Consider the following 144,179-nt stretch of genomic DNA (forward strand, 5'->3'; position numbering starts at 1 on the left):
CACGTCCTAATGTCGCCCATCATCATGCGAGACACCGACACGCCTCTAACATAAAGAATACACTTGAAATTTGAATGCATTAAAATTAATTTCTCGCAAAAATCCTTAAGCAAGTACAAAGTAATAAGGTTTTGTAAAAGCAAGAAATTTTGACCTTTTGTACCTTTTCACAATTCAGTCTCTTTTTAATTAATATTGCAACCCGACAATTCCTATTCACAGGCATGTAGTTAGTAATTTCACTAATTGCATACGACAGCTAAACTAAGAGTATTTCATGATTACCGCTACCGCGGCGTAGTGGTGCTCGAGACAGGAATTCGTCACCTGTTGAAAAATAATTAGGCAAAAAAATCTGTACCTAAAACAAAAAATCAGGTGCTGTTAACACTACCGTAAAGCCTGTGCTCTGTGTTAAGCACTCGACGGTAACTCGAAAATATCAGGCGTAACTTTCGGTTGGAATTTTTCAGTGAACCGAAAATATTCGGAATATGTTCGCACGGCACTCGAGTAGAATGAAAAGTAGCGAATAAATAAAATAAAGTTTTAATTTATATTTCAGGCATGTTTATTCAAACGCAATTACGGTTAAGCTGAAAACAGGGCCTATAGGTAATTTAAAAGCCGAATAATTGTTAACTGAAGTCACAGAATAGGTACACTGTACAATGTGCATTATTTAGAGAGATATTTAAGTGCAAGTCTTGTTAATAGGTACCACAAGAGCAAGTACCTACCTCGCATTAAGATTTAAGCCACGCATGTTTAAAAATCAAAAGTGTCTCAATATAATGCAAATTATAACGGTGTGAATCTTAAAGTACCTAATAGGTGCTAGAGTCTGGCCAGCCAAAGCTGAACCCAGTAAAAGGCGGCAAATTTAAAAAATATGGACCTGGTAACATCGGCTTTATTAAGAAAAAAACATTTTGATACTTTTGATATTCTTAGAGGTGAGCATAGTATATAGGTACATTAGGTACACAACATAGCAGGATTTAAACGTTATTAAAGCAAATTATTTGAACCGTTTTCAACAAAATTGACAACTAACTACGCCGAAACGCCATGATGACATTCCATAATGTGGCCGCTACAAAAAACACTGGGTTCTGCTTTGGCTGGCCAGACTCTAATAATAATAATAATTAATTATGAGTAGGTACTTATCTTACCACCACATACATATTTTTTTAATAATAATTGTTTGATCGAAATTGAATGATCGAATATTAATTAGGTACGCATCATGTCTTACTTGACCTACTAACGATCTTTGCTGGCGATGCCCTAATAATAAATGAAATATAATTATTATCCTAAGTTACAGTCTACTAAATTAAATCTGATATACCTAAGTAGCAATTTTTCTTATTTAAACTCCATCTCTCTATGTACAATTATTAATATAACCAAATAAAATGAATAAAATGATGAGTAAATTGATTTAAGACAAAAATTGTTTATTCTCCGTTAATGGAAAGTGGAACAGACTTGCACTCATTTTTAATGACACTGACAGCTGACGCCTGACACAAAGGTCTAACATTCTCACCCATCGGCCATCGATCACCTCGCTTGAAGTAAATAGCAATGTAAACATATTGATTTGTTTTATTTTTAACACAAATTATTGACAAGCGCCAAAGCCTGGCAGTGCAAAATGGATCAGGAAACAGCTAAGAAGCTCCTTGTAGACGGAGGAACCTTCGTTTTCCTTGGAGTGCCTGAAGAGACGCAATTTGGAATTGATATGCAATGCTGGAATACTGAAGAGGATTTTCGCGGAATAAAAATGATTCCGCCCGGCTTACATTACATTCACTATTCTGCTGTTAGCAAAGGGACTGGCGATGTTTCACCAAGGTAGCTAAATAATGAAAATGAACTTTTGATTCTTAAGATGAGTACATACAAGTATTAAAAACATTACAATTTACTCTATATTAAGCTGTGTACGTAATAACTATGACTATAATTATTTTAAAATGATTTCACCTTACACATTATAAGATACCTCAACTTTATAAAGTAGTGAAAAGTAGGTAAGAATAAGATTTCAATGAATATCTTTAATCTATTTACATTACAATAGAGTTTTGATTTTTAGATCTGGATTCATGCATTACTTTCAAAAAAAGGAATTCCTGGTCAAATTGTGGGATAAAAACGTTGAAGATATAAGTAAAGATGAAGTTACTGAAGAGAGCATTCAACGCTTGAAAGATAACTTGCTCAATTTGGATAGACATTTAGCACCATATCCATATGAAATTTGGCAGAAATGGAAATTACTGTCATCACAAGTCACAGGTAATATTAACTAGCTTACCTCATAAAATCTTTTAGATTGTAGTTGATAATCGAATGCTACTAGTAAGTGTTTGTTAGGAAATACAGAATCATAAGTTCCCAAATTATTATTAATATCTCTGTTGAATATATCAATAACATTTTAAGTTTTAACTCATGTATAAATATAACCATAACTTAGAATATATGTAACATAAAATTTTCTTACCTTATAAAATCCATATACTTTCAGAGGATCTTGCACAAAGACTATCACCAGAAAGTGGATTGATTAGAGCATCAGTGGAACTGCTATCTACACCTGACGCAGAACGACCAAGGGGAGTGAAATCACCAAGAATTGAGATCACAGAACCAATTGAAGATATGAATGAGTCGACCGAGGAACAGGATGATAAAATGGCCGGTCAGTCAGATGCTAAAAAAGCCAAAAGAGTCACAGCTGCAGAACGTGAAGAAGCTATGTTGCCAAACTTAAAACCTGCCCCTGGTAAGATTTGTAGAAAAGGGTGTATTTTTAAATAATATTGTGTCAAATTTATATTAACTGTATGTACCTATTAGTTATTACATATTTGAATGATAATATTTGCAGAATAACATTTGTTGAATAACTTTGCCGAATAACAAATATTTTTTAAAATAATACTTTCATTTATGATTTAGTTCTAAATGTTTGAATGTAGTGTATTGTGTCATTTTTCTAATTATCTAAAATAGGCAATTTTTAATATTTCCAGGAGCTGCAATGAGATTTACAGAGATACCTCGCGATAAATACCCACCTGGGTCCACACCTGAAGAAATTACCAAACATTATTTAGACCAGTCATACACACTTGAGCTTATGATTGCTCAACAAGTTGAGTAAGTATCATTTTATATTTGATTTTTATCATAAATTATTCTCTAGAATCTAGATATTTAACTTAGAAATGTAAGATAGTTACTGATATTATTGGAGACAGAAATCGTGATAACTTACCTTTACAGCAGTATTTTTATTTTGAATTGACAGACCATTACACATAATTGGGGAGCTGCAATTTGCATACTTATGCTTCCTTATCGGACATTCCTTAGAAGCATTTGAACATTGGAAGAATCTCGTCATCCTGATGTGCTCCTGTGACGACGCCATTCACAAATACCGCACGGTATTCTTTCACTTCATACGCACACTTGAAATACAGATTGAAGAAATGCCGGAAGACTTTCTGGCTGATATTGTCATGAATAAGAATCTAGTTTACAAGAAACTCAGGGAGTTCTTCAGAACGGCGTATGTGAGCAAAGTGGATGGACGTCTTCTCACTTTGATTGAACGGTTCAAAGAGAATTTAACAGATAAACTTCAATGGGACTTTACCGGACTTGATAATGATGAAGAAGATGAGCGTCCAGTTATCGTCAAAATTGATGAACCAGAAGACGATTAAGACATTCCTGGTTTGTGCGCACAAATACATTAATGTAGTCATAAAAATTGATGCTTTTTCTTAAATAGGTCATCAAAGCCAAAAAGACATATTTTCAAGATGTCTTCTAGATAAGCAAAATTTTGCTAGATTTCTATTAAAAATATAAAATAATTTATTGCATGTGATGTGTCCATAATAATATGTGTATTTTTAAAATCATAAATTGTCAATTCCAATTCATTATAAATGCTGAAAGCAATGTGAAATTACAAGACACAAGTTCCAAACATATTATAATTTGTGTCTTGATATTAATAAATATTTTTTTTTTTGCCAACTGGATGCCTAATCCTTAAAAATAATGTAATACCTATAATAATATATTCTATTACATTGGTATGTAGGTACTAAATTTTTGTTTATGAAACAAATATTGTGATTAATTAAGGAAATCTGCAATCATATCATTTCATTTAATTCAAAAATTTAAAGCAATCTCTAATAATGATCGTAAATGCGTATAATTTTTTATAGAAGCTAAAAATTCCTTAAATGTTAAATAACAGTTCCATACCTCAATTTAAATTTGCGTTATTTAATTATTTTATATGAGCGAAGACAACTTAGTTACGTTTTTTTTTTACTTTTTAAAAGTTATTTTTAAGTAGAGGCTTAAGTTTTAGACATAGTTAATAATGTGCAGTATTCTAGTATTATTCAAATAAATGCTGATCAATGTTAAGTTAAAATCAAAACTGAAAACTGTTTGCACATCATTGCCCTAATCAAATACATTATTTTGATCAATCATCTTTATATGGCTGGTTTTATATGAGATCTTGATTTGATGTTCATTAAACTATGTATTAGACTCACTATCACGCTAAAAATAGTCCAAAGCAAAAGTCTGCCTCCGCGTAATGTAGTCAATTTTATATATATTTTTTTTTTATTGATATTACTGCGACCAGGCAATCAGGTAACAATTGGCCTTTATATTGTTTGGAACTCCGTCCGGGAACATTGATATTGTTTCAAGGGGCTCGTCCAACGACTCCACGCTTGTAGTCCAGTGTTATATTTGTTTAATTTTTATTTATTTCAGAATCTTTTAGCAAGGTTTGTAATGTCCTGTCTTTTTAGCCTGATGTATTGTTGGCCTCCCTCTCCACTTAACGCTTGAGCAAGGTCGTTGGTGTGTACTGTTAGCCTTTCCTGATATTTCTGGCTGCTTTCGACAATTTGTTTTCGAACTGTGGCTATACCGAGATCAAGGTACATGTATTTATTTGCAATACATTTGGGGATACCAAGTATTGTTCTGAGAGCCTTAGTCTGGAAATTTTATAATGATAGTAGACTTGGAACAAAATTGCCACGAAATAAGATGTCAATTTGAATGAATACTTTATACATACCAAGGGATACTTTTTACAACCTTATAATAGGCGATAGGTGAGTCTAGTTGTATAAAGGAGATCATATTATATTACCATGTTGTCGTACTATAATTGGCTATGTGTATATCTTCTTTTTTGACCGCCTCCTTGGTACAGTGGTTAACGTGAGAGCGTAGAACCGAGGGGTCCTGGGTTCGATTCCCGGTGGAGACGAAGAAAAAAAAAATGTCTTGGTCTGGCAGGACACAGAAGGCTGATCACCTACTTGTCCCTAAAGAAAATCGATCAGTGAAACAGATGTACATGCATCTGCCCCTTACCCCACTACATACATGGGACTTTACTTTTTTATATCTTCTTTTAGAAATACTTTCTAATATTTCTTTAACTCTGAATAGTTCATATACGAAAAAATGGTAGGTCTGTGGTAGAATTAGAGAAAAATAATAAACATGTTTTTTTGATAAGTGGGCATAATTTATAAATTTCTGGTTTTATTTGCAATGTTGGTAGAATACTAAAAGGTTGTTTGACTCCATTTTTACTCAAAGTTGTATAACACTCACAAACTAGAATTTTTTACTTTATTTGGGGCGTCTAATTAAGAGAATTTAATACTATCGTTTATCTACCGTGTTTTTAGATAATTATGTAGTACCTACTTCTAGTGGAAGCAATATTAGCTAATTCAAACCTATTGGTGTTAGATGTGAATTCTCTATGTACATGTGGTATAGGTATCACAGGCATCATCTTCATATGCAACAAGTTACCATAAATGCGCATTTTATTTATTTTTTTCTGACTTAACAAAATAATTTGCTTTGTTTTATAGAATTTTTATATAAATAATAAATATATATAACCATTAAAATATTACACGAAAGGAAGGCTGACAAAAATTTTATTTAGCAATAAATAATTTTTAAGATAGTACCTAACTATGTTATGAATATGAAGGTGATGTCATAATATATTTTATTAGAAAATTGTATGTTTACAAATTTTTAAATGTCTTATTAATATTTTAATGTACCTAATGGTGAAAAACTTAAGAAAAAAATAGCTAATACCTATTCTTTAGCTAAATATTCTATTAGATGTTTTACAAAGTCAATAAAAGTGTACCTGCACTATTCTTGTTTTATTTCAATACATTTTTAAGCCTTTACAATCCTATCCTATCCTACTAATATTCATATTATGTATGTGTATATAACTGTGTGTGTTTGTTACTCTTTCATGACAAAACTACTGAACCGATTACAATGAAATTTTTTGCACAGATATAGACGGTAACTTGGATTAACACATAGGATAGGTTTTATCCTATAAATCCCACGGGAACGGGAACTATGCGGGTTTTTCTTTGAAAACGTGGGTGAAGCCACGAGCGAGAATCTAGTTATATATATATAAATTGTTTAATTTGGGCTTGATAGGCTTTAAATATTTAAGAATCTATTTTTCCTTATTTTTCACCCATGGGCCATGGCATGGCCATGGCAATGGCTCCATTTAGTAAATATGTAAATAAGTGACCAACACAACATTCGAAATCCCAATACTGCCGTACAGTGACCGCACATACGATTAGAGAAGAGTAAGACAACATGATTCAATCCCTACTAATATTATAAATGCGAAAGTAACTCTGTCTCTGTCTAATACGCTTTCCCGCTTAAACCCCTCAACCGATTTTGATGAAATTTGGCACAGACTGACAGACAATCTTTAGACCCTGAGAAAGAACATAGGCTACCTTTTATCAAAACACCACGCGGGCGGAAGCTAGTTATCAATCATCTAATTAAATAATTATATTGAGGGAAAACCAGACAACTGAAATCACCTTTCTACTTGTAATATGATTGCATGGAACCAGCTTACAGCATACATATACCAGAGTAGAGACTAGAGAGTGGCAGGCAAGTACAAATAAATAAAACAAAATATTACAGTATTATAGAATTTTATTTTTTCTTCTTTATCACTTTATTCAAAGTTTTCTTGTTAGTTTGCTTTTCGAACTTCCCTTTCTTAGGTGGAACAACATTTTCTGAAAAAAAAAATAAGGTACATATTTTGAGATTTTTCCTAATAAAGTTATATATTTATTATGGTAATTTTAAATTCACTATAATAATATAAACCACTTACTTTGTTTTTGTGCTTTCTTAATAGCAACAATAGGTTTCGGTTTAGCTTGTACAATTTTTTGTACCCTGAAAACAAATAACATAAATTAATACAGGTGCCACACAAAATAAACAGAAAATAAATTATGGGCTAATAACAAGGGATTCTGGCCTGACTTGGAAAATTATGTAAGCAATGAGTAAATAAAATATCTACTTATGAAATTGTCTTACATTACAATTACTTACTTTTTGGAAGAAACATACTTAGAAATATATAATATTTAACACTGAAACTAATGAAAACAATAGCTTGATTGAAATGTATATTGTTCACTAAAATAAAAGAAGTGTTTTCAGGAAAAGTCTTGACTATAATAATCAATCTATACTAATATTATAAAGCTGAAGAGTTTGATTGTTTGAACGTGCTAATCTCAGGAACTACTGGTTCGATTTGAAAAATTCTTTCGGTGTTAGATAGTCCATTTATTGAGGAAGGCTATAGGCTATATATTATCATCACGCTAAGACCAACAGGAGCGGAGAAATGCGGGTGAAACCGCGGGGAACAGCTAGTTAAAAATAAAACACTTACTTTTCTTCTTCTTCCTCATCAGAGGTAACTTCACTGTCCAAAGGTTCATCACTTTCATCACTAGACCCAGCAGAGTCATCTTCACCCATAGCTTTCTCAAATTCATCCGAATCAAACTCTAAAGAACCATCACTGGCACCATCATCTTCTTGAATGTTGATGAAATCTTCCAATAATTTAACATTAGAATCTTTCAAACTTTGCCTTTTCTGTTTTTGCACAGCATCATCACTTTTAGTTGCCTTGCTTGCCTTTTGCTTGCGGTCACCTTTTTTAACTTCTTTCTTATCTTTGATGTCAGTTTTAATCTTCAGTTCACTTTTAGTAGGTTTTTCCTTTTTAGTTTTCTTGTCTATTTTTGGTTCTATAATCTTCTTTGCAGGTTTTGTTTCTTCCTCCTTTACCTTTTTCTTGTCAACCTTTTCTTTTTTACCTTCTTTCTTAACAATAGGTTTTTTCTCATTAGTATTCGCCTTTGTTGGACTTTGATCATCTTTTTTTAATTCTATACCTTCTGGAATATCTACTGGCGTAAAGAAATCATAGTCTATACCCATTTCTTTCAACTTCTTTTTCGTTTTGTTAAGGCTGTAAAAAACATTTTTTATAAAACCTTTAAAAATTCTAATTAATAAAAATATAACAATCAAGAATCTATACTAATATTATAAAGAGGAAAGGTTTGTATGTATGTATGGTTTTCACGCATAAACTACCGGACCGATTTTGATGAAATTTGGCACAGATAATCTTTAGACCCTGAGAAAGAACATAGGCTACCTTTTATTGCGAAATATGTACCACGGACGAAGCCAGGGCGGACCGCTAGTAATTAATAACACTGTATGTGATTTGTACATTTTTAACATAATATAACTAGCCAAATAAAGATTTTCTTTTTAGCTCTAGCTCTGGCTATTAAGAACAGGTGTGGAAACCTAGTTAAGTATGCAATTTATACAACTTTTCATACTTACGTTGAAAGCATATTCCTAGCCATTTGTAGATCTTTATCTTCTGATTTTTCAGCATTGTGTTCCTATAAATAAAAAAAAATGTTATATAATTATAAGCAATTCATTGTCATATATAACCAGAATAATACAACAAAAAATTGTATAAGTTAATTGATTTAAATTTCTACCTTTTTGTGTTTTTTCCTATTTTGAACACTAGGATTATTTTCGAAAGACCAGTGTTTCCTCTTAGCAAATCTCTTTTGTTTTTCTGGAGGAATATATGCAGCTGAAAATGAAATAAAACTAAATATTATTATCACTAGAATTTTCAATGAATTAAACAGCAAGTAAATAATATATTATGAGCCCTGTTTATAAATATATTCAGCAATATATTTTTATGTGGCAAGCTAACAACATAAATGCATCAAGAGGCATACAAAACATTATCATTATCAAATTTGAAACACAAAACTGCTTGAAAGAGAACTGTTTATTTCTTGAGAAACACAGCTTATTCGTGTGTACATTACTTTGTTTGTGAATACAAACTATAATTTAACGAATAAGTAAAAATTAATCTTATCTTACCTTTTATTAATCTTTTCCCCATTAAATAATTGTTCATTGTTTCAGCAACAACCTGAGCAACGGCGGGGTCTTTAAATTCTACGAATGCATAACCTTTGGAGTTGCCAGTTCTTGGGGAACGAATTACTCTTGCATTGGTAACCATACCAAACTGTCTAAAGTACTGGGTCATTTCATTCTGTAGAATATTAAAATATAATATTTAAAGGTCAATTAGGGATAGGCCTCGTACTATAGCATAATTCCAAGTTGAAATAATGCCAGTTATTCATCTAATTAAATATCTTAACTACATTTTTTTTTTATTTAACATCAGTTGTTCCATATTCAGTGTTCGCTAACCAAAAACACTACTGTTGTGTATTCATAATTCTATACAAAGGATATCTGCACCGGCTTCTAAACGAAACGAAAAATATTAAAAAGCATTATTTACTTATTTAAAATAAATTATAACCTCATAAAATCCATGTGGGATATGTCCTAAATACACGAGCCCTCTGGGACTACGTTTTCTCTTTGAAATCTTCCCTTTTTTAATGGGCTTAGACTCTGGCTTACTGATTTGTTTCTCTTTGTTACTTTGTTTCTGTAAATAAAACGTGCTAATAAGTTAATCAATACAAATATCACGCCGCAAAAAATACAAACAATTCTTACCTTAATCAGTTTTTTGATTCCTTTAACAGACTTCACGAAGTCTTTCTGTTTCTTTGAATCTAAAGCAACATTTTCTTCCATTTTGCTTAAATTTTTATTTGAAATCGTTATTATTAAACTTTTTTTTAACCTCGCAAACTACAGTTCACAGCTACAGTTAAAATATGATCGTTGTTCAGAGAAAATAACACATGACGATGACAGTTGACACTGAATGTCAATTATTGACAAGAAAAAGCACACTCGGCACAGATAACGAATTAAAATATTTTGTTGACAGTATTAGGCCGCCTGTCCATCTGCAAGAAAACTTCCGCAATAAATGTCCGACAGTCTGTCTGACAGCAACTTGCAAGTCTACTTGCAGGTGGAAACGCGGAATTAGACTTGAAAGCTGCTGTCAGACAGACTGTCGGACATTTCTTGTGGAAGTTTTCTTGCAGATGGACAGGCGGCCTAAAGAAAGTAGATTATAGGCAAGAAGCTTATATCTTAAACACTGGAGATTTCGGTATGAACATTTGACGTGTAACAAGAAAATTGTTGTGTTCTATCACTTTCACACCTAACTTGGTATTGCCACTGTTAATACGAAGTTTTCCCAAGGCTACTATGTATGCTGTAATATTCTGTGCAAAAGGTTAGTTTTTGTACATGAGTTTGTTGATAAATTGCCAACAACGTCATTCAGAAGCATTGTTGGATGAGACAATTATTATGTATGCTAAATAAAATAAGTATCTGAACCAATTATTAAAAAGCGATATTCCCTGATTATGGGTAGTTACCATAATAAAATTGTAGCAACTCTCACTTTGACAATATGACATAAGTGTCAAAAAAATTGCGTCGCTTCGAATATTTAAGTTAATATTGTTGCGTATTTAATAAATATTTTCCGAATATTAATAATGTATTGCATTGTGAAAAATTGCAGAAGTTTTTGGACACCAAATTCTGGCCTATAATTTCACAGGCAAGTGTATATTTACGTTATTTACAATATTCCTCAATACTCATGCATTTACCTGTTTAGAATCATTTTAATGGCAAAAATCGTCAAATTTATCATCATTTTACTAAGCAATCATGTTAAATAAGTTCTTTTCCTAATACTTTCATCATTTTTCAACAAGTTTTCAACAAACAAATTTAACAAGTAAGGTAACCATGATGATGGGTTTTTACGGATAGCGACGATAATATATTGCTAAACAATATTATGATGAACATTTAGAACACCATTTTAAAAAAATTTATACTAGTAATGAAACAACACACGACATCGTTATTGCACTCACATATTGTGGTTTGTTCTTTTTTACATTGAAATTTATACTTTTTAACCTAATATTTTTTTGTTTTACGTATTTCAGCTTTCCAAAAATGAAATAAAAAGAAATAAATGGCTGTCCTTAATGCCTATCAAGGGTAAAATTTATGAACATGCCAGAATATGCAGTTTGCATTTTAAGCCTGAGGATTACGGTCCAGAAAAAAAATACCTTTTGAAAAGTGCTATACCTTTTTATTTACCACATTCTTGTTACTGCGTCTCAACTGATAAGGTAATTTTAATTATATTATAATTAACCACCATGAAACCATTAGTAACCGTAAGTACAGCTCCTGAAAGACATACGAATTTCTGAGAACTGTAATATCGTTACCACACATCAACACTAGCGATGTAACTCTCCCTTTGGAATATTGAAAAGTTTTAGACTGAAGCTTGAGTAACCAAAACGATGTTTTAATGTATGTAGCACTCATTTTAATTAAAAAATCGTAGTATGAGATCAAAAGTTATCAAGCGTTATTTAAAACTATCATTCTCTACCAATTAAAATGGTATGTACCTATAAAGATGATAATTATTCATGTAAGTTGACCAGTAATCTATAATATAAAAATGAATCCCAAAATGTGTTGGTAAGCGCATAACTCGAGAACGGCTGAACCGATTTTGATAATTCTTTTTTTATTATATTCCTTGAAGTACGAGGATGGTTCTTATGTAGAGAAAACGTAAATATGTACCACGGGCGAAGCCGGGGCGGACCGCTAGTCTTATATATAAAAATGAATCGCAAAATGTGTTGGTAAGCGCATAACTCGAGAACGGCTGAACCGATTTCGATAATTCTTTTTTTAATATATTCCTTGAAGTACGAGGATGGTTTTTATGTAGAGAAAACGTAAATATGTACCACGGGCGAAGCCGGGGCGGACCGATAGTATTATAATATAAATACTGTTAAAAATATATGTCGTTATTATTTATAGACCATGATTTTTAGTTTTTTTTATTTCGAAAAATCCTGAATATACAAACCAGTGTGGTCACCCACAGAAAGAGACAAAAAACAACACTGACGTCATTCAAGGTTATATTTTCTTGTGACAAGTTAATGGTCATAGTGCAATCTCCAGTGTTTAAGATATAAGCTTCTTGATTATAGGTCTATAGGTCTACCAGAATCTGATGGCATATTTATATTTAAAAAATTAAAGATTTTCATGTGGCAACTTAATTTGACAACTATCAAATTGGTTGTCAAATTATTTGTTTTGATGACAATGATATTATACAGGGTGTCCCAAAAAGTAGTGATGAACGGAAGCTGGGAGGTAGAGGACCTAAAGGGCTATCCGAATCACCCCCATGTATGTTATGCGATTTTTCGTATTTTCGGAGTTATGACGTTTTTTTCAATTTTTCATCTATCGCTGAGTACGATGAGATTTTTATTTATGGTGACGTCAATTATTGCGGAAGGTGCTTGATTTTTTTTGTGTGCTAAGCTGAAAGATAGGCCAATTCAGTATGGTAACATTTACTATCGTTAGATCTTTGAATGGAATAAAAAAAAGAATTAAAATGCCAAGAAAGATAAAATTACCCAGTATGTTCTCCACTTCAAGGGCCCGTAAAAAAATAAAATCACATAAAAAAAGTTTTCCATTTGGCTTTTAAAAACTTGCTCTATCTATCAGGTAGCTACCCTGAAAATTTCATTTTATTATTCAGAAGGCTTCAATCGAAAAATTGAAATCTAAATGAGGTAAGTGCAAAAATTGAATTAACATGATGATTAATAAAAACAAATTAAAACCAATAACAAGGTGTTTAATTACAAGAAATTTTTAAAATGACCCCGCTATTGCTCAGTGCAAGTGCGACATCACCGTAAAAAGTTGTCTTTTAAATGTCTGAATGCCCTTTTATCATTTTTAATGGTTTCTTCTGCTACTATGAATTTCCAGGTTATTTCGTTCAAATTGTGGCAGTCTCTCGTCTTTGTAGTATCCCCACGGAAAAAAATCAATAGGGTTTATGTCCGGGGACCGTCGAGGCCAGGCTAAAGGGCAAAGATACCCTGAAAGATGGATTGGTCGTTGCAGCCTGCGCATGCGCTGGTGACGCCTGCCTTAAAGCCTGGCCTGCACGGTCCCTCGACCTAAACCCCATTGATTTGTTTCAATGGGGATACTAAAAAGACCTCGGCTACTTGAGAGAATGCTACAATTTGGACGAAATAACCCGGAAATTCATAGTAGCAGAAGAAACCATTAAAAATGATAAAAGGGCATTCAGACATTTAAAAGACAACTTTTTACGGTGATGTCGCACTTGCATTGAGCAACAGCGGGGTTATTTTAAAAATTTCTGGTAATTAAACACCTATTTATGGGTTTTAATTTGGTTTTAATGATCATCATGTTAATAAAATTTTTGCACTTACCACATTTAGATTTCAATTTTTCGATTGAAGCCTTCTGAATAATAAAATGAAATTTTTAGGGTAGCTACCTGATAGATAGAGCGAGTTTTTAAAAGCCAAATGGAAAACTTTTTTTATGTGATTTTATTTTTTTATGGGCCCTTGAAGTTGTGAACATACTGGGTAATTTTATCTTTCTTGGCATTTAATTCTTTTTTTATTCCATTCGAAGATCTAACGATAGTAAATGTTACCATACTGAATTGGCCTATCTTTCAGCTTACCACACAAAAAAAATCAAGCATCTAGCGCAATAAGTCACGTCACCATAAATAAAAATCTCATCGTACTCAGCGATAGATGAAAAATTGAAAAAAATGTCATAACTCCGAAAATACGAAAAATCGCATAACATACATGGGGGTGATTCGGATAGCTCTCTAGGTCCTCTACCTCCCAGCTTCCGTTCATCACTACTTTTTGGGACACCCTGTATATAGAAACAAGAGGTAGATACGTCATCAACGCACCAAAACTGATTCCGTGAATTGGTCCTATTTGGGACCAATGCAATCAGTCAGATTGTCACCGGTCCCAGTGAGCGTATATGCCGATAGGTACATTAAAGTTGTCGAAAATGCCTTCCTGTGTGTTCAGAAAGTGCACGTATTCGTGCAAAAAAATAAAAAAAGATAAAGGAATATCATATCACAGCAAAATATATTAAATTATTACAGTTTAAAAGTAAAAATAACAATTTACAATTCTTTATGAATGACACTTGCTTGACACGTGTATTGAAATAATGAAAGGGATAAAACATTGCTTCAATCACTAGTGTGACAAAGCTAGCGTACACTGTGTTCAAAGATTATCATGTAGATACGATTATTGAAAATAGAACGGTTATTTTATTAATTTCGATTTTGGTAAATACTTGATTATTTTTATATTTAAATGCACAGTTTACATCCAGTGCATATAATTAACAAATATAGCTATTTATTATATACAATGAAATCGTGATGGCAAAAATGTTTGTTTGCAATAATAAAATGATAAATAAAAATAAAATGATGTTGAATATACGTAAACATTAAAGAAAAGATTATCGCTACTGACGAAAAATGCTATTTGCTTTTCTGTAAATAGCTATTGAACATAAATTTTATTTGTGTTTTAGATAAAAAAGGCTTATACTTCATCCTTTCTTTTATTTCATCCTTTTTTTCATCTAGGCACCACTATTATTATAATTATCCTACAAGTTGGAGTGATGACCTTGTACGGGTTTCGGGAACTGCCTTGAAACGAATAGCGTAAGATCGGTCCTTATGGAGTTCTTTAAGGAGGATTATGCAGTATGCTCAGCAGTGGGTGTTTATCGGGTGAAATTATGATGACCGAAAACGAACACCACAGCTAGTAATAAATACTTAATACAGTTATATCTCCAAAAAAAATTTTTTTTTTTTCATTGTAATACGACATCATAATAATCATAAAATAGTAAATGAAATTGACACATTTATTTACTTGTGCAGGAAACCTAACATCTATATCTATAACATTGAACCTTCTGTGTCGTTAGTCTATGCCAATTACCATGGCAACTATTTGTTTATTTATATTTAATTGGCGAATTCTTATGACTTTTGCTTACACCTGCGCGGAAGTGACAAACTATCTTTGTCTTTTTTGTTTATATCATTTTATTAGAGCCTTAGATTACAAAATAAAAGACAGATGGAGCGTTGCCGAACTAAACCGAATAATTTATCGTCATTTCCATAAAGCTATGTGTGCTGTCATTTCGCCGATGCACTGTACGAACACGGTGCTTCTGTGTGCGTGTTATGTTACCAGATAATGAAAAATTTCCCAAATTTTTGCCCGACTACGGAAGAAAGAGGGTTATGTTTTTCGAGTGTAGGTATGTATGTATAATATTTCTTTGACACGCCCTGCAGTATAAACTGTTGGATCGATTTTGAGTTGTGACTTGTGAGGTGTCATTGCAATCATCTGAATTATGAAGGTAGCTGTGGTGGTAGTGATGTAGGCTACATAAATTATTAGCAGTCATGTTTTAATTTTTATTTTAATATAAATTCGGGTTTTTGATATTATTTTATAATATTGTAAAAATTATTTTGTTACATAAAGCACCTATCTACTAAAGTTATACATGGACAAAATAATTTTATTCAATTTTTATTAAATAAATTACATTAAATTTATATAAATTACATTAAATTTATATAAATTACATTAAATTTATTAAGTAAATAAATTACATTAAAAAAAGTTTTTATTTTTCAAAACATATGAATGCGAATAGCGGTAGTTTTTAGTCGAGAATGCGGGACATTTTATTTTCATCATATCCATCATGGAGTTCACATGAATTAAATCGCAAGCGAAAACGACGCTTTTTATAAAAGTAACAAAAAAATGTATAATGCTTTTTAAAATAATCTAATAACGACCATGAACTTTTATTGCACTATACAAATAATCACATTCACGATCGAAAAATCCAACAGCACTACCCCGAATATCTTTTAACCATTTTACCCCTAAAAATGGCAAATTCATTTTCAAAATACTGGCAGCATACGTTGAAGTTTTGAATTCCTTCGTATTTGTAAAATTATTATTTGTATACAAAATTAAATAAGCCAAATAATCTACAGAAAATCTGTAAAACGATGTTTTATCTTTTTGTTTGTTTTCGGGAACAAGTTTTACAGCGTTTTAATATCACAAGACAGCATTTTTTTACTAAAATATCAAACCCCTTTTGACGTATTGCATGACACTAGAATCGCTATAGCACTAGCGGAGGAACGTATTCGTTTTTGATTTCGTATTTTCTTTGACAAGGGCGATGAATGATTGACATGCTCCATCTGTATTTTATTTTGTAATCTAAGATTAGAGCCATCTCTCTTATACAGTCTGTCAATGTAATAAATCAAGTAAAATGAAAATTGTATTTGTGTGTGCCTGACACTGCATATGAAGCATTTTTTTTGGATATATTGTGAGTATATAACGTATCTATACATAAAATATCATTGTTTGATGATAAATTTTTAGGATTTTGTCTTCAAAATCTTCTAAATGTCGATAAAACCGCTGCGATCACAAGCAAGAGGTGTTGTTTACAATGTGTATAGAAAAATATTCGATGAAGAAGGGTCAAACTCATCACAATTTTTAATTTTAAAGCGCGTGAAAGATTTTATTGCTAAGTTGGACTTACCCGTTTTGATACTTTAAATTAAAAATGTTATAAATAGGTATATAATATTGTTTGTTGATTAAAATATAATTTTATGAAAACTTATAACAGGAGTTTCCAATTCGGCTATTTGTCAAGTCCAAGGTGTACACTGTACAAGTCAATTTTATAATGTGTTAAATCTTACGAAAATAAACATGATTTTATTTTATTATTGTTTTATTTTATAAAAAATTATAAACAATCGTTAAATATAGTAAATAAGTTTTGATCTGCATTATCATTACATCCATATTTTCACATGCCATAATGATATATTATATTCAAATTAATAGGTGTGTAATACATAATATTATGTATTACCTTTAGAAAAGTAATATGTATATTATACATGTAATAAGTACCTACATAATATTACGTGGATATCTCATTATTAAATACAGTATTATCCACTTGTGTAACATAACTAATGATATTGAGGACAAAATAAAAAATACGCAGTATCAAGATCGTTCAGTCCATTTTCCCTAGGGTTGCACACTCAAATTTTTGATTTCCCTAATTGCCATCAGATTCTGGTTTACCTATACCAATCTGATGGCATATTTATATATATGAAATAAAAGATTTTCATGTGGCAACTTATTTGACAAGTATCAAATTGGTTGTCAAATTATTTGTCTTTTTTGCAGTTGATAAATAATTTTTAGGATTTAGTCTAAAAAATCTTCGAAAATGTCGAAAAAGCCGCTATGATCACAAGCAAGAGGTGTTGTTTATAATGTGTATAGAAAAATATTTAATGAAGAAGGGTCAAACACATCACAATTTTCAATTTAGAAGATTTTATTGGTAAATTGGACTTACCCGCTTTGATACTTTCAATTAAAAAATATTATATTTAGGTAACTATAATATTGTTTGTTGATTGGAATATAATTTTATGAAAACTTATTACAGGAGTTTCCAATACGGTTATTCGTCAAGTTCAAGCTGTCCAAGTTAATTTTATAATGTGTGTATCTGTTAATACCTACGAAAATAAACATAGTTTTATTTTAATTTTATTTTATTTTATAAAAAATTATAAGTAGTCTAGTTTTCTATCGATATAACATTGATTTTTTCACATGGCATACAAAATTTGTATATTTGTAACCTATATTTAATATAGGTATGTGTAAATAATAATATGTATTACCTGTATAAAAGTAATATGTATAATATTATACATGTAAGTATGTACCTCCATAATATTAAGTGGATATCTCATTATTAAGTACAGTATTGTCCACTTATGTAATGTGACTAATGATATTGAGAACAAACTAAAAAATAAGCAGTATCAAGATCGTTCAGTCCATTTTCCCTAGGGTTGCACACTCAAAATTTTGATTTCCCTAATTGCCATCAGATTCTGGTTTACCTATATCACAGATTATGTTTCCCAATGTTTCCTTACCTTTTACCACAGCCTTTTACTGGCAAATAGTAATTCATACTTCAAACTTATTGCCAAAAAAAGGAAAAAAAAAAAAGCAACTGACAGTGACGATTGACAGCTCATGTTTTAAGTTTGACTTTTGGAATGTATTGTTTATTTTCAAATGATTTCCTGAAATCTAAATTAAGCAAAATATTCTGTTATTTCAATGACATAGAAGTCTTACTAAACTAATTAATATCGGAGGAAGTTCAGCGCGAAATTTATAACAAGAATTGAGTAGCCAACCTAAAAATGGCAACCGGCACTTTAAATCAGTACATACAATACGTTGAGCGTATGTTTAGGACAGCTAACGGAATTAATTTAGCTCGCCTTTTATCTTTGAGGGATGAACACATCACAAACAGAAACCTTCGCTCCAGTGATGTAGCCGCAATTGTTGACGGTAATTGTGTAGCGCCTCTCGACGAAATAATTATCTGCCACCTGTTGTGTGTTCAGGTAATAAAAATATACATCTATAAAGCATAACTAGAGTGCTATTCAGTATATCAATAAAACTGTCAAGATCTTAATCAATTTATTATAATAAATTTGCAAGATGACACGGGAAATTAATTCATTTTTCATTCTGATGTAATTTTTTTTGTGTTAACATGCAGAACCCGCTCCCAAGAGTGAGCTAATAATACGAAATGCTTTTTATATTAACCATGGACTCTATATAATATGAACTAACTATAATAATAAGTCCTTTGTAATATGGAAATGAACAAAAAATGTATGCGTGTTAAGAAGTGAAACTTCTTTATGACCTTTATAATGTCACGAGTATGGCGTAACGCAAAAATGTCACGCGTACGGCGTAACGCAAAAATGTCACGCGTACGACGTAACGCAAAAATGTCACGCGTACGGCATAACACAAAAATGTTACACTAAATTTTTGTCCAACCCCGATAAAGAAGTTTTACTTCAAAAATCTTGTCTATTCTAGGCACTCTTCCAACATGATTATATGGCAGCATATAGCCACCAGAGTCAATGTGTTGCTGCTGTGGTCAAGCTGTTACATGCCCAGAAAGAGGAGAATTGGACCTTACCACTCATGTACACAGTCTGTTTGGATCTAAGGCTAGTTGCACAAAAAGCAGAGATGCGTGATCGTAAGTACAATTTATTATCTGTATTTTTTAATTAATAACTCTGACACAAAAAATGTTAATGTTAACTTGCACAGCTTATAAGTTATGATGTGAAAAAGTAGTGTGATATTTTACACTATTCGATTTTGGAATCTAGTATTTATAAGGAAATTTATGAGTAAAAATAATGAAATTGCTTTGCTTGAAATGTTTGAAACATTGATCAAATAACATCAGTTTCGGTCAGCAGTTTGAGAGTTTTAATTGATATTTCAATTGTCTGTTTAAAGTTACAGTAGAATGATGACCCACTGAATCTATCTTGAAAATGTAATTAAAGCTCATCCCATGTATTATTTATTTTCAGCTCAAAGCAATGGCAAGATTCTAGAAAAAGCTGCAGAAAGTTTGCTGGCATGTTTCCGAGTATGTGCAGCTGATAATAGAACATCAGATGAAGATACAAAGAGATTAGGAATGTTGAACCTTGTGAACCAGTTACTTAAAGTTTATTTTCGAATAAACAAATTGCATCTGTGTAAACCTCTTATAAGAGCTATAGACTCGTCACCATTCAAGGACCTATTTCCTTTAGCTCAACAGATTACATATAGGTATTTCGTAGGACGGAAAGCCATGTTCGACTCAGACTACAGATCGGCAGATGAATATTTATCATTTGCATTTCAAAGATGCCATTACCAAAGCATTAAGAATAAAAGATTAATCTTGACGTATCTGGTACCAGTTAAAATGTTATTGGGTTTTATGCCAGCCAAAGATTTGCTACAAAAATATGATCTACTACAATTTTGGGACTTGGTGTCAGCTGTGAAGAATGGTGATTTACGTGGTATTGACCATGTCATGGAAGAACACGAAATGTTCTTCATAAAAGCAGGAATTTACTTGATTGTGGAAAAGCTAAAAATAACTGCATACAGGAATTTGTTCCGGAAAGTTTATTTGGCTGAAAATACACATCAAATTGATATTGCGAGTTTTCAAGCCGCCCTGCAGATTATGGGCCAAGAGGATGTGGATTCGGAAGAAACACAATGTATCGTCGCTAATCTAATTTATGATGGAAAAATAAAGGGTTACATTTCGTATCAACATAAGAAAGTTGTTGTAAGCAAACAAAATGCATTTCCACCATTATCAAGTTTATATTAAGTGTATAATGTAAATAAATTTTATACATTCTATATTTTTATTGTCTATTATTTACACTGAAAATCACCAGAAAAATCATGAATGAGTACCTGATAGGTTATAGAATTTTACCAGAAGATTATTGGTATTTGCACCTGAAAACTGTAAAATATTAAATAATGTACTGTTGTTAGTTTTTATTACTTAATTATTTATGTAAGTCAACACAGTTCTGTTCAACTATTTTTCGTATAAAAACCCGGGTTTGATGTCAATACTTCTAGCTGCATTGTATAGTACATTAGCGGTTCGCCCCGGCTTCGCTCTTGATTCTCTTCATATTAAGCCATTTGGGGACTACGTTCACGTACAACCAACAGTGAAAGAAGTTTTTAAATTCGTCCAGTAGGTAGTGGTCCTGAGATTAGGGTGTTCAAACAAATAAACGAGCCCAGGCCCAATACCAATAGGTACTATGTCAAAGGTCAGCATAATATATAACACTTTCGTATACCACGTTTGTCTCGATGATTTCACACCATAGTCCATAGAGGAATCTGAAATTAATCTGTCATAATAATAATAATCTTGTCACAATTGGTCATTACAAACAATTTAAAAGGATATTGCAATTTCAACTATCAGCATATTTAAATATTGTTACAGTACATACAGTAAACAACAAATATGTATAGTAGGTATTAATATATGGTAGTCAAAATTCAAACAGGATAAAAGGTACCTACCTAATAAAATGATACCTCCTCCGCCAGAACTTGCTAAAGGTACAACTCACTGGCAGTGGACCTTTGCATCATTAGGTAATTATCAGTCTTAAATGAGAGTAGCTAGTAGATGATGAGTAGCTCATTCGAGGTTTATTTAGGAACGTTGGAAGCCTATCGTTTTACCTACTTTTTTGAGCTGTAACCATGCTTTACTTTTTTATGTCTGAATGGTATATCTACCGTACTTTATTTAAGTACCTACTGTATAATTCAATAGACTTACAACAAAAGAATTTTATTATATAAATAATGTTCATCGCACAAATTTTTGCGATATTTTTTAGTAAGCCTAAACTATTTAATATATGGTATGGAAGCTGGATGGATATCGCCCGTGACGCACGAACTACAATCCGAAAGATCACCTCTCGGAGCTCCAGTATCCAATGCTGCTATATCGTTTTTGGCGAGTTTAGTTTCATTTGTAGCGGCTTTTATGGTGCCTGCATTTTCACATGCCGCCGACAATTACGGTAGGAAATGGGTCATTTTCGCTACACCGTTTCCGCAAATAGTAAGTTCGAAATTACTAAATCTACCTAGCTTAATTTGTATAGTAACTGTCACAAACCTATTTTGTGAGTGTAGATTAGTTGGAAATGTTCTGAATAAATTGATCACTACAACATCAAACATCTGTTTATATCTATTGTTTCAGATATCCATAATTATGCGACTCGCTTTCCCGAACCTAATAGTTCTTGCTATTGCCCGATGTTTAGCCGGGATCACAGCAAGTGGAACCTTTATAGTGATCACAATATACTTAAGGGAAATTAGTCAGAATGATATAATAGCCACACTAGGTTCATTGCCGACGCTTTTGCAAAATTCAGGCTTTTTGTTAATGTTTATCATAGGAGCTACGTGTGATTACTATCGAATGTTGTGGATCTTCCTATTGTTGCCTTGTATATGCTCAGTTTTATTTCTAACTATTCCCGAATCACCGGATTATCTCGTTAAACATGACAAATTAGACGTAAGTTTTTTCATTATTTTTTAAATAGGTATATTGGTCGCCTATTTAATTAACTTCCTGAGAGACACAGATTTTAATCCATACCAATATTATTTGTTTTTAAATGTTCACAATAGAATAATGGTTATTAGGTAAACAATTTTGTTTGCGCCACTGCCCACTGGCATAGATTGTTGATCTGTAAAAATAGTTAATATCGAAATGAACAAATTGCATTTTAATTTCAGCACGCTCTTGAAACCATTGCCTTTCTTAGAGGTCTAACTAAAGACCATCCAATAGTAAAAGCGGACGTTGAATTTATGAAACGAATAGAAGATGAACATAAGCTTTTGCCAAATATTAGTTTTAAAGTTATACGTAGGTCACTTTTATTATCATAAGTATCTTTTGCGATAAAGTTTGTAAATAGATAATAGGTAATAAGCTTAACTTTCATAGGTAAGTAATTCAATAGTGACTTGCGTAATTTCTTAATTATTAGATATCTACTTTTAATAGTAATACTCAGTACCTACTGAAACGATATGCTTTTTATCTCCCAACTTCTTACCTTTTAGCTAATATTTTAATAATTTTTCAGTGCGCGATAAAGCATGGCGTCGGGGCTTTTTAATATGTCTTGTTGTATTCACGATACACGCGTGGAACGGAGCGTTCACAATATTAGTGTTCGCCGAGTCTATATTAAAGGAGGGACATTTTAATATCATACGTGCCGAATATCAAACAATCAGCTTTCCCTCGTGTATGATTGTCGCTTCGCTTTGCTTTATATGTGTCGCTGAAAAATGGGGCAGACGGGTAAGAATACAATGATTGAAGGTAGCATATTTGCAATGTTCACAACAAGAAAACATGTTCAGCTTTTATGTTCTAAGCTCATCAGCACAATTTTAAAGCGCATGAAAGCTCGCAGGAATCAATTTATATTTTATTGGCTCTACCAGTACCTATAATTGCTTGTGGCTCTACTAATACAAACGCTCTACATAAATATTACCTAATTTTAAATAATTAAATTTCAAATTATATTGATGATGATGATGAGATATTATGACCAGTAGTTATAACCGCGAACATTTTAGAAGATTTTGGCAATACAATAGGTATCATAACAATGAAGAATGTTACTAGGTATGCCAAATCCCTTGAAATTGTGTCTCAGTAAAGCCTGTATGTATACAAATACACTAGTTTTGTCGTAGTCAAAAATACCAAGTAGTTTTGATTTTATACGCATTCAAAGTTTCGAAAAATATCGAGTCCCGCTAATAGTCACGTGACCGCTTGTGACGTCACGTCACAACGCACCGCCGCGCGTTAGTATCAAGTCGGCAGCGCTGTAGTAGGTGTTATAGCTTGCGCAGTATTTTGATGGGTTTTCATCCGCGAATTTCGTTAATAGTCCAATAATAGTAATTACTAATTATTATTCGTTTAATAAAATAACAGTCATGCCAAAGTTTCATCTTTATTTAATGGTTTCTCAAAATCTATTCTATACATATAATAAATCTGTAGAAGGGTCAATTCTGTACATTGAAAATATTGAAAAAAATAAATAGCAGGGGGTGTTACTGGATCGATACCAAACCCAAATATGTGATTAAAAAAATTTTTGTCTGTCTGTCTGTCTGTCTGTAGGTATGTGAAGACATCACGTGAAAACTAACGGTTCGATTTCGATGAAACTTGGTATAATTATACCTTATTATCCTGGGTGTAAAATAGGATACTTTTTATCCTGGAAAAATACGTAGAAAAAAAACAATCTTAATTTTTCAGTTTTATCCATAGACGTTGTTCTGTAGAACCGCGAACACACGTTGGGTATTATTATAGGCATAGCCGTATTTGGGTCCAATAGATATTTATAAGATGTTATTGTCAGAGTTACTCAAAATGGAGAAATAAACCATCCACGCGAAGACCGACATCCACGCGGACGGAGTCGCGGGCGGAAGCTAGTATTCTATACGATTGCGTTTTTGCACTGCTGATCTCTGAGGTTTATCTTCATTTTCCTGTTGACATTTGAATTTGTGTGGAACTATACCCTGTTTTTGTTTAATTCTTCTCCCGACCAACTTATATTTTAGTATAGTTTTCCATATCATTCTCAACTTAAAACAAGAAAAAATCTTACTAGCCATCTACCTATACTTAGCCCATACGAGCAGAGCAGAAGCACAATCTAGTATAAATTAAAACTTGTATAGAAAACAAAGGATAACGCAAAACAGCTGCAATGTTCTCAAAATATTATAATATGTAGTACTATGTAAGAACACGGAAAATTCGCCTATATACGAAAAATCGCTAGCGGACTGAGTGAGCCAGATTGAGCGTGTTGTGGTGTGACGTCACACCATCACCGGGCGTTTACAACTTGTTTTACTTCTAAATCGGAAACTAATTGACGTATCGAAGTAATTTTTTCACTAGTATTATTTATTTTTGACAGAGAATATGGATTGCTAATAATCAAAATTAGTGAACATTCTCCATTCTCGCAAACAAACGCTGTTCTATTAAGAAAATGATATTTTGTAGAACTTGCTACGTATAATTTTTTTATTCGTAGCAGCCTAGCAGACTAAGATGTCTCGTTCTTATATGTATATTCGAGCTCCTAAATCACTGTATATACCTAATAGTATTGAACATTTCAACATTAGGTATATTTTTTAACTGTAAGTATAAAAATTAAAATTCATATGTAATTTAATTAACATCTTACAGAATCTACTAGCTACTTCTTTCACAGTTACGATGATAGCTTTTATCATCTTGGGCATTGGTCTAAAGATTCATCTCTGCGGCTATTGCATTCCAAACTTCCTGCCATTTTTGTTGATGATAGTTGTTGTCGTTATGTATTCTGGCGGGATCCGACCACTACCCTCCATAATCGCCACTGAGATGTTCAGCTTTCAGGTAAAATCTACATTTTTGTAATCTGTACTAAGAGTTTCATTTAAAAATTAAGAATATGTTTCTTTGTCTGAACACACTAATCTCATGAAAATACTGCATCGATTTCAAAAATTCTACTAGTCTATATTATGTATCACGGGTGACGCCGAGGCGGACCGTGCGTTTATGTAGGTATATCCAATAATACCCATAATAATAGTTTCGTTTTATTGTTGCTATTTTATTAAAAATTTTGAGATAATAAATAAAATAGAAGGAACATTTGTTACAGATTCGGGCAAAAGTAATAGGTCTTCTCATCGCTTATTCTTGGGTGGTGGTCTCCACACAACTACTAGCGTATGGACATTTAGTCGACACAATCGGGCTTCCATTTACGTTCATTCTCTTTGGTTTCATGAATTTTATTGGCCTTGTATCTTCTCTACTTCTCCCAGAAACTAAGGGACGAAATGTTGAAGAAATTAAAAAATTGTTATTGCTGGGGAAGACGTCTTAAATATCTATGCGTTGTTGATTGTTTCGTAACATATTGCATTGCGAAATAAAGGGGAGAAAATATTGATTTTATAATTAATATCATAGTTACAGACTAAAAAATATTTTTCTAGAGTTAAAATGACATTATGATAAGTATATTTTCTATCAATGTTGTATCAAATAAATTAATAAAAATTTATTAGTAATCTCTATTTTTTTATTTTACTATTAATTAATTAATTATTAGAGGATAGATAGATATTGGAGGATAGTTAGAGGAAAAACTCGTAATAGGTACTCAACAAACAAATTTAGAGACAAAGATTCAGATACTGGGCAATGTCTGTCTCTTATAATTAATATAATAATTAATTATTCTATATATTTTTGAAAGTAGGTATGTGAAGTTGAAATAAAACACGTCTGACATAAACTTTTTTATTAAATTCATAATATATTTCAAAGAATATTACAAATATATTAAATTTTGCAGATCATTAATGCAGCGTCTCATTAATATTCCAATTTCCGTACACTATTCAAGTCTTAATATTATGTCTTTTATTCCAATAATGACACATAGTTATAGCTAAGGAATGTGTAAATAATATTCTGACTTTCAACAATAATTAGTATCTATAGGTATACAATGAGGATATATTAAAAAATATGTATGTTGTTTGTTCGTTATGGTCTTGGATATGTTAATTTTATGAGATCGAATTAAATTTGTCATTTGTTTCGTAGATATCATTAGCGATTTAATTTAATTTCATTGGGTGCGGTATCATTAGCGATTTAATAGGCAAGTTTTATCCAACTAGACGAAAGTTACTGAGCTTATTTAAGATTTTAAATACATACAACACTTGGCTCATTACTACGACCAAAGTATGCCAAAGCGAGATTACCTACTGATTACAATAGTCGAACCAAAAACCTATTTTCCCCTATTCTTATCTTTACATTTGAATTATAGGGAACAATCCATACTAATATTATAAATGCGAAAGTAACTCTGTCTGTCTGTCTGTTACTCAATCACGCCTAAACTACTGAACCAATTTGCATGAAATTTAGTATGGAGATATTTTGATACCCGAGAAAGGACATAGGCTACCTTTTATTGTGAAATATGTACCACGGGCGAAGCCGGGGCGGACCACTAGTATAATATATATATGCCTTTAGATAATATTATCTCAATGGATCCGCACCCAAATAAGCGCGCATTTTAAGCAAAAATATTTATTTTTTACTGGAAGTATTAGTTTGATAATATAATATATGTAAATATGTATATTCATTGTATATTAAAATATTATTTATCGTACATAATGTTATTTCTCATTTCTGATATTTTAAAGGCATATGAAATTACTAAATATTAAATGTTCTATTATATTTCTAATGATATTAAGTGTAAATCGCAAGCTGAGGAAACACTATCAAGTAATAGAGACTATTTTCTAACAGAAATGAAAAGCGATTTTTTTAATTTTCTAAGGTACTTTTTAATAGGTACTCGTGAAAGTTAAACCTAGTTATTTGGCTACCATAGATAAAAAATTGTATATATTATACTAGTTAATGCTAATAGCAATTAAACGTTATCCTTCTTTAGAACTAATATAAATATTTGGCTATAAATACTTATTTTCAAATCCAGGCTACATTAAAAAGCAAAGACAATTTAAATGTTGGTGTATTTTTACGGTTTTCCTTATTATTTGGATTCTTTCAATTTTTTATTATTTTTTTTATAATAATTTATATATTTCTTGACATCGCCGAAAGCAATTAAACTTGGTCAGGTTGAGCTTAAAAATTGTAAACTTAACTGGTTTTAAATTGATACTAAAATATAGTAAAAAACACGTCATAAATAAATGAAACGAAAACAATGTTTGAAATAATTAATTTTGTTCGAAAGCGAGTTTCTGTAGCGGTGGTCGTTTGAGCAGGTCGTGTTTGTAGGCGGACAAGATGGCGCGGCTCATGCCCGGCTCTGAGGCGCTTGCGTCCAGGAATTGTTTCATGATCCTGGGGAAATGTAAAAAAATATTTTAATTATTATAATATAAAAATAATTTATTTGTTATCTTTTAATAAAAGTGAAGTCCCGTGTCTCCTAGTGGGGTAAGGGGCAGATGCATTATACATGCATCTGTTTCACTGATCGATTTTCTTTAGGGACAAGTAGGTGATTAGCCTTCTGTGTCCTGCCAGACCGAGACATTTTTTTTTCTTCCTCTCCACCGGGAATCGAACCTAGGACCCCTCGGTTCTACGCTCTCGCGTCAACCACTGAACCAAGGAGATGGCTTTAATAAAATGCTACAAACCGATTAGCAGAATTGCCACCAAATGTTTCCCTTTGTTGCAATAGTTCCGGGTGTTCCCCTAGAGTGTCCGTCAGAGCTGCGACCATGATGTCTGAAAAGATAATAATATTGTATTATTATAATATAAAAAAATGCAATGTGATAACTGTCATAGCTGTAGGATACGTATTACATTTAACTTTTAATCTTGAAAAGTATTGTATTTTCAGTTTTTGAAAATACCAAATATGTATTGAATTTTGTCACACAATAAGTTGGAACTGGAAATAAGATGGAACCATACATACTTGTTCTTTATATGAACTTTAAATAGATACAAATATAAACGACCGCGATGAATTAACGTGAAGTGAAAATTAGCACTTTTGCTACTACTACCAAAAGGCAAAACTACTTGACAAGTAACAACGTGAATTCCATACCACTTTTGCTACTCAAAATTTATAGTTTACTAGCTGTCCCGGCAAACGTTGTTCTGCCTTACTCTCATCACTTGGGGTATGAAAAATAGATGTTGGCCGATTCTCAGACCTACCCGATATGCACAGAAAATTCCATGAGAATCGGTCCAGCCGTTTTAGAGGAGTATGGTAACTAACATTGTGACTGGGGAATTTTATATATAGTTTATATATATACGTACCCAGCACTTTCTTCTCGACGTTCCTAGAGAGCTGTCCCCGCTCGGCCTCCAGCTCGAGGAACGTCATGAAGCGCTGCATCGACGTGCGCGCGGACTGCGGGTCGCGGGACAGAGACTGGGCGAACATCATCTGTACCGAACAATTATAAAGATAACAATATTACATTATTTTCTTTATAATATTAGAAAGAAAGATAGAAAAAACCATTTATTCCAACACACACAAACACACAACATTGTAAATATTATAAATAATAGGTAAAAGAAAACATAAATTTTTGTGTTAAGAGCGCTTATTCAATTTAACGCAAGTCAAAATCTACGCGATCTATCGTAGCTTGCGCTATCCTTTTACTATGAACAGCACAGGTCAAGGAGAGCGCCCAGCAACGTGTCCTCTCTCTGGAAAGGCTCGCTGCCGACCTGTAATAAGTATATAGTCTATGCTGCCGACTGATTTGAATCGGGTCGCGCGCAGTGTTTTATAGTACTTTAAAAAAAATGTAGAAAAATAATAGAGATACCTTAGTTGATTTTTTAAATTTTATCTTATAAATAACACATTCTTTTATTGCAATATGTATAAATTATATTCAATTAAGTCAAATATCTTGGTGAAAATAATCATTTTGTCGACTGTAATTTCTAAAAAAATTCACATTGTTCGGATTTTAATTTCGTAAGTTAGGAGTCCAAAATAAAAAAATCTTTTAACTAACAACTTTAATAAGGACTTTTGCAGTTAGTTAAATAAATTGTTTGTTAGATCTGTCAGCAATTTCAGATATTTTTAGCTTCGAAATTGACACTAAAAGTGAATTAATCAAATAATCATCGGCTCAGTTATCTTGATGGTATTCACAAATACTGTATTAATTGAAAAAAACTCTAACAACATAGACAATAAAATTTCCTAAAATTATTAGTAATTCATATGTTTGTAAGATAAGTGGTTGATGGACAATCTGGTTTGAAAAATCACATATTTGAGCCAAACAGCGCACGGACCAAGTGCACGGTCTTAAAAAAGGAAGCCACTCAGGATACCTGAGACATAATACCTCATCACTGAAAATCAGTGATTTTTATCATCAATCACTGATGAGATATTATTCCTCAAGTCAGATCCAGATTGTCAGCTGCTTTATTTATTTATTTTATTTATTTATTTATAACACTTCATTGTACAAAACAATGTAGGAAATGTGGTACAAATTAATGAGGTACAAAAATTTTGCACAATAGGCGGCCTTATTGCTGTGTAGCAATAAGGCCGCCTATTGTGCAAGAGATTGATGTGTAGCAATCTCTATGCTTTACTGGATGAATAAAGATGCAAGTTTGGGAGGATGTATGTATGTTCCTCAGAGTATGTTCCTCTTTCACGTGAAAACCACTGAAGGGTCTGGTGGCTACTTGGCAGTGGTGTAACTCTCTGGTACATAGGTATGCCAGGAGTTGGGAGAAGCCTTTTTTTCGGGTTTTTAACGTTCTTGTTTTAATTTATAACAATTATTATTCTAAAAAAACCGAAGATGACCAAAAAACCAAATGTAATTAAAGAACAGTCACATGTAACAAATAAATAAATAAAATAAATAAAATTCATTTATTTCAGGCCACATAGCCCATATAGTATTAGTAAAATCTTATCCTAGTGTTAGTATTACAAATTACAATTACCTATTAACTACATACATTTATTCCTACAGCCTAATTTACAAAGCCAATGTTTGCTTATAACATTATCAAAATAGTTTAATACCTTTAAAACAATATTTGTACTTTTACTTATCCGATCTCTAATAGAAAAAATATTTTTTCTCATTATCGCATAAAAGTCATTTACCCTATATAATGTAAACATCCAGGAGACACTACAGTAACGCGGTAACAAAGTATTTATAAATTATTTATTTTCCTTACGTTGCCATATTTAGAGCTACGAAAAGAAAACAAAATATTTTCCGTAAATGATTTAAACACCTCTTAATATTCGGCAAGACCCGACATTAACGCACCCGATAAATGAATAACATTACGGAAGTGTCGACAACGTAACGTGAACCTAATTCGTATTTCTCATTAAAATCGCAAAGGTCCATGAATAAAATATTCCTTTCCGTTACGCTCCAGGACAGTATAAAAAGTTTTCTCGACTTTCATGAATTTCAAAGACAGTTTTTTCTCAAATAATACGGAATTATTCGAGCGTAATATAATGTTACTTCGGAATTAGAACGCAAAGAGCATGAGAATAAGGATCAAATAGCTTCTATTTCTTGGCTTTGTTAAACACGACACACATTTATCTGCTTTAAATACATTTTTTTATAGTTTTGTGAAAGTAATTTCATTATTCGCTCAAGCTCAACTCTTGCAGGATACGTTCATCTTGCAGTATTTGGAGTAGTTACAAGTTCAAATGCATATTACTTGTCCCCTTTTCTATACTATGACGCTTTCAAAAAGATATCTCATCCATCCAATAGAAGTAAAGATGAACCTCATATCAATTCCATTATAGTTACAATGTAACGATGAAATCGTTATAGGACCCTTTAGCTATGTAAGCAAGATTTGATACGCTTTTACATGAGGCAATTATCTTTGAAACGTATCATTACGTTCACATATATTATACGTAAAGATCGAACTTAAAAGCTATAATGTGGAGCCATAACATGTTAATTCAAAGGAATATGTATTAAAAAATCTGATGTCAGAAAAAACAAACCGTTATTGATAAAAATCGTATCGCTAAAATAATTATCTATACTAAATAAATCGTATTTGATCATTTTCGATACCAAGATCACACCAAGATAGCCTAAAATTTCAGAAATAGAATCGAAATTAAATATGTACCTAAAGGTACATACAGACATATGTTTATACACATCTTAAACCACACCTCTTTTTAGAACATTCAGTTAAACATACCTTAGCCAACTGATAAATAATTTCCTCCAACGAGTATTCAGTATAGAGAGTATCAGCGGCTCTCAATTTCTCCATCATTTCCTCGTATTCCTCTTCGCTGATGATTGAGCCATCGCGGTCGTAATCAGACGTGCCTGTTTTAAATAAAACATTTAAATACTTTTAAAATTATCACTTGAATCATATTATGAGTATATTAATTTTGTATTATTACTATTAGTCGCGGCACGTAAGTCTGGCGGTGACCTTCAATGATTTACGGCAAGTTCGCCTTTATTTCGTTGAAATAGATCCCCTCCACTTCAAGGTGAGCGCTAAACTTACGTGCCGTGAGATCAACTACTACTACCTTCACTAATATACCTACTCGTAATAATAGTGCAGCAGACAGCAGTCATATATTTTTAAACGTCGCGTCGGCTTGCAATTGTCTTCTTTTGGAAAAAGTAAAGTCTCAGCATCTGTCGTCATTTAATGAACGCGCTAGTCATTCAATAATATGCCAAGCGTTATATCCGCTCTATTAAAAGGGCTATGTTACAATCCGCTCACTAGCTAGACGTTGAGTGACGGTTGTTTAATCAACGCTCGGCCTAGTCATTCAATTAACACTAGTTATTCAATCAAATAACAGATAAAACCAGAAGACGGCGACATATATAAGATATAAAATAGTGTCTAAACACGTGCAATACTAACTAATAACGTTAGTCTGCATCATAGGGTCGTAAGCGCGCTTCGCAATCTCCGGGCGCAGATCAGTGGACACGGGCAGGGCTGGCACTACGCCGAGATTGTTGCTCATCTCCCACGTCTTGCCGGAGATCGAGCGCACTATGTCAGGGCTGCCGCCGAACGGAAATGACTGCATCGGCCGGTATTGAAGCTCCTGGAATGTCGGTTAATTAACTTTTTTTTTGCGGTGTACTTTAATGTAAAACAGGAAATCAATATCAGTACAGATCTTAAGATACGCCTAGAAACAAAAAAATGTGTGCGTGTACACACGTAAGAAGTGAAACTTCTTTATGACTTTATTTTTCAAAAAATAATTTACTATATGCAACTTTACAAAAATACGTCGAATCACGCGTGGTGGGGATAAGAAAAAGATGGCGCGTAACGGAAAAATGTCACGCGTAACGAAAAAATGTTACACTAAATTTTTTTCCAACCCTGATAATGAAGTTTCACTTCAATTAAGCTAATGTTTTGAAAAAATCACAGACAATTGCAAAGAATATATTATGTATTTCATGTATTATTCAAAGATTTATTCAATTCCATTAATTTTAAACACAAAAATGAATGCAATAATGTACCAATAAATCCACTATAAAAACCAATCACATTGCAAATAAAATAGTTCTTTAAATACAATCCCCAATGTTCTTTAAATAAAACCACGTTTATTATGCCTTGAGTATATAAAAACAAAATGTTCTATTTAAAAGCATTTTTAACCAAGCCTTAGCACACAAAATAAATATTTTAGTTAGTTAGTAGGATATTAATGCAGAGACACGTAAATGTTGGCGTGGGCGAAGTAATCGCATTGCCTTCGTTGAACGAAATACCAATTACTCGCTTAGTAAATCACAGTGTTGTTTTATTCAGACGATTTTATAAATAGACAATATAAGATTAGGTAAGTGGAAAATTGAAAAGCCTAGAATTTCTAGATTCGTAACCGTATTTAACAAGAGCTTGAGTTGAGAAGTTGTTTCAATTATGACAATAGCAATCTAATGTTCTGAGTGTAATACGAAATGTGAGTTGAATTAAAACTAATAATAATTCGACGTTAGCATTTAAATAAATGTCTGAACCACTAATACGGTTCCAACCTACCTACCGCAGTGTTTACAACACACTTTTTTTTAAGTTTTAAGAGATATTATTATTGCCACATCAGTCAGAGTTACATTAAATAACTTTACACAGATGGGTAGAAAGATAACCCAGATTGTAGAATTACGAAACACCCAGAACTTTCTAGGCTAATACTCTCCATTTGAATTACATGTGCAAACTTTAAAATGTTAGACACAAACATAAATGGGTCGCAACATTAATTACATTGGTGTTTGTTTAACAACGCTGAGAAGCGAGCTTCTTGAACATTTAGTTACATAATATAAATAACTTTGCAAGTTTATTCGTGTTGGGTGGGACTGTTAAATAAGTGAAAATAGACAGAAGAGTTCTAAAATCGCTCAAAAGTATTAAGATACCATTTTTTCAAACATTAAATAAAATAAGCACTGATAATTACATTTACATATTACAGAATAACCGGCCATCCTGTTTCCTCCTGATATAGTATATTTTGTGTAAGATTAATAATTAAATCTTGCGTAGTTACTTTTCCATCAATAAGTAACTCTAGGTTTTTTAAACAAAGCTAAGTAGAGAGTATAATGAAATCATAATATCATGCTAAGTTCAAATATTAATTTAATATTCGACTACGTGTAGCCTGTGTACGTGTAGCCTCCGAAAATGTATTCACTACCTACCTACGCCTGTAATAGATATTACCCAATTTTCTGTACAAAACTGTGCTTATCAAACAAATATAAGGCTGTCAATTTAAAACGATTTTCTCAAACTGAAAATGTTATCTCGGCAAAGCCAGGAAATATTTCCCGGCGATAAAATTTTATTAGCTTAATGTCAACGCTAATAGCATAGCACGCTTTAAAAATAATAGATGTTCAAGGTTTATAGTATGATGTATAATTGACATATTATTTAGGGTCAATGGATGGGTCACTCCTCCATTTATATACCTTGACCACATGTATGGGAACTAATGAATGAAAATGCTTTACTTTGCTTTTTTTGCTTTATACCACGAATAAATGACTAATCATATGATGAACTAAATTAAATACAGTATTGTACAAACGGAGCTATCTCTATAAGATAAATAAAAAATGTATTTTATGAATTATCAACATAGTTCCAGCATTCCCTTTAATGCTCTTAAATATTCTGAAATAGAACGAGCTTTCTCGTCAGTAATTGTATACCGACCGTATAGGTAAATAAAACGTGCTTGTTACGGTCTATTTGTATACAACTAAGCTCACAACTTTTAACAGACGTGATATTATACTATTGACACATAAACGGCAGTTTAAATCGATGTCTTCACGCTATATCGAATCCTATTACGCTAGCAATAAAGTTTATTGTGCGTCGTGATACAGTTTTATGATCAATCTCTGCTTTATAGTTTGTAGAGAGCAACCACATATCCCATTGTGTTATACGCTCCGGCCGCAGTACTAATAAGGTTTTGCTGACCTACTTCTCTGTATAACATGTTAAATCTCGGTGTCATCTTGAATAATGCATTTACGGCTCACGTACTTATAAGTTTTCCTTTTTTTCTTCTATAATGGTTTATAAAACTGTCGAGTTCTTTAATGATATATGTGGCGGAGTTAAATAATCACATCTTATATAAACTGTCAGGGCAAGATATACTATTGTAAGTACTAAAGAGATGAACAAAATGGTAAAATAAAGCTACTTCGCTACCGTGGACAACGTTGCCGACAGCTGACAACACATTGATGAGGCCGTTTTTATAATTCAGATTTTCAATTAAGATTGTCGTATCTAATTACCAATAAGATGAGGATCTATTGTTTTGAAACTATTTAATCTGATCGATATAATGTTAATTGAAATATTGACTTGTTTAATAATTCAACATAGGATATATTTTATATATACAAATATGTAAGGAATATCATTACGAATTTTAGTATATTATATTGTTATGTTAAATATTTTTGTAAAAACTAAAAACCTATCCATCAGCATCCACCTGTCGTTTTATAAATTGTCAAATTTATTCTGTTCGACACCTCGACAAAAGACAGTTTAATTAAAAAATACATTTACTTTTTAGCAGTTATTATGTCTACGAAATATCGTAGCAGCCGTAGCAGATGCTACGTGATCTACGACATCCAATTATACACGTAACCTTTACTCGTAACTTGAGTTTATTTATTCTCATTGCCTTTATCAACAATGTTTTACGAAAAAGTTTTGCTGTTCGTGTTTTTTATGTGAAAAGATATATTTCTTAAACATGACTAATGACTAGGAATTACTGTAAAATACTGCGTATGAGCGTATCTGCGTAAAAATAGCAATCTCTCTCAATTAATAAACATGTTTTGTACGAGTAAAAAACAGTATAAAATTGTGGGACTGTGAAGTCAAATTCTACAAATATATTTTTTTCTGATATGTCTACGAAATATCGTAGCAGGCGTTCGTTATTTTTTTTTTACTATAAAAGCTACTCAAAGAAATTAAAGTAAATAAATAATTTGATATCCAGTGGAACATAGAAGTTATAAAATAAATAATTCTATATCAGTTAAATTATATGTAAATCAAGCAATGTAAAAGAGTCTGGAATAAAATTAATGCTGTAGGTACCAAACTATACATTATGTCTAACATGTATCGTTCTGTGTATAACTTATAGGTGTTTAAAGGATTTCCACCAACCAGTTTCAGGGAATTTAAATTAGTTTCATCATCACTACCAACAAAAGCCTTAATTTGAAAATCAATTGCAATGGGTAATTAAATAATTTCGTTTGAATAGAGCCTGGCGGTTGAAGCCGCGATAATTTATACACAAACAGAAATGTAGATTTAGTATGGCTGTATCTAGGCGCAGATATTAAATATTAATAAATGCCTGCAAATTACTTATTAATTGGCGACAAATTGTACGAAATTAATCCTCTAAAATAGTTTGTTATTTCATGAAATATTTTAATTAAAATCACAACGATAAGATTGATTTTTAATAGCAAGCAGTCATGAGATAAATTGATCCAATACCTTAATTAATAATATTATACTACAGATTTTAATCTACATTTTTATAGAGTAAAGTTATTGAGAAAATGTTGAATCGGGTGATGCTTTCACAGCCATTAGATTAAAAGTATGTCGTATTTTTTATGATTTGTACAGTCAATGAAAAGCAGTATATTTTCGTATTCATATTTTATATTATTTCACAATGCAAGCACAACAACAACGATGTTCATTGTTTTATGAATGAAAGGAAAATAAGTAAAACTGTTGATAACATAAGCCGTATTTATAGCCAAGGTCTTAAAACTTCTCATTTTCATTGTACAAAATAATACAATAAAAAACTTGTAACTCAGAAAATAATATTATGATAATAGTTGTTTAAGTATACTTTTAAGTTTACCTATTGTCAAGTGACTTCGAAAAAATGAGAATATTTTCAATTCAACTGTATTTTTATGTTTCTGTTTTTTTTGCTTGTGTTAATTAAAGGATTTTGTATTGTATTGTATTTTGTGTCGCTTAGACCTTAGAACTTTCAAATGAGTGAACCGATTTTGATTATCTTTTTATTTGAAAGCTGGAGCCTCCGAGATACTTATGAAGGTAGTTTAGTTTTTAAATACAAAACATTAATAACTTTTAAGTACTTATGTAAATAATATGATAACCTTTTTTAAGTATACGTATGGTTTGCATATTGTTAATGTATAAATAAATACAAATTAATTAAGAAACTATATTTTTTTCAGTATTTTCTAGAACTTACCTTAGCATTCTGTTCCAATAGAGCGTTCCTCAGTTTTTCTTGTTGCGCATTTTGTTCAGCCGCATTGATATTCTGTGCGTAATGTGCGCGGAGGTAATCGATATTGAACTTTATTTCCTGTAGAAATGCGATCGCTTCTTCTTTGTTCATCTGAAATGGATTTGCTCATCAATTTTTACGGCGATATTGCCTATAAAGGAAGTTACTTTGCGATTTAGTTGCCATGCTGCAAATGTTTGATTTTTAGTATGGTGATATAATTTGTAGAACTTCTTTGCTGGCTGCTACTTTAAACAAATATGAGTAATATCATATTTTACTCAGCACTAATTTGCAACTAGATCAATATATGGGGAAATTGATCATAAATTAGGTAAATAAGTAAATCGTCAAACGCATAAGCATAATGTATAGGTATAATTTATAAACATATCTACGTAAGTACCCCATACATAGCAAAATCAATTAATATTGTGAGTGAAGCATCATTGTACAAATAAAATATCGAATATTTTGATAAAGAACTGAAGAATCACGCATTATTTATCAATATTGAATTTTACACTTGTTTTTACGATAAATTTCACTTCTAGTCAAAATGGCTGAGCATATTATGTGAAACCCATTGATATACATGTCTATTTTTGCCATTAACAACATCAAAGATACATATTTTACATTACATACGCGATAATTGCTCAAAATATCAAAGCATTTCAGAATAAATCAAAACCCTCCTTTAATTAAAGTACAGTTTTTGACACTCAAATTATTTTATTGCAAAGCTATTAATCATTAATGTCGTCTGACTTTCTAATTGCCTAGAATTATGTTTAAAAAAGAAATTAAACATCTGTAAAGGATATTATTTTTATGCTCTTTAATTAAATAGTTAAACATATAGGAATTCAATATATATTCCATTAACAACAATTGCAATATATTGCCCTCCGCTCAACAATAAGACCTACCTACCAATATTTACAATCATAATTAAGAATAAACAGTCAACACATCGTATTTTTTTATATATGTACTAGAAACTTCTAGAATAATTCCATGTACTCACCAGACCTTCTTGTAGGAACTCCTCAATAGCATTAGTGACACCATGCTCATCACCAGTCCAGAACACATACTCTGCCATATCCAAGGGCGAATACTGAACCCCAGAGTACGAAGCGTAGTGATCCATCTATTTCATAAAATAATGAGAACGTTTATCAATTTTTATGAATAAAGTAAATTTATCTTGGATTCCCCTTCTGATGCTCGGGTGCGTTTCTCATTTGTTCCATTGATGGATTTTCTTTAATATTTTTTAGGAACCGTTAAGAATATCAATCAGCCTTTTTTATTGCGCGTGCTGAGACTTTAATTTAGACATGATTTGTAAAATATAAAATAAGTTGTAAAATATCAAATTGACCTTTATAAAATAATGGTTCCTAGCTTATTGAATAATTTTGAAGGATTGACCCTTTGGGCCGATTAACAAACACCGTACACGGTTATATTTGGAGATATGTTATAGAGCTTGTTTTAAATGTGAAAATGAATACTGTACACAGTTTGAAATATGATTTAACATCAACAAGGGCGCGCGTGTAAAGGTTTCCAGAGTTTCAGTGCCTATAAAATACTCGTAAATCATATTATGTTGAAAAAATGTAAAAAATACCTTTTAAAATTTAAGTTTTAGAACGTATAACAAAAGCCAATATAAGACTGTGAACACTATTTTCAATAACACGCATCAAGCTGTAACGTGGGTACAGGTTTTATGAGCCCCTTAGTGCTTGCGTCTGTCTCTCGTAAAACAACTTAACGACCTCATTATGTACTTGGAAAAATAGCTTAAATCTATTGTTAGAGTGATACATTCTTGATTATTCTTTTTACGGAATATTTTTTCACAATCTGATTTGATCTTTTTTCATATAATTAACAAATAATATTATAAAAAGATTGATAACCGAACCTACGAACCCTACTTCAGTTAACTATAGTATGTTACAATATTAAATCTAAATAATATTTCATAAAATGAATAATTTTCTATCTACTCTAAATGACCAATAACTGATGCCTTAATGAAAGTTATCATTCTATAGCTTTTGTACGTGTTTAAATTGATAATATCCTAAGATCTTATCAGCCTTGCTACGATAACCGAGACTAATATTGATTTTACAAATTACTAAGAACGATCTTGTAGTTAAACCTCCTAACCTCGCTTTTATAATAATAATAAAAGCGTTCGAGAAATATTCGGAGACATATTTTTATACAAGAACAACTCATCATTATCTATGAAAGTCGTCTTAGTTACACATCTTAATTCAAGATGGGCTGAACGGATTTTAATGATATTTGGTTAGTTGGATTCGTTTCCACTGTCGCAATGTTAGTTAGGTAGGTACTCCTCCGAAACGGTTGGACCGATTCTTATGAAATTTTGTCTGAGAATCGGCAAACATCTATTTTTCACACCCCTTAGTGATAAGAGTATGGCAGAACAACGTTTGCCGAAACAGTAGTTTTATATAAATGTGTGGTTTTACTTACATTATTCTTAATTTCCTTGTTGATATCTGCGTTGAAAGCTCGTCGGACCGCTGTGTGGCCGTTTGGAGGGTTGGACTGTTGGGTGGCAGATCCTGGTTGAATCAGGCGGGCCGCTCCGTGGAATACCTATTACAAATTGAAGAAAATTTTAGAATACGCAGCCTAGCCCTTTAATTATTTTAAAGTGATAACTCCTCTATTGAAATGATACACATATAGTTATGTATGTTATTTTATTTTATAATGCGGATTTGTCTGTGGTGATAGATGTGTTCATAATAAATGGTGTAATTACACGTTCAAATAAATTAAGATCTTATTGTGACCACCGGTTCTTAACGTTCGTTTAAGCATTCGTTATAAAGTTTAAAACGAAAAATATAATATCTAACATCTCAAAAATCTTTTTGTTTTCCAACGAAAGTACCTAGTATTTAATATCATAACTGCTTTTTATATTGCATTTATAATTTCTTTTCTTTTTAAAAAAACATGTACCTACTCATTATATTTTCACTTAGAAATTATTTCCGCAGCTTCCTCTACTACCTGCGTTGAAGAAAATGCGAAAAGATAAATTAGCAAGATTAGTTTTAAACTTTTAGCACAACCCAGGAGTAAAGGTTTAATATTCAACTTTTAGCTGTTTAATAAGATTATCTTAGATAGGTACTTGGTAGTAAAAATGAATATATAAGCGAAGTATATTTTTGAACAAAGAAATATATGGTTAGGTTAGGTACATTGCACAAAAAAATAATTAAATTAATTTAGTGCATTACATTCCTAACATTTACTAATCACAAAGAAAAATGATTTCTTAATAATCCATACTAACCTTGACAGAATTTTTTTTCACACATTCGAATAAAATGAAAAATTCGAATTCGTGTAAATTCACACAATAGGGTATTCCAGTAAACGAGTTATTACAATGACCGTTTGATAAAGTAACAAATGAATTAAACATAACTTGTTCAATTAACCTTATTGCCTTTGAAAACTATATACATTTCATTCATTGTAAATATCACAAGAAATTATCTGGATATTAACAATTTTTTTTTGTTTGTGGTTACAAAAAATTGTTAGGAGTACCTATCATAGATACGTAAAAAATGATAAGTAATAAATGTAAGGAATATTTCCTCTTCCTTATGTGAACATTGCAAATGCTTACAATTTAAATTTTGATTTAAAGAAATATTATTTAAATAAATAAGTATATTTGAGTAAAAAGTAAAGTTCTTAAGTCATATAAACTGAAACTAAACAAGACATCAGAAACTTTAAAGAATAAACGAAAGATATTCAGAAGAACAACACTATTTAACTTACACGTGCCGATATTGGGAAGTTTTTCAGCGTCTGATCAATACTTGGACGTCACAAACTCGCAGACGTTTCTCGCGACGCGAGAGCAAATTAAATAACGATAAAATTTAATAATGTATTTGAAATTTATTTAAATGTTATAGAAGAGTAACATTTTGTTCATGATTAAAATTATTAAAATGATTAATAAGCGATATGTATCAAGTTAAGTAACTTTAACTTACAATAAAAGTTTGTAAAGAGTCGAAACAGGGAATATGTATAAAAAAAATATGCTTTCATGAAGGTTGGTACGATTAATTCTATAGAAGCATGTCATATACTAAAGGTAAGTTTTAAGAAACAGCCATTAAAGCAATTTGAGGTTATTTTATACGCATAACCTTAATTCATTCTTGGAATCAATTGATAAGTCATGTGTACGATGTAGGTATGTAGGTAATATGAAGAAATTGTTGTGTGTGTGTTTCGTAGAACTATTCACAAAAAAGTTTTAGAACAAGTGACATCAAAGAACTCGTTTTAAACACTTTTAAGTTAAATATATCTATGTAATCTAATATCTAATATCTAATATCTAATCTAATATATATTATAAAGGCGAAAGTTTGTAAGGATGTATGGATGTATGGATGTATGGATGTATGGATGTATGGATGTTTGTTACTCTTTCACGTAAAAACTACTGAACCGATTACAATGAAATTTAGCACACATATAGAGGGTAACTTGGATTAACACATAGGATAGTTTTTATCCCGGAAATCCCACGGGAACGGGAACTATGCGGGTTTTCCTTTGCAAACGCGGGCGAAGCCGCGGGCGGAAATCTAGTACAAAATATACAACATCTCAACATGATTACAGCATAGATGCAATGTTCATCTTCTTCTTTACCTACATATTATTATGTCATAGAGAATATCATTAAGTTACCTACGTATGTGCATACATAAATGGATGATGTTATTGACATGTTTGAGAAATAGCATGATTACAGTAGCTGATAGCAATTCAAAATGATTATTTGATACAAAGTAATTTTCCAGCGCAGATTCAAGACTGCATTTAAACTTAATTACGGAAATTATGTCAACAACATAACATTGAGTAAAAAATAAATCTCTTGAAAAGCACCTTTTACTCTGCATTTGAAAAGTAGAATCTACACTGAACTATAACACTTTAAATATAAAAGCATACTACCTACTCTTAATATAATTATATATAGTAGTATATATAGTAGACATTAATTACATATAAGTTTCTTTTTTTATTGTAGAAGTGAAAAATTTATCGTATATTACATTAAGGTAATATGCATAATTCACCGAAATCAAACGTAATAACTGAATACAACATAGTGTGTACTACCAGCATACGAAATTCTATTAATTAACTAAACAAACAACGCTTGTAACTAATGAACACACACAAATCTGAGAATACTCTGAGTGCACGTTTAATTGGATTAACAATATATAAAATACAACATACTGAACTATAAATAAAGTGTTGTAATTGCTAGTGAGTAATATAAACTCATTATCGCGTATAATAATTCTATGTCTATAATTAAAGTAGAAAAGGAAATCCCTTTCAGAATTGTTCTACCTATTATTGCAACCGTCCGCAAAGCAATTACTTACCTTGCAAAATGAGTACTTGGGTAACGTTGTGGCCTGTACCCGCATAGAAGCTTGTGTTCTAGCAGTGGGAACATAATATATGGGCTGATCATGATGATGATGATGAAGATGAGTAGTAGAAACTTACCTTAGTAGTTTGTTCATCACTGGGCGCAGTGGTGGAGGCTCCTTCAATAACGCTAACATGGGATCCATCCTGGACCACGGTCTGATGCACGCCCTTGGAAGGAACATCCACCTGCGTCTCCGAGTGGACCCGGGGCTTCTCATTGTCCACTGCGTCCGCTGATGCGTGTTGTTCTAGACGAGAGACCAATTCCCCGTTCGTTTGTACTGTATCTATGGATGAGGAATTGGTCTTGATTCTTTATCCACTTTTGCTAACTTTTATTTCGATTTTTATTATAAAAACTACAACCGTGACGAGAAATTGGTCCTTACCAATTTATTGGAAGTGAACTCACAAGGATATACGTCACTCCTCAGATCATTATTATGTAGGTACTACGCAAAACTTCTGAAGTTTAATCAAGTGTCATAAAATTTTAATAGCTTATCGACTTAACCTTCTGTGTCTTATATGATATTAACTCTCTTAACTTCCACGTTTTCACAAAAGTTTAATTTTACGCTTTCCATCTAGGTAACTACATAAAATTTAATATTCGTACAAAATTTTATAGTTTCATCACTGTGGACTGTTCATATTTGACGAGAGCCAACTTTAAAAAACTTAAAATTTTCAAAGGACAGTTCAATTCGACAAACCAACACTGATGGTTTTAGAAAGGAAAAACCGATCTGCATTGCGTATGAAGCAAAAAGTCTTCCTTTTAATTCTCCAGTGTTAATTTAACTTTCATGATTTTTGTCGTTCACGAGTTGGACTGCACCAAGAGAGTGAACTTGATTCTCATATTATATACACTATTATATGTATATAACTTTGTAAATAATCACTAAAATTACACTTACCAAGTCTATGATATTCGATATGTTCGCTTTTAAGCTCCGGATTCTCCTTGTTTATCTCTTCTGAAAAATAATAAAGTATTAATATCTAAATTTTAATCCATTCCTCAACAGAATATAATATTATGTTCTTGAAAAAGTTCTAAATGTATTGTGAAATCTGTATGAATCAATTTTCAACATTTTTTTCCCAAAATAGAATTTTTTTTTTACATTACATATATTGAACGGATATAATATATTCGGCTACAGATATATTAATTTGTTGGGATAGTCTTAAAATATACATTATAAAAAATACCTGTTACTCGATAATTGTTATGTGAAAATATGGAAAAAATTGTTTCCATTAATAAAGGCGTATCTATTATTATCTAATAGGACCGTTTACGATCGATTGACTATGAAGAAAAAGTTGAAAAAGTTTTTTTCTAGTAACTAAATCCAAATTTATTGATATCAATTGAAATCCACGTGTAGTTTAAGTATATAATATTATTATATCAATGTAAATGTAATGAATAGGTAGAATCTTTAACCAATTAGGTATTCATTTACTAAGCATGACGGATCACAATTAATATTCCAATTAAATGCTCATGTAAACATTTCGTTAGTTTATCAAAGTTTTGATTTCCCAGAGGGGATCTACCATTAATTTACTTATTTATGCCTTTTCAAAGTGTTCAAAAGGTTGTAAACAACATTCATCAAACAGGATATGGGCTTCTCTTTACGAGAAAAGTCAGCTCACGTTCGTGGCAAATAATTTAATTTCCTTCTGTCTTTTTAAGCGTCACATAGGGACCGTTCCATGCCATGTAACAAGATTTCTTAGAACATCCCTGATCGATACTATTTACAATAATTTATACGCGACCTATTTATCTTTCTTTAAGTAAAAACGAATTGCAAATACTTAACATTATTCATTTTATTCATCGATATAGAATAAGTATTTTAAATTATAAAAGACTAGAAAGTATCTATTGCATAAAGCGAAGGACTTTCACGTCGTTTTATGATTAAGTACATATTAATACTACTATGATTCAACTGAATGTGTTCTACATAATTATATCTAAAACATTAACATATTTTTCGTTTAAGAAAAAATGAGGCCAAGGAAGACTACCTACGAAGAAGTGTGACGTTTATTATAACAAAGTATATAAATATATTATGTATAGTTCCTCGTGTAACGTGGCAATATGATATCACGTCAATGCTTATTTTGATTTGTTTGTATTGTGTGTTCTACGGATTGCTATTCGTTATTCTATTTATGGCTTCTATATCTATTTTTATTCTATCTCTAAAGCTACGATTGTTATAAAAATATATCGTTTTATTTGTATTAATGAATCGTTAAATGCTTTTATTCAAACAAATGAAGAATGAGTTTCAGTTATGAATACAAAAACATGCCAGTTAGGAAAACGTGCTTATAAGTTAATATCAAAGTTTGATGGAAATAGACACGTTTTTGTAACATCAAGGAATATTGGAAGCTCGACAAAAGCGAATTTCATAGATCAATAGTTATGTCGTTTTTATCATCATAAGGCTATAAAACTGCTGATAGATAAAGCTTTATCGGCTAAACTAATACCAACGAACCGGGTCATGACTCAGATTATTTAATAGTTACCCAAAAAATGACATGTTCATGACTTTAATTAAATATTATCCTTCTCTAATAATATAGGGATTCAGATAGTCCCCTGTTATAGTGTACTTTAATGAGAACCATTTTCAAAATATCCTCTCTAGATGCTTAAAATCCTTTAATCTTTGTGTTTATATATATTTAAAGTTATAATATAATTTAAGCTCCTTTTTTATTTTTTGATTCTATTTTGCATAATATGGACATCAAACATGATATAAGTCCGGTGGATAACAAAATATAGTATGACAATGAAATCTTAAACTTTATAATGCCCGTGCTATAATAAAACTGCACTAACTTTCATATTAAAACATAGGAGCATCATAAAAGTAATGGGTTTAGCTTCGTGTGGGACGCCTTACGACCCGTTAGCAATTAAGTATATACTTGTATTCGTCATAATGATTCAATATTAAATGAAATTAAACGACAAACATTAAATTGAGAAACAAAAAACCGCTTGACTTTTAATCCGCAAAAGGATTTTACTCAGACCAACAAAAATTAACAATAAATTGCGAATGAAACTTTTGTCAATCTTTTTTCTGCGGAATTTAATGAATTCATTACTCAAACTTAGAACACGGAAAGTATAGAGTAAAAGTTTATTAATTTTGTTCAAATATATAATTAATGTGTACTTTTCCATCCGTGTATAATTGGGTATAAACGGATGGAAAAGTACACACACACGTGGAATTTCTTTAGAATATTACTTATTTACATTATAATTTATAATATTCATTATATACATTATAATTTATATATTATGTATGAATTTTATTTAATATGTACTTTATCATATTTTTAAATAACTCACCTATTTTAAGCTTTTCCAATTGCTCCACAGGAACATCCTAAAACACAATAATTCGATTCAATTGAAATATTAAATAACAAACTTATATTAGCATCACTCAGATGTATCTAAGAATAAGTAAGTAAACGTATATGTCACAGTCAATTTAGAATTTAATTCCCCATTCATACAGCCTAATAGACCATTTAATAACCTGACTGACTTAAACTATTCATACAGTAAACTTGGAACAAAAAATGCTGTTCGTCATTCTGCACAAGTTTTCCATCGACATTTTCATTTAAATTTAAATTGCTCGAGTCAGTCTTGGCTAAATTTACAATATTCCTGTAAATGTTGGTTGTTTTAGCTAATATTAAAGAGTTTATACTATTTATTGAACAGGATAGAAATACGTACTTGTTCAAGGATCTATTTATTAATTGATTCCATAACAAGTATTTTCATTGATTATTAGTAATAACTTATTAAAAAGTATAAAAAGTATAAAATGATCTATCGTTACTTACGGACTTGTCGTCTTTCATATCTGCAACAAAGAAAAATATGTTAGTGAAAATTATATATTATATTCTGGCCGTTAGCTAGGAATAATCTTCCTTGGCTGTTCATGACTAATTACATGTAATAAATAATAGAGATGCTTTAGTAGTTTGGGTCCCTAAGCACTTTTATTCAAAACATGTTTAAAAGGACGTGATATCCATAACTAAAGCTTTCATAAGTCCGAAGACTGAGCATTAGCTCACGATTGAATATTTTTAGAGAAACCTAATAATAATTTACGGTGTCTATGTTATATTTAGAAACGTACATAACGCGACATTGAATACGCAACTGAATTCCCAAAATAACCATTAACAACACAGCGTTCTATTTTTACCTTTCATATAAATCAAAAATAACATAATAGAAGACTCCTTTCATCCCCCATTTCCCGTCACTATAGAATATAGATTCACCATTTTGCTTCGCGATACAAATCCTCACCCACGCTTTAAACATTCATCAATCATTTAAAAACGAGGTTGTTTACCTCTCAGGGAATATTGTAATGGTCACAGCGTATCATTAGAGCCGGGAAAATTCAGGTTTTTGATTTAATTATGTAAACAGAATTCATAGAATAGTATTTCATGTACTAAATATAAACGAATCTTTATATTAACTTTTTGCGCCAGAATTTCATTAATCAAGGTGTTGCTATAATGGACATAATAAAGGCTCAGTTTCTAATACTTACTCGGAACTTAATATTTTCTATTGTATTATTTTTGCAATATTTACTCTCATCTTAAGAAAAATACTTTGTTTATTTTACCAAAAATGTAGAAGTATTTATTTAATTATTGTTTTATTTGATAGATATAATATTTTGAGCTAAACATATCAATACATAAATATACTAAATGTATTTGAAGAATCACAGTCATAAAATCTATTGGACAGTAGGTATTAGTGGTATAACCTAGTTGATTTCAACAGCTTACGCAACTAATCTCTTGACTTTCAAAAGTTTTCGCTACGAACATTACACAAACTTTCATAAGATTTATAGTTAAATAGTTATACGCAATAATAAAGGAACAGCTTACATGAATTTCTCGAATGTAATGTAAAATGAACGAATCAATCAATCAATTAAATACATGACAATCTTCAGGGGCGAAATTGGGTCGGGCGGTAGTCGTTAATGAAGAACGATAGTAAATTAATTATATTATGTATAGCTGCCTTAATTACTTATGCTAATAGAAGCATTTTATATTTAACGTAATGGTTTTACGTATAACTCTAACCAATTAACTAAATTCGAAAAACGGTTGTAGTTTGTGAAAGTTTTCCTTAATTAAATTGTTTAAGCCTTAAACTTTCTGTAACTTATCCGTCTTTATTCAGTGTTTTGAGCCTTCTTTTTTCACGATATTAAAATACGTTTAAAGAGACATTCCAGTCCATGCAAATATAAACTTATAGGTAATATGTATGTATTACACTCTTTGCATGGAATAAAAATCTCATCTATTTCTGTACGTTAAAATAAGGTGTTGCAATCTGATAAATGTTTCGCTGCATACTCGTGTCAACATATCAAATATTCACAGAAGCACAGTACAAGCCGTGATGCTCATAAATCCAAAACATGTTAAGCTCGTTTATTTTGTATTCTGAGGCTCATGCAAGGTCAATGCCAATCTCTCGCCGGAACGTCTTACGTGCCACACGTCAAATGTGTTCTCCTTATTAAAAACTTCGACTAAACAATTGCAGAACTCAATAATTTTAATTAAAGTTGTGTTCACTGTTTTTTCCTAATAATCAAGTGATTTTGAATAAAAAAGAAGCCGATATACTTCGTTTTTGCACGTCGTAAGTGAATAACACTCGCGTTGAGTCTACAGAGTGACGTATTCGTACGTATCTTGAGAAGACAGTATATGTAAAATATCCAGATAAAACATGCAACGTTCGCCAGTGACCGGCCAATCGATGTTTTCTTCACAACCTAACCTAAGTGCAAACTCTGAAATGAATGAAATGAATATAATAAAAAATGTGAACATTAGAAAGCGAAGAAACCCAGATACCGATGCAGTATCAGATCTGAAAGATTCACTACTTCTCGCGTTTAAAGACATGCTTAACGTAGAGGTCACGGAGATGAAGCAACAAAATCTACAAATTTTAGCCTCCAATGCAGAAATTTTGCAATTACTTCAAACGAATTCTGCAGAAATCAAAATTGCGAACGAAAAAATTGAGAGCCTGGAGACTAAGTATGTCACTGCCTTAAAACGTATAGCGGAGCTTGAAGTGCAAGTAAATGAGACTCAGCAACACCGCCTCGAAAACACAGTTGAATTAAGAAACATACCCAAACGTACAAATGAAGATGTACATCAGATATGTGAAACTCTTTTTACAAAAATGAATATTCCGCTGAATGACACTTCTACTATCTACAGGAAGGGTAAACACAATAATTCTCCGATTGTTATTGAATTTTCTAATATAAAATATAAGGATAACCTCCTAAACGCTGTCAAAAAATTCTATAAAAATGATTAGAACAATAAACTGACCGCCGAACAAGTTGGTTTCAAAGGAAACACAGATTTGATTTATATTTCTGAGGCCCTCACTCCAACAAACAAAAAAATTCTCGCATCAGCACGTGAATTAGTCAAATCAGGACAGTATAAATACTGCTGGGTTTCTCGGGGTAAAGTCCTCATTCGTAAAGAAGAAGGTGTGTCTGCCATACTATTAAAATCGATTGATCAAATAACTGAGATGCATACATCCTGACTGGAAGATGGACAGTGCAAACCATTTAATTACATCGTAACTATATTTTTTATTTTTTTGCTAGAAGTTAAGTTTGCTTTTTGTTTTTTTCAAATCAAGGTCGCCATTAGCATAAAAGTGTACAGGAATAACACGAAACAATATACTATTAACCCATATTACGAATACTTCCTTTTTATGTTTATAATCCTATATATTACACTATTCTATTTATCTCATAATATATTGTTCAGTCTCAAAGAAGTCCATGGCGTTCAGGTGATATTTTTTCAATGTCCTTTAATTGATGGGGGAAGGAATCATATAAGACATAACTTCTTAAAATTATTTATTTATTATTTTAAATGATCAATGATATTGAGTTGGTCTCCACTGGCGTGGATCGTGAGATAAGCGCTGGTGATTCTTGTATGATCTCTGACCCTATTCTATTTCATAAATTTTGTCTTGATTTCAAGATTTCTTTAAAGGTAGTATCACAGAACATTCGAAGCATTAACAAAAATATGACTGATTTTGAAGTGTTCTTGTCGCGAAGTACTGAGAAATTTGATCTGATCATATTAACAGAATGTTGGCTAAAAAACTCTAAGGCGGTACCATCCCTTGAAGGTTATAATTCATATAAAACATTGACATATGTTAACCAAAATAGTGGAATAGTCACATATGTTCGCAACGACATAAGTGAGATAACAGCTTTTGAACCTAATGTTGTTGATGCAGACGTCTTGGTAATAAAAATTGGCATAAACTATGCTTTTGTCTGTATATATCGTTCACCATCATTTAATTCAATCACAAACTTTCTTAATTCCATGGATGACTTGCTAACTACGTTAAAAAATATTCCTAATATATATATTATTGGTGACATCAACATTGACATATCTGAGAATACTGCGGATAATAGATCTGATGAATATTTGGACTTACTCTCGATTCATGGTTTCCTACCTAGTCATTTACTACCCACACGAGGTCAATCGTGCTTGGATCATTGCTTTGTTAAATCTAAAATAAAAGTTCGGACTGCTATTTGTGTATCTTCCATTACTGATCATAATTCGCTTTTCATGGCAGTGGTAGCTTCTGAGCAATTTTCACTAATACGTACGAAACTTGCACATAAAAAAATTAACTATGCGAAAGCGGTAAGACTATTATCGGAGGTAAACTGGTCAAGCTTACTGGAACTGTCCGATCCAGATACAGTCACTATCTTGTTGATAAAGAATGTCACAGAAGTTTTAGAAAAATGTACAAGAATATCATCAAATAGACAACAAATTAAGCAACCGTGGATCACGTCAGGTCTTTTACGTTGTATGAGGTTTCGTGATACTCTTCATCGACGACACAAAAAATATCCTCAGGACTTAAACTTAGCAATAACGTATAAACGCTACAGAAATTGCTGTAATAATTTGTTACATAAGTTAAAGAATGATTATGACCGAAATGAATTACAATTAAATAAATCCAACATCAAAAAGCAATGGAATATTATTAAAAGAGTCTGTGGTATATTGAATAACAACAGTAAAGATGTCCATAATGATCTTTATCGGATTGAAAGCACGCCACAGCAATCTGCCAATGCAGTCAACGACTTTTTTATTAATGTAGGCAGCGAACTTGCGGAGAATATTTTAAATGAAATTAAAATGAGTCAAGATATCTTAGCGCAAAATTACAAGTCCTCCTTATCATTATCTAACTCATTTTCATTAATGCATACAGATGATAATGAAATTAAAAAAATTGTGGCATCCCTAAAAAATTCATCATCGTCATCATGGGATGGGATATCTGCTATATTTGTAAAAAAGACTATTAATATTTTATGTACACCAATCTGTCATATGTGCAATCTCTGTTTTTCTCGGGGGATATTTCCAAAATTATTAAAGGAATCATCCGTAATACCTATATACAAAACAGGTGATAAAGGTAGTATTACAAATTATCGCCCGATCTCACTACTGCCAACTTTTGCTAAAATACTAGAGAAACTTATAAATGTTCGGCTTAAAGGGTTTTTAGAGAAATATAACATTCTTTCGAATAACCAGTATGGCTTTAGAGAAAAAAAATCGACTACTGATGCCATTGAGGATGTTGTTACACATATAGCTCAGGCTCTAGATAACAAATCTAAATGCTTAGGCATCTTTTTGGACTTAAGTAAAGCTTTTGATACCGTTTCAATTCCACTCCTTTTGGTAAAGTTGGAGTGTATTGGAATTCGTGGTACTCCATTAGCACTCTTCAAAGACTATCTTTCTGAAAGGTATCAAAGCGTTATACTTGGAAATTATCATAGCAGTAAAGAACTGGTTAAATTCGGCGTTCCTCAGGGTTCTGTTCTTGGCCCCACTCTATTTTTAATATATATTGATTATCTTTGTAGGATTAAACTTTACAATACTAAAATAATAACCTTTGCTGATGATACGGTTTTGTTAGTGACAGGTAATAGTTGGGAAAATGTATACAATACAGCGGAAAAAAGCATGAACGAAATAACTAAACAACTTCAGATGAATTTACTCACACTTAATATCAAAAAAACAAAATATCTACAGTTTTCAATAAGTAATAGTAGTCTACCAAACAGTAATTTTAATTTAAAAGTACATACGTGCAGTAACTACAATAAAAATTGTGAATGTTCTATTATCTCTTCAACCAATCAAATAAAATACCTTGGATTATTGTTAGACAAAAATCTTAATTGGAAGCCACATATTGAACAACTAAAAAATCGTATCCGTAAATTAATTCCGCTCTTCAAAAAAATAAGGCTCCTTAAGGACAAAAAAACTAGTAGGCTTGTATATATATCTCTATGCCAGTCTTTATTGTGCTACGGTATTACTGCTTGGGGTGGCGCAAAAAAAACTTCGCTAATTAAATTAGAAAGAACACAACGGTGTATTCTTAAGGTACTCAATTTTAAGCCTATGCGCTATCCAACACGTCAACTTTACTCAGAATGCTCATTACTTACCGTGCGCCAACTATACATTAAAAATATTATACTTAGACAACACAGACAACCAAGCAATAATCTAGACAAAAGAAAACCTAGTCCTTACCATGTACCGTTCTGTAAAACCAATTTTGCACAGGGATTTGCATATTATTTGGCACCCTTACTATATAATAAATTAAATAATAGCTTAAACATAAGAGACAAGACTAAATTTGTGTGTGGAAAAATATTGGAAGAATATCTACGCAATTTTGACTATGTTGAGACTGAAAACTTTATTTTGGGTAATATTATTTAAATATTAAATTATTTATATTATAAATATGACTATTGTATGTTATATATCCATTGTTATGTTATGTTTATCTTATTTTATGTTATTTACCTATCCTTATCTATTTGAATAATATTTAATAATTGGATACATATATACTATATATTTATATATAATATACATTATTACTTCATCTTATTCACAATACATATTTAACTTGTTTAATTTATTCACTTATTATTACTAGACCTTTATTTAAATACAATTTTTGGTACATTTAAGATATCATACTTATAAAGTTAGTTTTTAATTTTGTGGTGCGTTTGATCTTTTTTTATTGCATATACTGTTCATCATAACGACTTGCTTTGAAAAAACTATCAGCCTAACAAGTGCAATTATGTGCTTTATTTGTGAGGCGGGAGCGTATATTCTGCCGTAACACAGTCTTAGACTAGCACGGAGTGTATAACTGCTATCGTCTACAGTAACGTACTAATAATTATTCTACCCACATTTACGTACACATTTTGTTTCAATCTGGTTAGTGCATGATTTGCAATAAGTTATCGTATGAAACGTTATAAGTCTTATTAACCATGTATTAGTAAAATATAATTTAATTTGGAGAGAAAACAATTTAAATATAGGAACGTAAATAATTTTTTAAAGCATACTGAGATAAGTTTGTTTTCAATTCGTATTGTCGTGTAGTAATCGCCGTGAATTTTTTTTAGCTAGTTTTCTTGTAATAAATATGTTAAAGATTACAAAATCAAAATCCACGAAAGAACACTTGTAATGTATGTTTTATTAATGTTATTAATAAAATATTTGGCCTGTAACTATTATAAAATGTAACAATGTTTTAATGTGTAATATAATTGAAGGTCATCAAATGTTATCTCAGTGAGAAATGTTAGAAGTCATCGTAATTACATCTTTTCTTATATTCCGATAATTGTAATAAAAAATAAACTGTTTAATGTAATCTCCAAAAAAGAAATTTATCCTGTATAAATCATTAAAAAAGACGTTTTATAATATATGTATATGTATACTATGTATATAAGGCATTAAGAAAGACAAATTGCATTGTTATTTTGTAAGATTTTTATTGTATGTGTACAAAAAGGTTTTTTTTTTAATAAAGTTTTTTTTTTTTTAATAAATGCCACCGCATATTTTATTGAGCGTTTCAAAACATAACACCTTTATACGAATTTAAAGCTATTATTTATATGCTTATGCTACGGCCACACTACCTTACCGTCTACCGGGCTGTTACCGCAATAATTATGGCATTAAATTACCGTCTAAATTACTGCATGAACTGGTGTGGTTACACTACAGTTTACCTAGATATGTCGGTAATTATTGGCATTTACCGCAGCAAAAAAAATATTAGTTAATAATCTTAATCTTAATACTATTATAAAGGCGAAAGTTTGTAAGGATGTATGGATGTATGGATGTATGGATGTATGGATGTTTGTTACTCTTTCACGTAAAAACTACTGAACCGATTACAATGAAATTTAGCACACATATAGAGGGTAACTTGGATTAACACATAGGATAGGTTTTATCCCGGAAATCCCACGGGAACGGGAACTATGCGGGTTTTCCTTTGAAAACGCGGGCGAAGCCGCGGGCGGAAATCTAGTACTATTATAAAGGCGAAAGTTTGTATGGATGTATGGATGTATGGATGTTTGTTACTCTTTCACGTAAAAACTTCTGAACCGATTACAATGAAATTTAGCAGACATATAGAGGGTAACTTGGATTAACACATAGGATAGGTTTTATCCCGGAAATCCCACGGGAATGGGAACTATGCGGGTTTTCCTTTGAAAACGCGGGCGAAGCCGCGGGCGGAAATCTAGTTAATATATAATATGGTTTCTGAAATAATTCATCAAGGATTCTTTCTTTTTAAAAAGGTTTTTTCTTTTTCAAATCATCTATTCTACTTGGAAATGATAAATTTTGTTTGATCCGACGCCACGCATCATTGTGTACACTGCGATTTTTATAGTTCTTCTGTTGGGTATCCCCAAGATCCCAAAGAGAAGAATTCCAAGAATTCCAAAAATTAGCGCCATCGAGCGCTTTTTCATTTGACCACTCCATGTCGGTCGATACGTGCGTCGCCGGTGAGCTCATATTGCACACTGGACAAACGGTAGTATGGCCGCATACGCAATAATTACCGCGGTAATCTTCTTTGATGTGCGAAAGAATACCGCCGCCGGAGCTATTGCCTACTGCCATTTGTCATATTGATTGGCTTTGTAGAATTATGGCCATAAGTCGTGGTTACACCTAGGTGTTGTTAAAGTTGTGGCAATAATTATTGGCATATCACGGTAGTGCGGCCGTAGTATTAGAGTAGAAGTAGGGTTTTAGTCAGTGATGACAAACATTTTATCCGACTTACTGGCTTCTAAGAAGCTTCTAAGCTCTACTTGACTATGCTTTGACTAGTACTTTACACTTAAAGTTTAACTCTAAGAACTGAAATCATCTCGTGGCATTTAAGCACATGAGTATTTAATTCCGTGCTAAATGTTTATTTCAAGACATAAAAAATAGATTTAAATTCAAATCCATCTGGAGTATTTAATATTTTACAGATATTGAAACTATCCAATATTAAAAACTAAATATAGTAAGTATTGTTCAATGTATCACATTCACGTTCATTATTGTAAATGCAAAAGCAATACAATGAAAGTAGATTTCATAAAAAATCCTCAATGAATAGACGAATAACCCAAGAGCTGGCACAGTTTAATCATTAAAGATAAAATCAGAGTTTCAGCTTGTTCACAGTTCGTTCATTAAAACAAGAGTTTATTTAAAAACAGCTATAAAAGATCTGAACTATTGTTGAAAACTATTCAATACATACATTAAAAGCATTTTTAAAAGCTTTTAGGGGCCGAGAAAAACACAATAACAAAACATAATACTATAGGTATTAAATAATACAAATTAATTATTAGACAATTGTCAGTACAATAATGGAATTTAATTTAAACTTTTGTTTTATAATTTACGTAACTTAGATGAATATTCAGTATTTAGAACTCTAGTCGCCTGAAATCTCTAGATAAATGGGTCTTTAATTAATCAGAATGAATAGAATTACATTTAACCGTTAGGTATGTTTGCTTATGGACGTACAAATGAATAGCGGAGATGAGACTACATTAAAGTATTTTTGTAAATTTACTGAGAAAATGTTGTGTTAGGTAATTATTTTTTATATAATAAGTCGTTCTAATATTATAAAAGCGGCAGTTTGTGAGGAAAGATATTTGTTTCGCTTTCACAAAAAATCTACTAGACGGATTTGGATGAAACTTTATAGTTATATCGGTTATACATCAGAATAACACATGAGCTATAGAAGTACTCTATATACCCATGGTTTCGCAGAGCAGCTAGTATAATTATAAATTCGAAAGTTATGTAATTTGAAGTTAGCAACATCTATCTAATTTATACCGAGTCTTTAACTATTAACTTGTGATTGATTTTGAGAAACCGTAATCAAAAGACTGAAGAGGGTATTATATTACAAAGTTAATTAACTTGATGTGTTAATCGACATACGTAATAGCGGATAACTCCGTAACTACGGATATACTAAACTTAATTAACAAGTATATTTATAAATATAATATAATGGCTTGTTGGTATCTAAACCACAGATATTATATTGTAGTTATAAAATTAAACACCACAAAATAAATACGCTTATCTGTTATGAATACTTTCGAATATTGAAAAAAGAAGAAATATCAATAAGTCGCTTTTATTCAAAAAATAATAAACACATTCTAGACATAATTCGCATATCGTTAAACAGATATAGCTGGAATGAAATTTGATAAAGATGTTATCTTCAAAATGGTTTGCATCAGAGACAAGATTGAAAAATTTAAAATTGCCACACTTTTTAAGTAGCTTTATAAATGTAAAACTATTCATTGTGATTATTTTTTAAAATAAAAGTAAAAAGTTTAATTCATACGAAATAAGCTTTGTTTTCTCGTAGCCTAAATTACTGTATATTCAATAGCCCTAGTCATAAAATTACGAAGAAAAGAAAGGGTGAACACATTTTATAGCACGTTGTAGTAACACCCATTAAAGCGAACCGTTTTTAAATGACCCAGACAATATCGTCATCCTATAGTGCACTTAACGTTCGAGTATGAGAAGAAATTTATGCCTAGAGGAAAAACGCATTATTTTCCTCTACTTATAGGTACAATGTGTCGCTTAATATGTCAGTTTAGGTCCATACCATTATATACTTCTTATATCATTATCATCATCAGCGCATATATTATGTTCCCACTGCTGGGACATGTCAAATGGGCCTACTTGTATATATCTGCATGTAAATACCATTTAAATGAACTGCAATTCCTTACTATCTAGTATATATCCTCTATTAACAAGCATTTCGTATGTGTCTGAAATGAAACGGCAATTTAGTCAGAGATGTATGAAATTGCTGTTACCTAGTTCTTGTTGCAATATTGCATTAAAGATGAACGAGCATTTGCTTCAGGAAATATCATCAGGGTATAAAATAGGTATGCTTTTAAGAGTATTTCAAGATGCCTACGAATCGAGTAAGTAAAGTTAACGAGTATTTTAAGCATTTTTAAGTTTCATTACAATCTGATATCGATCCTAGTATCTTATAATATATTCACTAACACCAAATTAAACTCAAAGAACTATATTGTTTCCAAAATCTTATTCGCTTTCTGGTTATTGTTCTGAATTTGAGAACATAACGTATTTTAATGCAAAGTCATGGCTGTATAAGCTTGAATGAACGCGTGAAGTAGGTACCAACACAATTTCCTTATGTTGGCACATCTTTCGCTATATATCTTTAACAAAGCCACTGCAGCGACAAGAATAATGGTTAAGGAAAGGATGGACGGTTCTTAGCGTTATAAAGTACATATTACTAACCTGTCCTTGCTTCATCGCCTTAAGTTCCTCTTAAGAGTAAGTCCGTTGTTTGGAAATTAAACATCAACAACTAAGCAGTAACTAAAGCAAAGAGTCACCATGAACAATGTTACTTCTTACTGGTAATAGATTTTCAATCTTCTATAAGTAATTCTAAAACATCTTATACAAATGTATGTTAGTTAAAGTCACGTAGCCCCGCAGGTTTAAACCAGTTTCGTTTACGCACAACGATATAAAATAAAGTCCGTAATTATCAAAAATAAATTTCAACATAACGTTGAAACTGTGAGACACACTTTCAAGACATTGAAAGTTCTTTTGAAGCTAATTAAACATTTCAAAGGGATGAAACATCCAAGTGAAGCCACATTACAATCATCGAACCGAAAGTCTTCAAAACACGTGCTCTTAAAACGAGACTTAATAAATCTGACGAAAAGGGTATAAAAATAATTCTGTTTTAGCGCTGGGATTATGGAAGCACGTTTCCACCGAGTGAAATCCCGTTGCACACGTGCTTGTAAATTGCCTTTCGCTAAGCCGACAGACGCGTTTGGGAAATAGCGAGCGGGTATATTGGGATTGACAAGCGAGGATAAGTCGATAACTCGATAGCGATACGTCAAAACATTCCTTCGAAATGGTACCGTGGAAATACTCTATAAAAACTAGATCACAAAATCGAATCTAAATCACGAAATAATATACTATTAGGTAACACGAAAGTGTAGAGATACTCGTACATAATACATGATAGTTCTAATTCTGTCTCCAGGCTCAGTGATGAATAATCTGTAATTAAACCACATTTACGCGCCTTTGTACGAGACCTGAATTCCAAGAGACTAGGCCGTTAATTATTAGTCTACATAATTGTAGAGGATCCTATATTTTGAATGTTTAAACGTGCCTCCGTTTTCTACAAAAACATTTTGAAGTAATTACAATGTGATCATTCCTTAAACAATGTACTTTACTATGTAAATATAATTTCCACGGCATAATTAATCGATTTTATCGGGACCTCGAAATTCTAATCAAAACTTAAGTCCACGAATTGCTGTATAAATTTTAAAAATCAATGAGTCTTAAGTAATAATTTTTATTTTCATTCTAAATAATTATTCATCGATGTTTAAATAAAATATAAATTTAGGTAATTAATATTCTATACTCTGTTAACAGGTATTAGAAGGGTATTAGTTAAGCTCGCGATATTCTTACATTGTCATACATTACAAACAGAAGAAAATATAAACCATGCAAATCTAGTCACTTTCTGTTTTTTGATAAAAAGGAAGTAAGTTCGTTCTATTTTCCTGTTTTTTATACATTTTTATGTAAATTAAATTCGCTACTTGAATAAAATAATTAACTGTTATTGGTCACACTATGAGTACTGTGAGTACATGGAACAAAGTCAATCACTAATTTTTTCGTAATTGCGAAATTTATCAAAACAGTGTATCAGTAATGAATTAGTGATATAGTTAATATCTGGTAAAAATATTTTAAAATAAATTGAAGGAAAGTATGCTGCCTATGCTATGTTCTACATAATATATAAGAGGAATCTAGTTACTAACACAGAGCTAACACGAGTAGGAGACAATGCCAAAGCATCCTTTTACAACCTTACCAAAGGAATATTGCGGCTTTAGACATAACTTTAGCTTCTAGATATAATACGGTGGAATGCAGGATTTAAATTTAAAAATGTTCCTATAAAAAGTAATAAATTGTTAAGATTAAAATATGTATTATGTTTCCCTCAATCTCTGCCGTTTAAATAATACTTTTCTAAAATCAAATTGAACAAAGAAAACAATAACTTTAGATACAATTAGATTTACTTGGAAAAGTGCATTCACTGCGTTCATGAAACTCGAGAAATTCCTTTTCCACACATTAAAATATATCAGCGAATGTTCTCGGAACAATTTGAGACTGAATAATTCGATTCTCTCCGCGCACTTATCGAATTTAATGCCAATGTTGCCACCGAGCGAATATAAAATGAATGTATAAAACAGAAGTTGAGTCGTAAATAAAGGAAAAAAATCTGTGACGTACGGTGTGTACGGTGAGCCATGTGGAATAGATATACATTTATGACTTGAATATGTATTTTAGTTAATAAATTCCGAGCATTCTATCTAAGTTCTTATAATTTTGAACCACTAGTACTGTATTAATTTAAATATTTTTAATTTTTTTCGTGTTCTCTTCCTAGTGAAGACTAAGACAAAACGGTATGATAGAGCTCAGAAACAAACATATTGTGTGAGTATCTGCCCCATACGCTGTGTTATAACATAGAAATTTAATTGAGTGTAAAATCTACTCGATTTTCAAACTAAAACATTGTGTAATATTTCTAGAGAGTACTTAACACACTCAATAGAACTGAGAGCGTTATGATGAAAGGGTAAAAAGATTGCTTCTTGCACTGTTTAATAACTGCCGTCCTCGGAGTTAACAGAGCATTTCAAAGACTCAAGTGACCTAAGCTTTTGTTATAATGTAACTCGCCATGTATGTGATATAAAGGTTTCTATTGTATGCGTTACTACAAGTTATGATAAATCTTTTCAACAAAAAGCTCACCAACATTCTTACGGTACCACTTCAGATTATAAAATATAACAAAAAGACATGAAAGTCCTATCAATATAATCAAACACAAAAATAATCACCTCAATCGGTTGTAAACCCACGTAGATTTCGAGTAACGAAATAAAAAAAAACAGATGTTTGCTTTGTTTCATAATAGAGCACTTCATTATTTCAAATAGTTAAAACGTCAATCCAAAATATAGTTTCATTGTAAAAATATTCTTGAAACTTTGATATTTCAAATGTAATTTCCAGAGCACTAGCACAATTTTTATACTCTCTTTGATTTATATTTTTAACGCTGAATTCATATTTCAGGTCACTATTTTGATTTTATACAAAATAATTTATGTTCTTTCCTGTTATTATTATATTACTTTTATTTTCGTGTAAGTATACTGATTATAAATTCAAAACTGCGTTTGTTTCTCTGTATTTTAATGGCCATAGAGCAAACTATTGACAAAAAAATATAGGAGTAATATCGGGAGATAATCTTTTAGTCCGAGTATCATGCGAGCAAATCTAATAATATGGTTTCTCAGATGTATTTAATATAATTTGCCGAAATGCGTTAGTAAGACCGTTTGAAATGTTATATAAAAATACCTTATATTGTATTAGAAACAGAAATAGGCCTCACGAAAGTAGCAAAGTCGATATTATCCTGAACCGGATTCAATAAATCTCTGAAGAAATCTTCCCTTTTGCGTAGTATAAATGTAATATACCTACTCGTATACGTATTGTAATACTACACATTACTCGTATATCATTGTTCGAATAAAACTTTATCTTGTACCATTACTTTGCGAAATTTATTCTTTAAAAAATAACGTACAATTATTATACTTATAAGTTTGTAAACTTTTAACTGTGTATGTGCGATGTGCATTAGGGTAAGTGGTTATTGCATACCTATATTACTCTGATAAACTGAATGTGTTATTTTAATATTTTACAATAAACAATAGTCTTATAACCATTAAATATCGTATCGTTTATAATATAATATTATAGTCTTATAGCCGTTATAATTTACACACCGAAAAGAAAAACCACTCTCTGCGGTTCGGCAGTTATATCATACGTAAATTTTATAGTACTCCGACATTTTCAAGCTTTCGAGAAAAATATGTTTATACTTTGTTTAAATTAGTAAAACTTTTCAATATTATGTTTTAAGACGTCTATTTATTGGAAGCATCACGCCCGTAGCACACCTCCGCTGCAGAACTGCAACAGCGGAACCGCAATAGTTTCGCTCTGTCTTGTCCCGTGTACGAGAAGCGGAACAGTAGCGAAACTGCCTGTTCTAACACATACATCTAACTATTTTTTATCTCTTTCTTCGCGCGGTTTCGCCGATCTCTTCTAACGCCAGCCACACTACCGCGCTCACGCCGCTATTTGTTTGCGGTGCCGCATTGTATTCGCCTGTGTTTGTCAACACCGACAAAAATAAAACGCGGAACTACATTATTTTTGTAAAAGAGTATGTAAATCATCAAAACTTTGAGGGGTCATTCTAAAAATACATATGTATATGTATAGAAACGATCTTCATGGGACTCGAGTTCTTTACATAGTAGGTTTTCTCCTAATTTCTTTCTTTTTTTATTAATCTCATGCACTCAAATTCTACGAGTTTTATGTCTTTTCAATGTTAAAGTCCACAATAATATTTCTTCTTCCTCTGACTCCGATAACGAAACATTTTGCTTCGATCGTGGCTTCTTGACCACATTCTTGACTGACTCGTATGAGGTTTCGCCGATGCCGGTTCCACTAATCAAACTACACTTGATCACAGCGGAATTCATCTAGCGGTTCCGCGGTCATGGTATCGCAGCGGAGGTGTGCTACGGGCAAGGAACGTCAATTAAATTCAACAAAAACATTGCTTTTATCCACAGCTTTTATCAATGAGTAATCTTTTTTGGACTTGTTGGCTGTTGCTAACTGGTTATTGTTTTATGAGTAAGAATTTTCATTATATTTTGTTAACACATTCTATGTTTGTATTTTATACTAGGGGTCCGTCCCGGCTTCTCCCGTGGTACATGCTATTATAGAGGCTTTTCCCGAACAAAGTGAAATGTTTTCTCTCTCCATTCGAAACTTCCTTGTGCCTTAACAATAATGTTAAAACAATCAGTTGGAATGGTCGAGTTTTGTGCTTAGCAACACATTTGACAATTCATTTGTAGATTGTATACAATATTATCAACAACAACAACCCTTTTTATGAATTATCACTTAGTTTGCGTTTTAAAAACATAACAAAAAGTGTAGACATCAGAAGAAGTACATTTATACGAGCTTCAAAACATGTGGGATTCAATTGCAATATAGAATCTTTTTCGCTGCAGATTAAAAATGAATTACATATCTTAATCTTAATCTTATATATAAAAATGAATCGCAAAATGTGTTGGTAAGCGAGACTCGACTCGAGAACGGCTGAACCGATTTCGATAATTCTTTTTTAATGAATCGCAAAATGTATTGGTAAGCGCATAACTCGAGAACGGCTGAACCGATTTCGATAATTCTTTTTTTATTATATTCCTTGAAGTGCAAGGATGGTTCTTATGTAGAGAAAACGTAAATATTATGTACCACGGGCGAAGCCGGGGTGGACCGCTAGTACTATTATAAAGGCGAAAGTTTGTAAGTATGGATGTATGGATGTATGGATGTTTGTTACTCTTTCACTTAAAACTACTGAGCCGATTACAATCAAATTTAGCACACATATAGAGGCTAACTTGGATTAACACATAGGATAGGTTTTATCCCGGAAATACCACGGAAACGGGAACTATGCGGGTTTTCCTTTGAAAACGCGGGCGAAGCCGCGGGCGGAAATCTAGTTATATATATAGACCAAAGTATGATAAGCCTAATTGATATTATTACAACTACAACTAACCAAAACAGGTCGTTAATAAATCTACTTATATTTCCTAATCATCCGTGTTGCTTACTCTCCTACGCAGTAAAACGCGGTCTCTACTAAATTGATTCCGCCCATCAATTTAGTAGAGAGTGCGAAACAACCGCCCACGCTGACAAAATCAATCGGCTTCGTAGACGGCGAATAATTTATATTTATAAAGTCCGCCTTATATTTTTTGTATTTTTCTAGATAAAGAGTTCTGTATTTGAATAGACTAGTAAATTATTTATACCTTTTTTAAAGATGACGCACGATATCCCTCTTGAGAATATAGAATAAAAGATAATACTAAAGAATAACATTGAATCAGATGAGTTTTATTGGATTTCTTTTTCCATTCGACAAAAATATTAGACATAATAATTGCCTAAATTACTGAATAAACAGTTTATATACAACTATCTACTCCACAAAAAAAACGAAATAGGATATCATTAATGTTAAACGTTCAGTATTACATAATAAATCATTCTTTATTTCATGAAATAATCATAAAAATCACTACAGCGCTACATTACGTAGCTCATATCGTAGACAGTGCTACGACATCAAATAAAACGTTTCGTAGACCTCCATTTAAGGGAAATTGCGTCTCTCTTTTATGTAACAAAAGATGCGATTATGTCATAAGTGATATCCGGATCGACTTAGATTACATATTAACATTTATCTCATTTAATAGCACACAATATCGCAATCTTCCAAAGTGACCTTTACTTTTGGATATTCCGAATGTATTTACTAGTTATATTTTTAATCAAAAAACATGTACTTCAGTATGACCTAGATTTAATCGTTTGTTTGCATTTTTATTGCAACACGCCATTATTTGCCATATAGAATATTTCTATATACTTACCGTTGTTTTATTTACTTTCTACATACTGTTATTGAAACAATCTGGCATCTTTGTAAGATAAATAACGCTTCGATTTAATAATATAAGCCATAACTCTCCAAGTTATTATGAAATAAGTTTGCGATGTACGGTTGAACAAACTAATTATTGGATAAGGCTTTTGAAACGTCTAACGTGATGTTCTACGAAGTTGAAAGATTCTGATATAACTCCTATGTTGTTGAGGTAGAATTTTATTTATGCATTTAGTTACATATATGTATTTACATCATATGCAATACAGATAAAACTCGTCTACACGTTTAACAATATTAATTCTTATTTAAATAGTATATACAAAAAAAGATCGGGTTGTTATTTGCTTGATCTGAGCGCAATTCCTGGAAGAGACCGCTTCCATATGAAATATTGATTTCGGCTTTTTGGTATCGCTCAGCCTATAAATTGTATAAAAATTTAGTTTATAAGCAATAATAATTATTAATAACTTTAAATTGTGCATAATAAAGAGCGTGTATCCCAAGCACACGTGTAACAATATGAAACTTCTAAGGCAAGATAGATACCAAAATCATCGCCTTACTCCGTTATGGCGTGATGGTATTGCCATAACGAGACCTTGAAATTTTACTCTCAACTCAGTTTCACTTCAAAAACAAGAACAGAATAAATTGAATATAGAATAAATGCATCATATTTTACTTTATAAATATACAGTACATAAATGCTTCATTAAATTGCATAGTCACGCATCTACCAGATTGAAAACTGGCTTGAAACTGATTCATTACCATGTTTCCGTTCAATTACGCTCTCATTACTTAATTAAGAATATATAATTCTATGTAGGTATTGTTCCCAAAATGATTTATTAACTAGCTGTGCTCCGCGGTTTTACCCGAAGTGCTGTGCTCCTGTTGGCCTTAGCGAGATGATATATATGTTAGTGAACTTAGCAGATCATTTTTAGCAGATCAAAAAAAAAATGTGAGTTCTTATCGCGTGCAGTTGAGTTCTACAGTTCCTGATACTTTTTAGAAATAGTTCTGGCGTTTTTACCTTAAAAAACGACATTTGAAAAAATGATCTGCCAACTTCCCGTAGTAGATAATTTATAGCAGATCAAAAAAAATGTGAGTTCTTATCGCGTGCAGTTGAGTTCTACAGTTCCTGATATTTTTTAGAAATACTCGCGTAAAATGAAACACTAGAAAATTTATTTGTCATATTTCATCACGCCGTAGCACCATGCCGTAGCACCATGCCGTAGCATCATGCCGTAGCATCATACCGTAGCATCATGCCGTAGCATCACGCCGTAGTATCATGCCGTAGCATCATGCCGTAGCTTCATGCCGTAGCATCATGCTGTAGCATCATGCCGTAGCATCGCGCCGTAGCATTACGCCGTAGCATCACGCCGTAGCATCACGCCGTAGCATCACGCCGTAGCATCACGCCGTAGCATCATGCCGTAGCATCATGCCGTAGCATCATGCCGTAGCATCATGCCGTAGCATCATGCCGTAGCATCAAACCGTAGCATCACGCCGTAGCATCACGCCGTAACACATGCCGTAGCATTACGCCGTAGCATCACGCCGTAGCATCACAGCGTAGCATCACGCCGTAGCATCACGTCGTAGCATCACGTCGTAGCATCACGTCGTAGCATCACGTCGTAGCATTACGTCTTAGCATCACGTTAAGCCGGGTCCAGGTCGGGTTTTTTCAAATGTCGTTTGTTAAGGTAAAAACGCCAGAACTATTTCTAAAAAATATCAGGAACTGTAGAACTCAACTGCACGCGATAAGAACTCACATTTTTTTTTGATCTGCTAAAAATGATCTGCTTAGTTCACTAACATATGATATATTGGCTATAGCATTCCTCGACGAATGGGCCATCTAACACCGAAACAATTTTTCAAATCGGACTCGTATTTACGGAGATTAGCGCGTTCAAACAAACAAACTCTTCAGCTTTAATATTGATTAAGTTGATAAAGTGCGCTTTTTAATTAATTTGTTTTCAAAACACACCAGTGTGAAGAGACTTAAAATAATTATCTTAACAGTGAATTCTTTTGCTTAACAACGCCCGAAGTCAACGATCGGCTGTTCAAATAAAATAATAATTATAAATAGATACAGAGCCGCTCTTTGTTTCGCAACGTGAAAGAAAAATATTTTAATAGAATCGCTAGGTATCCATTCATGTTCTTATTCAAGCGAATGAATAAGACTCGTTATCTTTTATGTATTGTTGAACTTTTCATTCTCAGACCTAATGTAGTATATCTTACTACCTAAATATAATCATATAAATTGTCTGCGATCATTACAATTTAGATTTTTCAGGCAGATCATTGTATGAACAAGTTTTTTATAGCAACTTTTTTAAGCATTTTATATAGAATTTTTCATTTATAAGCATAATGTCGTCGTCAGGCAGAATTTATTGAACGACGCACGAATTCGCACGGTATCAAATTCCTCGTAAGACCCCACGGCCCACGCATGAAAAAGGAATCGCATAAAAGCCTACTTGGACTTTGAACCCAAGCCCACAAAGTTACATTCATGGCCACAATACCAAAGAGGCAAATATTATAGCTAGCTCAGCCCCGCAGTTTTACCCGCATTGCTCCGCTCCTATTTGTCTTAGCGTAATGATATGCCTATATGTTGACTCGACTTATCATGCATCCATATTCCATGGCAGTACTTTTCATACAAGTAGGTATTCTTTTAATCCATCAGTCCTCGGAATCACAGACACAATAGAAAATCTATTGTGTCGCGCCCCGATCGGGGCTTACGGTGGTCAATGGGTTAAAAAGATATCCAATGTAGTTTTGACTTTACTACGATTTTATTATATGCATAAACACTACCACGAACGTATTGCTATAGATGCCTACCTCTGCACCCTGCAGGTTGGCTTCTATCACTTATTTTCAAGAGCGTATGCAAATAGGTCGTTGCTTCAGTAGAATTACTTATTGTTCTTTATTGAGAAAATACTATTTAATTTTATTCATGTAAATGTTAATCTGAACTTCACATTAATTCACGATGAGAAAATTATAAAATGCTTTTAAGAAAATTGTGTTCATGGAATGGTGTGTTTTGGCATATGCGAATTTGAATATTATATAATATTAATATATTTAATTTAATATGACAAAATTGCACTATCGTCATGTGTTACGTTTACCGTTTAAATATGTATTTAATAGATATGGAAATTTCTGAAGAGCATTCGACGAAAATGAATTAGCATAGACGAGATGCGATCGCTTCAGAGAAAACTAATGTAAAGTAAAATATTTTATTGGTCAGTAGAGTTTAGTTGTATAATTAATTGTTAACATACAACTCATATATCTCTAATTTAGAGTAAAGTTCAAGTTAAAATGTTAATTTATCAAGTAGGTGAATGTCGCGAAGCTGATACAACGGTATTCGAGGTCTTCGCAAGGTTTCTACGCCATAATAATATAACTAATGTAATATGTGATAACATAAATCTCGTTAAAATATGCACCGGAATATATGTATTAGAATTTATATTTCATTGAATAATTTATATTTTTTCTATAAAAGATACCAGATCTTCAATGCATCTTTAAAAATATAAAATTGCTTCATCATTACTTCTTAGTTCTTACACTACACGAACAAAGTTAACTGTTGTAATTTCTTTTACATTTAATTCAATCTTCCAACAATCGAATTACACTAAATAAAACAAGTCAATAACTGCGTTAAAAATAACCGACTTCAAACTTGCACTTGCAACATTTACAAATACAGACAAAAATGCTCATAAAATAAAAACTACTGGGCCTATCCGAATAAAATTTTTATGGGACCAATTCGACACCATCCCGCATCGAACAAAAAAAGAATCACGTAAATCGGTTCAGAAACCACGGAGTAATCGGTGTACATACATAAAAAAAAAAAAAAAAAAAAACATACCGGCCGAATTGATAACCTCCTCCTTTTTTTTGAAGTCGGTTAATAAGAATCACATCAATCGTTTAAGGGTACACCAAAACGCCTCATTATAAACAAAATATACATCAACTTAATATAATTTAGCCCCTAATAAACAATATTATTCGCATTTAATTTACTCAAGATGCTCATTAACAATATCTGTTGTCAACAGCGTCTTCAAATCCAGACTCGCAAACAATAATACGTAATTATAAGCATTGTTTAGAAACTGTTCGATTGTATCTAATCCAGTGGGTATTTATTTGTCATGAGATATACTGGCTGATTGTAAATAAGTAAACAATAAGAATAACCGAGAATAATCTATTAAATAAAATAACTTATCGATAAAGTGTTTTCTTTTTAATGTCACAACTCACAATAAACGTGTTTTAACAAAAGTACTATAATGTTTTCACAAGAAAACATAAATTAAACTAAGGTAAAGTTTTTATCAGATGTCCGACGAAGCAATGTAGTTTGTCTGCCAAACCTGCGGAAACTATTTAAAAAGAACTTTATTGTTTATCTAAACAACCTGAGGCTATATTTATCTTCAATAAATCTACAAACAAAAAACTATAGGTACGACCACAGGGTACGACGTAACTTTGATTAATATATTTTTTTAGTATTTTTCTTGCCTAAAAAAATATAATATGGTAGGTACCTACCAATAAATGTGAATTGATTGTGATACCTCCATGTAAGAATAATATAAAACACGATCAAACATTACTAAAATAATTTTATTCAGAACATTGATATTCATTATATTATCAATGTTCGAAATCATATAAAAACAAGACTTTATCCAGAAAAGAGATTTCATTTATTTGGGCATAAAACGAATAACGTAATACACATTATTTTCCTTTCTTTTATTTTGGAACCCACCACTTCCGTCTTCCAATTATGAATAAGTTCAAAAAATATGTAATTAAATAGAGCGATGATTATTTACAGGTTAAAAACCACTCAGGCTCTAGGTATAAACAACACCATGTCTTTAGATTCAACAGTACTTACAACCTACTGTTTACATAATTTAAGATAGGTAGGTGTACCTACATTTCAAAATTTGTCAGAATTAGTAGTAATGAACTGCTTTATAGCAATAAATTATTTCTTAACGTTAAGGTAAATAAAATATAGCTCAAATCTAAAAGTCGAATTTAATTAAAATCCTCTTGGCATAAGAGATAAATCATCTAGCCTCGCAATTTTAAAAATAACTGAAAGATCAGTCGAATTACATAGCAAAAGTGCTATTTTGAACCCCGATCTCACCGACGGATTCAATATACGACTCCCGAGGAAAAGTAATTTTGCGGCCGAGTGATAATACGCTATTTTTCATTGCCTTCTATAAGAAACTTTTTCCATAAATTGCTTTTTTTGTACAACCGCCAATTTCACTTTGATTATGGGCTGATTACTTTTGTATATTTTTTCCTATCAAAACGTATTTAACAATGAATTCCTGAGACAAATTGGAGCAGTTTGTGTGTCCTTTTTTCGAAAGCTGGTTTTAAATTTGACCCAGTTATCGTTTTTCAGTAATTCTCTATTTAATTTCCTTGCTGTTATAATATTATGTACTACTCACACTATTAAAATATAGTCTGGTATGAAGTTTTCAGGAAAGAACGAAGAATAATTTCCAATTACTCTGAACATAGGACTTTCAATTCGACACGATGCCAATGAAAAACGATCGGGATGAGACCAACATGTAGAACCAAGAGTTTCACGACGAGTGACATCTATCAAGCCGCATTTAATCAATTTTGGAATTTGACCTAAATTAGGAGCTTTAACGTTGTGAATACAAGTTGCCCAGTGGAAACCAAATAGGCTGATAATGATAGAACCTAATCTACTCTGTTATTTTTCAAGTGCTGTGCATTGTATTTTAATTGACATTAGTACCATTATCTAATAAACTATCAGTGTGATAACATAAATGTTCTTGTAAATAAGTTGTTGAAGTTACTATTTTATATGCAATATAATATTGTGCACTGTATAACTAAGAGAATGTAAATTTCATTTTAATTAAAAAAATTAGGGTCTTGTGTACCCTTTAAAGTTTGGAAACTAAAGTGTAGAATGTGTGTGTATGGACAATGGACATTTGAAATATAATTCATTATTCAATTAATGATACCATACTCCCATGAATGAAAAATATTTTTATAGCATTGTCTTTTTCCGCGGTCGTTTGCTCATATAAATTGACCCATTTGTTCAGATGATTCTCACGTTAATTGAACGTTAATTAATCAAAGCGAGTTATTTAACCATGTACCTAATTGGTGCTTTAACACAGTCTACGCATTAATTAATTATTATATCCAGCTTTTTTTAAAGTAACACTTAGAAACTTACGAAACTGAAAGCTCCTGAAATATTAATCTTTCACTCTTCCTTGTTTAACGTTCGTAAAACTACCTAAGTTCACTATCGCTTACATTGAGAAAAAATTACGATCGTACTTTCAAGGTCTATACGCTATTTATATGAGACTTGTACAAAAATGGCTCGATTAATAGCATAAGATAAAGATGCCTTTGAAAGCCCATCACGTTATAAAGCCTTCGCAATCTGTAATGTAACATGAATGTTCATTGAAATGTGACAAAGCAGCCAGCCGGTAAACCTTTGATCTCGGATAAAGTACGGGACAGAATGGATTTGTGTGTTCAGGCGAGTATGAAATACCTAATATAAAGCCTATAGATGTGTTGTATTTTTAGAAACAAATTATTCCACAAAATTAAGACGCATAGATTAGGCTATAAGTATATGTATTTGTATTATACGTTAGGAATACTTATTGAAAGTTTTTATGTTTCACTGAAGATTTAACTGAAAGTAACTATATCAACATGGTATATCGAGCACCAAAACAAAGTTATATTTCTTGTTATAATTAATTATTTAATCAAGAAATTGTTCTATAAAACTGTGTTATATAATATAGCTAATATGGATGTTTGTATGCCAATACAAATAGAATCCAAACAAAGTTATCGTGCCAAAAGTAAAACTTCTGATGAGTTTCACAAAGTTCAGAACATAAATAAACCTAAACGTGTCGCATGCTAGTTTAACACTAATTGTGTATTTACTTTGCTCTCCGAATTATGTAAAATGTCCCTTTCTATCTTTCAAGTTTCTTCGGAGTCGTGGGTGGAGACCATAAACAAATTTAGTGAGGAATAGTTTACGTCGGAAGCTCTAAAACTATTTACATTAACTACGAGGCCATTATGATTATATTCATTGGGTTGTAAAACAATTTACAGTACTTTTAAAAGGAAAAAGTTTCACTGCTACTGAATTTATTGATAAGCACGAATGAAACTATCTACCAATAGCTATTTAATCTATTAAAACGCCTCAAATATAGCAAGAAGCACACAAGAATATCTATCGGTAACGTGAGTTTTGGCTGAATCCACATTACTATTCGGAAAATATTGCGTGTCGTGTCTGAGTGTGTATAAATATTGTATTTCCGGAACATGATTCGTTTAAGTATACGTACTAATATCACTTCGTTTCAGCTATTTTTAGTTTGGAATAATAGTGTCGAATGTTTTGAAATAAAATCCGTTTCGTTACTTATGTACTAACGTTTCGTATTGTAGCACTCATATAGATTTTATATATGTATATGATACTTATTTTATACAACACCATCGAATCTCACTCTTTGTTTTCGTCGCCATTCGTTGTTGTCTATCTAACTACCCAAGTGTCTGTTACGGAGTGCCTCTAAAATCAATATAGGTATTGCGTCGTACCCTTTTAGATATTTTATATTCTTCTCTATTGGACAATTGGCAACGTTTAAAGATTTTATCCTTTATTGTCAAGAAGTATCTGCAGATTATACTACACGAATAAAAAAGATTTATACACTGACAATGTCACACTCCACACAATAGAGCTAAACAATATCTCGATTTTCTTTTATGATAATGTCTCAAACACATTGCGTAGACTTCAGCCCACGTAGCGTACATACCAACCCTTTTGCACGGCTAAACAAAGCCTTTTCAAGGGCAAGACCACAACTTTTATACAGAAATGAGCTGAAGCCCGCAGACCGTAAAATAAAATTGTGGCACGAGATCCACCCACGCAGGGAGATCATGAATATTTGCCTGTAAATTTGAGATTAGGGGAATTAAGCCATTACGTCGACTTTAAATTATGTACAGGGTGTCCAGTGGCAGATTTCAATGTTTGAGGGCTTGTAAAAAAAGAAGTATTATTTCTAAACAAAATATTTTTATTAAAGTCAAAAGAAGACGAGTGCGGATTTTATCTCCTGAAAATTACATTTTCCAAATGCCGCCCTCCTACTCTCACACACTCCTCAATCTATTCCGCATGTTGAGAAAAATTTGTTTGCAAAGGGAACTGGGAATTCTGTTTATTTCAGCCCGGATATTTTCCTTCAGTTGTCTTATGGTTGTTGGATTTGATTGGTAAACCACAGTTTTTAGATAGCCCTACAAGAAAAAGTCACATGGACTTAGGTCTGGTGACCTGGGTGGCCACGGGATGGTGCCGTTTCGGGATATGTGCTTTTCAGGAAATAACTGCCGCACTGAATTCATTGACACATTAGCAGTATGAGCTGTAGCAAATCTTGAATAATCTGAATTTATTATGGATGGAGCTTAACCTTTTTTCACATAATGACCTGAAAAACGATTTAGGAATTCCCAATATCGACGAACGTGTGCGAAGTGATAAACGAGGATTTTCAATTACAGAATTCATAACAAGTTTAATGTTCTCTATCGTGGATACTGATGGTGCTGGTCCCGGCCTAGGGTTATTAATGACTGAACCTGTAGCCCTAAACCTTGCTAGCTACGACTGTATCAAATTTATCGAAGGTCCATCTCTTAAACGATGAATTTGATAATGGTTATTAAACCGACGGCGTGTTTTTGCCAGCGAAATCACTCAAAAAGTATGCCTCAATAGCATAAGCGCGATGCTCTCCGCTCCACTGCTCCATGGCGACTAAAAAATCCGCAGAACTCACGCGCTGAATGACACCCCCCGCGTCCCCCTCGCACGTCGCGTTTTAAAACTAGAAGCGTTCAAACATTGAAATCTGCTGCTGGACACCCTGTACTTTGATCCGGCTCATCTTTCTGTGTACGGTTGACATTTTTTAACAACGAAAAGGACAAGCAATTATCATTAATTTTATTGTCACAATAATTAATTTGTGTTTGAGTTAAATCGTTTTCTGTAGATTATTAATCTACCTACCGATTTATATATTTAACTTAAATAAATGTTTACCTTACAGAGACTAAATATAACAATAGGTTTCATTAACTCCATTTTGTGTGCTAAATATTATTTATTCCGGTTTACCCTTAACAGTTAACTTGCTCGCAATTAGTTCTCCTTAGCAATTAGTTTTTAGAATACTAAAACAAAAAAAATATTAACATATTTCGTATTTAAATGAAGATAATTTATTCATTCACCAATAATCTGTATAAATTTTTCACTAACTTTGGGGCTAGTTGAAATAAAATTTAATTACACACCCACCTCGAGTTAACGACGCTTAAGCTCTGTTTTTATTTCTTGTCATTTATCTAAAATTAAAGTGGCTCCAAATCCAAATAATAAAAGTATCAAGGAAACAAAGAGGTTACATTTTATTATTGTATTTTGCTTTAAATTTAAATTCATTAATATGTAGGTATGTTTACTGTATTAAAAATATAATATTAGTTAAGTAGTTTGCATTAAAATGTGACAACAACACGTCAACCTTTAAAATGGATTGGCTTTTAATCCATTAAATGTGATGAACGAGCTTGCAGTTCAGTTGCAGTTAATATGTTCATGGAATTATTAATATCTTATCATAATATGGTGTAATGATGGATCGGTTTCAATGACATGACGCCAAGACATGCATGTGAAAATATTGAATTAATAGTTTATTTCGTTTCAATTTCAATTGCATACTTAAACGAGATAAAAACACGACATACAGTTCTGTATATTTTTAGCACTTACGTCGTATTAAATTCAAGAGCGTGTTGATTTTATTGAATGTACCTAGTTTAAGTTATATTATAGTAAGAGCATTTTTCGTTCAAAACTATTTATTGCCTGACAACATAAAACTACAGCTCGTGGATATTATAATCCCTGGTGGAATATAATATCCACGTACTGTAGCTTTGTGAACGCGTGGGCGTTGGATTGCCAGTGTGTTATTAGAGATTCTATAGCATTTTCTTAATTTCGGAATATGCAAAACAGTCTGGTTACGTAACACGACTTTGAATACACTTTCCCACATTTAGAAAATGTGAATTATAATTTTAATCGTAGAGCTAAATGATTAGAATTGATGAAAGCTTCTGGGAAAAAGATTAATTTTTACCGCAGAATAGAATTGAGTTTTCTTAAACGTAATTAAAATTTTCTTTATAAGATTAAAATATTGTTAGCCTTCTTTCATTAATAATGTTCATTTAATTTTTCTTTCATTCTACACGACGATATTATATGAACGTAGGTACTGGCTATATTATAAAGACAATATTTTTGTTAGCGTGTTGCAAGTTAGAATGAAAGAAAACTAGCAAAACTAGTTTAAATATTTTTTTACCATAAAAAAGCTCTACAGATTAAAATATGCTTATTTTATCCGACCGGCAATATGATTATTTTTTATCAGACCGGACGAAGCCGCTAGCGGCTATTGTATAAAAATAAATCGCCCGCACACCCTTTTCTGTCTGCACGTTTACCAAAAACAATATAACGGATTTTAAAAAGGTTTTCGCTATTACATAGGTAATTGTAGGTCGACTCCACACGAGCGAGAACGAGCCGCGTAGTTTACAAATATAAGTTCTTCCAGTTACATTGGAACATCTTAAATATTCGCACATAATATATTGAAAAAAAAATGTATTCATATTCTATCTATAACTCATATCTGATAAAATTCAAAATAACTCTTTATAATCCAGTTTTCACAGGGAAATGTCTCAGTAAATTTGTCCATATTGTTATTTATATAATCATGTTCCTTTGAGTGAGATAACAGAGGCTGAAAGGGTAAGATAATAATTATAAGCTTACCTGAGCCGTCAGCGAGTGGCGCAGATAGTACGCAGGATGTCACCAGGCTGAGGGTTAAAAACAGCTTACACCACGACATCATGTTACCTGAAACAATATTTCATTTTGAATTCTTAATGCCAGAATGTTACAGAAGAATTTATTTTAAATTCCAACTCCAATCGTATTCTGGGCATTATTGAATTTACACAGTCTCAATTTTATTTATGACGTTAACATATTTGTACTATCTCATAAATTAACGATCTTATTATTCAAAAATCATTGACAATCAAAATTTTATCTTACTCAAAAACGAGAAACCTTCTCAAAATCAGGCTATAAAGCTATTATAAATAATATTATATAAAATATATAAAATATAAATAATATTTTATACACCCATGTATAAAATATTATTCAGAAAATGAAATCTATTGAAATATCATTCACCTCCCTTTAAATAGGCGGCTTTACTCAATATAAAAGTTGATTTGTAACCAACCTACATAAAGTACTGAAATAAGCCGTTTTTTTACTATGTAAGCATTACAAGCAGATACTAATTAATGTTTGCTTTACGAAAAACAGAGTACCGGGAGGTATTTGACTAAATCCCTCTGTGACGGAGGAACTTGCCCGTTTTATTCAAGCCATTATCCCATGATATTAAAGGATTTGGTCTTAAATTACGTTAATAAGATATTTTAAACTGAACAATAAAATGTTATAATAAACATTGCTATTAAAATAATGGACTAATCAATTATACAGGCTGATAATTACCAGCTAACTACACATTCGTTAAGAACAAACCCATATAAATTCATTTCATTTTCTGTAGACCCACGTTATGGAGACCTCATAAAAGGTAGTAATACAATTTAATATTGTTACATAATATATGTAATTTGGTAACCATTAAAAGTGTTTTAGTCATAATTAGCGTCAACCCAGAGCGTGTCAAATTATTTAAATTCAACCGGTATATTAAATGAAATTAGGTACTTCAGTTTTATTCTTTTGTTTCATTTATATTCGCTTAATAATTATTGTTAACGAACTCCTACGCCTACGTACTATAATTGTACGCTTGAACAATGAGAATTGAAGTCGTACAAATACTTTAACAAAACAAAATGTCGACAAGGTAAATACAGAAAATGTATTATCGTTTACGTTAAATTTATAGGTAACAGTGTAGATAACAAAGGCTGGTAAAGGTCTATGTACATGAATGAGTAACATAAAATTAAATTTAATTACTTGTATGTAGTATTAAATTTTTTCCTTAAAATTCTACGCAACTTTACCTATAATTCAAGATAAAGGATTTGTAAACATTTCTAAAAGAAAACTTGTTTACTGCTACATAGAAAGGCGTAAACTAAAAGCAATAAAACTAACCGACCCCAAGGTAGAAAACATTTTAAATGTAAAACAAACTTCTAGACCAAATCATGCTCTCCGAAACGTGTATTTACTACAAATTGGATGTAGTGTTGAGTATATAATAAATTCAGCTAATCATGTTAGCTTAGCAATGAACCGACTGGCTTCGTTTAACGAAAACGCCTCGGTGTGAAGGTACTACGAGAAGTCAAGCTCAAATATCAGAAATAATCCCGGTTTTATGACAGCACGTACAAAAGTGTAACAAAAAGGTATTACCAAAAGAATTACGTTGAAACGAACGTTGACATAAGACTCAACACAATCCCAGATTTTGTAGTTACAAAATGTGTTACAAAACAATCAGATCAACGGATAAATATACTAAAATAAGTATAATACATATTGTGTATGTACTTTAATCCAAATATGTACCGATTTCAGTCTATAAACAAAAGTAAGAGAGCGAGAGTATTAGTATTTTTATGATAAAATAAGTACTATTAAGATTAAGACAAAACGGTTTTTGTCAGTTTATGTGCCATTTTCCATTACTATACTGTATTTTTCTGTAAATATCTGTATCAAAATCCAGATTCCATTTGAAATTCTGTAATTTCTACAAGTAAAAGCTATTTGACTCTTTACAATAATCAATTCGCTCGAACATTGCCTGACTCTATATTTTTTTAAATAACAGCGCTTCTCACTAACTTTTTCTTTTTAAGCTTTGTACGCGCGTTGATTCAATTGTAACGTTGTATCTATAAGCATATTTGAACCAGTTTCCGATGTGTTCCGGTGACCCAGTTCACCCCCTCCCGAGCTGTCCCGGTAATGTGCTGACTGCGCTAAAATGGCCTCTATTTTAGTACCAAGGATGCATCTTATTAGACTGTGATAGTGATGTATGCAGGCGGCAGACGACGTTCAAAGGTTTCTTTGATTAAACTTTTGCAACTCAATTCTAGCTTTGAAATTAGCAATTTGTTACTAGATCTTCATAGGGTTCTTTAATGATAACATTATATAAATACACTTCTGGAAGATTCACGCACATACACATTTCATACGATTTATTGAAAAATAATAACAACTACTTATAAATATTTTTGTCACTATAGTAGGTAATAGGGCTTAGTAATAGGGTATGGCCATATTACCAATATGCAATCTATCAAATATTCCGACATTGTTAACACCTTAGGTTAACACTATGAATACCTATTGAGACGTGATTGAAAGAATTTTATTATTCCGTTCGGATTATGAAACAACATCGATCCAAATCTCTTACATACATTGGCTTACATAATAATATATTTTGCTATATATATTAAATTTTGCCCATACCTGAATTGCACTAGACCCTAACTTTCAATACCTTTACAAAAAAATTATTCAGCTATTTATTATATCCGACATATTACTTTGTGCTTCTATGTTTTAAATGAATACACTATGTAAATACTTTATATTATATTAATTAATTCAATGTGTAGAAAATTATAATCGACCAAAGTATATTAACATAATTTTACGGTTTACAAGGAAATTAGTCTGTTTCGGGAAAATTTAATTGTACTGTTGTGTTACATATTATACGAGACTGTGTGTTTAAATTAATTATTAAGTTTTGTTCTTCTCATGCAAACATGAATAAATTTGAGTTTCCTAACAAGGGGTAAAAGTAAAGTTCGTAGCTTCAATAGCTAATTATGATACATCATTTCCATGACATAATTTTCAGTAATACAAATGAAAGTATGGAGTACCTATTATGAACATATCACAAAATCACATGTGCAGAGTACAGCCTAGCTTAAACTGCGGTTTGTATAACTACCAGCTGGATTTAGCTAAGCCAGCATACGTAATGAGAAACTTGATATTAAATAGAATATTCCCTATATACCGATAGTTATTAATGTAGTTAATCTCGACACGTAGAAAGCCAATTACCCAATGTCCTCTAAAATGATTGAGCCCGTCCTTCCATCAACGATTGTTTTTGACAAGGGTCGCTCATTTCGTAAACAATTCGGGATGTTATGGAATTTTATTAGCGGGAAACGTATATTACATGTAACCTTAATACCTGACTCGGAAAGAAAAAATATGAGTATATTTATTATTTAATAATAAACTTCCTAGTAGGTATGTGCTTGTAAAAGATTTAATGGATTTCTCATTGATTTCACTTTTGGGATTTGAAACAATATAAACGTAGTTCAGACATAATGTCTAACTTCGTTGCTGGTATAAAATATTAACATAATGAGCCACTGTTATTTTTATCTCAATTATATTTGTACAGGACAGTCTGTAAAAGCCATTATTTTAGAAGCAACCTCTCATTTTCCATTCCCATTTTAAAATAAAGTACATCATAATGGATGGTTTTTCGTAAAAAGTTGTTGTTGATCTACATAATACCGGCTGTTCCGCTGTAGATTACTTTATCCCTATATAATAGGAAAAAATACAACTTCTTTTGTTGTCTTCCCAAGAGATTAACTTTGAAGTATTCTTATTATATTGTGGTCCGTTCTACACGGTCTGTTCATATTTATCAAATCTTTTGAAATCCATAAAACAAATTCCAATGCAAGTTTTTCTAAATACTTGAGTACTTTTGTTTTCTTTATTTCACGACAACGGAGCAATTTTATGGTGTAATTTTTGAGTTGGAGGGTACAGAGTGATATAAGATACCTTTTAACCGCAATGAAATATTTCATTGTGATCAAAATGGCACTTTCACGCAAAAATAGCTAATCAGATCTGAATGAAATTTATTACAGAGATAGATTATAGTCTGGATAAGCATATAAGAACTGTTTACCTTGTTTACTGTTTACTGAGTACCGCGCGAGGGACGCCAAGATTCCAGCAAGTTATTTAAATTTAGTTTACGTAGCTGTAACGTAGCGTAGGCGGAATTTAAAATTTAAAAATGTCAGTTTTTCTATATTCTTTATTGACACAGACCATATCTATTTACATTAAAGATGATATTTCATCTATGGTCCTATTGGTCCAAAACGCCTTCGCCTTGTTTCTGTATTAATTATATGTATAGCTATGCGTAGCACTACGCTATACCTACTACACTAACAAACTAACGAATTTCTAACCATCGTTCATTATTTCTAATAAACAATAAACCATAAAAAATAATAACAATAATTTAATAATATAGGTAACTATTTAGAATTCAACATTAAAAAATTAAGATAAATATTTCAGTAAAATCAATAATTAGATAAGTATTCCACAATGGTACCTTTATTATGATTCCTTATTATTTCAGTAAAAATAACGTCGTAGGCGCGTCATCACGATAAGATAAATTTGTATTATTTTAAGAGGAAAATTCTTAAAATTTCTTACGTAGCTCGAATCTAAGAGGAATATTTCTTCACTAGTGATCCTGATTGAGAGGCTCAATTTCCTTTTTGGTTGCTATTCAGAGCGGATAAGCTAAATTGCGTTACAAGTTAATGTGACAACTGACATTGTGAATGGACGAATAGTTTTTGGTTCGTCCATTGAATGTTGAGCGTAATTAAATGTTTGTTACCGATTATTTTAATTTATTTCTCTGTATTTCAACATAATTTTCATGTAAAAAGACAATTATACGATACATGACAAGAAAATTACATTTACAATATCCGTTTAATGCATTTTACATACATTTACGTAGCGATCGTCTATCCTTTTAGTATCATTAATAGAGTTAGTGCCGTCCTCAATGTGTCAATTGAAAAATGAGCCATTCATTCCCGTTTAAGATGCACAAAGCATTTGGATTACATTAATCAATAAATCAGTCATTTAGCAATCTTTATACAAGTTGATATAATATTATGCTGTAGGTATAACTTGAGAAATATATTGCAAAAAGAAAGTTTAGAATAAAGTTCTCTCTACAACTTATCTTTGCTCTTTTCACACGATTATAAGTTTTTATCGAATTCCATACACTCACATATTCTATAATGCTATACTCAATACGTAATCAACCTCATTCTTTATTCTCTCTTAAGTGTCCCACAATGCCCTCCTGTTGAGTTGGCAACACATAATATCCTTTGTAAGAAATGTAGGTACATATATGTATTAAGTGGTCTACTTATGGACTATCACCTTTCATTTAAAGATCGTTATTAATATTCACATAAATTTAACTGACTTCCTTACTGAAAAGAGAAGAAATATTTAATTTCTTCAGTTTAATTTCAATACTTTCCAACTAAACGGCAGAAATTTCAAAAATTTTTCAATGAAGACCAATTCTTTCTGAACGTGACGCAGAAACGTGAATAAAAAGTACAAAAATCTTTGTAAGTTAAAGATAGACAAATCACCAGGGCCCAGTTGAACCTTATCTCATTCATAGAGATCAACAAGTGAATCTGTTCGCTGTCCCTCGAGCGTGATTAGAACGATTAATCTTAATCCATCCATTCAGAAATGTCTTGCGAAACATTCTTGATATAAGACGGTATAGACGTGGAAATAATATGTATTTAGAACGGAAAATAAACTATTAAAGAGGTTAAACAATACGCTACGACTGGAGAATTATTTACTGACAAAATAATATTTGCTACATACATTTACACGGTTTTCGATACTACAAACAATTTAAACTGTGATTTAGAAGTTTCAAGCTTGTTCAACATACCTAATGATTTTATAATAACTCTAGGCTTTATTTATTTACCAAATATTGTTGAAAATATGTATGTGCCTTTACGATTACGATTATTAGATATTGTCATTTCAGGATTATAATTTTACTTTTTAATTTAAATTATTTACTCAGAAGTTCAGAACATCTATACTAATAATACCTATAAACTATAAAGCTCAGGAGTCTAAAGGTAGCATTCGGATCTGGGCGGTCGCGACCCGGCAGCCGCTGCCCCGCAGCCGCGACCGTGGTCGCGCCGTACCGCTTCGTAGGGAATTGTATGCGATAGTTACCGACGCAAGCGACCGAGCCGCGCGGCCGAGGGGCGCGACCTGCTCGCGATTTTGGCAGCGCCGCCGAGCCGCTCCGGGAGCAGTACGGTCGCGCTGCTGGCGACGTTTACCGATGAAAACGACGAGTTTTTAGTTGAATTAATTGCTAAAAATCCACCACTTTACGATCCTCGACTCAAAACCTATAAGGATAATGTAATGATAAAATAAATCGATTTTATTCCTCTTTGATGATAGTAAGACCAACATTATTTGATCATACTCTTCTTCGTCCTCTATCAGTCTCTTCAGGAGTTCTCGCTTTCGTATATTTGACTATTATTTTGACTGAGTGCTGTTTGAATACCGCGCGTGGCAGTCGCTGCCCGGGTCGCGGACGCTGTTATCCGTAAGCTTCTGGCAGCGCCGCACAGCAGCGACAATGCAGGGCCGCGGCTGCCAGGTCGCGACCGCCCAGATCCGAATGCTACCTTAATTGTTTGATGGTCGCGCTAATCTCAGGAACTACTGAACTGATTTCAAAAATTCTTTATTCGTTGGATAAGTGCGCAATATAATATGGCCATATAATATTATAATATACCAACCACGAGCGAAGCCAATTCAAAACACTAGTAAGCAATAAAAATCGGTGACTATTATATTGCTAATTTTATGTATTTAGGTATCAATTAGTAAATTTTACAAAATCTTGTTTTTCATATTCTTAGTAGGGGTAGGTTTTATTATATTATTTAATATTATTTAATACTACTATTATAAAGGCGAAAGTTTGTATGGATGTATGGATGTATGGATGTATGGATGTTTGTTACTCTTTCACGTAAAAACTACTGAACCGATTACAATGAAATTTAGCACACATATAGAGGGTAACTTGGATTAACACATAGGGTAGGTTTTATCCCGGAAATCCCACGGGAACGGGAACTATGCGGGTTTTCCTTTGAAAACGCGGGCGAAGCCGCGGGCGGAAATCTAGTTATTTAATAAAACCAAGTCTATTATATTATTCATTAGAGAAATTTTAACATTCTGATAATTTATGGGGGATGGATCACGTCCCAAATTACAGTAGCTGGACGAGTGTGACACTTTGATAGTCCATATTGGACTGTGTATGTAAAAATAATTGAATTGAATAAGTTTATAAATATGAAATCAAGTAATAATAATAAACTGAATCTTAATTATTTCGCCCTTTTCAGACTATGTCGTAGCCAGAACAATGCGTAAGTATTATAAAATAGATACTTAATACAGATGAAAATGTACAAGTGTACAGTTGTACACAAAGGAAGGCCGAAAACTTCTACAAAAAAGAAAGAGTACAACTTATTTAGCGGCCTTATCACTTATAAGAGATCTCTTCCAGGCGACCTGGGTATAAAATATAATTTTGGATTTATTCATTAAATAGAATTTAAATCTTATGAGATAATCTCCAATACGACGTTCCAGAGAAAGCTTAGCGCCTCAGTACTTAGTAGAAACCTTCAGAGCTACGCCATTAAACACAAAAGAAAGTGGAGTACTTATCTTTTACATGCCTACCGATTCCTGTCCTATAAGACTTGAATGAACCACACGATTTTTTTCTTAAGTGTATCATGTATGTACTCATGAATACATTCAAGTATATTTTTCTACTTGTGGGAACACTATTAACCATTTATTTTTATACGAAGAAATGATTTATTTTTACACTCGGCTTTTTATTCGTTTTACAGGTATTATTAAGTCTACTATCTATCTCTAAGTTTAGTCGTTATCAAATCCACAAAGAAAACAAAACCCAACATAGGTACCTACAACTTAATTATTTGTGATTTGTCGTTTTATTTTTTACCTGAGAAAACACCTCTATCTACTAAGAAAAAAACATACATAGTACATGAATAAATTATTAGATTTTTTGTTGTAGCGAGTACATATTTTAATACATAGGTACTTATCTAATATCTAATATATATTATAAAGGCGAAAGTTTGTAAGGATGTATGGATGTATGGATGTTTGTTACTCTTTCACGTAAAAACTACTGAACCGATTACAATGAAATTTAGCACACATATAGAAGGTAACTTGGATTAACACATAGGATAGTTTTTATCCCGGAAATCCCACGGGAACGGGAACTATGCGGGTTTTCCTTTGCAAACGCGGGCGAAGCCGCGGGCGGAAATCTAGCAGATAATAAAAATAACTATCATTTCCCTCCCTCTTACAAAATTGCGCAATCTGCGAAGCCAAACTTTAAAACGCGTTGTCACTACGATTTTCCATCAAACCTACATATTAAGTTAACATCGTCACCATAATAAAAACGATCTTAAATTTCAATTTCGATTATAAAAATACTCACATCATTAAAAATAATAATTTTCAAGAAAGCTATTAAAACTATTACTTACCGATGAGTGATTTCCCGCGCAGTAAATCTAAGTTTTGAAGAACCACAATAACGACCATTAACAAGAACAGTGTGTCGCGTTCTCTTGGTTTTGCGATTTGCGCTTAAATCACGACAGGACACCGCGCCTGCGCCAACCGTATGACGTCAATGAGTTCTTTCACAAAATATACAGGTGGATTCATTAAAATACCGCATCATGCAACGTGTTCACACTACGAAAGAAGATAACCAAAACTATGGACGAAACTACACGCACAAATCGTAACAAACGATACAATAAAATACCTTCGCTTAGAAATTGACCCTTATAATTAACTTTTCATGGAGTAAATAGTACTTAACATTAGGGTAAGTTATTAAGAATAGGGATTTCAATCTAATGACCTACTTTAAAGCAGGTCAATCATTATTCCCTCAGGTTCAGTTGTAGGTACTCTGTCACTTGGACAGGATCTTATTTAAATAGGACACGAAATTCTGTACCTATCGCTCCGTATTGCAACCCAAATTAGCTAAAGTAGTCGTTTTGCGTGATAGATCATCTTCACATCCATCTAATCTACGTAAATGACGTATGTACTAAGTATGTAATAATATTATTTTCTACAATCTCAGTTGGACATACAATAATAGAATGAAGTAGGATAGAAATTGTATATATTTGTGAGCCTATTCCTATAATTAATAACAAGGAAATTATTTCACGCGTATTATCTATATTTGAAAGTATAGAAAACTGAGAGAAAACTAAAAAGAGGTACTCAATATGATTAAATCAACTATATAAGTACCCAACATACTTATAATACTTATTATTAATTTTCATCACTTAACATACTTGTTACATGTCAAGTATTTTGCCTATAATAATTAATATTAGGTACTAAAAAATTGTGAAGTTAGTTCAAAATATTATTTTCTTACCAATGTGACGTACTCGTGAGAGCCTATATCCCGTACTTGAATATTACTTCAAATTATTATTAGTTAGCAAGACAAAACTTCCATCAGTTTGTTTAGAAACTTATGCCGAGTCTTTACAGAAAAAAGCCTTATGTTAGTTATCTAATAATTATTAGGTATTTAGGAAACTATTATCAAGTTTGCAGTTAAAAATATGACTAATTTTAAAAAGAGAATCTGAAAAACGCTGGCCAGTAACACGTGTAGTGGTTGCAAGTTTTTTTTTTTATCCGCCTACAAAATTATGGTTTGAATTTATTTTATTACCTTACTACCTAATTAGTTAAAAAAAATAAGCAGGTACTTATCTAAAGTGTTGTAGCTCAGTGGTTGAGATTATTACATAAAGGGAGAGACCAGGATCTAGAATCTAGACTCGGCTAGACGAGCATGTAATAATATATAATCAGCAAAAAATGTCCTTAATTACACTAATATAATCGAGTGAAAGAACACAATATTTCAACTGGCATGAAGAGTTTCGAAAAGTTTGGTGAAATCACGTGACATGCCTTAACCCCATTAAGGGTCCCTGTATATCTTTCGGTGAAAAAATATCCAGCCTGTGTCCGGGGTTAATCCTATTAATATTATAAATGTGAAAGTTTGTAAGTATGGATGTATGGATGTATGGATGTTTGTTACTCTTTCACGCAAAAACTACTGAACCGATTACAATGAATTTTAGCACACATATAGAGGGTAACTTGGATTAACACATAGGATAGGTTTTATCCCGGAAATCCCACGGGAACGGGAACTATGCGGGTTTATCTTTGAAAATGCGGGCGAAGCCGCGGGCGGAAAGCTAGTAATGGTAAATGATAAAGTAATGATAAAGTAAAGGTAAATCTATACATAATACACCTGTGTAATACACTTACCAATCTCTATTATAATAAGACTACGAATAACATTTTTATTCAAAGAAGTCCTTCTGTTTGATCTGTGGCAAACCGCAAACGACATATGGACGGGGACATTGACATATTATTTTGACATAATGTCACTGTGAATTGTGATATCATTCAACGTCAATGTCAGTACAAAAGTCAAAATTCGCGTTATTATTTTTGTTTTTGAATTTTGTGTTGTTATTCAATATTCTCAAATAATGCATTGTATTTAAATTAATATTATTAATATGCTAATCAGCTTACTAAGAATCACAAATAGGTTAGCAGTATGTAAGGTGACCATGATGGCATCCAGACAGTCCAGTGATTTGTCAAAATTTAAAGAGAATTTAAAAGAAGCCAAGAATATTGTTATCTTATCAGGTGCCGGTATTAGCGCAGAATCTGGTATTCCTACATTTAGAGGTGCCGGAGGATACTGGAGAAAATATCAAGCGTCATCACTAGCTACTCCAGAAGCGTTTCGAAATAACCCCAGTTTAGTGTGGGAATTTTATCATTATAGAAGAGAAGTTGCAGCCAAAGCTCAACCAAATGCGGTATGTACATCAATTATTTTCCTGTAACTGTCAATTACGAAATTAAGCTGATGTCCACCACCAACATTAACTTTACCTATAACTAACATCTCACTATATTATTTCACTGATTTATTTTCTTTTTCACCTGCTCCTACCTCCTACCTTTAGAAAGGTTTTTTTATAATAATAAAATACCTTTAACAAAGTTTACTACAGATCTTAAAATGTTAATGTTACTTTTCCCTTATTTAATTTAATTAATTAAAATATTATTTGTTTCACAGGGCCACATAGCTATAGCTAATTATGAATCCAAACACAGTTCAGACAAGAGCATTACAGTTATAACACAGAATGTGGACGGCTTGCATGTCAGAGCGGGAACAAAGAATTTAATAGAGCTACATGGAAACTTGTACAAAACTCGGTGCACCAAATGTAAAGAAGTTCTTGTTAATATGGACAGTCCTATTTGTGAGGTAGGTTTATTTTGTATTATCTAACCTCCAGCTACACTGGGAAAGGTTTATACAATGTCACTAGAGAGAATGTAGATAAAACTTACAATACAATATATACAGAAAAGTGAAGTCCCATGTCCCCTAGTGGGGTAAGGGGCAGATGCATTATACATCTGTTTCACTGATCGATTTTCTTTAGGGACAAGAAGGTGATCAGCCTTCTGTGTTACGCTCACGCGTCAACCACTGTACCGAGGAGGCAGACCAATACATACAGAATACTTGTTTAATATTTCTGTATGGATCAACTACCTAAATATGATATTAGGATTCTTAAGTAGTAACTAAACTAAACTATTAAAATGTTAACTGAATAACATGTTTGGAGTCTTATAAACAAGCAGATATCAGTTATAACATTAAAATTTTATCAGATAAAATATTTATCCTTTTCAGGCATTAGCAAACCGTGGAGCACCAGATCTTAATATTGTTGGTTCAGATATCCCGGTGAAATCTTTACCACATTGTAAAAAGGCTAATTGCGGAGGATTATTACGACCCCATATTGTGTGGTTTGGTGAAAGTTTAGAATGTGCTGTGTTAGAAAAAGCAGGTAATTTTAAATAATATTTGGACATATCAGTTGACATTTAATAATGCATGAAGTAATATAAAATAAAAATTTAAATAAACAGAATTAAATACATAAAAAAATATGAAAGCTATGTGACAAGCATAACATTTTGTTACCCAACACAACATCCCTTTGATTTAGGGCCGAATTTCAATCCTCAGTTACATATTTTATTCCTCGAATATTGTATTGTACAACCATTTAAAAAATGTGTGGCTTTCTGGTTTTTGGCAGTTTATAGGTGACATTTTTATATTGTTGTGTAATATTTTATTGGACAGATAAGTTTAAACCAATGATTGAAAAATCGCCCCTTAGGGCGTTTGTCCACTACAAGGAATTTTACGGTCCGGCATTCCGATTTTTTACGGTCCGGTATGGCACGCCATTAATCTATATACTAGCTTGTGCACTAGACGTAATTTTACTGTCCGACATTTTACTTTTCCCTATTCCGGATGGTTATTTGTGTCTACACTCTACGAGTCGCTGTAGGTATAATTGTTTTCGAATGCCCACTTGCTTGGATTTTACTGTTTTTACTGCATATGCCAATTGAAAGCAAGCTCTTGTTTTTATATTTTCTTTTAGTTGGCAATGAGATTTGAGAAGTCAGTATTGTTATTTTATATACATTGACCAAGCAGTGACCTATAATTATTATCTAAGTAAGTTTTGGTAAGTTAAAGTTCAAGTGGGAATAGCTTTAGCTCCTCGTCACCGATTAAAATAAATAAGTGAAACACGCATTTTAAATCTCTTACGGAACTTTACTTTTTATTATAACGAAATAATATAATATTTCACCTTCTATATTTTGCACGCCTCATAAGCGAAGCGTTGAGGTGGGTACTACTGTCACTTCGCGCAAAACATCTGATTTTTCAAACTTAAAATGTCTTTATGTATCATACATTTCACTTGTAAGATAATACATACACACACATATTAAGAAAAAACACTATTTTTAACGTTCATGATATTTTTGATGTCATTTTTGTTATTTAAACTAGTTAAAAAACAGTTTAAAAAAGTTCTGTCTTGGACGTCCGTGTGTCTGTATGTGCGGATCCTTTTTCTTGTTAACACGATAGCGACCGAAATACTTTACTAATCTAGTCTTTTTTTTTCTCTTACGCTTGAGTATGCTCAGGAATAGAACCCTTTCATTTTTCAGGGTCTGATTCGATGTGGTTTAATTGTTATTAAATAAACAAAAATAATAATTAATAAATATTTATTAAAAAAAAATTATGAGGCGTGCACTTTTGGATTTTCCAAATTATTTTACTCGTTTCTTGTAAAATGCAAAAACAATCATTTATGATAGCATTATACCGCCAAACTTCCTTGAACTGTACCGCACTGATCCGAGTAAAGACGGACAGGTGCACAAGCAATTCATCGGTTTTTTCATGCCACACCGGACCGTTGTTTGAAATTTTTTTGTTACTTTTGATCAATTTTTTAAGTAATTATATTTATTTCTGTCAGATTAGAATAGTAACACATAAGAAAAATTGTCCAGACTTATTAAATAATTGTAACCACTAACCACCTTTCTTAAATAATCTTTTTTATTTTTAATACAATAAACAATACAATAACGAATATAAATTCCAGGAGAAGCAATGGAAAGCTGTGACATATGTCTGGTAGTGGGTACTTCGTCTGTAGTGTACCCGGCCGCCATGTTCGCGCCACAAGCCGCCGCTAGAGGCGCTGTCGTCGCAGAATTTAATATAGAAACAACTCCAGCCACGCCAGACTTTCATTATTACTTCGAAGGCCCGTGTGGAACGACCCTGCCACAAGCTTTGGCTGACTAAATATAATATGGGTACACAGATTTGTATACTGGTTATTGAGGTTTTTTTTTTAGGTTATATTGGGAATTAATCAAATTATACTCATAAAATAAATGCGTTGCTTGACGGAGTGTGATCATGTTATCTAGTTTTAGAAAAAAATGTTTGTAAGTTTTAAAATTGTATATAGAAGTATGGTGTAAGTATAAAATTGTATATGGAAAAATTATATTCTTATTTATTCGGACTATTATTTTCTTTCTAGCAAAAACAGAAATGAATTGAATTTGGTGTGTGGAGTACATTTTTAAAACGTAAAGAATATAGGATATTATCGATTAGTTTAAATTATATTCGATACATATTCGGAGTATACATATTAGTAGGGGAGCCCAGGATGCTAAATGTGGATTTACTCGAGCGTCACGGGAACCTATTAGAATTGGTAGATTAGACCATAGCGAGAAAAAAAGGTCCTATAATGTTTTCACTTTTAGCGGTGGGGAAGGGTTTTTTGATTTTTTTTAATTTAAAAAAGAAAAAAATTGGCTTGGAAATACTCAAGCGCGTTAGATATTGATATTTTGCATGCTCCAGGACGTCACTGAAAAAAAGTATACGTTAATCTGACGATTTAAGTGGCGATTTAATCGCTATGAAGAAAGGGTAAAAAATTAAAGTAATATTATTCGAGCGCGTCAGATTAATATATGGGGGGGTTAATTACAATATAAGAAGTCCCCATTTCGCTAATCTGACGATTCGAGCTCAACCTTAGGGAATTATGGATTATTCAAATTTTCCAGCGGGGCCCCTGAGCGCACCCACCAACCATAACTGCTCATATTGACTAGAGGTACTAATGAATAGCTAAGGTACCGTCCCTTATAATAATCTGACGCGCTCGAGTAAATCCCAAAATCCCCTCTTGGCCTCCCCTACTATATAGTTTACATACCGTGAAGACTCCCGTCCGATTAGGGCCCTTCTGGCCTCCTCCACTCAAGCGACAGCTCAAGCCGAGGTTCGTGGTCCCCGTCAAGGGGGGACGCCCTTGTGCATGTCGCTACCAGGGTGAACCTTCAGTTCACCCCCGCGTCCGCGTTAAAATGTAGAAGCCCTTCTGGCTAACATTGAGAGACACCACACAAAAAAAAAAAAAAAAACCGTGAAGACTGAAGATGCTTTTAGAATTATTTCAACGTTCACTAGATGGCGGCAATGTAAGATGAAATAATTACAATTCCCAAATGTCTAACTTCTTTCTTCAGTGAGCATATGTGTATGAATAATATCAAGCCTTAACTTTTTTATTAATTTTCATCTCCGTTGCAATCTTTGACTCATTTGAACCGATTTTAATGTCATACGATATGGTGTAGATATTCAATTAATGTTTAAGAAAATGTTCAAAATAAGTACATAATTTATTACTCGCATTTAGTCTCATCCAAGAAAGTATAAAGTGGATAAACACGTGTGCCTTGTAAACATGGTCAATAAAAACTTTGTAATTTATGGTATTTGTGAAAATGTCTTAATGACTAATAAAATCCAAATTTCATTTAAAAACCATCTGGTAATTACGCGTACAAAGGAAAAGTAAATCATGCACCTGCTAAATATAAACAGCCCTTAGTCGCTGGTTAAATGTGATTTTAAGTACATCGTGTCCGCTTTTGTGAACGTATTATGGCATTCACAATGAAGACGTCGTGTAGGGCTGATACAACATAATTAACTATAACAAAAACTAGAGATTGAAGACCTATGAACAAAGAGTATTTGTGGATGAGTGTGTCTAATGCATGGAAGCGTGTGAGATATTTTATTTATTAAAGGTATTTTTCAAAATGTTAGCCTTCCGTAAGTTAAAATAGATAATTTTAACTTCGGAAGACACTTGGCAGATGTCGCTGTAAGATAAAACCGCCTTTCGTATTCCAGTTCTGTCTGTATTTGCATGCTAAGTCGTCGGATACTTACGTAATAGATGATAAACTTTTAACCTTAGTCCTTAGTTATCGCATTAAAAATATAAAAACGAAAGATAAAATCGAAATGTGTCATCCCTAAAAATATAGAGCATCAACAGTGAACTGAGTAACTGAGACATCCTGAATTTGATTCAGTGTAATATGTTTAGCACTAAGGTTTAGCAACTTTTAACATTTCTATTTTACATAAAATACTGGTAACTGACAACTACCAAACTCGATAACTTTTTAAAAGTAGCCCATGCCACTCTCTAGCCGCCTATCTCCAGACATAAAATCGCTCCGTTGTGACGTGAAACAGACAAACAAACATACATTCGCAATTCGCGTTGGTTTGGATACGATATAATATGTCCATATTAATTGTCCATCTTCATCTTAAAGTAGGTATGTTCTATCTATAACTAGAGCAGGTGCTCTAGTTAAGAACTTAATTATGATGATGATAGAAATTAATTATGAGTACCTACTCATAATTAAGCCGAATTAAAAAAAAATACTATGGAATGTAATGAATGAAAGGAATGTAATGTATAAAATGTAACAGGTGAAATTCCCTGTTTGGAAGAGTCCGGACTCCAGTTCCTTTTTTATAGATAATACCTACACATAGCGGAACTCATAATGAAAAGCCAATTATCTATACATATAATAAATCTGTAGAAGGGTCAATTCTGTACATTGAAAATATTGAAAAAATAAATAGCAGGGGGTGTTACTGGATCGATACCAAGCCCAAATATGTGATTAAAAAAATTTTTGTCTGTCTGTCTGTCTGTCTGTCTGTCTGTCTGTATGTTCAGGCATCACGTGAAAACTAACGGTTCGATTTCAATGAAACTTGGTATAATTATACCTTATTATCCTGGGCATAAAATAGGATACTTTTTATCCCGGAAAAATACGTAGAAAAAAAAATTCTATACTTACATATAATAAATCTGTAGAAGGGTCAATTCTGTACATTGAAAATATTGAAAAAATAAATAGCAGGGGGTGTTACTGGATCGATACCAAGCCCAAATATGTGATTAAAAAAATTTTTGTCTGTCTGTCTGTCTGTATGTTCAGGCATCACGTGAAAACTAACGGTTCGATTTCGATGAAACTTGGTATAATTATACCTTATTATCCTGGGCATAAAAAAGGATACTTTTTATCCCGGAAAAATACGTAGAAAAAAAATCTTAATTTTTCTTAATTTTTCCGCGCGGACGGAGTCGCGGGCGGAAGCTAGTTAACAATACGATCTAACTAGACGGAGGCAATTTGTAATATTTTCAATATGTTATAACTAATCTGTAATACTGCACAGTAATACTGGGTAATACATAGTAATAACACTTCATCTTTGACGTTAGTGTCTTTGAAAACATTACGTCTACCTCTGTTCTGCGTTGCGGTAAAACATGGGAAAATGTATCGCTTAATTATCTTATCTATAATGGTCACTTATCATTAAACAAACGATTTGTTATACCCACGTTCGTTTATACGATCCATTCCAGTTTTTATATTTTTTTCAACATCTTCTTAGTTATATAGTCATTCTATAAAAATTAATGATTAATAGTTACCTACATATTTTCAAAGATTTTACTTTATTGTTCATCTTATGGTATTTGTGTGTGAAATACACAACAACACTTTTTAATTTTCCGTATTAATCTAGAAATTGAATAAACTCATGATTTCCCAATAGGCAGAAGATTAAAAAAGCTATTTAATAAAAATAATACCTACCTTCTCTCAAAAGTACAGACCAATTTTATTTGTTTAAGTTCATAAGCTATAACATGGCCATTGCACATTATGCAAAATATCTCCTCTAAGCTAGATATTTTGTAATATATATATATGTTATAATGTGCATAGTTAATAAATATCGCTCGTATTTGTAATAAATAAAATGTTTTTATTTTAATATACCAATCAAAACATTTGTCCGATAGAAACAAAATAACACGACAAAAAGTCGTGTAAACGGGCGCTTGAATCATACGCTTATTGGAAAAGCCCACAATCGGCAATCTCATTTGCACTATAGGACGTTTTCTCTAAAAATATATTGTATCAACGATCAAACAAGTTTTTTACAATGCAAGATCAAGGCGTGTACATCAAGATGATACAAATAAAAGAAGAGGATTGTAAGAAAAGTTCAATTTACATAGGTAAGAGTTTAAGACTGAAAATAACATTCAGAATTATTTATAATTAGTTTTGCTATGCGCTTCCTGTTCAGCTACGTACTTGAACTACTTTTAATTCATAAAATAATGGATAGAAGTAGGTAAGAAACATGAATAAATATCTGTGTCATAATAGGCGTTGATATATATATTTGGGTTATTAATTGCTATGAAATGGAGCATTCAATTCTTGGAAGAATGAATATTGTAGTCCCAGATTTAATCGCACAATTACATAAATGTATATAGGTACGTATAGTTAATCCTACCGTGATTTATTTGACACCCGTATTCACACCGAGACTATATACTAATAGTTTCAAATAGATTATGAAAATCCAAATTCCTCAAATCCTACAATAATTTATATACAATACCAGTGGTAAAGGAAAATATTTGTGTAGATTTATTATTAATAAAATATATACACAGCCGAAAAAAATGCTTTATTATCAATTCGAGAGATAGGTAACTGTAAAATCTAGTCATAGACACATAGGTACCTACGCTAAATTCAACTGAAAGCAATGGCGGAAATTAAAAAGTTTATTTAAGAAACGTGAAATCGACTCAATATTTAGTGCAATCACAACATTCTTGAGTGTAAAGCGTCAACATGAACATCTGTTCTCTCTCAAATGCCAATTCGTTTACACGGGATATAAGTAATCAATAAATTAATGATGACAGTAATTGGTACTCTATATTTGGTTTTAATATACTTATTGCTTATTACAGTTGCATCTACCTCATAGTATAGCAAAATAATACAAATAATTTTATCTCCACTCTGTGTAAATGTGCTTATCTATCTTCTCTAAGGAATGTAGAGCAGACACAGTAATATTTACTGACCAATTTTGACTTCTAATTAATTACAATGCATTCCCGATTATTTAGCCGGAGCTGTCGTATTTTCGAATTATTAGCGAAAATTTATGCGACATAACTAGGTAGTTACCTATATGAAAAAAAATATTTGGAATTTTCGTAAACTCTAGTATAATTAAATTACATATTTACAATTAAATTAATTATTAAAAAAAATTTTATTTAAATGTTTTATGATTTATTTATTCATACTGTATTCTCTAAACGAAAGTTCATGCACACCACTTAAGAATATAGATAATATTATGTTTTATCTAATAAGTAACTATCGATATCCTGTCACTGCAAGGCATTGACCTTGTGTCCACTAATTCTGACCTTTTCGGAATGATATCACATGGTAGTTCAAATAATTCATTATTTTTGAGAGATTAGTTTTAATAACCTTTTAACCTTTTATAAAATAAATTAACAAATCAACTGAGTACTTTCAGAAAATTCAAGGAATGCTCTACGTGAACGTAAACGCACTCAAGCCAATTGCTAGCTGAAAAGGTACAATGGTATATTCGCATTAGTTGCGTCTGTTTACGATTCATTGCTGTTTCTGTTCATAACTCCAACTTCCGATTGCGCTAATAAACGAATATTTGGAGCAATGGTCAAGCCTCAGATTAGGATTGTCGTTAATTTGTAGCTTATGTGTCGACGGCAAAACTGTCGGTCAGAAGTCAGTAGGAGCAGTCACCGCGCGTCCATGAGTTGATGCGAACGATTTGTTAAAAATGTCGTCTCCGCGCCGCGAATCGAAACATCAATACTAAAAATACAATCTGTGATCAGTGATTTTTTTATTTCTTAATCCGTAAGTATTAAAAAATCGTTGTTTTTATTCAATTTTAACAGTTATATAATCTTTACGCATAATCGATTGAACGCAGCGTTTAAAAATATTTATATCATCTAACGATAGCGAAAAGTTGACATTTGAACTTTGATTCTGATGTTCGTCGATAGTGTTATCAGTACGTGTATTCCACAAAATTACCAGTAATTGTATATTTTTATAAAAGACTGTTTCGATTTGTGGTAGAGACATCAAGCAAAGCATAGCAAATGCATTTTCGGTATTTAATTAAAAAGATTTAACATTCAAATAAGTTAACGCAGTGGGTAAATACGTAAACATTTAATTTTAATAACATTTCTCACTTAATTGTAAATACTACACAAATATTAAAGGAAATTTCTATTGTATTCTTTTTTTTCCGACCAATCAAGCATTAACTAATTAAAAATAATTGTGCATTTAAAACAAAACAAAACTGAGGAATTGAAGATCAATAATTTGTTTGTTTTGCAAATACAATGATAAAGCAATGTAAGGTAGGTACTATAATAACTAGCATCTACCAACTATTTATAAGGATAATCCTTAAAATTTCTTAATTCATCACTATATTAAAACTGTAATAACTAGGTATAACAATAAACTAAATAATTCAAATTCGCCGCCAAAATATGTTTATACACAACGATCGAAAAATAGAGTGACAAAAATAAACAGAGAAACATAGCTATTTGGCATCCACCTGGTTCAGATCATAGAATTTGTAATGTGCAAAAAGTATAATGTCTAATTTATCCAAATTATTAGAAAAGATGGAACAGATTTATTTATTTACTTATTCAAAAACACACACTAACATTACAGTTAATATAACGCATAGATAACGGAAATGGAATGATTCTTGGGCGTTTTTTATTAATTTTATTCAAAATTTTTATCAAAGTATCGTTGTAGGTAGGTAGTATGGAAGCTATACTTTAATGTTGTGTAGGTAAGTTCATAAGTCTATCAATCATTATTCATTCATTATAAAAAGTGTCTATTAGGTATTCGTCGTTAAATACTAACACTATTCCTACCTATGTCCTCGTAAATAATTAATTGATATTATTTTCCTTAAACCATAATTTACTTAGGTATAATATGTGATACCTATATCTACTTTTCCATTCAATCTTGTCACTTCATTTATTTTATTATGATTTTGAAATGGGATTAAAGTTCCAAGTACTATTCACCAAGGGCATGATGGTATAGAGCTAGAGCGGGTCATGACGAGAATGATCTAGTTTAACTATTAACCTTATATGTTTTCCTTTTTCTTTATATCCAACAATATACATTATACATACAACGTGCACTGTTATCGAATTTAGATGAATACCCTTGCACACGGAGAAGTATAATCGAATACAAAAGTATTTTCAATCAAGAGTCACGAATACATGCAGATGGAAAAATCCATATACAAATATTCGTGCCAACGAAAATATTTGTATGTGAATACTCTAGGATAACCGGCGTCTTGGAAGCTAAATGTTTGGTATTGTGAGTCAATTGTAATGTGATTGATAAAAGAGAATCACGATAAGACGTGATAACGCCCGTTCTATTTGGCCGGTAGCCAGGTACAAAAATACAAAGCTTAGCTGTCTCGTCTGCCTGGGACATTCGCAAATGCAACAATTGATATTAGGTCATTTCTACATACATAAACTTTTATTGGCAATGAGAAAAGTATTAAGTGTCGTATAGACGATCCAGGTGGTCTTATGAAAGGTTTATATTTACGAGTTACGATACAAAACTTGTCTGTTCCTTTTGATATTACTTATTGTATATTATCTACGCTACTGTTTGATTTTAACCTTCAAATGTTATTAATAACTGACGAACTTTTTTTTTTTACTTTCAATAAATGTGTGCGAAATTCTTATGCCAGAAACGTAATTTGATTTTATTTGATTCTAGACTATATTTATTTATAAAGTAGATAATAATCACTAAGCAAGCATCAAACATAATCTAATTAAAAAGTCATTCGCATGTGTTTTAGCCTCGGATGATGCTAAATTTATTTTAATATTTTTTTTAAAATTCTGCTAATAAATTGTGTGGTACATTCATAAAGATTTACCAGTAAAAACCAATTTAATTCATGTCGTCAAATTCGATTGAGCTAAAATCTAAATCATAAATTAATTCTAATTAGGTAAAAGCAATCAATAAGACCTTAACATATTAATATGCATTTTATGCCATTTTCATAAGGTTTTTTATCAAAATTAAATTGTTATGTGGTTCACTGCAAAATTGAATACCTACATTACAGTTTATTAAAACTGAACAGAAATAACTGACACAGCAATGCATATGTAACTATATAGAATGATGATGTTTTAAAATTTTTAATTAGGTAAATTTTAGTACATTCTCGTTTATCATACAAACCAAAACATATTTTATACATGCAAGGCAAAGTGGGTACTAGCTACGGAGAGTTTGGTATTTTGAAATTGTTTTTTGTAAACGTTATAATTAAATAAATCTAGGAATTCTAAGGATTATATCCATAATAATTTAAAGCATAAATATTCAATAAAATACAATTGTTTCAGCCGAAAAACCATCAACCATGTTTCGAAGTGAAGAAATGGTATTATGCCAACTCTTTGTGCAGCCGGAAGCAGCTTATGTGTCAATGTATGAGCTCGGAGAGGCGGGAATAGCGCAGTTTAGAGATGTGAGTACATACAGATAATATAATACTATGGATGCAACTATTACAACAATCGAGATTTGTACCTTCACGATACAAATAGAAATACAAGGTTTTGGTTTGAAATTATTATCTAGCTATGTTTATAATCATCATAGTAGAAAGAATGATTAAATAATGTCCATATAATTGCAAATGATTCTATAAACTCTGCGTATACTGGATATTTCCACAATTTATTAATGCTCAAGTATAAAGACAACATTATAAGATCACGTAACATTAGTATGTCCGCTTTATATGAACTGATAGGTACAATCATTTAAATTAGAAACCTTGAAATAATGCAAAAATTAACATAACCTGTAATAAAGACTAAACAAATATAAACAAATCATATATGCAAAATATAAGTATTATAAAATAACTTTCATAGGAGTTTACTGTGAATGTGAAGGAGAAATTAAAGGAGGTTTTAAATATGGAACGAGTTAAAAAAATCCCAGGTTAGGTGCCGACACTCCAAATTATTTTCAAAATAATATGGCCACACATGGGCCACACAATAAAAATAGAGTATACTAGCCACACATAATAACGGTGTACCTGGGCCTTAAGTTGTGAAAAAAAAAGTTAAAGAAAAAAGTAAATTCTTTTTTCAATTTTTTTTTTCTTTTTCTGAGTTTTGTCTTTGAAAAGGGATTTTAATTGTGTTTTATAATATTTACCTACAGAGTGATAATAATTTAGTTTTGATAATATCCAGGTTCGTAATTTACATATGTAGATAAACTTTTCCTTAAATTGAAGGTCGTTGACTCTTCTAGGCAGATGCATTCACTTTTCCACCAAACGATTTTCTTTTCGTATCAATATATATTTTAAACCTTACAATATTATGTTATTGTCGCAGTGGTCTAATTCATACAATTAGTCTTTTTATATAAGTTCATGTTGGAAATAAAATCAGGGTCTTTCAGATATAAGTTTACTAATCAGACGGTCGTCGACGGGTTAATGTACAATAGGTATTGAATAATTGCATTGGAAATATTACGACCTGTTATAATATTATCGATAATGAAAATGGGTCAAGCGTAAAGATATTTTAAACTGTGATAATTTTACATTGTGCAATAATAATACGTAGGTTATGTTTTCATCTTAAAGTGCTAATAATTTTTTAAGACTTTACAAGTATTTCTCAATAATTTCAGATTCCTTTGAGTAATAGAACAAGCCCGTCGAATTAAACAATATAATGTTAATATTGCATAGCGGTCAATTGAACCAAATGTTTTGGCTTTCATCCAAATGTGACTTCAAAGGTTGTATGCCCATTTTATTAGTCGGAAATGAATCGACTTCCGAATTATTGCTAATTTTATTTCAATTATGGTATGTTAAAATTTAGACTAGGGTGAGAGTGCGTGTAGCACTTCCGGGTAAGATTTAATCAAATTACTTGTAATCGAACCCTAACTAGGATTTTTTCATTGAATACCTTGTTGAATATCTACATCTGCTTTGACAAAACCATGCCATAAACCTATGTATTATAATAGAGTTTATTTTTGTTACACACCTTTTATTATATTTGATAGATTAGAGAAGGTATACCATAAAGCTTAGCATAGATTAAAAAGTATCGTATTACTCAACCTAAATATTTCCCTTGAGCAAAATGGATAGGCCGTCAGGTTGCGTATCCAATTTTGCGTGCCCCATCATTCTAGGAGTGGCCTTCGTGACTACACTATTGATTTCACCCCGAAACTGCTTCTTGACATATAACAAGAAATAATTTGAAAATGCTAATTCCGTATTATTTGAAGGATTTTTAAACAAATCGCTTAATGCTTTTTTCGATTTTCTAAAAACATAGATAAGAATACTTATAATATGTATTTAATAAATAATTTCCGAGACTTCATAAGTAGCTCTCATATTGACTTACCTTTTCAACTGTAAAAAATATTTCAATCAATGTAACGTCTTTTAGAAAGATTTGACTACCATTAACTTTTTACTGCATTCCCCGGCACTTGATTATCTTTTCATTCAATACATATAGGTACTGAATATTATTATTAGCAACGATAATGACCGAGATCTTGTTCTAACGATTGTTCATAAAATAAATATTACACAGCATGTGGGTGTGTAGACAGTTCATTTCCAGATTCCAAATAATGCATTATGTTGTCATTAGTATCCATTACAATACTTTCTTAAATTATGCAGACGTTTGCAAATAATTGAATAGCTAGGATTCATTTCTTAATAGAAATTTTAAAATACATATTACACACTAAGACGTAGATATTGAAACAGTGGTATGAATCTAAAAATATACACCTTAATAATATTTTAGCTAAGCGGAAACACCATAACCACAGTATAACAATATTATTTCCCATAACCATTAAATAAATATTATCGCCAATTATGCAACATAATACATTTACTTTAGATTATTACTTATCTATATTTAAATATTGGAATATCATGTCTGCGAATGTTTATTTGTACTATGCAATTGCGAATCAAGCTGTTTAGCACGTTAATGGTTATATCATAAATATGTCGCCACCATAATATTACTATAATAATATAAATTTATAATTTATTTATAAAGAGCTGTCAGCTTCAGCTGTAGGACTCGTGAAGGCCTTTTAATAGATTTCCAGGCCGACATTCCCACTGATGTACTAATTATAAATCTGAAAATTTCTGTTTAACCGACCTAAATCATTCTTTTTTTTTGCGTTTACCTTGTATGGTAAACTAATAATTTATTTTAAATATATTTATTTAAGGGTTACCTTCTGCCTTAGATCATTTTAATGATCTAAGCCTTCTGCAATTTTCCTTAAATTATTTAAGTTAAGGAGTTTTATTATTTGGAATAGGTACTTGATTGATTAAAATTACGATATCGCATACGTTATATATAGATTTTATTTAATTTAGGAATTGCTCCTAAATTGTCGTTAAAATACTATATTATATCCAATGGAACTACTATGGGTATAAAAGTTTTCATCTAAAGTGATGCCTAGGCCGCTTTAACTACATGAAATAAACACTTTACGTGTTAGAGTCAAGTACATTTAATTGACTTTAATTGAAACGGCAATGGCAATCAGCTGCGACATTTTATTATACTTTGTATTAAACGGACTGTTTTTGCATTACGTAACGTTTTTATAATTGTACAATGAATGAGCTGGTAATAACAGGCGAGCCCTAGCAACTGTGTATTTTTGCAAAAAAATTGATTTATAATTACTTAGTTAGGAACTAATCCTTAAATTCCGCGCGATAGCTGCATATGCATTAAGGGAAATAAATATATAAATGCTTTTTAAGAATAAACATTAAAATTTTATAAAAAAAATAATAGAAAATGCCTCATTTCAATTAAGTAACTGCAACGTTAAATATTTTGCTGTCTTGTGCGAAAATGCTAAACTGATTCGGCGAAATTAAGGCTTTAATGGCTTGAAGTTAGTTCAAGTCCGGGTACCGTTCAAATTGTTGTGAACCCAGGCTGTAAGAAAACTTATAGCTTAGAATTTTGGTATTATAATTTGTTATTTCATAACATTTGTATATCGGTGAAGCGAGCCCATTCCCTTTTTTTTTTTTTAAGTGGGGAAATCTTGCATAGATACCCACGGCCTCCGGGGAAGGGGCCGTGGGTTATGTCGGATTCCTACCGACCAAAACCCCACTGTGTTCCGTCAAGCCGCATCAACGACGGGGCCACGGGTATGGTAGAATTCTTCCGTGACCCCGTCAGCGGCTGCCCGTCGCCGGGCCAAAACAAATTGTGAGCCAACCAGCTCTAACCTCATGGGGCGGCGTGAGCGGAACACGTCAGCGAGCCCATTCCCTAGATAAAGTGCTCAAGTTTTACTTCTAAAATGATAATAGAAAATGTGACAAATGCCTGTAATAGAACGGACCGGGAGCGTCAATGAAGCAATAAAATAAACAGATGGGCTTGGATGCTGCGAATGACCAATTGGGTGTCTATTTTTGGGTTAAGGTGCGGTCTCAGCATCAGGGCTGTCCAATATCATTTTTCTACCTTCCTCTTTAAACGAAAACAACAAAATATATAAAGATGAAGGATATCGTTAACGATATCCTTCATCTTTGAATACCTGCCTCCCTACTTAAAAGAAAACGTCAAAGAAAAGTAACATATTATACTAAGCATTGCTGGAAATAAAGCCCCTTGAAGTTCATTAAATTTACTGTCTCTTCTATTCACATACAAATGAGAGAGATCATATAATTTTTAGTATGTCAACAAAATAAAATAATTTGGCTGACGATCAAGCAGGTAAATATCTACTACCTTTACAACAAGCTACATTAATAAATAGCTGCTATTTAAAATGAACACTATACACATAGATAGTTTCTGAATTCTGACATGACAGGAGATATACATGTAATGTTATGTAGATATTTTTAGCAACCCTGAGGCGAATTGAAATTTTTTTTTTTCTATTTAACAATACATTATTTATTTTTATATCTAGTTTACGTATTGTCTGCGATAATAGTTTACGGTACTAATAATTTAGAGCCAATATATTATTTTATGGCCAGATGTTGTTTTATATTTGCCGTTAACAAACTATAAATGACCAATTGATTTTCATATTTAATCGTAAAGAAAAGCGGTAAAGATTTGTTAAAAACTTAAAACTTCGTTTTAGGTAATAAAAATGATAGATTAAGTATAATAAACAACATTCATTGTTTCTTTAAAACACCGTCTGCACTATCAATAAAGACTTATACCTACAGTATTATTACAAGTGGGCGAAGTACATTAAATAATAAAATTGTATGAGAATTCTTCTAGATATTTCATTAAACAATACAAAAGCAGTTCAAAATAAGCTGAGAAACTACATATAAGATTTTTTTCCAACATATTTCTCCTGGTGTTTTGTGTTAAATGCTTTCTGCTAATGTTTTCTTTTAACCCATATGAGTCAAAAGAAAACAGTGGAATTCCAATAATATGTTACATTTGTTTTATCTGTTAAATAATATAATAATATGATTTTGTGTTGGATAATAATCCATCGAGAAAGGCTTACCAATAGAAAATCATTAACATATCGCTACGACCAAAAGGAGCAGAGGTGCAATGAAAAATATTTCAAAAATATTTTGAGAGCAGACGAATTTGCGTGCGTTAGGTAGGTAGTAATAAGTAATAATACCTGTAGGAATGTTTGGAATCTCTACATAAATTTCTATAGGAATAAATATTTTATATTTTTCTCTATTTTATTAATTGGGTGGGCGATAAAATATGATTGATGACAATCATCCTTCAAATGCGAAAGTTTATGAGTATGGATGGATGTTTATTACTCTTTCATGCAGATACTACTGAACCGATTACAATATAATTTAGTATGTTTGTACTTTTTATTCCGGAAATCCCACAGGAACGGGAAGTAGGTATGGGGGTTTTTTGAAAACGCGGGTGAAGACGCGGGTGGAATTCCAGTAACTCAATGTATTAACTTCATAATATGGAATGTTTTGACTCGCACAAATAAATAGTCACAAATACAAATTGCATTATTACACAAGGAAACTCATTACAAATTGCATTTATGTATTTCATATCTTGAAACCAGGAGTTAACTATTTACCTTCCTTAGGACATATTAAATTACTTATAGCATAAATAACGGGAAATTGAGTGCTATATAATATATTATCCACAAACTAAATATCACAGTAAACACGGTAAAGTAGGTATTCATTTTTTTATCGCACTGTCCGTATATTTCTACGATTTGCCAGGTACATTATAGTACATACATACAGTAGCATTTTGATTACTCACTACTATAGAAATAGTTAAGAACTATGAGAGATAGAAAAACAGATTATTCCGTCGCGTGGTATGAACAAAACATGCATGATATTATATGAAATGACATAAAAATTCAGCATTAATATCAAAGGTATTGAAAATCGTATATTGTCATAAGAATGTACATGATCCAAACCATTAACCTACACTCATAGTCATAAATTCATAACTTAGAGTCAAGACTCAAGATCAGTCATCATTACAGCACTTGTCCGGAGGTCTTGTAGGGAGGATTAATGGATTAATGACAATAAAATCTGTCAACGTTCTTGTCTTCCTACAAGTCTACTTCTACTTCTACTACTACAAGTCTACTTCTTGTCTTGTTTTTACGAGTGCCTTTCATTTATTTGGCAGCGCAGCCTTCAATTAAGAAGTAAAATAATTGAACATTAATTTAGTGTACTCGTGACTCAATTGTTATCACGTTTTCTAACAAATGTTTATGTAACATGTTTTTGTCACCAGCTAAATCCACACGTGAATGATTTCCAACGTCGATATGTGACGGAAGTGCGACGGTGCAGCGAAATGGAGCGAAAGCTGCGTTGGGTGAGCGGCGAGCTGCCGGAGCCGCCGCCGCCGCCCAAACCTGCTCCAAGAATCATGAGCCCGAGGGAAATTAATATTCTAGAGGTACCTAATAATTTGTCTGTAGTTCAAAATGTCTAATAACTCAGGCCCCGGAATCACAGACACAATAGAAAATCTATTGTGTCGTGGACCGATCGGACCGTTCGTGGCTCAATGTGTTAAACTAGATACCTACTAAGCGAAACATATCCCGTAAATTTCACATGTTTACATCTTAATTTAGACTTTATAGAAAATATAGAATTGTTGGCAAGGGACAATAAAGCTAGTACAAGAAATAGACCTTGCGCCCTGTTTTTTTCTTGCAAAACGCGATAATTCTTTAAAAAAATGCTACCACTCTAGACTGATATTCTTTACGATGTAATTATGTCTACGTCGCGACATTGACCCAAATTATGCAAATGCTCGACTAGCTTTTCCTGTTTCACTTAAAATCTTAAACACGATTCAATCCATATGTCTGCTTTGATTTATGAAACGCAAAATAATGTGATATATTATTTAGACTGTAATTGCAACCCGTAGGTAACTTGTCTAAATGTACAAAAGCTGACCTTCTGGACAAGAAATGTTAATAGTCGAGTATACCTAATTTGCCATTATCTCTTCCTTTAACTATCACATAAAATATCTCTACATTTTTAAAAGCGGTTGAAATAAAGAGAATGAACGAAATATCTTGTCACAGGATAGTATTAAATCTTCCAATTGAGACAACAACTTCCCTAGCTCAAATTGAACATCCACCTAGACGCCGCAACTTTACTTGTATTCATGTCCAGGTCCGTGATAATTGCATAATATATTTTAAGGTCACCTAGTTTCTTTACTGTGTAACTTCAGTCTATGTCATAGTCCCATTTCCTTGAGGATTATAAAATAGCGTCCGACTTTTCCACACAGTAAATTGATATAATTGTAGGTAATAATTAAATGGGATAAAATTGATTACAAGTAGAATACACGAAATAATAAAATGTACTCTAATTACTTAAGTATCGAATAATTTCCTGAATACAATATCAGCTTAAAAATTATGTCATTCATAAAATATTACATGCAATTTTTTCAGGAAAGAATTGACTACATCGAATCTGAAATCCAAGAAATAACACGAAACGCACAGAATCTAAAAACAGATTACCTTTCTCTTATCGAGTTTAAAATCTTGATAGAAAAAACTCAAACGTTTTTCCAAGACCACAGTGCCCATAGGAAAATATCAGCTTCAGTACAAGTGTATAATAATGAAGGGGTTATAGGACATTTGGGTTTCATTGCTGGAGTGGTTGCTACTCCGAGAGTTCCGTCCTTTGAGAGAATGCTATGGAGGATATCACATGGTAATATATTCTTCAAACAAGCCCAAATAGACGAACCTTTGAAAGACCCTGTAACGGTAAGTGATAATGTGCTTTACTGCCTTTAACATAAGAGTAAAACTTATATGACCACACATACATATTATGTGTTCTAATAAAATATCTGCAATACGGTATACCTAAGGCTACTCATAGTATTTGCGTGCTAGAGCGCAAAGTTCGTTGGCCTACTGTTAGTATTGATTTTCTAGTTAACAACAGGGTTATTATAAAATAAAAGTTTAGGGTGTAAATCTTCACTCACCCGTGAAATAATTACATGTTCAATGTACACAGTTTTTAAACAAAAGGGGAATTTTTAACCTACATTATATTGTATCTACTTCTATTGACTGTGTCGATATTATAACATATTCTTTAGCTATAGGTACTCTGATTGTAAAAGCGCATGGAAATAGTATATTTACATAATATGATATTTAAAATATGTCAAATTATTATAAATAAACAATTCACATTTCTGAAACAAACCATTGTATACACTGTTGTCCGACGTCCCGAAAACATAACTTTTCATTTATGAACACGTTGCGTAATTGAAATAAATATGAGGACAGTGGATATGTCACGTGCTGACCCAGTTAATCCAGTCCCTAAATTTATACAATAATATGGAATTATTAAACTACGCAACGCTTTTAGGGTCACGAGCTACAAAAGACAGTATTTGTCGTGTTCTTCCATGGCGAGCAAATAAAATTGCGTGTAAAGAAAGTATGCACTGGCTTTCAAGCGACTTTATACCCTTGTCCTGCTACTTATAAGGATCAACAGGATATGTTAGCAGGCGTGGAGAGCAGAATAAAGGATTTGGAAATGGTAGATATTATTCTGTTGTTACTTTAATCATAATGCTTAATGTTTAAGGTGATAATATTATGTGATGTCTATTCTTTAAAATATATTATGTCCATTTGATATTGCATGCTAAGAACCATTTCCACACTAAAACAGTGAATACATTCTAATTGCTTACAAAAGTTCTACGGCTAGAGATCGTTATCAATTTGAGGTGTAATTCGTAGAATATGGCAAAGATAATAAATATGCCAAAACATGACGTAATAAAATTCCAAAAAATCTAAAGTAATAAACTTGTACATAATTTGAAATCACATTAGGATGCGATTTGTGGGTGTGTTTTTTTTAATTCGGACCGAAATATTTATCATAAGTAATTTGGGACCTTGATAGAACACGGATAATGAAAACGCCTTCAAATTATTAAATTAACAAGGTTACGAACTAGTATACTTTCTTATTTTATTTATTTTATAACTGTTTCTACAATTTAAATGAGTTAAATTGTAATTACTATACTACTTACTATTTAAGGTGTAATTATGTATATTTCATCACTATTTAATATTGAAAAAATACTTAATTATTTCTTTGAATAAGTATTTCTAACAATTGAACCGGGAAACCTATGTCAGTGTCCAGGACACTGCAGTTAAAATGAGATTGACTCTTAAGTCCTAGTACCTACTAGAACGAATGGCAGCCCTACAGGGCAACATAATCTAATCCAACCTTCAACGCCTACGTGTATGGTAATAACACCCGTGAGTGCATCAATGAATAAATAAATACGAATTAGTGTATATCCTCATTGATTGCATAATTCATATAAGGGGCATTTCACGCGAAGCGGACACAGATTTCAGGGTCAGGTTTCAGATTTCGGTTATATTTTAGTATGTTACACCTGTATATATCCTCGGTATGTATACGAAAATTTTTTGCATTTAGAAGCTTAGTTTTTAAAATACAGGTGTTTGAAGATGTCAGTAAGCGCGAGGTATGGGGGACTTTGAATGTAATTATCAGTTCAAGAAAAGTAATTTTTAAATAAATTGATGACTGAATAATATACCCCATGAAATAAACTTTTTATGCTCATATTTCGAATTTCGAATTTATGTTTAAATTCCTTAGAAAAATAAAAAAATATTTTTCTTTGTCATTTTTTTCAAACTTTGCGTATTTTTAATTTTTTTAAAGATCATTAAATAAATGGCTTATATTATGCTTAAACTTCATGCAATGTTCTAGAGTGGTCATCGCAGTAGTTTAGAAGCTACATGTATTATAATGGCGAGGCGCGGCAATATCCCCATACTAGCGCCTAGCGCGACGCATTTGAATATTCATACAAACGGGGACAAAAAATAAATTCTAGAAATTTGAATTAAATGAGGTGTCAACAGATAGGTCTTTAAAAATTGATTGGAGGTTAAGGCTACGCGCAGACATACAGCGTTCTGCGTTCCGCGTTCTGCGTTCTGCGTTCGTCAGTTCTGCGTTCTGCGTTCTAGCGCACACAGGAGCCGTTCAAGACATTTGCGTTCTATTTCGTGACTCTCCGCAAGAGAAACATGTCTCTCGAAAGTTCATCTTCCGAAGATGAAGCCTTGCTTTTGTGGAGTCTAGAGGAGTCAAAAAAAAGTAGAAAATGCTGGGTACACCCTATCAACACGAAACGAGATGATATGGGAGAATTTAGTATTCTTATCCCTGAGCTGCTTCAAGATGAAGAGAGATTTTATATTTATTTTCGAATGTCAATAAATAGCTTCAATGAGTTACATGACTATGTAAAATCTGAAATAGAAAACAAGATACCAATTGGAGAAGACGGACCAGCCATAGCGAGAACGCGAGTTCTTTGTAATTCTGTACAGAGAACGCGAGAACGCAAGCGTTCCGAATGACCGCCGCGGTCTAATTGCGTTCTGTGTGCGCCGGCGCTATAGATCCTTCACATTACAAAGAACGCGGAACGCAGAACGCTCTCTGTCTGCGCGTACCCTTATACATAAGTTTTATGATAAAATAAATAATTGACGAGATATACGTATTCAAAGTCGTAAAAATGTCATATTACTTTACTGAATATTTTTTTTTTAAGAAAACTAAAGTAATATTTTCTTGCTTGTTATTTACCACTATAAAATCTTATTAAAACCTGAAACGGTGTTATTAACTAACTATAATGAGATAAATACTGCAATACGGTGCGTTAACCAACTAAGCGCTAGTATGGGGATATTGCCGCGCCTCGTCATTATAATACATGTAGCTTCTAAACTACTGCGATGACCACTCTAGAACATTGCATGAAGTTTAAGCATAATATAAGCCATTTATTTAATGATCTTTAAAAGAAATAAAAATACGCAAAGTTTGTAAAAAATGACAAAGAAAAATATTTTTTTATTTTTCTAAGGAATTTAAATATAAATTCGAAATTCGAAATATGAGCATAAAAAGTTCATTTCATGGGGTATATTATTCAGTCATCAATTTATTTAAAAATTACTTTTCTTGAACTGATAATTACATTCAAAGTCCCCCATACCTCGCGCTTACTGACATCTTCAAAGACCTGTATTTTGAAAACTAAGCTTCTAAATGCAAAAATTTTTCGTACACATACCGAGGATATATACAGGTGTAACATACTAAAATATAACCGAAATCTGAAACCTTACCCTGAAATCTGTGTCCGCTTGGCGTGAAATGCCCCATAAATAAGTGGCAGCTTGTACATCGCACAAAAGAACAATTCCTTCTCTCTTAATAATGAGTCAATGATAATAAAATTTAGTAGATTTTTTGGCTAAGGAAAATTATTTTGACTTAAGTTAAGACTTAAGTTGACTCTTAATAACCAGTCCTTAACCTTGAATCATAGAATTTTGAATTTGAATTAATTTACAATCAATTAAGGTCAGATTCATGTTCGTTTTTTATTTTACCATAAAATTTTAAACAACAATTTTATCCATTAAAATTCGAAGCATGCTTTTCTTATCCTGAGCGTATAATCCTGCAATCTTTGTAACATATACAAGATACGTTACAATTAACTAAAATCTCGAACTGAAAAAAAAACCAATACATTATATCCGTGAATTCTCACAACAATATAAATTATGTTACCTTCTTCAAGCATACCATTTCATTCCAAATTCCCTTACAAATAAAACTATAACTCCAGGTACTAGAACAAACGGAACAACACAGACGCCTAGTGCTGACGAACATAGCCAGAGACATAAGCACTTGGATGGTCGCAGTGCGTAAAGAGAAGGCGATATACCATACGCTCAATATGTTCAGTATGGATATTATAAAGAAGTGCCTTATAGCGGAGTGCTGGGTGCCCAGACAGGATCTGCCGCTGTTGCAAAAGGCTCTGGATGATGGAGTGGTGAGTTTGTTTATTCTAGTACTTATATTTATTATTTACTGTGTGTGTTAAATTATAGAATCAGTTAAGCTTTTCTTCTCTGTATAACAAACGTCCAAACGTATTTCTTTCACATACTTTAAGTAGTTAACTATTCAGCAATATGTGCCTAGACATAAAATCAAATGGAATGTACCTAAGTACCCAAATAATCTAATATTATTTTAAAAATGTGATAGCATTAAAATATACATTGTAACGAACATCATTATATTGTTTTGTTGCTGTGTACCTCTATAGCAACAAAAGCGACATATCCATACAACGCATTGTTTCTCCCCCACAGTGAAGTTTAAATGTAAATAATATAAAAGCGTAGGCTCAATAAAGTTCAAGGCCTGCCCACTCGATAATCAATTGCCATGAATTAGTAGACGGTCGGGATCACGTTGCATTTCAATAATGTACGTATTTTGATACGAAATTGGTATATACCTAACGGTTATATTTGCGGTTTAATTTATCGTGTCATTGCCTTTTATTTTTGCGTAGCTATTCAAGTATCGTACTGCTTTGTATATACAGGGTGGGAAAAGAAGTTTAAACAATCTTTAAATGTAGTTATGTATAATTCAACAAAATTTGCTATAGCTCCTGTGTATATAGATTTTCTGATTTTATCCAAAAACTATATTTATACTAACTATATGCTCTTATAATACCTGTAATAATTAAAAATTATTTCCAGAAAGCAAGCGGCAGTCCGATACCGTCAATCCTGCACCACGTGCACACGACGGAAATTCCGCCCACCTTTAACAGGACCAACAAATTCACAAAGGGCTTTCAGAATCTCATTGATTCCTATGGAATCGCCAGCTATAGAGAGGTTAATCCAGGTAAGATTATAATTACAGATGTTTTTGCTATGTAATTAATTGGATTAAGTGCTTTGGTGCTCTTTTCTGAACCACGATTAAATTATACTCGATTGTTAGTCCAAATTGAAAAAAATAATTATTATGTTCAAATAAAGCAAATCAGTATTTATCAGTTACCCAGAGTCAGAAAGTAAACAGCTTTAAGTAATTTTGCCACGGAGTGACGGAGACCATGTAGAGCTATTGTCCTATGCACCTATACCATACACTAAACTAACTAAACCTTATTAATTATCTTCTTTTCAGCACTATACACGATAATAACATTCCCGTTCCTCTTCGCGGTAATGTTCGGCGACATGGGCCACGGGCTCATCATGACCGCATTCGCCGCCATCATTATAATCCTGGAAAAGCCATTAGCCAAGAAAAAGACGGACAACGAAATTTGGAACATTTTCTTTGGAGGTCGCTATATAATATTGCTCATGGGAATATTCTCTATGTACACCGGGTTGATATATAACGATTTGTTCTCGAAGTCTCTGAATATATTTGGCAGTAGTTGGCGGAATGTGTATGATAATGATACTTTAAGGCATCATAGGATGTTGGAGTTGGACCCGGCGCTCGCGTACACGCAGACTCCATACCCGCTGGGAATTGATCCTGCTTGGCAGGTGAGCTATGTAAAAAGTATTTTTGTGAGATAGTAAAAAAAAACTAAAAAAAATAGGAAAGAGCTTGGTGCTTGATTGCTTTTCGATAAATCTATATTCTCGCATATTTTTAAAGGACCATTTTATTTTGTTTTCTTGTATAATTATTTTACAAAAATTGTGCTCGATTTCTTGTGAAATATGAGAAAATTTTAAGATAAAAATATGTACATATTTTATCTTTTTCTAAGTCAGATTTCAATAATAAAAATATAAAGGTGCCTCTATTTTTTTTCTTTGTGTCTAGGAGCCATTTATTTTAAGAAATTCGTAATCTATATCAATGCTCTTCGTTTTCCAGTTTGCGGCAAACAATATAATATTTCTGAACTCATTCAAGATGAAACTGTCCATAATATTCGGTGTGATACACATGGCCTTCGGGGTAACATTGAGTGTGGTAAACTTCAAGTAATTACTGTATTCATAGAAATTATATTATATATCTAATTCCTAGTATTATTGTTTTATATAGTATCAAACCATTAAAATATTATTTGGTAGCTTAAAGAACATTCTAATGTCGTAGAAAAAAATTATGTAGGTATTTATGCATATCGTTAACATTTTGTAGTAAATATTTTACAAAAAAACATCCTGAATTATGTTAAATAAAATATATGTAAATTTAAAGTAAAGAACCTGATTTATTTTATAAAAATCATCAATATAAGCCAGACAGTGCGTTAAACTTGACTACCTTTACAGTTACTTCAAGAGGCCGTACATGATATTCCTGCAATACATACCGCAAATATTGTTCCTGCTTCTGCTATTTTGGTATCTGTGTATCATGATGTTCATGAAATGGATCATGTATTCGACTGTATCAGATGGTGAGATTTTTATTATAATACCTTAGATTTGAGTAGGTAATATGTTTCATTATGCTGATTTTTATAAATCCAAACATAAACTATACTGTAAAGATTATCAGTAGATTATAGAGAAGGTATTCTAGTTTTCTTTGGGATATAAGCAAATGACAAACAAAATTATTGATTTTTTTCATATGTTTGTATGGAACTAGTAGAATATAGTTCATTCGTTTATTTTTTTTTATAAAAATTGCTTGAAAAAGTTCGGTTATAAACTCTAAACTGTTTTTCCTAAAAAATCTTTCTGCAGACTAGAATTTAGTCAAAATATGTGTCATCTCTACTCACAGTATCTTTACTACAAGCTAAAGCCTACAACCTCACGAACTTGCCTTTTCTTATCCCAACATAGTATTCCCTATTATCCGTCAGTCCTCGGATCACAGACACAATAGAAAATCTATTGTGTCTCGGCCCGATCGGGCCGCTCGGTGGTCAATGGGTTAACAAAACAAAAAACACTGTTTCTCCATCGCTATGACTCATTCCATCCTTTAAATTAAAAAATCCTAAAGGCCCACTCTACATTTACCATCTAAAAACAAAAAAAATAACAATAAAAAACTTAAAATCCTCAGATCCCGCATACGACTCCGCCTGCGCACCGTCCGTGCTCATAATGTTCATCAACATGATGTTACTCAAGGACACAGAAGTGCGATCCCCGTGCCGTGCCGACATGTACACGGGACAACACGCCATACAACGAACCTTCCTAGCTGTGGGCTTTTTGTGCATACCCATCATGTTACTGGGCAAACCACTGTATCAGATGTATAAGAAGAAGCGGAATGTAAGTATATTTAGTAGTTTAGGTGTTTTCTGTAGTATACTATAATCTAAAGGGCACAGAAGTTCGCGCGCCGTGCCGCGTCAACATGAACGCGGGGCAGCCATACAAAGGACCTATAATTTTTATAATAAACTTTTTTATGCATCAATGTAATAGAAATATAGTTAACTAGCGGTCCGCCCCGGCTTCACCCGTGGTACATATTTCGCAATAAAAGGTAGCCTATGTTCTTTCTCAGGGTCTAAAGATTATCTGTGCCAAATTTCATCAAAATCGGTCTAGTAGTTTATGCGTGAAAACCATACATACATACATACAAACTTTTCCTCTTTATAATATTAGTATAGATAAGAAATTAAATAAATAAAAAAATGGATTTTCTCCTCCAGCCGGGTCCAACAGTAGAAGACGGTGAATGCGAGAAGCCCGCGGACCCCGAGGAAGGCTTCGGCGAGATAATGATAACACAAGCGATACACACCATTGAGTACGTGCTGGGCGCTGTTTCACACACCGCTTCGTATTTGCGGCTATGGGCTTTGTCTTTGGCGCATGCTCGTAAGTGTAAACGTTTATTTGAATTTCAATATATTGTTTTCTATGTAGTTATGTACACTATTAGTACAAGATCCCAGGGCCGCCATACCTCACCTATTTCTTGACGGATGAAATGTGGACGATTGGGTAGTGTTGATGGAAATTCAATTATTTCGATGACTGTTTAATTATTTTGAGAGCTCTAAGGCGTATGGTAAGCAATATAGCCCACGGGAAGTGTTTAGGAGTGCTGACATCTTATTGTTAACTGTATATTCTAAAACATATGTGAAAATCAGCCATGAGATAATACTTGAAGTAAGTACTGTTATTATGAACCTTGATCACCTGATAATCTGGAAATTGGCCCATTGACGAATATAGCGGGTAGACATACGATATGCACATACTAACACAATCCAATCGTCCACATTTCATCCGTTTGAATTGGGTGAGGTCTGGTGGCCCTGGGATCTTACTCTATATATACAAACCTATATGAATAAACAGGAAAATTTGTTTATCTGTTTGAAATAAGTAAATGGTTATATTACAGCTCAGTGATTGGAACTTCGTATTTCCTTAAATATCTAGTCCAATACAAACTCGATAAAATTAATACTACACACTATAAAGTATACACATAAACTTATAACATCCTAAAACATTTTAGAACATCCTAAAACCTTCATCACTATACACATGTACTGAGCTTCTAGAACATTCTAAAACTCAAAACAAGCAAACGTTCTAGAACATTCGTGAATTCCACACCAACAAACGTTCCAGATCATTCGACAAATCTACAAAAACGTTCTAGAACTTTCGAAAACTCTACAAACAAATATTCTAGAACATTCGAGAACTCCCTACACTACATGCTTGAAGCAATAAAGCCGCCCTTTGCATCAAATGTCCTGTCTGTGTGTGTGAAATTTGTATTTGTTTTGACCAATAAAGATTATAAATAAATAAATAAAATAAATAGATGTTCTCGAACATTCCAGAACTATCCGCGGTACTATGGCAGCGTCTCCTCCGCATGGGGCTGGGCGGGGGCCCGCCCGCGAAGGCCATCGTGCTGTACTTGATATTCGCGGTGTGGGCGTTCTTCACGCTCGCTATACTTGTGCTCATGGAGGGTCTGTCGGCGTTTTTGCATACTTTGAGATTGCATTGGTGAGTGGCTTTATTGTTTAGTAGCTATTTTAATTAGTATGGTTGCTATTTGTAAGTATTATTTTAGTTCTTTTTAAGATTTTTCTGAAGTGCTCTATTTTTTAAACTTGTGGAATATTATTAGGTATCTTAGTATTAGATCAGCTACAGAACGTTATTTTTTCAATTTTTAGTTAAGTACATACATACTTAAATAAATCACAAAAATAATGCTATTCAAATTGAAGGTTTCAATAGAATGAATAGTTATTGATACTCAGATTTGTCCATTTTTCCAACCAGGGTGGAATTCATGAGTAAGTTCTACGAGGGTCACGGCTATGCCTTCCTTCCGTTCTCTTTCTCTGTTATTCTCGAACACGATGAGGAAGACATTAAAGTGAAACCGAACGGTTCGCCCCAATGACCCCCACTGTACCACACGGACCCCACGTCCCGGGACACGCTGGACCCCGATATCGAACATCGCAATTGGTCCAGCCATTTCGCACCCACGTATATCTAGCCACACGAAACCTGAAATACGCTAGGCGTTTGATTACGTACCTATATTATATAGGAGACAATTTATTGCAGTGATTTTTTAATACTTTTTATTATTGATTAATTTTTTATTGATTCTTAGTTATATACCGAAATAAAAAAATCGAGGTTAGTTCTCTTGTTTTGTAACTCGATTTCTAAGTGCTTTATAGTCATTTAGTTGTAATAGTACCTTTAAATGAATAAATGATTATTTAAAATGAAATTTATAGTGTATTTCAGGTTTGATAGTTAATTAAATGTGTAAATAAAGATTTGAGTCTTATCTCATTATAATGACAAATAATTGTATTATCATTTTATTTAAATGCGTGTGTGTGACCTTAAAGTTTCCTTTCTATCGTTTGGAAATATGTCACTAGTTGAAATATCACAAACCTCGAAATTTTTAAAATATTCGTGTTCAATTTTGATATACGTCTAATGATCGACGTATTAAAGAGCACACGAAAAGATATGTTAGATATTGATAAAAAAAATTATTGCATAATAAAACGCTTCTTAAAATCTTTATCGTATAAAGTGCCTATGTAGAGTATATAATAGAGATAGAAAGAGAAAAGAGACAAGCAATTAAAGAGAAGTCATTTTTGCCTAATAGCGCTTTTTAATAATTCAAATGTACCAAAAATGCACGAATAAATTTAGAAGCACTATTTCAAGGAAACGAGCTTAAAAGTAACGATTTTTAAAATAATTTTAATAGAGGCCTAGATTTAGTATAAATCACAAATATAACAAACATATTTTATCTACGAGCAATGAGCATAACACAGATAATGCTTATGTATTTTATGAAAATTTATTAAGCTTTAGTGTAAAATTTTAAAATATTAAAATATAATATACTTGATGATCGAAAGAAAGTAAATTTATAATAATTTATATGTATGTAGAATTAAGTATAAATGTTTTAACTAAATAAACAGTTAAATCACTGCCGTATTCTAATGGCTCACGGAATGGTTAAACAATATTAGATATTGATGAATATTGTAAGTTTTATTTTGTTGTTATACTTATTACCTATAAGTATCTAAAATAAAAAATTATAATGTGTAAAAATTTAATCCTTGCAGTCTTGTGCCTTCAATTCTTCTCATATTGTACTTTTAAAGATTGGCCTTGTTATAAAATATTAAGATTGTATTATTATCTTGAAATCTACTGTATGGTCAAATAGATCCTTAATTTATAAGAAATCAAGTTTTGTAATGCGTATTTTTATTGTTGTTTTGTTCTTTTGTATGTTATATTTAAACATTATGTTAATTTCAGTAGTACCTAATATAATTTTAAGCTTTGTTGTACACGTCACATTACATTTTATAATATAGAAATTGCCTTTATTTTGGGAGTGAATTATTGTTCAATAATTAGTTACCTACAATATCTCTGTAAATTTTATTTACAGCCAGTTTCAAAACTTCTGAATATGTTACGTTTTAGTTATCTGACAGTTTAAATGACAAATAATGTATGAAATTATACATCTAGGTAAAGTGTTAGATAGGCTTTCAGTGCTTTTATCAGGAAGACGCGGAATTGAACTTGTTTTGTTCGTGCATTTCGTTCGTGTTTCAGTTTTATAACTTATTGAAATTGTTGTAAAGGAATGAAATAGCTTGTTTTATTAAAATTTTAACAAATTTGATTAATTAACTTTCATGTAAATATAATTATAGTCCTTTCCACCTAAGATGATTTCTGTGACACATCGATTTTTGACACGTGTAGAGATGTCGGTTACTGAAATCGTATCAATTGTTTCCGATAATCGATAATATTCTATATGGAAATGAAATCGATTTGAATAAAGTACCAAAATTAGTTTTTTCGGCATTTCGCCAACAATTAACTAAGGAAACTTAGCAAACAACAGCAACAAAAAGTCAACAATAACAATTAGTAACAATAACAGAATACCACGTAAAGTATCAATATATAAATGCAACTTGTATACAAGGCTGACGCACTCGTACAGACGATTGACTCGATTGACAAACGATCACAAGATGGGCGCCGATTATATGATTTTCCAACTCTATGATTTTTCAACGATCCATTTCATGTACACGAATTGCGTAGGTATTATATTTTTGTGTTATTTTATTTTATTTTTCATTATATTAAACTAAACAATACTGTTTTTGATTTATAAGCTTACGATGTTTCATTTTTATATTTTTGGTAATAATGCCGGCATAAAATAAAAATATTATGCACTAAAATATTTTGACTTTTTAAACATAAAATTCGTAATTCGGAACACGATGAAGTGTCACAGGAATCATCATAGGTGAAAAGGACTATAGAAGTATGTAATTTCTTGTTTATGTGATCCATGTCAATCATTTGATTGCATTAGATATCAAAAAATAAACTTAAGTGCCTTAATATAGGGCTTAGTAATTTTTGAGATTGCACTTAGGAATTTAAAAAATATCACTCTTTTATAAAGAAGCCTTATTTTATCTAGTAGCTAGTAGGACATTAAAAAATCTATCAAAAGAAAAAAATCTATAAAAAGTAGACAGAGAGAATACTTCTATTAGATATGTCTCACAAGACAAATGTATAGGTACCTACTCTTAGTCCAGATTTAAAAAATGTCATAGCATTCTACTCTACAAAGGTTTAATTAACATAATAGGTATAATTATTTTAGAAAGCACCAAAGACCGATACTTTTAAATAATTATTTTAAATTAGAACCAAAGTTGAGTTGTGTAGTTATTAAAAAGTATTGTAAATACATTATAAGTTTGTCTTTTACTGAATTTGTATTTCAGCACTTCACTATTATATACGTAAGTCCAATCCTAAAGAAAATTATATCAAATGGTTACACATATCGTTAAAACAGGTAGGTATGAATAAAAACAACCTTTATTCGAACTTATTGACATTAGCCGAACTCTTTTTAACATGTATAATTTTAAAAGAAATGTTTAAAACAAAATACATCTACACCATTCCTAAATAAATAAATCTTATTCTAAATTGTTTATTATTTCAATCCCTTTTGAGCCTGATTTTATTTTTGTTTAGTTTTAAATTAGTAACAACTATTATAAAATGGGTAATAGAAGCAGATTAATCACCAGCAGTAGGATTAAATATAATATAAACCAAATAAACAAGATGAAATTATTTTATGGGGAATTATATTAAAGTATAATTTTCTAAGTTACATGACAAATATAAATATTTAAGTTCTCTACAATAGCGGAAATATTATATGCATAGGTTATAGGGTTACGCCTCGCCTAACATTATGGTAATAGATAAACCGAATACTTTCAACCATCGTGACGCAGGGCTCTATTTTGTATTTTTATAATTATACATTAATATTATATTAGCCAAATCACATTCCTACAGAAGCACAATTATTAAACTCACAAACAAATCACAACAATATTTCATCACCTTAAAATTTTTATTCCATAGAAAATTTTAAATTTCAAGCAAAACTCTATTTTGCTGCCTTACCATAGTAATAATAATGTCAAGTATTTAAAGTCATACATATTTACGCATTTCTAGACCATCATGTACCTACCATATTATCAGTATCCTAGAGTTACGTCACAATTATTATAAAATCTAATTTAGGTATATCGTAGAAAATCCATATAATTTACAAATAACAATAACTATCAAATACACCACGATTTTATTATAATACGTATAAAAGTTTATAAATCACGAGATCGACTTTGGAACCTAATATTTTCTTGTCCTTTCTTTAACACAGGCAGTTTAAGAGGTTCTTAACAGTCGAAGAAGCGCTCTAAGCGCTTTAGCCCTATGCTAGGAACAACCGTGCTTCTGCATCCACGTCGAGTAACGCGCTACATCTGCTTGAGTCACTGTGCGCCTTGTTTTCTCAATCGCGGTATCTAAATCTGCTTTAGATATTGGCGCTTCTAATTCAGTTCGTTTCAAACGACGAATTTGTTCAGGTGTTTTCCCCGCAATTTTACGACGCATGGTCATCATAGCTGCATCCCTGGAAATTATAAAATGATTAGAGCAATTTATCTCAATAATGCTAGCTAATATTTGAAACCAGAAATATAATATATTGTAGTAAATACTTGTGACTTGATACACTAACCTGCACAAGTTACAAATATCTGAACCGCTATAGCCATCTAACTTTGCAGCTAATTCGGACAAGTCGACCTCATTGGACAACACAACATCACGTAGACAAAGCTTCAATAGTTTGACACGAGTTGATTCTGAAATATGTTTTACTTCTTTAAAGTTTATTCACTATTAGCATTATTAGCCTCATCTATAGAAAACTGGTTTTCTACCGAAATTCCCATGGGATCGGACGACGACGAAAGATAAACAAGAGGAGATAGAGTAGAAAATTTTAGCAAAAGTAGGTGATGAAAGAAACTTTTTAGTAGCATAATACAAACAATAAAATTTATATTACGAAACAAAATAAATTATTTTAACATAAATTTAATAGAGTCACAATAAATTAAACTATAAACTAAATAATATAACTAACACATAACTATATCTATAACTAAAACAAATTACGATTATTATTTCTCACCATCAGGAAGGCCGACGTATATCCTTTTTTCAAAGCGACGTCTGAACGCCTCATCGATGTCCCAAGGGTGATTCGTGGCTGCTAACACCATAACTACTTTGTCTTGGTTACTGAAAAAAGATGTTTCATAAACTATACTTTTAATGAAACTATAAATTGAAATAAGCCTACATATGGAATTTCTTTCAACAAAAAAAATACATTGCTCTAAAAATACAACTTACAAAGGGGCAGCTAATCCATCCATTTGAATCAGTAACTCAGCCTTGAATCGTCGAGAAGCTTCGTGTTCAGAGTCCGCCCCTCTCATCGCACATAGTGAGTCCACCTCATCTAAGAATATCGTACTGGGTGCGTAGAAGGCGGCCTGTAACATTTTGTAAAATAGAGGCATTATGATAAAAGCTGTCGATTCTTTCATATTCCTTTTTTAGATTTCTTATTTATAAGGTATTTTATATGCCTCAAATATAATATTTTATTGAAATATGTAATGGTGGCCTAATTATATGTGATCACTACTAAAAAAAGCTTATACTTAGAAAGGAAACCTAAGAAGCAAATAAAGGAATAAATATTAACGAGTTTAATGCGAATGAAAACAATAATCGAATCTTCGACTACACAAACCCAAACATACCATATCAAAAAGTAACCTAACAAGTTTCTCAGAATCCCCTCGGTATTTAGATGTCAATGTAGCAGATGATACGTTGAAGAAGGTGGTTCGACACTCGGTTGCGACAGCTCGCGCCAGCAAAGTCTTGCCTGTGCCGGGTGGACCTGTTAACAAAACGCCTCTCCAAGGACGACGAATACCCTGAAACATGTATTTTTGAAGCTTTCGTTATCAATGAAAGCATAAGAAAGAAATTTGAATAAATAGTTAAATATATACATACATACTTACTAGAGCTAAACTACCTACATTCGAAAAGATTACATAAATAAGATAATATCATAATATGCTAGTGTGAGAATAATTGGCATTCAAAATTACAAGTTTATATAAGATTTTTGTGTAGTTTCACAGCCCAAATTAATGGTAGCCACTTGACCCACTTCCCAAATGTTTCACGTAAGTTATAATTAAGCATGCAGCATGAATGGACAGCCGTATGTAATCGCGCACGCGAATCTTAACTTATAAATTTGAGACCGGCACTTTTTTGGTAATTACACTCAAATTAAAGGTAAGTAACATAAAAATAATTAAATTGTAAACGAAATTTCTAATTCTCTTTCTTGTGATTAATACGTATGATTACTGCGTTTTGGCATTTTCAAGAATTAATAACGCGGTAAATTTACTATCAACTTCTAAGAAAGATGACACTAAAATAATAAATACACTTTTACCTTAAAATAATCGGGCATCACGAGCGGCAAAACCATTGCCTCTTGTAAAACTGATTTTGCGTCATCTAGCCCGATCACATCTTTCCAACGTACGTCCGGGTTTTTTTGCAATATATCCCTTTCCAGCGTTTCAACCAGATGAATTTCATATCCTGTTGCATCAAAAACTCTTTCATCCCTCTCCAATATCGCATCACCATCAGCAGACACGTCACCTTTCCGGACAATAGGTTTAATCGGTATAAGGTGACGCCTTCTCGGTGTTCGTTCGACTGATCTAGTTTTTCTACCACTGCCCATAGATGATGAAGATGTTTTGCGCGATACAATTGAAGGTAAGGAGGGTTGAAGATTAGGATCACGTTTACGTAATGTACCTGCCCATTTCTCGGTAGTAGGGTCCGTTTGTTTCGCTTGATCTAATGGCGTTTCTTGGAATTTGTTAACTGGAATTGGTCGAACCACTGAAAATTTGATGTATTAAGGAGATTTGTACTGTTATGTATCAATATATAAATATGTAGAGTTAATATACCTTGTGTTGGTGGATGTCTGGTTCCGTTGCCGTTATGGGTTTGAGGATTTTTAGCACGTTCTCTTCTAGCTTCACTTTTATCAGATCTCAGGCCATCTCTTGGAGGTTCATCCTTGTCTGAACCACGCCTGGTCGTCATTCTTGCAAAGCCGAACGGTTGCATACTTTCCACCATCATTCGGTCCATCATGCGGGCCATGTGGTGGAAGCCAGAACTGGGACTAGGAATTAGAAGAACGAAAGAATAAAAATGTTTATATAACTACATTCTTAGAGCATTATTAAGAGCCCTTTGTACTGAAAGTTTAGGCATTTTAGGCACTGAGATGGCTCGCGCCCGCGTTGCGCAGGAGCCGGCGCGGCATGAACTCCGGTGACCTATGAAGGCGGGTGATTATGCCACAGTATAAATAAATCAGTAGTTCGATTTTATTTGCTATCGTAGGAATGTTGTTGATATATAAATTTACTACTTATCCTATACCATTAAACGAGCAATATTTGCATATTTATACAGGGTGTCCCAAAAAGTAGTGATATACTGAAGCTGGGAGGTAGAGGACTTAGAGGGCTATCCGAATCACCCCCATGTGTGTTATGCGATTTTTCGTATTTTCGGAGTTATTACATTTTTTTTCAATTTTTCATCTATCGCCGAGTACGATGAGATTTTTATTTATGGTGACGTGAATTATTGCGCTAGATGCTTGTTTTTTTTTGTGTGCTAAGCTGAAAGATAGGCCAATTCAGTATGGTAACATTTACTATCGTTAGATCTTCGAATGGAATAAAAAAAAGAATTAAATGCTATGAAAGATAAAATTACCCAGTATGTTCATAACTTCAAGGGCCCATAAAAAAATAAAATCACATAAAAAAGGTTTTCCATTTGGCTTTTAAAAACTTGCTCTATCGATCAGGTAGCTACCCTAAAAATTTCATTTTATTATTCTGAAGGCTTCAATCGAAAAATTGAAATCTAAATGTGGTAAGTGCAAAATTTTTATTAACATGATGATTATTAAAACCAATAAATAGGTGTTTAAAAATGAATTTTTTTTAAATAGCCCCGCTGTTGCTCAATGCAAGTGCGACATCACCGTAAAAAGTTGTCTTTTTAATGTCTGAATGCTCTTTTATCATTTTTAATGGTTTCTTCTGCTACTATGAATTTCCGGGTTATTTCGTCCAAATTGTGGCAGTCTCTCGTCTTTGTAGTATCCCCACGGAAAAAATTCAATAGGGTTTATGTCCGGAGACCGTGGAGGCCAGGCTAAAGGGCAAAAATACCCTGAAAGATGGATTGGTCGTTGCAGCCTGCGCATGCGCCGGTGACGCCTGCTTTAAAGCCTGGCCTCCACGGTCCCTCGAATAAACCCCATTGATTTTTTTTCAATGGGGATACTAAAAAGACCTCGGCTACTTGAGAGAATGCCCCAATTTGGACAAAATAACCCGGAAATTCATAGTAGCAGAAGAAACCATTAAAAATGATAAAAAAGCATTCAGACAATTAAAAGACAACTTTTTACGGTGATGTCGCACTTGCACTGAGCAACAGCGGGGCTATTTAAAAAAATTCTGGTAATTAAACACCTATTTATTGGTTTTAATGATCATCATGTTAATAAAAATTTTGCACTTACCACATTTAGATTTCAATTTTTCGATTGAAGCCTTCAGAATAATAAAATGAAATTTTTATGGTGGCTACCTGATCGATAGAGCAAGTTTTTAAAAGCCAAATGGAAAACCTTTTTTATGTGATTTTATTTTTTTATGGGCCCTTGAAGTTATGAACATACTGGGTAATTTTATCTTTCTTGGCATTTAATTCTTTTTTTTATTCCATTCGAAGATCTAACGATAGTAAATGTTACCATACTGAATTGGCCTATCTTTCAGCTTAGCACACAAAAAAAAACAAGCATCTAGCGCAATAATTCACGTCACCATAAATAAAAATCTCATCGTACTCGGCGATAGATGAAAAATTGAAAAAAATGTAATAACTCCGAAAATACGAAAAATCGCATAACACACATGGGGGTGATTCGGATAGCCCTCTTGGTCCTCTACCTCCCAGCTTCCGTTCATCACTACTTTTTGGGACACCCTGTATATTTGTTTGTATATATACAGTGTGGAAATTTTCGATGTGCCCTGAATGGAAAGTACTTGAAATACTAGGGATAGCAAATTTTTCTGAAAAGAAACATTCCTTTTTCAAATTTTATTTTATTATTCAAATCGATAGAAACAATATAAAAGATAATTTATTGTTAATTTCTCGTAAAAATTTTTTGGTCTATTTTATACATACATTTAAAGTTTAAAATGAAACTCTCGTTCTGGATACATTAATTTATTTTCTTCTGAAAATATTGGTAATAATAATTTAAAGTAAAACAAATAAAAAAGGCAAAATAATAATTGAATATAAGTATGTAATAAGTAAGTTAGTGTATTCTAAATTTTTGAAAATCTTTGAATGCAGTTCTATTTCTTTTTAAAAATAAAGGAAATTTGCTATCTCCAGTATTTCTAGTACTTTCACCCAGGGCCCATCGAAAATTTCCACACTGTATTTACAAACAAATATATTAATATGCAAATATTGTTCGTTTAATAGTATAGAATAAGAAGTTAATTTATATTTACAACAATAATCCTAGGATAACTAACAAAATCAAACTACTGATTTATTTATACCGTGACATGCTCGCCGTTTTACTCGCCGCTCGGTTCTAATACGCGAACGGCGACTGCAACGTGGTCGGGAGCAAAACTAGCACAGGTCCTCCCTCGATAACGTCCGGCTGGACTCTGGCTGCACTGACGTGGTGCGCGCGAGTCGCATTTTACGTATTATATTTTATATAGAAAAAAATAAGGGCTAAATTAAAAATCTATCCAAAAACTTCCCTGTAAAACCTGATTAGTAAATGAAATGTCAAATTTTCATAAACATAGCGTTCCCCTAATTCTCATAAAACTGATTATGCTTTTAAAATCGATGTTACTTCTGATTTTTTTTTGATCGAGTCAAATGTTTAATATTGTGTTTTTATCCAAAAAAGTCACTAGATCAAACGTTTATCTGTGCTATATATTTTTTTAGGATTTTAAATATGATGATTTCTATCCAAAAACCATGATTTAGAAACATACATTTCGGAGCAGGGCCCGAAATGTCTCTTAACCTATATAAATTAATAAAGTTAGGTACAGATATACACACTGTTACAAGAAGATATATTCAAAATAAATATGTTTGCGTGTACATACTGTATAATAATAAAAAAATAATAATAATTATATTTATTATAATTATAATTCTTTGTAACAGTTCAGGCATTGTAGGAATGCTAAATGTTAGCGAATCTAAATACTAGTACCGTACTTGAAGTACATACCTAAAAAAGGGATCATGATTGAAAAATTGTCGTAAGCCCGTAATATTGGGAATGAGTGAATCTCCAAATCCAAATTCCATTTTCCGTCGTACTACTCTAAGCACCTTCGCAAGTTTCATATGTAGTTTTGTAAGGAAATCATGTAATTAAATCTTATATTGTAACGAGGGCATTATTTTTCAGTATAGCTATTGTTGTGTGTCATTAGTGAAGCCGGGTTAAGAAAATCGTGCCAGTTGACAGGTCTGTTTTGATCATGTTGCCATGGTAACGGGGTAGCGGAAACGAACCTCTATGCGTATTGGACAAACGTCTCGCACACATAGTTTTTATATAACAAAATGAGTACTGGAAAATAGACCTTTATGACTAGCAATCATGAATAAAATTTGAGAATCACACCGATTTGATGGAGGTTAAAGTACGATATTTTGGGAGAAATTCATACCCAGTGACCCACTTTTTATACTGTATAAATTAGAAACTACAAAGTAAAAGGTAAGTAAGTCGTTACTCGTAGACAACAAAAAAAGACCTTTTTTTAAGTGTAGATTATATGTAGCAACGTGGTAGCAACTTTATCCAGATCGAGACATATCCATCATGATTTTCTTTTTAATATCTGATCCTATCTGATCCCTTTCGATTTAAAACATTAATGATTTAATTTGTCAAGATAACATCGCTACAAGATCAACATCTTAGTCCAAAAAAATAACTCTACAAAAAGTTAAAAATAAAGTTCATTGAATGCCTCAACGAATCTAAAATCTAAATTCGAGGTGGTTGAACTGACTGTTTACATTTTTAAGGAAGGGTAGCCTGACAGGCTTTGTACTGGATGTGTGTCAAGGGTCACTGAACTGGCTGGGGTCATTATTCCTTACAATGTCCATTGAATCGATGAGTTCAAAGACATATCGACAGTATTGGAGGTAAAGGTTAGTATTTTCCTTAGATATTTTCCATACACGATTACCATTGGAATAGGCATGACGACAGTATCCATAAATTACCGAATTAGTGTTTTTAAGGTAAAATGTATAATAAATAAATTAAAAATAGTGACTTAGAAATATTAAAAACATTAAGATTAATGAGATTATCAATAAAATAAAACATTGAAATTCTGCAGTCGGCCATTTTGACGGAAACACGCGTGACGTCACGTCTATCTAAACAACTTCGCGTCAGGTGTATTTTGTTGTTATGAATATGTTGAGAATACTCATTTTTATTTATTTTCTATTTTTTCACGTATGCTTTATCGACTCAGAACAGAAATATAATTGCGAATTCACGAATATGTGGTTCGGGTTTCTCTGCGTCAAATTTATACAATCATTTCATATTATTTTCTCGCTTTAAACAATTACTAACACTTTTTTGGGTATTATTTTTATGTAGATTCACATTGCAATACTTCACACCACTTATAAACTTTGAAATTAGATTCTTTAACACTTAATAATTAATTATTTGTAAAATTTTGCTTCGCTATGCATACAGATAATTACGTATTTACGTAAGAGTGACGTCACGCCTACGCCATGACACCTGTGAGCTGTTTTGGCACAGTTAATAAATATTTTTTGAAAAATGGCTTTTATCTTCGTTAAATTTAAGTATATTAGCGAAATATAGGGTTTTTCTTGTTTAATAAACGTATACACACATTATTTTATTTTTATTTTATTTTATTTGCAACACAAACACATATAACAATAATATAGGTACAATACTTATTTCACTTTAAACCTTAATGACTAATTGTTATTGCAATAACATGTGTTGACTACTAGACTATAAAATATTACAATCGCTTACACATAAATATAAAGAGTTATCAATATACTAACTTATAGATAGCAGATAATTTAAAAAAGGGAAATGGTATAAAAACTACAAGAGACAAATTTCTAATCTATTGAAGGACTTGCGACAGCAAAGTAAGGTTTTCAAATAGGCATTTCCGAAATCTAATAGGTTTACTCCCGATAATGTCAAGATCTGGTATTATCTCACACAACTTATTGTAATTTGTGCAGATTCTGTTTAGAGTGCTATAATATGCTCTTTGGGTGCGGTGGACTGGTAATGTGAAAGTTCGATTATTTCGATTACTTCTAAGTGGTATATGAAAGGAAATTTGGGACAGAGCTGCAGTGGACAGTTGGCCACATATAATTTTATTTAGAAATATTAATTCCAATATTTTTCGGCGATCTGACAGTTTTACTTGTTTAAAATAAGATAATCTTTCCTCATAAGTATGAAGCGTTTTGTTTAGATGAAACCGATATGAAAGTATTCTCATAAATTTGATTTGAATTTTTTCTATATTTTTTATATGAATCAAATAAAAGGGGGACCAAATCATACTTGCATATTCCAATTTGCTACGAATGAGAGAGTTAAAAAGACAAATATAAGATTTAGGATTCCGGAAACCCTTACATGAACGTAAAATAAACCCTAGTAATCTGTTACATGATTTATAAATATGTGTATAATGGTCCAAAAATGAGAGTTTGCTATCAAGGATAATTCCTAAATCACGTACGTTTGACTTCCATATCAGATTTTTAGCATTTATAGAGTAATTATATTTTATTTTTACCGTCGTACTACCAAATTCCATAACATAGCATTTATCTACATTAAGAAACATAGCATTTGTATCACACCAATCTTTTAATTTATTCAAATCATTTTGCAGTTCAATGCAGTCATTTATAGTGAAAATTTTTCTAAATATTTTTAAATCATCAGCATAAAGTAAACAATTTGATGATAAATTATTGCACAAATCATTTATAAAAATCACAAATAATAAAGGGCCCAGATTTGAGCCCTGAGGAACACCCGATAGTACAGATATAGGACGAGAATAACTTCCAAGTATTCTTACTATCTGAGATCTATTTAATATATATGAAGAGAGCCAGCGCAGCAAATTACCGCGGATTCCCTCGCAGAATAGTTTACCAAGTAGTCGCCTATGATTAACCTTATCGAAGGCTTTCCTGAAGTCTGTATATATAGAATGGACTTGTACTTGACTATTTAACGCCCCATGAATAAAATTTGTATATTCTAAAAGATTCGTCGTTGTAGATTTTTGTTTCACAAAGCCGTGTTGTTTCGTGCTAATAGCTGGTTTAATAAAAAAGAATAAATGATCATACACTAAAGCCTCTAATATTTTTGAAAAACATGAAAGAATGCTGATTGGTCTATAATTTTCACAGCTAGTTACATCACCATCCTTATGCACAGGTACTACGTGAGCAGTTTTCCAGATAGTCGGAAATTTACCTTGATTTATTGAGAGGTTATAAATAATGTAAAGAGGTTCAACAAGACCTTGCATGCACTCCTTTATAAATAAAGGGGATATGCGGTCAGGACCTGGACCCTTATTAATATCAACATTTTTAAGATGTTGTTTTATGCTTAGTTTATCAATTTGAATATCGTGCAATGTAAAATTAGACCTATCGACATTATCAACTTCTAATATGTGATTATCTGATGAGTCTTTTTCCCAGACAGATGAAAAGAACTCTGCGAACATATTACTTATTTCAATATCTGTATGTGCTGAACGATTACCCAGAGTAAGCGTGGGAGGAACGGACGAAGCGCGTTTTTTGTTTTTAATGTAAGACCAAAAAAGTTTTGTAGATTGGGGTAAAGATTCTTCTATTGATTTCTTATAGTTACGTTCACACGTTCTGATAAGGCGTTTTGCTCGCTTGCGTAAAAGAGAAAAAGTATCATAGTCCCGTGGATTACCGAATATTCTAAATTTTGTGTGATATTTTTCTTTTTCTCTCAGACATTTCTTAAGGGCGTTACTGAACCAAACAGGAGTTTGTGCGTTTCCATGAACATTGCATCTTTTATAAGGTGTATTATTTTTAATTACAATATAAAGTAGCTCATAAAATTTATTTACATATTCGTCAACATCGATAAAGCCTTTAAATTCATTATTCCAATTTATATTATTCAAAAATTTCTTGCATTCTGTAAAATTACACTTTCTAAAATTAAAAGAATCAGATATCTTGTAATTAGACTTACGTTTTTTAGGTGTAGAAATATATACCTTAAAAGGAGGATGATGTCTATCTTCGTTTATTAAAGGATCTACATTTTCTGTTTTTAATCCCATAATATTCGTAAGGAAAAGATCTAGTACTCTATTATTTACGTTAACTATTTTGTTTAATTGATGTAAGCTGCCTATAGACATTATATCAACAAGAGCCTTAGCCTTATGAGACAGAGATCCTTGCATAAAATTTAAATCGTGACTCCAGTCTATTTCTGGAATATTAAAATCACCAATAATTATAACCTGCTTATCATTTTCAGTGAGTACCTGTGAACATGTTTCAAAATAGTGTTCATAGATTTGCTTAGGTATATCAGGTGGGAGATAAACTAAACCAATAATGATTTCAGTAACATTACCTATTCTAAGAGATAGCCAAATGTCCTCTGCAGAGCTCTCCCAGGTCTGGTGACGCACAGCGGGTATCTCTTTTTTAACCGCTATTAAAACCCCACCACCGTCCACCTTTCTACATTGTGACGTATAGCGATCTCTACGGAAGACGGTATACCTATTGTCAAACAACTCACTATCGCAAATACCTTCATTTAGATTTGTTTCACAAAAGCATATAACATCATAGTTCTCTATTAAAATTTGAGAGAAAATCTCGTTAGTTTTACTTCTTATTCTATTTACGTTTTGATAGTACATTAAAAGATCCATTACTAATTTAAATAGTTAATACAATACTTAAATACCGATCAGAGTAACATTGATAAAAAAAAAAAAAAAAAAAAATACACATATATAATTAATTACGCAATTTATCAAGTGATTGTGTATTTTTAACATAAATGACACCAGAGTTATCATTCTTTCGTAAATATATCTTAGAATATTTAACCCAAGCATATTTGAATCCACATTCCTTTTTAAACGCACGAGTTTCTGCATATAATAACTTCTGTTCTGGAGACAAATGTTCGTTTACATAGACTCTTGAGGATTCGCCTACGATGCCAAGTAGTGAAGAACATAATAAGTCTTGGGGATGTGTATTATTATATCTTTTAACAGCAGATATAAGATTGTCTCTATGGCGCGGTGAAGGTAGAGTAACTATGATATTGCGAGGTCTAGTAGACTTGCTATCCATTTTTGCAACGCGGCGGCAAGAAACAATGTCAGAATCATTTATAGTCACGGATACTATTTGACACAATTTTGTAAAAATTTTTACTAAATTTTCATTTTTGCGCTCCGGAACTGATTGAATTTCGATATTTTGACTGCGTGTTAGTTTATCAGAATCATTTATTTTCTTTTTGAGAAAAGCTACTTCCTTTTGCATTTCGATGACACCCAATTCTAGGGTATGAATAGACTTATTTATGTTCTTTATAGATGTCTTAAGCTCTAATTGTTCATTTTGCAGCAAATCTGTAGTTGCAGTAAAATCTTGTTTCAAACGTTCGATCTCTCCAAATATTTCCTTTCTCAAAACATCCTGTAAACTTTCGCGTAATTCCCGTATTTTAATATCCAATGTATTATTTAAAATTTCTTGAATGCGGTCAAAAGACATAGATTCAGTATTAATAGGACTTTGGAATTCATTACTTATTTGTATATTTTTATTCGGTGGAGAAACAGAGCATGCCGCGTCTGACTGTCCAGACATGCAAGGAGAACATAACCATTTAGATCTAGGCTGATCTTGCCCAATTTTTACGCAATCTGCATGATATTGATGATTGCAAGAACTGCATTTTATTCTTTTTTGAGTAACGAGTATGCTTATTTTACATTTAGAGCATAATACCATCTTGGCGTGAAAGTTAATAATTTATGGGGTATATTCAATTTAATATGCAATCAGATGATGAAAACAGAATTTAAATTTAACAGTCAAAAAAATATATTTAAATTGAAAAAACATAAGTATAAATATAAGTTGAAAAAACTTCCCAAATTATTTTTATAGTTTATCTGTACTATAATATATTTATTATCTGTTTAATTTGTTGTGATCTATGATGATTGACGCGGTTTTGTTCTTATCTGTGTTGTTTAACTTGACAGTTGTCAATAGAGGGTGCAGACCAATATGACACTTAATCACAAGTGAAGTCATTCAAAACTGGGCGAATATTGCTTAATAATATATCTTTGTAACGTAAAAATCATCACTTGAAGTTATTTTTAACTGCCCGCACAATTCAAAATAATAATGTTCCAACACAAGTTAAAACTGTTATTTTCACGTTAATAACACATTTATCCAATATAATGTTCACTTGTAAACAATTGATGTCCACTTCACTGTTAAGTTTTCACAACTTTATCAATGTTCTTTGAAAATAACTCACTAAAAATCAATATTAATTGAGACTCAAAGCAAGTAAGTATTACGGTTTTGACAGAATTATGGAAGAGGTTTTCAAAATCTTTCGTCATGCCTATTGTCGAGACATTTGCTGGGTCAATGAAATGTTGTGGCACACTTTTCTAAAATAATTATTATAATTTATAGGAGCGCTCGACTTTCCTGGTAATTCTACATTAGCCGATTATCTGATGTCCTTGTTTTATAGAAAGTACCTAATTTTTAACAAGAGTGAATAATATATGAAGTTAGGTATTCTTTTTTTCTCCTCCAAATAGTGTGTTTAATTCTCAATGAGACGAAAATAACTTTGATTTTATATAACCACGAACCATTTGTTTATATCAATGAAGATAAAGGGTGGAGAATTATGCTTTTAGTACTCCCACTCACGACCTTAGTAGGTACTAACGAGCCAAATCACTAAATCTGGTTATCACAATAACTTCAGTATCACCAATTGACTCCTACGCATCAATTGACTTAAATAAATTTCATGTGATGATTTCCTGCCATCTGGACATTATTTTGTCCTCGTTCTCAAGTTTACTTATAATTTGTTCTAAGAAGTAGTGTTCTAAGCGTCATCTTAAAGGGACGCGTTGCTGTAACGTTTGCTGCAACTTTACTTAACCTGATTAATGCTATAGCTGCACTAAGCTCTTAATGTCATCAAAATGAAGCACCAACCTACTCTTCAACGTACTGTGCTATTCCAATGTAATTTCATACGATTTAATTTAGAACACTGAAATATGATGTAAAATTCAATTTATTCAGATGCACTTCACTTGGCAGTGAAGATAAACATAAAAATGTGTATGTATATAGTTGTATCCAATAACTGGTCTTCATAGATTCGTTCATTCTGTTTTTCAACAAAAAAAAACTGCAAAGATAGAAGCGTAGGCGTAAAACATTACAGATAAGAAATTATAGATATTTACGAAAACAAACATTATTTACTCACTACCATAAATAATAATTATCAAAAAGCCCACTACTAGAACTACTCACTCATATTATTAATGCAATTTCGAGGTAATTTTAGACTCCTTTTCCAGTTCAATTATTTGGCGATAAAGGTGTCATTTATTTTGCCGAATGCAAGCTGAATTCGAAATGATTACAAATAAATTGGTGCTACGTGATTACAATCTCTACTAATAAGAAGCAGATTTTGATTTTTAAACTATAATTAAGGGGAAAGTGGCAAATGTTATATTCTGAAAATAGGCTGCATACTGAGAGGCTGAATTATCGACGGCCTAAATATTTAAGACTCCTGCAACTCTTCCACAATCTCTAAGCTCTTTCTTTTCTCTAATTCTAATGAATGGTAAGTACTATAAAACGAACTAGTAACCACAATTAGTAACGCTTTTCTTAATTTATAAGCATATGACAAAATAATACTACATTTTACTATAAATAATATTATATAATACGTCATAAACGTATCGTGCATTGTCCAGACAGACAAGAACGCATCGAATCGATAATTCACCTTAATTGAACAATCCTTTCACGGTAATTTCATTAGCACTGACCACGTTGGCTAGACAATCGCTATATCTAGATAACCTAGTCCCTAGGTACCTACCTTTTACATATAATAGAAAATGTTGATTTTTAATCCAATACATTGGAAGTGCATTTTATTACTATGTGGAATTGCACTTGCAAATATAACTTTCAATTTAGTTGCACATGTACATATCTATATTACCGATTATATCGCCTATTTGACAAATGCTTTACATGCTTATTTTGAGAACTAATGAAGGACGAGGAGAAGGAATATCTATGGTAAAAAACGCCTTGAAAATAAATACTTTGCGTGCAGAAAAATACGTGATTCATATCGCTACTCAAAAGGAAATTGTCCTTGGTACAATATAAGTACCCCTTAAACCCGCGCCATTCGTTCATTTTAGTAAAGCTTATATAAGTTTAATAATTTTCATTAATTAGCTACTTACCAGCCAATATCCCACGCAGAATGAAAAGTGGGATGAGCCGACATTGCTCCAAGCGGAACTCCAAAACCAAACTCAATTTTAACATCATCAGCTGCACGGAACCACGAGCGAGAGGAAGATGCATTCATTGACGCTGATTTTGTATCGTCGGACATTTTATTATTGTTTTCTAATATTGCATTAGATACAAAATAGAAATGCTTTCAATAACATAAGATTTTCTAAATTATTCCAACATAATATAGAAATCTTCTACTTTTTAAAAACGCATTTTAAACCTATCTAACGCATATAATAACGATCGAACGTGTGGTTTTTTATTAATTATTAAAAAAATGCAATGCTAAAGTTTCGTAGCGCGCTACGCGACGGCTACGAGCCAACGAGCCTGCCCGCCTGTTAGCGATAAACTACCGACCAATGACCGCTCTAACACTATATAACTGCTTTCAATTTAATTGCAAATTAACAATTTATGTACATTGTACGTATAAGCTTTTTAATTTGTAACACCCTTTTAAAATTTAAAAGAAATTCCATTCTTTTTGTGCTTTTAAATACTTATTACAATAAAAGGTCATCAACATTAGCACAAGGGAATTCCCGACTGGATGCCATTATTCGAAACATGTTGGCTAATAAACTTCTTTGCACTTTTAAAATTATAAACTAATTTTTATAATAAACATTCGGATTTTCGAAAATCCTTATAACGTATGATATGTATCGTCTGCTGCATGGTTTTTATGATTTTTTTAATGAGAAAAATAAAAATATATATCGGTTTTTAAAATATATTAAACAAATCAAACTCAAATCTAAAATAAATAAAAATTCTTAAATCTCTAAAACAATTCACATACACAAAACTAAAAGCAAAATAATTGATGGCATTATCCTTTTGGCGCTATTTGGCGAGTCTTCACCTAAAATAGTACTTTCATACGGCTTTAAATATGGCAAATACTTCAATACCATATTTAACATTGGACCTCTTTGTAATGTTTTATTTCTTTCTATCTCTGCCAACAATTCTTTAGCACGTTGTTTGCTGTTTCTTCTCGATTGGGTAACATTGGATTCAGGCTGCAGAGTCCTTATTTCACGTCGCACCTGTATAAAATATTTTGTAAGTTATACTTCAATGTTTTATTTAGCAAATAAATCACACTCTTATATTTCCTATATTTTTTCAATTCACAGAATTAAAAAAATATTTTAACACAAAATGAGAAACAAAACTACCACAAATCAACTTAGATTTGACGTCTTTTGTTTAATCTAAGGTAAATATAAATAAGCGTAGAATTAGCATTTTTTTTATTGTTTACCTTTCCTATACTGGTTGCTGGATCAGCCAAATTGTTCTCCATACGCTCTAAAGCTTCTTGCAACTGTCGAAATGTCTCCGCTGTAAAGAAAGTAAAATATCAACATTTTATATTTGTATTTGTAAAAAATAATTCTTCACATTTGGCTTAACATAACAGTGATAGACCTCTCTGGGTCCTGAACCATTTAGGTTGCAAACACAAGAGAATATTCTTTTTAAAAATTAAGACAATCATACTGTCTTAATTATAAAATTGCATAAATTATAAAATTAAAATTGCATAAATATCATACATTTATGCAATTTTTTAGTTTTAATGGTTGTTTAAGTAACTTTGTATTGCATATTTATATTAATCTTATATATAAAAATGAATCGCAAAATGTGTTGGTAAGCGCATAACTCGAGAACGGCTGAACCGATTTCGATAATTCTTTTTTTATTATATTCCTTGAAGTACGAGGATGGTTCTTATGTAGAGAAAACGTAAACATGTACCACGGGCGAAGCCGGGGCGGACCGCTAGTTAAAAATAATATTATGTTTGTGCACACAGACACATATTTTTTACAACACATGATAAAACGCAGTTTATCTTCGAACCGCACGTTCATTTAACCACAATTATGTATTATTTACAACTTACGATCTGAAAGATAATCATCTAAGTAATCTTTAGTTGTTTCAAGCGACACGGGATTGGATAGATTAAGTATCATTGAGAAATTCGATTTTAATTCAATCTCAGGCGTAATATATTTTTCTGAATTTTCGATTGTTTCAATTCTTATTGATTCTATATGACTGTCTAGTTCCGTTGATTCATGGCCTGGAAAATTAAATTTTATATCAATTCCATTTCTGTACTTATTTCTATAACTATTCTCATACGATCTTAACACACCAGTTGTTATGTTTTTTGATGTTAAAGTATTCATAGTTGTTCCATAATTATCCAGTTCCTTATAATCAAAATCAGCATAGAGATCCCATTTTTCTGTGGTGTCTTCAACGATTTCATCTGGAACAGGTTTCAGTATCATTGTTATGTACAATTTCATTCAAGCTTATCTTTTTTGTAGATTTACTTACTTCTTATTAATTTTGGTATCGTTGGATCATCTAATTCTTCTAAATTATACGGTTTTGGACGTCCAACCACACTTACTTTCTTTTTTGCTATCCATTTATATTGAATAACTGTTGAATCCGGTACTATAGTGGTAACTTCTTTGTTTAAATATGTAGCATTTTCTTCGTATATTGTATTATCCATTGCTTCTCTCTTATATAAGTTATTATTATAATATAGTTCAGTTGTAAACAGATAATCAATAGTGGCCATAGCTACTGTCTTTAAGTAATGCTCGTCTAAGCTTCCCATATAATTTAATGTGTCATTATATTCTATTTCAAGTACAGTATTTAAAAGCAAATGTTCTTCAATACCCATGTCCTTATCGGCGTCTTTAGGAATTTCAATGTCATTTACTGTAATCAATTTAACACTTTTGAATAATCTAAACGCATTGACTCACAATATTTCATTTGAAATATCCGCATTTCAGGAAATACAGTAGTAGTAGGTAACTAAATTAAGGTTTATGGAGTAGAACTAGTATACTAATTGTGATACTAACGGAAAGTACAAAGTCCAGGTACATCAGGATCGGGTCGGGATCTCGAAGGACACATAGAAGCTGGTTCGCCAGGCGTCCAGAGCGCTCGGAAGGGTATGGGCCCTCGGGGTGCAAAGTTACATACTAAACGTTCTACGCTTCGAACACGACCACGCCATAGTGCCTTAAACAGAGATATAGAGTTTTGTAGATGTCCTTTACTGGGCTCTCCATAAAACAATTTGATAAGACTGTGGATTTTTTTTAATATTTCACTTACCATGAATCTACTTCTTCCACATCCAACCATATACGTGCGTGACCAAATCATTTGAGCAAAATCGCCGTAATAGCTATTTGAAGACCTTGACAAAGAGATTGAATAATAGCAATATTCTAATTTATATTAATTATTAAACGTCGGAATTAAACATACATTAATAAACCAAGTAGGGCAACCATAAAATATAACATTTATCATTTCATGGATTTGTTTCTTTGAAGATAAACGTATTACATTTGTATATAAAACAATTTGTGTAACTCTTATATACGTCAGAGATAATCAACAATAATAATATAATAGGAAGACGAAACCTACGGAATATAAGAAGTAAAGTTTCCTTCATAAGATATCCGTTGCATGTACCAGATGTCGACCATCGTCTCCGGCCGCAGTCCCGGCGCTTCGCCCACTATCGATGCCACACACTGTCCTACTGAGACAGAATCTGAAAATCACATTCTAATAACAAATAATAATATATTTATAATGCTCTAATATTTATTAGTTTGCGAATTATGACTCAAACAATCTTGTTAGACTTAGTGTTATGGCTATTGGTGTGTGTTTACGAAACTACAAAAGTAAGTGATTCATTTTGGTAATTTCACAACGTTCATTTATATATTTGTAAATTAATTGGTAGATACTTTTTCCTTTAAGCTAATGAGAGTATACGTACAAAGATCCCGGCAAGCGTCATGCTCTTCAATGTGGCTCGGAGGTCTACACTGGTCGGCCCACAGCTGCGCTTCTCGTGACAATTCATCAACCCAACGCTAAAATAAATTGAATAATAGTTTACAAGAAACTAATGTTATAAAAGATTGACAATTTTGATACGATCAAATAAATATAAATTATTGGGAGTACAAAAAGTAGTTTAATATCCATTCACATTTCACAGCCCTACCGAATACCTATACTTACAAAATTCGCAAGAGCAACCATATTTTCCCCAATCGTTTAATAATCAAATAATATTTAATGGATTTTATATTATTATCTGTGACTAAGGTAAATAAAACAATTACCAATTTGAGCATGTCTGCAGCAGGAGGCCAATCATTCAAGCCCATCGCGATATCACTTCGTCGTCGATTGAGACGGGCCATGATTCGCACCTTATCATCCATTGAAAGAGGCGCCTGCATGTAACCTAAGCACGTAGGTCCCGGTCCCGACTATTGTAGCATAAGATTAATTATTATGTGGTGCTCTTGAAACACTATCAATAGGAAAATTAAAATACATGGAAAATTATAGGCTTGCGTAAACGCCAACTTGAAACCGACACAAATCTTTTTAATTTTATGTTGGAAAAAAAAGAAGGATCAGTGTTATTTTGTGAGATTAACTAAGTACATAATTGTAAAATATAATGTTGAACCAGCTTTCCACCCGCAGCTTCGTCCGCGTTAACCACGTTGTCGATTGGTGAAAATAGTATGAAAATCGGTGCAGTTGTTTTTGAGTCTATCGCGAACGAGAAGGACTGTTTTATAATAAAATGATATACTATTGATAAATTAATTTTAACTTACCAAATACCTGCAAAATGTATGGCCATTTGTGTGACCACACATTCTAGATCCGCAGTAATTAACTGAGCCATTCGACGTCACAATTTGTAAACCAATAAAGATCACAGCTATACAACATTTCATCATAAAATTTTATTCACATGTTGATTTTTCGATTTATTGTGACAAGGGTCTTTGTGTCAAAATGACTCTTCTTTTCAACAACTTTATTATGAACTTTATGTATTGTTCAAACGGTATATTGAATGAGTATAAATACAACCTAAATTAAATCCATTTAATTATTTTTATTTTATTACTTTACTAAAGTTCCAATAATTATGTGTAATGTCACACAGATCTAGCCATTACATAGTTCATTTACAAGTACCTACATAATATACATATTGTATATATTTCTACGTATGTAATATCAGAACCATTATTGTGGTTTGTGTATCACACTTGACTAATTTTCCTTTATCCTCATTATAAGTAAGTAAATAACTGTTACAATTTGTCATTTAAATAGAGATACATTCAATATAATAACATTTCTACGATTATAAACATTGCATATAATTTCCCAGTGAAAAAATATGATACCATCTGTGATACCATCACATCTTACATCCGCTTATACTACTTACCCCTACTTTATTTAGCCCTACTTTATTGCTGAAAGAAAAATGTATCGCATCCCAATGGGCAAAGTCTGTCTCTATTGTAGAGAAATTTTTATTAAACTTTGGTGTTCGTGTTCTAGTCTGATGCGTTTTATGGTGATCTAGAATATGTGTATAATCCACGAGATACTGCCACAAATATTAATCCAAAGAACACATACCCACATAAACCATATTAGAATCATTCGACTTCGATTCTACATAATTATTTAATATTTACAAATATTTTATCATTAATATACTATTTCAATTTTAATCACATTGACCTGCTTTTCAAATTGTAGAGATTCTAAAACTTTGATTCATATCGTGGTGCAATGCTTAAAAAAATATTATTAAATGCGCATACTGCGTAAAAGCGGAATAGCGTAGGATACTTTCTATGCTTTAACACAATATGTTAATCACACGATTATTTTAAATCGTATTTCAATGCTCCATTATCTAAGTATGTAGCAGGAATTAGCTATTAAAATATTTGAAAATCAATTCATATTAAATCATTCGCAGTATAATTGAGCTTACAGGAATATGCATTATTGAAAGCGATAGCTGTAGGTTACTTACGACTTATGAGTAAGTAAAGATAATTCAATTATGCACTTGCACGCATACCAATTTCATTATAAATGAAATTGGTATGATTTCAGTATTTCAGTTGAAGTATTCACTGTGAGAGGAAAACATGGCTGGGCAGTTGTGTCGTTTTGTAAGTAGATTTTTTAGAAGTTGTAGGTAACTACTTAGAATTTATTGAATTTGATAAGAGCTAAGTGTATTTTCTCCTTGAAGTTACCTATGTGCATACTTTAGAATAATGTTAGATATTTTAACTATTAAAATGTATAAATTATTAATTAATACCTAAGTACATTATAAGTTAAATCGAAATCTATTAATTATTGTGCAGTTTTGTGGGACTTAGACTTAAGTTATTGTAATAATTTGTAAGAATAATTTCAATAAATAAAATAATAAAAAAACCATAACAGCATTTATATTATGAGAGTAGGTATTATTTATGTTCCTTTTGTGTGTGTGTGATTTTTTTCTTGTTTGACTGTTTGTTAAATAATTATAGTCCACTTAAATCTATGTTTAAAGTAGCGTCCAGTCCTGAAATAAATCTATAGAAACGTCAGTAATTTTCCACGAAGAGATCTTTGTTATGTAGATACTTAACAGGAATAATTTATATTAGGAGTTTAATGAATAAATATTTAACTATTATCTAGGAATTCTACTGTAGCAATTTGTCTCTACAGTGACGACTTTTTCTTCTAGCTTCTTATATCAATACTTTTCGTTTCAAATCACGCTTAAATTTATTTACAGATATATCTAAAATATTTTACCATCCTCATATTATTTGTCTCTGTGAATGGATCGTGGATACCTATCGGTATGTATTTCATACTTTAAAAAAATATAAGGTCATAACAAAAAAGCCGAAAAAAGCGGTTTTGAATCAGCTTAATTTAATTTTACAGATGAATCAAAACTCTCACCAGAATGTAGAACATTAGGCATTTGTACTGAGGTTCCGGATTATCCAGAAGATATCGCAAATGAACTAATAAAAGAGGTTTGTCATCATTACTATAATTGTTTTATTTATTTTTATTTTTTAGTATTTGATCGCTCTGCCCCAGCTCGAATCGGTGTATTTTTTTAATCTATACTAATATTATAAAGCTGAAGAGTTTGTTTGTTTGTTTGTTTGAACGCGCTAATCTCAAGAACTACTGGTCCGATTTGAAAAATTCTTTAGTTGTTGGATAGCCCATTTATCGAGGAAGGCTATTGGCTATATATCATAACGCTAAGAACAACAGAATCGGAGCCACGCGGGTAAAACCGCGGGGCACAGCTAGTAAATTTATAAATACGTTTACCGTAATACCTACCGTTATAAAAGGCATTTTCCTTTATATAATTTGTTTCAGCTCAGACATAACCAAACTATATTCAGTAATGATATCACTCTTTCGACGCTTTCAATCGAGAGCAGATTTTCATTCACTCCTCTAGAAGTAGAACTGTGTGATTCTATGGAAAAAGTAAGTAAATCAAAGATGCCTCATATTTTTCGGAGAGACGGTTAGGCATACTTACAGTTTTTTAGATTATTTATGTAGATACGAATTTTTCGTTCAAATATATAAATCAGATCGAGCAGTATAAAACAATAGATATTAGTTGGCAAACTACAAATTCAATAGGTAAAACTGATATTATTAGCAATTTTTAAGAATAGAAAAAATTCGATCACGAGGCGGAATTCAAACCCTCGTATTTTTGTCATACCGGGGCAACGCATACCACCCATGATACCCGCTTCAGCAATCAAATTTATTCAACACAAAATATAATTTGATCATTTGAAATTTAAGTAGGTATTTAAAGTGGTTGTAATTGCACGACTCATGATGCGAAGCATCAGAGAGTGCTTTACGATCGAAAAATTTTTTTCGCCTCATTTTTGCAGCTATTCTTATTATTATAGCCTTGTTAGTTCACGGAATCAAGATATTTTGCATACTATTGTCGAGATAATTTAATGGAGATTAATCCCATACTTTTTAAAAAGGGTAAATGTTCCAATCGCAAGGGTACCTAGGTAACGTTGCAATTGCTATGGGCGGCGGTGAACACCTTACATCAAGTGTACCGCCCGCTCCTTTGCCGGTTGTAGTAATAAAAAAAAAAAAAAAAAAAAACTTTAACTTGTGAAAAAATCCATCATTTGAGTTAATTTTTTTTTTAAATATTCTAATCGACGATTGTAGGTCACTGAATGCGAATGATTAATTAATTCAGTGTCGTTTAATTGCAATTAATAAAAAACGAAAACTATAGTAGAGCCAATTTAATAGGCAACATTTGACGTCTATCAATTTTATCTTCATAGGGTGGTAACCTGCTTAAAAACATCGATTAAAGTGAATTAATCGATACGGACTTGAAACATTTGTCAATCGAACTTGAAACACATGTCAATAATTTATGATAATTTTTATTCCCAAGTAATCAATGCATTCGATTCTAGATGTCAGATTTCGATTTTTAGAGTAACGTCTCTGGTATTTAAAAAGAAAAAAGGTTTATTGACACAAAATTGTAGCGACGTCAGTTCTTTAAATCAGAAATTGTTCATTATGTTTAGAATGGTTTATCAGTAAAATCAAGTCCTAAAATTACTTCTATCGGTCATTATTATTATAAATATGTAATCGTAATTGAAAAAAGTTAAACAAATGTGCAGTTCTAACAAAACGAAATATCATGTTATTCTATGTCGTGGTTACTAGGTTACGTTGTTGAATTTTGTTGAACTGTCAAATGTTGCCTATTAAAATGGCTCTACAATACAAGACTATTTCTATATATATATATATATATTTTTTTTTATATTTCATAATTAAATGAGCATTATGAGTCGTGCACTTTTGGATTTTCCAAACTTTATTATAATGTTTACTAACAACTTTTAGCTTTATGTTCCGAAAGCTGCCAAAAGCAAAAGTGGCTTGTGGTTTTATATCTTAAACACTAAGCAGGAACCAGTTCAACGATTTCGTGTGGAAATATGCAGGTTAGTTTTTTTTTTATTAATAAGGGGACAGTGTGTGTTCCCATTGTATTGACATGGTTACATTTTCTGTTGCATATTTATATTGAAAGTAAAGAAAGAGTGAGAGGTCTACAGGTACATACGCTGTCACGAAAATGCATTCTTAGTAATATCCTGGTGGTCACATCATACATTTTAATTGATACATGAAAAAGTTATAAATTTAACGTATCCTTTCTGTTCACAGACCAAATGATAAAAAATCGATGATGCGAGGGTAAGTAAGCACAACTCTACTACAACAAAAATCTAGCAAAAATGTATGCGTATTTAAATGCACATAAATTTTGCCGAGTTTTATTTCTCTCACATACAGTGGTGGTCACATAATTAAAGACACTAAGAACATTTTATACTACCCAAGACACTTCTCTCAAAATTTTTTTTTACACTACCATTGGAACTTGTTAAATAATTTTAAAATATTCAGGTATGTGTTGTCTAATGCTAAACTAAATTTTATCTACAAAACTTGTCGGTTTGTTAGATTTTATTCGGTTCATCCGTACTAAGCAGTTTTAACCTAGCAAAGGGTTGGCCATATAATTAAAGACATTAGACTCGCATATAAGAAATATAAAAAATTATTATTTTAATGAGATTATTTTTACAACACAAAATACCTGACGTATTTACAAAACATTTTTACACTTTTCAATATTTGGTTGCATGTCCTTTGGCAGTAATGACGGTTTACATCTCTTGGGCATTGAAGCA

The 144,179-nt window shown here is 32.0% G+C and overlaps 10 protein-coding genes across 12 annotated transcripts in view; 6 read left to right on the forward strand and 4 right to left on the reverse strand.

The window, feature by feature from the left end:
* The first annotated feature begins 1,543 nt into the window (after positions 1-1,543).
* On the forward strand, positions 1,544-5,267 carry LOC149485206 (protein AAR2 homolog). Of its 2 annotated transcripts, XR_016316192.1 has the most exons (6): positions 1,544-1,869; positions 2,114-2,316; positions 2,549-2,806; positions 3,057-3,183; positions 3,335-4,659; positions 5,072-5,267. XR_016316192.1 is itself a non-coding variant. In XM_089699922.1 (5 exons), exons 1-5 carry the CDS (start codon positions 1,667-1,669, stop codon positions 3,753-3,755), a joined length of 1,212 nt encoding a protein of 403 aa, XP_089556048.1. In that variant the 5' UTR covers positions 1,544-1,666; the 3' UTR covers positions 3,756-5,267. The 2 variants fall into 2 exon arrangements, 1 of the variants encoding a protein (XP_089556048.1); XM_089699922.1 differs by having other exon boundaries at positions 3,335-5,267.
* A 1,825-nt stretch (positions 5,268-7,092) lies between these two features.
* Positions 7,093-10,242, reverse strand: LOC149485207 (uncharacterized). Of its 2 annotated transcripts, none has more exons than XR_016316193.1 (8): positions 10,084-10,242; positions 9,881-10,012; positions 9,424-9,601; positions 9,018-9,118; positions 8,851-8,912; positions 7,868-8,461; positions 7,298-7,362; positions 7,093-7,196 (listed from the first exon to the last, which is right to left on the reverse strand). XR_016316193.1 is itself a non-coding variant. In XM_089699923.1 (8 exons), exons 1-8 carry the CDS (start codon positions 10,162-10,164, stop codon positions 7,111-7,113), a joined length of 1,293 nt encoding a protein of 430 aa, XP_089556049.1. In that variant the 5' UTR covers positions 10,165-10,242; the 3' UTR covers positions 7,093-7,110. The 2 variants fall into 2 exon arrangements, 1 of the variants encoding a protein (XP_089556049.1); XM_089699923.1 differs by having other exon boundaries at positions 7,874-8,461.
* Positions 10,243-18,593: 8,351 nt separating this feature from the next.
* Positions 18,594-20,886, forward strand: PCID2 (PCI domain-containing protein 2). The gene is made up of 3 exons (XM_089699924.1): positions 18,594-19,003; positions 19,500-19,668; positions 20,015-20,886. The coding sequence occupies exons 1-3, from the start codon at positions 18,794-18,796 to the stop codon at positions 20,821-20,823; spliced, it is 1,188 nt and encodes a 395-aa protein (XP_089556050.1). The 5' UTR covers positions 18,594-18,793; the 3' UTR covers positions 20,824-20,886.
* Positions 20,887-21,556: 670 nt separating this feature from the next.
* Positions 21,557-26,012, forward strand: LOC149485209 (facilitated trehalose transporter Tret1-like). The gene is made up of 7 exons (XM_089699684.1): positions 21,557-21,623; positions 21,875-22,104; positions 22,249-22,572; positions 22,800-22,932; positions 23,156-23,376; positions 25,318-25,512; positions 25,784-26,012. The coding sequence occupies exons 1-7, from the start codon at positions 21,557-21,559 to the stop codon at positions 26,009-26,011; spliced, it is 1,398 nt and encodes a 465-aa protein (XP_089555810.1). The 3' UTR covers position 26,012.
* Positions 26,013-27,748: 1,736 nt separating this feature from the next.
* On the reverse strand, positions 27,749-85,005 carry LOC149485210 (uncharacterized). Its single transcript, XM_089699925.1, has 14 exons — positions 84,537-85,005; positions 75,757-75,843; positions 47,078-47,097; positions 46,569-46,605; positions 44,080-44,139; positions 43,232-43,443; positions 40,121-40,246; positions 38,622-38,747; positions 37,553-37,702; positions 32,623-32,812; positions 31,924-32,057; positions 28,981-29,110; positions 28,338-28,428; positions 27,749-28,035 (listed from the first exon to the last, which is right to left on the reverse strand). The coding sequence occupies exons 1-14, from the start codon at positions 84,592-84,594 to the stop codon at positions 27,909-27,911; spliced, it is 1,548 nt and encodes a 515-aa protein (XP_089556051.1). The 5' UTR covers positions 84,595-85,005; the 3' UTR covers positions 27,749-27,908.
* A 1,521-nt stretch (positions 85,006-86,526) lies between these two features.
* LOC149485211 (NAD-dependent protein deacylase sirtuin-5, mitochondrial-like) lies at positions 86,527-90,092 on the forward strand. The gene is made up of 4 exons (XM_089699926.1): positions 86,527-86,957; positions 87,224-87,418; positions 87,857-88,016; positions 89,661-90,092. The coding sequence occupies exons 1-4, from the start codon at positions 86,646-86,648 to the stop codon at positions 89,864-89,866; spliced, it is 873 nt and encodes a 290-aa protein (XP_089556052.1). The 5' UTR covers positions 86,527-86,645; the 3' UTR covers positions 89,867-90,092.
* A 5,504-nt stretch (positions 90,093-95,596) lies between these two features.
* LOC149485212 (V-type proton ATPase 116 kDa subunit a 1-like) lies at positions 95,597-118,370 on the forward strand. Its single transcript, XM_089699944.1, has 14 exons — positions 95,597-95,730; positions 98,334-98,458; positions 104,823-104,990; positions 106,024-106,350; positions 106,976-107,152; positions 110,337-110,549; positions 111,277-111,427; positions 111,716-112,089; positions 112,430-112,539; positions 112,837-112,964; positions 113,585-113,799; positions 114,189-114,357; positions 115,344-115,515; positions 115,798-118,370. Exons 2-14 carry the CDS (start codon positions 98,351-98,353, stop codon positions 115,919-115,921), a joined length of 2,436 nt encoding a protein of 811 aa, XP_089556070.1. The 5' UTR covers positions 95,597-95,730; positions 98,334-98,350; the 3' UTR covers positions 115,922-118,370.
* Positions 118,371-119,148: 778 nt separating this feature from the next.
* Positions 119,149-134,783, reverse strand: LOC149485213 (katanin p60 ATPase-containing subunit A-like 1). Its single transcript, XM_089699945.1, has 8 exons — positions 134,385-134,783; positions 122,535-122,755; positions 122,000-122,463; positions 121,281-121,460; positions 120,865-121,007; positions 120,641-120,750; positions 120,182-120,308; positions 119,149-120,073 (listed from the first exon to the last, which is right to left on the reverse strand). The coding sequence occupies exons 1-8, from the start codon at positions 134,537-134,539 to the stop codon at positions 119,875-119,877; spliced, it is 1,599 nt and encodes a 532-aa protein (XP_089556071.1). The 5' UTR covers positions 134,540-134,783; the 3' UTR covers positions 119,149-119,874.
* Positions 134,784-135,235: 452 nt separating this feature from the next.
* On the reverse strand, positions 135,236-139,286 carry LOC149485214 (venom allergen 3-like). The gene is made up of 8 exons (XM_089699970.1): positions 139,164-139,286; positions 138,654-138,803; positions 138,302-138,398; positions 137,938-138,067; positions 137,617-137,701; positions 137,358-137,520; positions 135,716-135,795; positions 135,236-135,497 (listed from the first exon to the last, which is right to left on the reverse strand). Exons 1-8 carry the CDS (start codon positions 139,284-139,286, stop codon positions 135,240-135,242), a joined length of 1,086 nt encoding a protein of 361 aa, XP_089556096.1. The 3' UTR covers positions 135,236-135,239.
* A 1,126-nt stretch (positions 139,287-140,412) lies between these two features.
* The window catches only part of LOC149485215 (uncharacterized), a 6,095-nt gene continuing 2,328 nt past the window's right edge, over positions 140,413-144,179 (forward strand). The window contains exons 1-6 of the mRNA XM_089699607.1: positions 140,413-140,537; positions 141,164-141,230; positions 141,319-141,413; positions 141,775-141,888; positions 143,323-143,423; positions 143,650-143,679. Coding sequence (XP_089555733.1) covers positions 140,514-140,537; positions 141,164-141,230; positions 141,319-141,413; positions 141,775-141,888; positions 143,323-143,423; positions 143,650-143,679 — 431 coding nt within the window. The 5' untranslated portion in view covers positions 140,413-140,513. The remainder of the gene's footprint in view (positions 140,538-141,163; positions 141,231-141,318; positions 141,414-141,774; positions 141,889-143,322; positions 143,424-143,649; positions 143,680-144,179) is intronic.

The sequence above is a fragment of the Colias philodice genome, chromosome 10, assembly GCF_061535455.1.
Source record: "Colias philodice isolate Cphi_HAF_F1 chromosome 10, ilColPhil1 Martin Lab GWU primary, whole genome shotgun sequence".
Lineage (NCBI taxonomy): Eukaryota > Metazoa > Arthropoda > Insecta > Lepidoptera > Pieridae > Colias > Colias philodice.

What these genes read in the sequence shown, in the direction of transcription:
- LOC149485206 (XM_089699922.1), top strand. Translation starts at nt 1,667, where the DNA reads ATGGATCAGGAAACAGCTAAGAAGCTCCTTGTAGACGGAGGAACCTTC. An exon ending in ACTGGCGATGTTTCACCAAG is followed by an intron (nt 1,870 to 2,113) that starts GTAGCTAAATAA and finishes TTTGATTTTTAG; the next exon opens with ATCTGGATTCATGCATTACT. An exon ending in AAACTTAAAACCTGCCCCTG is followed by an intron (nt 2,807 to 3,056) that starts GTAAGATTTGTA and finishes TAATATTTCCAG; the next exon opens with GAGCTGCAATGAGATTTACA.
- LOC149485207 (XM_089699923.1), bottom strand. Translation starts at nt 10,164, where the DNA reads ATGGAAGAAAATGTTGCTTTAGATTCAAAGAAACAGAAAGACTTCGTG. An exon ending in TCCCACATGGATTTTATGAG is followed by an intron (nt 9,602 to 9,880) that starts GTTATAATTTAT and finishes AATATTCTACAG; the next exon opens with AATGAAATGACCCAGTACTT. An exon ending in GGGGAAAAGATTAATAAAAG is followed by an intron (nt 9,119 to 9,423) that starts GTAAGATAAGAT and finishes TTTCATTTTCAG; the next exon opens with CTGCATATATTCCTCCAGAA.
- PCID2 (XM_089699924.1), top strand. Translation starts at nt 18,794, where the DNA reads ATGGCAACCGGCACTTTAAATCAGTACATACAATACGTTGAGCGTATG. An exon ending in GCCACCTGTTGTGTGTTCAG is followed by an intron (nt 19,004 to 19,499) that starts GTAATAAAAATA and finishes TGTCTATTCTAG; the next exon opens with GCACTCTTCCAACATGATTA. An exon ending in AAAAGCAGAGATGCGTGATC is followed by an intron (nt 19,669 to 20,014) that starts GTAAGTACAATT and finishes ATTTATTTTCAG; the next exon opens with CTCAAAGCAATGGCAAGATT.
- LOC149485209 (XM_089699684.1), top strand. Translation starts at nt 21,557, where the DNA reads ATGATACCTCCTCCGCCAGAACTTGCTAAAGGTACAACTCACTGGCAG. An exon ending in GTGGACCTTTGCATCATTAG is followed by an intron (nt 21,624 to 21,874) that starts GTAATTATCAGT and finishes GATATTTTTTAG; the next exon opens with TAAGCCTAAACTATTTAATA. An exon ending in CTGAAAAATGGGGCAGACGG is followed by an intron (nt 23,377 to 25,317) that starts GTAAGAATACAA and finishes AACATCTTACAG; the next exon opens with AATCTACTAGCTACTTCTTT.
- LOC149485210 (XM_089699925.1), bottom strand. Translation starts at nt 84,594, where the DNA reads ATGGTCGTTATTGTGGTTCTTCAAAACTTAGATTTACTGCGCGGGAAA. An exon ending in GCGCGGGAAATCACTCATCG is followed by an intron (nt 75,844 to 84,536) that starts GTAAGTAATAGT and finishes ATATTGTTTCAG; the next exon opens with GTAACATGATGTCGTGGTGT. An exon ending in GCCACTCGCTGACGGCTCAG is followed by an intron (nt 47,098 to 75,756) that starts GTAAGCTTATAA and finishes TCTTTGTTGCAG; the next exon opens with ATATGAAAGACGACAAGTCC.
- LOC149485211 (XM_089699926.1), top strand. Translation starts at nt 86,646, where the DNA reads ATGCTAATCAGCTTACTAAGAATCACAAATAGGTTAGCAGTATGTAAG. An exon ending in CCAAAGCTCAACCAAATGCG is followed by an intron (nt 86,958 to 87,223) that starts GTATGTACATCA and finishes TTTGTTTCACAG; the next exon opens with GGCCACATAGCTATAGCTAA. An exon ending in TGCTGTGTTAGAAAAAGCAG is followed by an intron (nt 88,017 to 89,660) that starts GTAATTTTAAAT and finishes TATAAATTCCAG; the next exon opens with GAGAAGCAATGGAAAGCTGT.
- LOC149485212 (XM_089699944.1), top strand. Translation starts at nt 98,351, where the DNA reads ATGTTTCGAAGTGAAGAAATGGTATTATGCCAACTCTTTGTGCAGCCG. An exon ending in GGGAAATTAATATTCTAGAG is followed by an intron (nt 104,991 to 106,023) that starts GTACCTAATAAT and finishes CAATTTTTTCAG; the next exon opens with GAAAGAATTGACTACATCGA. An exon ending in CTTTGAAAGACCCTGTAACG is followed by an intron (nt 106,351 to 106,975) that starts GTAAGTGATAAT and finishes CAACGCTTTTAG; the next exon opens with GGTCACGAGCTACAAAAGAC.
- LOC149485213 (XM_089699945.1), bottom strand. Translation starts at nt 134,539, where the DNA reads ATGTCCGACGATACAAAATCAGCGTCAATGAATGCATCTTCCTCTCGC. An exon ending in TCTGCGTGGGATATTGGCTG is followed by an intron (nt 122,756 to 134,384) that starts GTAAGTAGCTAA and finishes TCTAATTCCTAG; the next exon opens with TCCCAGTTCTGGCTTCCACC. An exon ending in GATATTTGTAACTTGTGCAG is followed by an intron (nt 120,074 to 120,181) that starts GTTAGTGTATCA and finishes TATAATTTCCAG; the next exon opens with GGATGCAGCTATGATGACCA.
- LOC149485214 (XM_089699970.1), bottom strand. Translation starts at nt 139,286, where the DNA reads ATGAAATGTTGTATAGCTGTGATCTTTATTGGTTTACAAATTGTGACG. An exon ending in CTGCAGACATGCTCAAATTG is followed by an intron (nt 138,399 to 138,653) that starts GTAATTGTTTTA and finishes AATTTATTTTAG; the next exon opens with CGTTGGGTTGATGAATTGTC. An exon ending in GTGGAAGAAGTAGATTCATG is followed by an intron (nt 137,521 to 137,616) that starts GTAAGTGAAATA and finishes TCTCTGTTTAAG; the next exon opens with GCACTATGGCGTGGTCGTGT.